The sequence below is a fragment of the Lepidochelys kempii genome, chromosome 3 (assembly GCF_965140265.1).
Source record: "Lepidochelys kempii isolate rLepKem1 chromosome 3, rLepKem1.hap2, whole genome shotgun sequence".
NCBI classification, from domain to species: Eukaryota; Metazoa; Chordata; order Testudines; family Cheloniidae; genus Lepidochelys; species Lepidochelys kempii.
In genome coordinates, this window is record NC_133258.1 from 27,703,231 (window position 1) to 27,847,409 (window position 144,179).

The following is a 144,179-nucleotide window of genomic DNA, read 5'->3' on the forward strand; positions in this document are numbered from 1 at the left end:
AAGCTGGTAAAGATAAGCTTAGGAGGTTTTTTCATGCAGGTCCTTACATCTGTACCCTAGAGTTCAGAGTGGGGGAGGAACCTTGACACCTTGTATTAGTTCATTTTTATTATTGTAAATCATTTACCTAAGAAATGCTAAGCCATGGAAACTGTAGTTAGAGACTAATTAGCTACATTCTCTCCTCCTTGTGTCCCATTCTCTTTCTCGCACCCCCCACATAAGCAAAGCCCATGAGAAATAGAGATCTATGAGATTCACCTTGAGGAAATCCCAGGCATTTGTCCTTCAGAAAAGGGAATTTGCATCTGCACAGAAGATGTAAGGAGCACGGTCTTGCAACAGCACAGAATGTCCCAATGTGCTGAGATATCAGCCCCCAGCCCTTTGGATCCTTAGCCATCCACCCAGACAAATCCACCAAGCTACTACTTCCCTTGTCCCCCTTCTTCCAGGGATTGTGTTGCAATTGGCCTCCCTACTACATCTGTACACTACCCACCTCTCCAAAAGTGGCAGAAGCTATTAGAGAGTCTATGCTGCTAGAGAGGCGTAAATGGGGCTTAAACTAGATGACCCTCATGGTTGTTTCTAACCCTATGATTCTATGAATAATATAGACAAGAAGCTTGAAACCTGATTCACTCTGAGTTGGGAGTTCATGGAGGAATTCAAAGGGGAAATGATGATTGATGTGGTCAGAGTGGCAGACAGTGGTTATCTTATCAGACTTGTATTGTATGGAATTGCTCAATAAGAAATATTAATTGGAACACATTTAAAATTAGACTCAGCAAGACTCTGTCTTGACTTTGTCAGAGTGACTGAGCTGTGTAGTGGGGATCTTCGTTGGCTTGGAGCCTAGGGTTTGAAACACTAGTTTGTTGAATGTTGCTCAGCCTCTGGGGTGGGACACGTACTCCAGATCCCATAGTGGAGTCTCATTTCCAACATGCTGAAAAGACATTTTTTTGTGTGTGCAGACCACAAGTTACAGCAATTACATGATGCACAAATGTGAACTAAAATGCCTCAACCATAACTGCACAGAACAAAGGCATGCAGGGAGCTGCGTATGGGAAAATAGAGGCAGTCATAGAATCATAGAATATCAGGGTTGGAAGGGACCTCAGGAGGTCATCTAGTCCAACCCCCTGCTCAAAGCTCCATTGTCCAGAATTATTGTAAGCCAGCTAGCCCTCTGATCTAGCCAGCACCATTCCCTCTGTCCACTCTCATCCTGTAGCTAGCTTTATGTCACTTGAGGAACCAGGGAAACTTAGCTTCCTCCCTGCCTCCCCCAAACAGAACTCTTTTGTGAGTAAAGATGCTTTTCCCCATGGGAAGAGACTTCAGGCAGAGTCCATACAAAGGGGATACTGTGTGCTTGTCCTCCTCCCAACTACCTTCCAAGGCCCATGGATTTATTTTGGGGGAGAGATGAAGGAGTGAAGCTCTTTCTCTTTGGAATCACCTTAACTTGAGATCTTATGAGGATTCTGCTTGTCAAAGCAGTAGCCTGCTTCTTGCTGGACCAGCAAGTGCTGACTACTGATACCTCTTCCTGCTGAAGCTTGTATTATGTCATCAGCTGGAATTCAAACGTCTCCTCAGAACCATGTGCGGGAAAGGAAAATTAAATCATAGGAACATGATAAAATGAACTAAAAGTTCAGGTAGCTTGTTCTGTTCTTCTTCCCCGCCCCCTCCCCCCCAACTGATCACAATTGTCTTTATTATTATTATTAGTCCTGTGATGGGGTGTAAACCCCAGGCAGATGAGCAAAGGGGTAGCAGGAGTCTGAGAATTCAATTAGCCCATCATGCTGTACCTGGAAGGTTTCTCAAACTTTATTTGTTATCGGACCCAGTGGGGGAGGAGTTGGGTCTTCTTCATAAAGGAAGGAAGCGGAAGCTATAAGGTTTCCCTCATCCTGGGGCAGGAACCTAAGGGAAGCTGTAGGAGAGGCGTTAGTCCTGGAGGTAGGAAAGGGACAAGGCTCCAGGGAAGTAGTCCTTGGGGCTGAAGTTCTCCAATGGGAGTGGGGAGCTGGGAGGAAATGGTGGGGACTAAAAGCTAAAGCCTGCACAGCTGGAAGTTGCTTAAACTGGGTTTGTTTTGTTTAGGTTTTTCTGTGTCTTGCTGGGGGGACACTGGGTGGGCAAGGAGTGCTTGGGAACTTGCTACTCTGAGAGAAGAGTGAGACTGTAGAGGAGCCCAGGAGGCGTGTAAGATGTATATTGAAAGTTGTGTGGGACACTGTATGGGGCATTGATACCCCAGAAAAGGTGAGACTTTAAAGTGATTTGCCCAGAGGGCTAAGTCACAAGGAGAAGCAGACCATAGTGGGGCTGGAGTCGACAGGACGCACCAGATAAGGAGAGCTTGCTAGCGAAGAGGGGATGCATTGGTCAGTGAAACATTCTTCTGTAATACCCCATAGCTCTTAATTTTCATAAAATCAGTAGCTGAACTGCTACAGCCATTCTTAAATGTATTTTGGAAGACACTGTCCTTTTCTGATCATAGTACCTCCTTCTTTTTCTATGGTGGACACTTCTGAGTGGTTATTTTCACTGTCACAATGCTACATAATTTTAATTCTTTTTCACAATGTCTTTAGAAGAAGGACTTACAGAACTAGGACACCAGCTAATGAAAAGAAGAGCCATTTTAGTACAGTTTGGGCTATATACTGATTTCAAAGATGTAACTGGGATCAGAATTTAGCCTCAGGTCTCCTTCCTCAGGTGTTGTAGAACTTTTGGGTGCTAAATTTATTCTCTCTATCTTACATAGGAAGAAATAAGCTGAATATTAGAGCCAGTATCCAAACTTCTCCAAAGTCCAGGCAGTTTTATTCCAGTGTTCCTATTCAGGCCCATCACTATTATCCGGGCTTATTACCAAAATAATATATTTTTTGTTAACAATTAAATGACAAAATATTAGCCCAGTCTTGATAATGAAACAGCATCCTAAATGATTAAATAAAATATACAGTATAACATGTTTCGTATAGCTTTACAAAATTACTTAGTTATTTACACTTCAAAACAAAACGTATATCCTGCACTTCCATATCCTGATGTTTTGAGTTTCCCTTGCAACATCTGAGATCAGAATAACCATCCATCCCCATTAAGGCAGTATAGTATTTGTTGGAGGAGATGGAGGGAAGGAAAACTGACACCATAACCCATAATAATCAATAGCTTAATGGTAAGGGCATTTAGCGGGGATATGGGAGAACCAGGTTCAACTCCCTGCTCCAAATTAGGCAGAGCAGGTATTGAACCTGGTTCTCCCACCCCTAACTACAGGGATGGTGTGCTCTCCCTATTTTTTTTTTTTTTTTTTGTGAAAAACTTTGCAAGGTTTTTGTTTTGTCCTGATGTGGAATTAAACCAATACCAAAATCTCTTCCCCTCCCCCCCACATAAACCAGAATTCCTACTTTCTGGAGAGCCTTCCTACAGTTAGGAGAATCTCAATGCACTGTGAAACCAGTCCTACAATGTGCTGTGTATTCTTAGTTCCCACTGATGTCACAGGATGTTGAGGGCACTCAGGATTGATCCTTGCATAATTACTCCCATAGAACTACTTAAGCTCCCAAAGTCCTGTCCCAGCAGATACTAGTTTAATGTAAAGCCTGTAAAGGATTCTCTGGGGGCAGTATCTTTTGATTGTTTCTAAGTTGTGTTGAGCTAGGAGCAAGAATTAGCCATGAGCTGCTTTGTATTGCATTTCCCCCTTTTCATTTAAATTTGGAATTGAAGCGCCATGCTGATAGCCTAAGGCAGTTGCGGGAGATGAAAGTTCACTAGAGAGAGAACAAAAGAGGAAGTGGGGATGGAAAAGAGATGTTGGAAAATTTGAAATGACAAGGTGGTTTTGATATCTTGCTCCTTTGTACAGCAGTGATGTGAAATCCTTGTCCAACGCGCATATACAACACCAGCGGTGCCAGTCTCCTGTATTAGAGAAGCCTCATTGTGGAACCTACAGATAATTTCAGGGCTCCACAGTGAGGATGCTACTGCACATCGTATATGCACCCAGTTTACCAACACCACCCCCCTCCCCAACACATTGGTGTGTTTTATGTTGAGGACGCAGTAAGCGTGTTTCTAACAATGTAGTTAGTGACCGTATGCTTAGACCACAAACTGGGCTCCCTACCTAGTAAGAGGATAGGAGAATGGACTCTCATGGTCCCGTCAGGAGGGTTTTGCATATTGGAAGCTTGATTCTACTGCCTTGCACCTTGTGTAATCCCACTCACCCTGCACAAATATAAATAACAGGTTACCAGATCAGAATGACTGCAGAAAGTTCTAGGCGGTGAAGAATTGGGTTCTGGATTTGTAACTGGATAGTGCGTATTGGGCCTAGTTCTCCTCTGACATCAGTGTAAACCTGTCCATTGAAGTTAATGGACTAATTTACACTAGTTTAAGTCCAATTGACAGCCTTATAGGAAATGTAGTCCATCATAAACTCTCCCAAGTCAGCTCAACTGAAAAGTGTAAACCATAGAGCAGAGGTTCATTTTCAGAATGATGTGGGGGGCATGTAGCATAAATCTCTTGATATAATAGTACCAGGAGTTTAAAGTTTAATTTCTTATGTATAACACTCAGCTATAATCCTTAGATTTTTAATCCTCATTGTGTGTGTCTCACTAAACAAAATTTGCTTGGCTTTTTTGCACTTCAAGGCATATTAAAAATGCAATATTGATCCACAGGAAGATGAAGTGCTAAAATACATCTGATTTTTAAAAGCAATACCTGAATGGAATTTACATTCAACAGATTTACACAATATTTGAAAGACTGGAGTTAACTATAATGATTATTGCAATCATAATATCTCAATGTAATTGATGTTAAGAATTGCTTAGATTGGGGGTTTTTTTTCAGAAAACAAATTACCTCTATATGTTTGGGTATAACATACTCTTCTCATTGGTCTTTTGACTGTTTCAGTAGTGTAGAATTCTGATGAAACAATGTAACATACATCTAACATGTTAGAGCACTCTCAAAAGCACCAAAGGCAGAATATCCTCGGAATTAAGGCACTGGATTTAGCAGATGTGGGTTCAATTCCTGGCTCTGCAACAAACTACCTCTATGGCCTCAAATAAATAGCTTCTTCTATCTCAGTTCCACATCTGGAAGAAAATAGGAAATAATGTTATTTTCTTTGTCTTGTCTACATAGTTTGTAAGATCTTTGAGGTCAGGACTGCCCTACTATATGTATGGACAGTTCCTAACATGATGTTTTCAGTTGTAATACAAATAACTTTTCTGGATCAACTTACTGAGTTTTAATGAGCATGTGTAAAGAACACCCCCCAGTGTTCCTCAGGAAAAGGGCTAAAAGCTGGTCCATGAACAGAGGATAGATAACAGGTGGATATATAATACACTAAGTTAGTGTGGTTATATCTCCCACTAGCTGGTGGCTCCACTGACAATAGCACCTAGTTATGTACTTGCAGATTGGGATTTTTCCTTATAATTCACAAGAATTTTTCACATTCAGTCAAATCTATCAGTTAATATAACTTCCTGCAGTCTCTGAACTTGATAGAGCTGTGTTATGGTCAACATTGACCAGTTTGGTCCAGCTGGTTTGGGATGTTCTGAAAAGAGAACAGCCACTCTTGTGTTCCCAGAGTGGCACAGAGGAGCTGGAGCATATGGGTCTATCTGGCCCCATGTCTATTTAAGACAGGTTCTTCTGTCACTTACCTGAGAAGATAAAGCCAAACCCTCAGAGTTGTGTGTTTGCTCAAGCCAATACAGAAATATAGGTCATTCGCGCTTTCTTTTATTGGTGGGATCAGATGAATTAAGAGAAACTGAGAACTTGAATCTGAGGAGGTAAAATGCTTTTGGTTTAATACTGTGGCTATTACATAGTATGAAACCTACAGAGCTATACAATACACTTGAAATGGACATTTCAAAAGGATTACTAGTAGAAGCAAATAAGTGTTTATTAACTATTGGAAAGTACTAACAACCACAGCAGATGATCAGACCAGTAGCATTAGCAGGTGCTTAAGAGAACAACTTAGAAAATCAATAATCCATTGTCTTGCCATATAGCAAGTCCATAGCATCAGTTGTCTCAAAGTGAAATTCTTTTTAAATGTAAAGAATTAGGATGCACATGCCATGTGCATTTGAACTGCACACAGTAGCAAAAAGCTCCCTTTCATGTACCTGCTCCAAAGGAGACCTCTATGCCACTTCAGGAGGTCTCTTTGAACCCATCATTGCTGTCGGATCTTTGTACAACCATGGCTTAGAATGATTTAAACATGGTTGTTGTCAAATCAAGTTGTAATATGGTTTGGCCAAGCAAATATAGATTGGGGTAAATGGGTAAAAATGAGTAATAAAAATCATACTAAAGATGTTTCTGTTTTTTTTTAAAAAGGTGTTTCTCGCCATTCAGGGAATGGAATGAGAGGATACGATACACATAAATAACCTCGAGAAGATAAATTGCCAGTGTTCCCATTTACCCTCTCATGCTACGAGAACAAAGGGATGTTTAATAAAATGGAAAGAGAACAAATAAAAGGGAGCACTTTACATAAAATCTACAGCTGAGCTGCGGAAAGTGATGCCACAAGATACCATTTAGGACAAGAGTTTAACAGACCTTTAAAACAAAAACAAAAAAGAATGGACAGTTATATGGGTAATAAAAATATCCTGTTATATGAGATAGCACTTAAAAAATAAAAGTGATAAATTCTAATGCTCCAGCATGTACGTCAACCATTTTAGAAAGTGCAAAAAAACAAAACACACCTTTGGGAGCCCAAAGTATGGGAAGGAAAAAATAAAAGAGCCCCACTCAGATAACGACAGGTTTCAGAGTAGCAGCCATGTTAGTCTGTATTTGCAAAAAGAAAAGGAGTACTTGTGGCACCTTAGAGACTAACAAATTTAATTATGCATAAGTTTTCGTGAGCTACAGCTCACTTCATCGGATACATTCAGTGGAAAATACAGTGGGGAGATTTATATACATAGAGAACATGAAACAATAGGTGTTACCATACACACTGTAACGAGAGTGATCACTTAAGGAGAGCTATTACCAGCAGGAGAGCCTGGGGTGGGGGGCTGTGGGAAAACCTTTTGTAGTGATAATCAAGGTGGGCCATTTCCAGCAGTTGACAAGAACGTCTGAGGAACAGTGGGGAGTGCGGGGGGAATAAACATGGGGAAATAGTTTTACTTTGTGTAATGACCCATCCACTCCCAGTCTTTATTCAAGCCTAAGTTAATTGGATCCAGTTTGCAAATTAATTCCAATTCAGCAGTCTCTCGTTGGAGTCTGTTTTTGAAGTTTTTTTGTTGAAGAATTGCAACTTTTAGGTCTGTAATCGAGTGACCAAAGAGATTGAAGTGTTCTCCGACTGGTTTTTGAATGTTATAATTCTTGACATCTGATTTGTGTCCATTTATTCTTTTATGTAGAGACTGTCCAGTTTGACCAACGTACATGGCAGAGGGGCATTGCTGGCACATGATGGCATATATCACATTGGTGTATGTGCAGGTGAATGAGCCTCTGATAGTGTGGCTTATGTGATTAGGCCCTATGATGGTGTCCCCTGAATAGATATGTGGACACAGTTGGCAACGGGCTTTGTTGCAAGGATATGTTCCTGGGTTAGTAGTTCTGTTGTGTGGTGTGTGGTTGCTGGTGAGTATTTGCTTCAGGCTGGGGGGCTGTCTGTAAGCAAGGACTGGCCTGTCTCCTAAGATCTGTGAGAGCGATGGGTCATCCTTCAGGATAGGCTGTAGATCCTTGATGATGCATTGGAGAGGTTTTAGTTGCAGGCTGAAGGTGATGGTTAGTGGCATTCTGTTATTTTCTTTGTTGGGCCTGTCCTGTAGTAGGTGACTTCTGGGTACTCTTCTGGCTCTGTCAATCTGTTTCTTCACTTCAGCAGGTGGGTATTGTAGTTGTAAGAATGCTTGATAGAGATCTTGTAGGTGTTTGTCTCTGTCTGACGGGTTGGAGCAAATGCGGTTGTACCATGGAGCTTGGCTGTAGACAATGGATTGTGTGGTGTGGTCTGGATGAAAGCTGGAGGCATGTAGGTAGGAATAGTGGTCAGTAGGTTTCCGGTATAGGGTGGTGTTCATGTGACCATAACTTATTAGCATCGTAGTGTCCAGGAAGTGGATCTCTTGTCTGGGCTGGTCCAGGCTGAGGTTGATGGTGGGATGAATAAATGGACACAAATCAGACGTCAAGAATTATAACATTCAAAAACCAGTCGGAGAACACTTCAATCTCTTTGGTCACTTGATTACAGACCTAAAAGTTGCAATTCTTCAACAAAAAAAAACTTCAGAAACAGACTCCAACGAGAGACTGCTGAATTGGAATTAATTTGCAAACTGGATCCAATTAACTTAGGCTTGAATAAAGACTGGGAGTGGATGGGTCATTACACAAAGTAAAACTATTTCCCCATGTTTATTCCCCCCCCCGCACCCCCCACTGTTCCTCAGATGTTCTTGTCAGCTGCTGGAAATGGCCCACCTTGACTATCTCCACAAAAGGTTCCCCCCTCCCCCCCCGTTCTCCTGCTGGTAATAGCTCACCTTAAGTGATCACGCTAGTTACAGTGTGTATGGTAACACCCATTGTTTCATGTTCTCTATGTATATAAATCTCCCCACTGTATTTTCCACTGAATGCATCCAATGAAGTAAGCTGTAGCTCATGAAAGCTTATGCTCAATTAAATTGGTTAGTCTCTAAGGTGCCACAAGTCCTCCTTTTCTTTTTGCCACTCAGATTAGAGCATAATCATTGGCTGATAACACCAGGGAAAGAGTGAGAAAGAGAAGGGAGCACTCACCTGGGAAACCCGTGGCACACCACAGGCGATGGGTACAGGGGCTACTCTCAGGCACCCTGGCACCCCTGCCCAGGAAAATGGAAGGTTCAGGACTCCCCACAGTAGCCTGGGCTGCCTGGGCAGCTCTTACCTTGGCCGATCTCTGGCTTTGAGCCTGGCCAGGCAATGGTGTTGGAACAATTTTTATAGTGGAGGGGCTGAGAGCCATTGAACCAAACTGTAATATTGGAATCCTGTATATAATGGAATCCACTTCAAGGCAGGGTGTGTAGAAGCACCCCTAGTTCCAGCACCTATGCGACCAGGTGGTGAAGACTCAGGGGAATAGGTGGGGCCACAGTGGGGATGTGGCTCCTCCATTTGTCCCACTTTTGCTTTTTGAATAGGTGGTCACCGTAGTAGCAGCAAGTTTCAGAGTCTGGTCTTCAGACTCATGGGGCTCACAGTAGGGTGCTAAAAATAGCCATGTAGCCCTTCTGGCTCTGTCTTTGCAGCAAATCTCTCTCCCTGGGCTGCAGAGCTCAAGCTTCAGTCAGAACCAGAATGTCTACATGGCTATTTTAGCCCCGTAGTGGGACCCTCCCCCATCCAGAGTCTGTAGACATGGGTTCTGAGACTAGCTGCTGTGGGTTGTGTATTTTTTTAGTTCAATGTAAATTTAACATGGCTTTCGTCAGAGGAACACGGTGAATAATTGCAGGACAGCAGCAGGAGGGAGATATTGTGATGAAGCTCCATATATCATCTTCTATCAGACTAGATTCCATTCAGGTCGCTTGTTTAAAATGTCTCCCAAATTCTCATCTAAATAGTGCTCATGGGTTAATTTCTGGCAGTTCATCTGGGAAATGAACTGAGTGAAGTATGAGGTAGAACAGATTAAGGAAAGAGAAAAGGTACTGATTAGCATTCTATAGTTCTGTTGCATACAAAGTAACAACCATTTAATCCTGCTGGAATTTTGTTCTCCTACTGTGGATTACAGATACACTGTATTCCAACCATGGCATAGAAATCAGCTGAAGCAGAAGTAATAGATTGGTACATTCTCCCTTCAGATCATCAAATGCTATATTACTGCAGGGAATGGGAATGCATTAACAAGCAGGACTACATTAAAGACATACACTGTGCAGTAACTCCAGGGTTCACCCACATTACATATTCTAATGTTACAAAACAGAAATAAATTGAAAATACAGTTCCAGTGTTCATAGGAGTGGACAGAATGGAGTGGATTTTCTACAAAAAAATAACCTGTATGCTAAAATATTGCAGTGATATAGAACTGTCTGGAAAAGAGGACACTTGTTTATTAAACCAGGCTCCCACACTTGATACAACTCAGTATTTTAGGGACAAAATAAAGAGATTTCCATATAGTACGATGTAATGTCCCCATACAGTGGCCATGAGCATAGAATCATAGGACTGGAAGGGACCTCGAGAGGTCATTTAGTCCAGTCCCCTGCACTCATGGCAGGACTAAGTATTACCTAGACCATCCCTGACAGGTGTTTGTCTAACCTGCTCTTAAAATTATCCAATGATGGAGATTCCACAACCTCCCTTAGGCAATATATTCCAGTGCTTAACCACCCTAATGTCCAATGTAACCTCCCTGCAATTTGAACCCATTGTCTCTTGTCCTATCCTCAGAGGTTAAGAAGAACAATTTTTCTCCCCCGTCCTTGTAACAACCTTTTATGTACTTGAAAACTGTTATCATATACCCTCTCAGTCTTCTCTTTTCCAAACTAAACAAACCCATTTTTTTTTCAATCTTCCCTCAGAGGTCATGTTTTCTAGACTTTTAATCATTTTTGTTGCTCTTCTCTGGACTTTCTCCAATTTGTCCACATCTTTCCTAAAATGTGGCACCCAGAACTGGACACAATACTCCAGTTGAGGCCTAATCTGCGTGGAGTAGTGCGGAAGAATTACTTCTCATGTCTTGCTTACAACACTCTTGTTAATACATCTCAGAATGATGTTCGCTTTTTTTGCAACAGTGTTACACTGTTGGACTCATATTTAGCTTGTGGTCCACTATGAACCCCCTATCCCTTTCCAGTATATGTGTATAATGAAAGAACTAATATGTAAGGAAATGGGGACAGATGATAAATATATAAAACATGGCCCTGCTTCAAGGTGAGTACTAGTAATGGTCAAAGAGGTAGATATATGTATTTGAATAATATTCATATTAGGGGTCGCTAATATTTGGGCTCATACATATCAACCATATCCAAATATTCCCCCAAAGCTTTCACATAACTCCTCCAAAACCCTACTTTTCACTACTTTGGACTTCATTATCAAAACAGGATCACAGGCTCTTCTCCTTATCTAGTCTTCTCAATGGTGCAATGACTTTCTATCATAATATTATTTTACAATAACTTTTTGTATATAATATCCTCAATTTTTTTAAAGAACAGAGGTGAAAACAAATTCTATTATATGCAACGGTAACAATGTATCATTTATCATGAGCAGAGTTTGAACCATGATCCTACTGCACAGACCACTACCACTTGAGCTACAGGACTAACTACATTAGTTGGCATCAGGAGAAGGCTGTTCTCCTGGAGGGGAGGGGTGAGTACTTGTACCATGTGCTAGGCCACAGGTATGGTTCCGAGAGCTCAACCCAGCTTTCTCTTTTCCCCAACTGGGGAGCTTCTGGCCCTTCAGGTGCCACCAGTACGGAGAATGAGTTGTTTGGGACCATGTGCTGGGTTGTGGGGAGGAGGGAACGGTCATATTAGTAGTCCAGATTAGCTCTTTTTCCTACATCCTAGGGGTTGTGGGAGCTTCTACCCTATGTTTTGCCTGAGGGGATGGGCTGTTGGGCCATGTGCTGAATCCAGGGAGATTACAGGGGACCTTGGCTCATGTTTCTCTCTCATCCCACCAGGAATTGGGGGAGCTCCTGTGCCATATGCCATCCCTGGTGAGAGGATAGTATGGTGGGGCCAGTGTGCTGCATTGCAGAGTGAACTATCAGAGAAAGCCCAACCACATTCTTCCCACACCCCGCCACAGATTCTTTGGCACCTCCCAGATATTCTCACCAGTGTTTGCTATTGTTTGACACTAGCATAGACTCATCTCTTTAGACTGCTCAGTGCATGTGTTGGACTGCCTATATTTTCCTGAGAAACAACAAATGAGAGAAGGGAAATGGTGTTCTTAACACTTTACTACTCAGCTAGTTCTGAATGGAATTTTATTCAATAAAGAAAAGGCACCTCTCTAGCCTGTCGGATTTCTCCATGTTGAATATCAAAGGCCTGCTGCAAACAGTGACTTTTCTGAAATGAAAAGCTGCAAGAATCCCATATGATGGAAAGTGTTAGGCAACCTGTATATAATGTCCCTGCTCTGAAGGCCCAAGACTCCCTCCGACTTGAGTGAGCACTGGACTGTGCTCTACATTAACAACCAGATGAAATCCACTGTGATGCAGACAACAATCTGGAGAAACAGGGTGCTGTGCAATTAGTTCATTAAGGAATCCCAAGGACCTTTCTCCAAAATATAATGGTCACAACCGACATGCAGCAGAGTAATTCGATTCACCCGTGAGAACTGATTTTACTTCTAGTAACTTTGTGTTTTAACTCAGCATAGCAATGAAAATTTACCATTCCAAAAATCTGCCATTCCAAAAATCTGCTCAGCCATCATTACAGATATGTTGAGAAAACAAATGATCTATTTTTATCTACTCAACCACTGACCCATTTAAAAAAATGAATTCTTACTCTGGGTGAGTGGTCAGTTAGAATTTTGTAACAATGCTTTAATCAATTGGACATATTTACCTATTGTGCTTTCTTCTCAAACTCAGGAAATATTCACAGCTCTAACTCCCTTGAATTATTAAATGCCATTGAAAAACTTTTGTTAGGAGTTTCTTTCCACCTTTACTTTCCCCTCCCCCAATTCTAAAAGCATTTCATTAGTTATTTGTAGTTAGCATGTGATTTCAAAGAGGTTTTTTTTTTCCTTTCTGTTCTTTTTTTAAATTCAACTTTTGAGATGTCTGTAATATACATATTATAGCACTTTGCACAGTCTAGGATTGTATAAAAATTCTAAATAGGCAGTTCTATTATCTCTCTTTCTTTGTACTTGAGGTTTTTCTTTTGCTGTCTGAAAACTAATGAACCCAAGGAAAGAATTTTATTGTTTCCACATGCAGATGCTTCATTTAAATTTGATGGCTACAGTTCCACTAAACAACAGCGTACATCAATACCTGCGATGCCAACAATTACTTTCACTGTGCCTATGTGAGATTATCTTTCTAGAAATTCTAATATTGTGTAACTTTTGCTGCAGTAAACAAGTTGATGTTTTAGTAAATCATCTCTAATATTAAACATCATCTCTTTATTTAGGTATTGCGCCTACTCGCCTTATGTATTATTTATTGTAGCTTCACAAACAAAGGTCAAATTCTGACCTTGGATGTGTAAATGAGTGGTTCCCACAAATGTGGACCAGCTGGATTATTTTTGGCTGAAATTAAATTCTTTCTTAGGGCTAGATTATGCCTTTTAAGGTACAGCCCTCAGCAAAGGGTCGTATGGAAGATGCATCATCTCAGGAGTAGCCTTGCAAGGCATTATGTCTCAGAGATACCCCTCTGAGGTTTAATTCCCACCCTGCTTCCCCCTTGCATTGGAGAGGTAGGGTTTCTTGCTGACCTACATAACCACCAGATGACATTGCCCATGCTAGCTCAGCTATCTGGCCAATATACTGTGGGACAGTGCCAGTTCCCCACCTGTTTCTTTCCCATCTGCTTGGGATGGGGGAATAAGCAGTTGCACAATGCCCTTTTATCCTTGTGTGCCTGGATCCATGATCTGAGTAGCCCATGTGAGGGTGTAAAGGGAGTTCTTATTTTTCTGCTCCCTTGGTCAGCCAGATAGTCTTCCTCTTTATTTTGGAACTTCTTTCATATAACTGTGTGTGTTTCTATATCTATCTTTCTATAGTGCATTATTAAACATTTAAGCTGTGGCCTTATAGCTATAACATTACATAGACGTGGAAATAAGTCTTACAAGTCATGGATCTTTTGAACAAATATTAATTCCAAGTATGATTAACAAAGTATGATTAACTACACTGTGACTTAATAATCCTACCCAAACTAGACATTATGAAAGTCACACAGGATGGTTTCTGATGCCCTGCACTATTAACAATGTACTATACAGTTATAATTTAATATGGATTCATTTTAATTCAGATTGATGAGTCATGTGGCAGAGTTCTGATAAGTGTCTGGGAGTTTCTTTGGAAATACACAGTGGACATGATTACTGGAGAAAGAAATTAAGACTCATTATTTGAATTTAAAAAATACCAGTGTGCTCAAATTCCAGGAAATTATTTTTTGTGGGGAAAAAGCTCAAATACATTATACACACATGCCCCACTACCACCCACACCCAAAATATTTGGACATAAATTATTGTATCTTCACTGAGGTTATTTTAAAAGTTTTCATAAAAATATGTATCTGGATGTGTCACTAGACACACACAGGACTGTAGGCTGCCAGTTTAAATCCAGCACAATTTATTGGTGTCTACGAGCTATTATTAGTACCATATGGTGACTGTTTGGTGTCCTCTGCAAAATGAATAGGGTGTTGTGTTGTCATTTCTCTGCAGACCTCTATCTACAGCCCAAACAAATCACTATGATGGTGTTAATTGGCACCCGTTGGCAGTGAATGGCAATCTCAGAATTAAGAACTTGATGATGCAAAGCACAGTGTATCCTTCAGAAATAACTTCTTATCATCCCTCATGAGCCATCTATACCCTTGTAGGATCAACACTGAAAGAGTTATGAAAATTGATCTACTTATTTAGCTCTAGCAGGGATCACTCAGGATTAGAGTTGAGGTGCTGTCATAAATATAAAGGGAAGGGTAACAACCTTCCAGTATACTGTGCTATAAAATCCCTCCTGGCCAGAGGCACAAAATCCTTTTACCTGTAAAGGGTTAAGAAGCTCAGATAACCTGGCTGGCACCTGACCAAAAGGACCAATAAGGGGACAAGATACTTTCAAATCTGGGACTGGAGGTGGGGGGGAGGTTTTGTCTGTCTGTTCTGTGTGCTTGCAGGAGAGAGATCAAGAAAGCAAGCGATTCAACTCCATTAGAATTAGTAGTTGCTAGCAAGAAAACTGCATTAGTTTACTTTTGTTTTGGCTTATGATTTTCTCTCTGCTGTGAGGAAGGTGTATTCCTGGTTTTCTTTTTGTAACTTTAAAGTTTTGCCCAAAGGGAAATCCTCTGTGTTTTAAATCTGATTGCCCTGTGAGATTAGCTTCCCTTCTAATTTTACAGAGTGCTTCTTTTACCTTTTTTCTTTCTAATACATTTCTGTTTCTTTTAAGAGCCTGACTGATTTCTCTATTGTCCTAAGACCCAGGCGTTTGGGTCTGTGGTCACTTTGTAACCAATTGGTTAGGATATTATTCTCAAGCCTCCCCAGGAAAGGGCTTGGAGGGATATTTTGGGGAAATAGGAACTCCAAGTGGTCCTTTCCCTGATTCGCTGTTAAATCACTTGGTGGTAGCAGCGTACCCTCTAAGGCAAAGAGTTTGTGCCTTGGGGAAGTTTTACTCTAAACTGGTAGAAATAAGCTAAGGGGGTCTTTCATGTGGGTCCCCACATCTGTACCCTAGAGTTCGGAGTGGGGAGGGAACCCTGACAGGTGCATTAATAGGTCTGTTTAAGAAAGCTGACTGTGCTGTTCCTATTCTCCTGCTAAAGAGGGGAATTATGTCTCCCTGGCGAGTATTTTTTGTAAGCAATAATTGCAGACACTTTTTTTTTGTTTTGTTTTGTTTTTTAAGAAAACTGCAATAATTAAAGTAAAGATTTAGGACAACAGGGTCCTGTTCCAGTGCACATTCCAATCACTGGAAAGACTCCTATAGATTTTAAATGGTCATTGGAACAATCCTTTGGTGAGCACTTAGGGGAGAAAGTTACAGTGAAGAAATGGAACTACCAGTATGATTAAGAGCTCAGCAGAGCGAATTACTCTGGCCCTTTGAACTATTAATGCGGGTCAACTCCTGTTAAATACACACCAAGGGGAAGTAATTTTATTTCACTGGTAGAAATTTCAGTTTACTCTCTAAATATAAATTAGACAATATAACCAGGGCCTCTGGTGAAAATTAAATCAAAACAAATGACTAATTTCAGAAACATAAGACATAAACATGCTTTTAAGGCAATGTATTTATCTTTTCATAGCTACAATCGTGATTTTTTTCAAGAGAGATTCAGTCAATTACATTAACAAATTTAGTTTGAAATTTCACAGTCTTTATAAAGCCTGACTATATAGCGTCTCTAAGACCTACTCTTGTTCATGCCTCTAGTTGTTGATCCTCCCATGAACAACCTATCTACAGTAGTTTCACTTGTGATACTTGACTTGCTTTTTTACACATATCTCCCAAAATTCAAAGCCTGTGAAATATTGATAATATTGTAGAATTGAGAATTATTTTTTTAAAAATAACTCTATTTTAAATTGAGAATTATTTTTATTTTAAAATAACTCACGGAAGTTAGGTTTCAGGAGGCCTTTCTCTGAGCTGATTTGCATGTTAGGAAATTTCAGTGACAACAACACCATCTACGGGGAAGTTCACAAGCTTACTAAAATATTTTAAATTAAAATTTTCTTTGAAATGTTATTGCTTTCATAAGATCTTACATAAGATGTTAGGGTTGCCAACCCTCCCAAATTGGCCAGGAGTCTCCTGGAATCGGCCTCAGTCTACTGGTTGCTATTGAAAGCAATCCAGGATATTTTAATAGGCCAAAAGTCCGGTTGACGGTGCAGTGTATCTAAGGCAGGCTCCCTACCTGCCCTGGCTCAGTGTGGCTCCTGGAAGCAGCTGGCATGTTCCGCTCCTAGGTGCAGGGCAGCCAGGGTGTCTCTGTCACTGCCCCCAACCCGACTGCTAACTCCACAGCTCCCACAAGGACATTTTGCTGCATTCAGGAGCTGCCGAGTGTAAGCACCGCCTGGCTGGAGCCTGCACCCCACACCCCAACCTCCAGTCCTGAACCCCCTCTCGCACCCAAACTCCCTCCCAGGGCCTGCACTCTGAACCCCCTCCTTTACCTCAACCCCCTTCCTCAGCCCAGTGAAAGTGAGTGAGGGAGGGGGAGAGCGAGCAAATGAGGGAGGGGACTGGAGTGAGAGGTGGTGGGGCCTATGAGAAGGTGCAGGGGTAGGGCAAGGTGTTTGGATTTGTGTGATTAGACAGTTGGCAACCCTATAAGATCTCTATCTCTGTCTTCCAGCCTCGCCTGGGCTAACGTGCTACCTTGGATAGCTATCTGAAAAAGGGGAGCCAGGTTGCCTACAAATATATTATTTGCAGCTTTCTCTGCATTTTTAAAATATCTGAGAGATTGCTGGTTGTCCTTGGGCCTTTTCTAGCTATGGTTCTGTAAACTGAATACCATGTGCTAGACTATGACCTTAGTGTATACGAAAATAACATGGAACAATGCTGTCCTTATTCTTCTTTACCTATTAGTTTCCTTAAAAGTTTAAGAATATGAGTGTTACATCACTATTGTTTTCCCCGATGGCTCAAGATACTAACTCCAATGCTGAGAGATTGGTTGGTGCTCATCTGATACCTTCAGACCAGTCCTTCATGTGTTTTGTACTTCATTTCCACAGGGTGAAACATTAAGAACAGCTCTTAATGGGGTTTGGAGCACTATAGAACAAAGATCATGGATTCAGGAGGTCCTTAATAGGAGCGCTATAGGAGAGTACAGAAAAAAGATTTTAAGATTTCAAAATTTTCTTTTGTTTAGAATCAGAGCAAAACCTAAACATTTTGAATTCTCCATGAAAGAAAGAAAATCCTCTCCCTCACTCTTCAAAAACGTTTGGATTGATCAATATTTTTTTCATTTTGATATTTTGCTTTTTAATTTATATTGCATTATAACACATAAAATAATTTTAAAAAATTAATTGACACAAAAGTTGTTTCAAAATGAAAAATCAAATGTTTCATTGTTGGAATCCCCTCCCTGTCCCCCCTCCCTGTCCCCCTTCTCCTCGGAAATGAAATTTCAGTGAAGTTGACATGACATCGCAAATTGTTTCAATTTTGATGGAGCTGCATATTCCAACTGAAAATTGTTCCATCTACATTTTTTCAGCTAGTTCTGCTTAATAGTCCTATCAACACCAAGTTAGGAAGAGAGATAGTGTGGAGGAAACTAGGCTGAGGTCAAGAAGTTCCTAAAAAGTTTAGTGTTTTGACTTATTGGAAAGAGGAGACATTCATAAATCCTGAATCAGGAAAGCACTTAAGCATATGCTTAAATCTATCTCTATTCAGAACAGCACGTAAGACTGAATGGGACTTCAGTATATACTTAAAGTTAAGATTTAAGTCCCATTCATGGTTAAGTGCTGTCCTAAATTATTATTTATTTATTTTATTTTTTAGATGTGAGTAGTAGTAAAAATAATAATAATATGTAATAATAAAACACCATGAATACTAGTCACCAGATACTTATTTAATCTTACAATGTATAATGTACTCAGTAGCATAATGTACTCAGTAACATGAAAAACATTGTTCATCAGGAACAAATTAACTCAGTTCTACTCAGCCACCCTGGAAATCAAAAATTATCAAAAAGTCCTTTCCATTAGAGCTGAGCAATGTTTTTTGAAAGAAAAAAAAATACAGTGAAAAATGCACATTTACCAACACCAAAATGTTTTATAAATGTGTGTCAAGATCTCTGAATTGTTTGGTCAGGAAAAAAAATATCAATGAAATGTGAAGTTTCAACATTTTCAAAACAAAATATTTCAATTTTTAACTTTGAAACAACTTTTTGTTTCAAAATTACTTTTTATTTTAAAAAAACAAAACCATATGTAAATGGTCAATAGCAAAACAAAATATTTTGTTTGACCCATGTCAAGGTTCCTCCCCCACTCTGAACTCTAGGGTACAGATGTGGGGACCTGCATGAAAAACCTCCTAAGCTTATCTTTACCAGCTTAGGTCAAAACTTCCCCAAGGTACAAAATATTACCCCCGTTATCCTTGGAATGGCCGCTACCACCACCAAACTAATACTGGTTACTGGAGAAGAGCTGTTTGGACGCGTCCTTCCCCCCAAAATACTTCCCAAAACCTTGCACCCCACTTCCTGGACAAGGTTTGGTAAAAAGCCTCACCAATTTGCTTAGGCGACTACAGATCCAGACCCTTGGATCTTAAGAACAATGAACAATCCTCCCAACACTTGCACCCCCCCTTTCCTGGGAAATGTTGGATAAAAAGCCTCACCAATTTGCATAGGTGACCACAGACCCAAACCCTTGGATCTGAGAACAATGAAAAAGCATTCAGTGTTTTACAAGAAGACTTTTAATAAAAAATAGAAGTAAATAGAAATAAAGAAATCCCCCCTGTAAAATCAGGATGGTAGATATCTTACAGGGTAATTAGATTCAAAAACATAGAGAACCCCTCTAGGCAAAACCTTAAGTTACAAAAAAGATACACAGTCAGAAATAGTTATTCTATTCAGCACAATTCTTTTCTCAGCCATTTAAAGAAATCATAATCTAACACATACCTAGCTAGATTACTTACTAAAAGTTCTAAGACTCCATTCCTGTTCTGTCCCTGGCCAAGACGACTACAGACAGACACACAAACCCTTTGTTTCTCTCCCTCCTCCCAGCTTTTGAAAGTATCTTGTCTCCTCATTGGTCATTTTGGTCAGGTGCCAGCGAGGTTACCTTTAGCTTCTTAACCTTTTACAGGTGAGAGGAGCTTTCCCCTGGCCAGGAGGGATTTCAAAGGGGTTTACCCTTCCCTTTATATTTATGACACGCCCCCCAAATCTCAGCTAGGGTGAAACACTGGCTGGGATTTCTTCCTGGAGCTCTAGGAAAACAGAGTTAATAAGACACATGCATCTCTAAATATACTACCAAGTACATAAAGACTAACAATATTTTCCACATCTCAAGGACGATTTTAACCAGTTGATTCTGGGAAACTTTCACGGGAGAGTGCATCAGCCACTTTGTTAGAAGCTCCTGAGATGTGTTGGATGTCGAAATCAAAATCTTGGAGAGCTAAACTCCACCGAAGAAGTTTTCTGTTAGTTTCTTTGACGGTGTGAAGCCACTTTAGTGCAGCATGGTCGGTTTGCAGGTGGAAACGCCGTCCCCAAACATATGGGCGTAGCTTTTCCAGAGCGTAGACAATGGCATAACATTCTTTTTCAGTGACTGACCAGTTGCTTTCCCTCTCAGACAGTTTTTTGCTGAGAAACACTACAGGGTGGAATTCTTGATCAGGTCCTTTCTGCATTAAAACTGCTCCCACACCACGCTCGGATGCATCTGTGGTTACTAGGAACGGTTTGTCAAAGTCTGGGGCCCTTAGTACAGGGTCAGACATGAGTGTCGCTTTAAGCTTGTTAAAGGCCTTCTGACACTTTCCGGTCCACTGAACAGCATTTGGCTGTTTCTTTTTGGTTAGGTCTGTCAGTGGGGCAGCGATTTGGCTGTAGTGCGGTACAAATCGTCTGTAATAACCGGCCAAGCCTAAGAAGGATTGAACCTGTTTCTTTGACTTTGGGACAGGCCACTTTTGGATAGCATCCACTTTGGCCTGTAGGGGGCTGATAGTTCCTTGACCCACCTGGTGTCCAAGGTAAGTCACTCTGTTTAGGCCTATTTGACACTTCTTAGCCTTAACAGTTAGTCCTGCCTCCCTTATGCGCTCAAGGACTTTTTGTAGATGTTCCAGGTGGTCTGCCCAGGAATCCGAAAATATGGCCACATCGTCAAGGTAGGCGACTGCATATTCTCCTAATCCCGCTAGGAGACCATCTACAAGTCTTTGGAAAGTGGCGGGTGCATTTCGCAGCCCGAAAGGGAGTACATTAAATTCATACAGCCCGAGATGTGTGATGAAGGCTGACCTTTCCTTGGCAGATTCATCTAGCGGTACCTGCCAGTACCCCTTGGTTAAGTCCAAGGTAGAGATGAACTGGGCCCTTCCCAGTTTCTCTAATAGTTCATCTGTGCGTGGCATGGGATAGTTGTCTGGGCGAGTTACAGCATTTAGCTTACGGTAGTCCACGCAAAAACGTATTTCCCCATCTGGTTTGGGAACTAGAACCACTGGAGATGCCCATGCACTTTCAGAGGGGCGGATTACACCCATCTGTAACATATCCTGGATCTCCCGTTCTATAGCAGTTTTAGCTTGAGGAGACACCCGGTAAGGTTGGACCCTAATTGGGTGAGCATTACCTGTGTCAATGGAGTGGTATGCCCGTTCAGTCAGTCCTGGGGTGGCTGAGAACGTTGGCGCGTAGCTAGTGCACAGCTCCTGGATCTGCTGTCGCTGCATACGCCCAAGGGTCATGGAGAGGTTCACCTCTTCCACACCACCAGCACATTTCCCTTTGTAGTAGACACCTTCAGGCCACTCAGCGTCGTCTCCTCCCTGGGCTGTAAACTGACAAACCTTTAATTCTCTGGAATAAAAGGGCTTTAGAGAATTAATATGATACACCTTAGGCTTTCGGTTGGAGGTGGGGAATGCTATGAGATAATTAACAGCTCCCAGGCGCTCCTGGACCACGAATGGCCCTTCCCACGATGCTTCCATTTTATGGGCCTGGAGCGCCTTTAAGACCATGACCTGGTCTCCTACTTTGAAGGAACGCTCTCTGGCATGTTTATCATACCAGGCTTTTTGCTCTTTTTGAGCATCCTGTAAGTTTTCTCTAGCAAGGGCTAAAGAGGTTCGGAGGGTGTTTTGTAGGTTGGTTACAAAGTCCAGAATGTTAGTTCCTGGAGAAGGTGTAAATCCCTCCCATTGCTGCTTCACCAACTGCAATGGCCCCTTAACCTCACGGCCATATACAAGTTCAAATGGGGAAAACCCTAAACTGGGATGTGGTACAGCTCTGTAGGCAAAGAGCAACTGCTGCAATACTAGGTCCCAATCATTGGAGTGCTCATTTACGAATTTACGTATCATGGCCCCCAAAGTTCCATTAAACTTCTCCACCATGCCATTTGTTTGATGATGGTAAGGAGTGGCAACCAAGTGATTTACCCCATGAGCTTCCCAAAGGTTTTTCATAGTTCCTGCCAGGAAACTAGTCCCTGCATCTGTGAGGATGTCGGAGGGCCAACCTACCCTGGCAAAAATGTCTGCTAGTGCCTGGCACACACTTTTAGCCCTGGTGTTGCTTAGAGCTACTGCTTCCGGCCATCGGGTGGCAAAATCCATGAAAGTCAGTATGTACTGCTTTCCTCTGGGTGTCTTTTTCGGAAAAGGACCCAGAATATCCACAGCTACTCGCTGAAATGGAACTTTAATGATGGGGAGTGGCTGGAGAGGAGCTTTGACCTGGTCTTGGGGTTTTCCCACTCTTTGGCACACCTCACAAGACTGGACATAGGTAGAAACATCCTTGCCCATTCCCTCCCAGTGGAATGACCCCCCCAAACGGTCTTTGGTCCTGTTCACCCCAGCATGGCCACTAGGGTGATCATGGGCTAAGCTCAAGAGCTTGGCCCGGTATTTAGTTGGAACTACCAACTGTCTCTGAGGATGCCAGTCTTCCTGGTGTCCCCCAGAAAGAGTTTCCTTGTATAAAAGTCCTCTTTCTACAACAAACCTGGATCGATTAGAAGAGCTGAGAGGCGGTGGGTTGCTCCGTGCCGCCGTCCAAGCTCTCTGGAGGCTTTCATCTGCTTCTTGTTCGGTCTGGAACTGTTCCCTTGATGCTGGAGACATCAGTTCCTCATGGGATTGTGGACCTAGGCTTGGTCCCTCTGGAAGCGATATAGGGGATGGAGCTGTTTCTGTTGACTGTGAACCGCTCTCCGCTGGTGTACTATGTTGGGATTCAGGCTCCGGCTGAGCCTCTTGTGTAGGGTTATCGGCTGCTGCCAGTTCAGGTTCGGTGGGGCCCTCTGGTGTTGAGGTTGCAAGTACTGGATTCAGTGCTGACACGGGGTCTGGTGTTGGTTGTTCGGCTGGTTCCGGTTCTGGGACTGGTTCCGTCTGGGTCTCTGGGACTGGATCCACTACTGCTGTTGCAGACATTGGCCTGGGGTCCAGGTCCATCACCTCTGACTGGGTCCTGATAGAAGTTTCCGGAACAGAGCTAGGCCTCACGGCTTGTTTAGCCTGGTTGCGGGTGACCATTCCCACCCTCTTGGCCTGCTTCACATGATTGGCCAAGTCTTCCCCCAACAGCATGGGGATGGGATAATCATCATAGACTGCAAAAGTCCACATTCCTGACCAGCCCTTGTACTGGACAGGCAACTTGGCTGTAGGCAAATTGAAAGAGTTGGACTTGAAGGGTTGAATCGTCACTTGGATCTCTGGGTTGATTAAATTGGGGTCCACTAAGGAAGCATGGATAGCTGACACTTGTGCTCCGGTGTCCCTCCACGCGGTGACCTTCTTCCCACCCACACTCACAGTTTCCCTCCGCTCCAAGGGTATCTGGGAGGTATCTGGGCCTGTGGACCTCTGGTGTGATTCCGGTGCAATGAACTGTAATCTGTTGGGGTTCTTGGGGCAGTTGGCCTTTATATGCCCCAGCTCGTTACACTTAAAACATCGTCCAGCTGACGGGTCACTGGGGCGAGGAGGGTTGCTGGAGAACGGGGTGGTGGGACGATAAGGGGTCTGGAGGGTTCTTTGGGAGGTAGGTGGGGCTTTGGGCGGCCCCCGGTAATAGGGTGTGGTCTGGGGTGGTCCCTTCTGGTCTCCGCTCCAACTGCGACCAGTTTTCTTCTTCTCTGCCACCTCCACCCATCTGGCTCCAATCTCTCCTGCCTCAATTACAGTTTTGGGTTTCCCATCTAGGATGTATCTTTCTATTTCCTCAGGAACACCCTCTAAGAATTGTTCCATTTGCATTAGGAAGGGCAAATTTACTGGAGATTCAACACTTGCTCCTGATATCCAGGCATCCCAATGTTTTACAATGTGGTAGGCATGTCGGGTAAATGACATGTCTGGTTTCCACCTTAGGGCTCTGAACCTCCGACGAGACTGCTCGGGTGTTATCCCCATTCTGACTCTCGCCTTGGATTTAAACAGTTCATACTTGTTCATGTGTTCTTTAGGCATTTCAGCTGCCACCTCAGCTAAGGGTCCACTGAGCTGCGGCCTCAGCTCTACCATGTATTGGTCAGTAGAGATGTTGTACCCAAGGCAGGCCCTTTCGAAGTTTTCTAAGAAGGCCTCAGTATCATCACCTGCCTTGTAGGTGGGGAACTTTCTGGGATGGGAAGTGGTACCTGGAGAAGGATTGCTAGGGTTTGTTGGTATATTCTGCTGGGCCTTTATCCTCTCCATCTCCTCCACATGCTTCCTCTCTTTTTCCTTCTCCTCCTCCACATGCTTCCTCTCTTTTTCCCTCTCCTCCTCCACATGCTTCCTTGCCTCCATTTCCCTCTTGTGGGCAGCCTCTTGGTGTTGTTCTGCCTCCCTTTCTTGTTCCTTCTTCAGCTGCATGAGTTCTATCTGTCTTTCATGTTCCCTTTGTTTTTCCTCAGCCTGAAATTTGGCTAATTCCAGCTGTAGTCGAGCTGAGGATTTGGCCATTCTAACCTCTCTGTTTTTAACTAACTTTACACCCGAGGTTTAGAAATAAACAAACAAAACTTGGCTGTAAAATTTTGCTGTGCTGGAATAGAATACCTATTCTCTGATAGTGATTGTCAGCCTACAGAAAAAGACAATTCCCTTGTCTCTGCTCTGGGCCCAAATTAAAGCAAAAAACCTCCAACTACTTGGAAACCTGCTTACCCAGCCCAAAGAAGAAAAAAATTTCTTTTCAAACCTGTGCTCCTTGTAAAACAAAAAAAAAAAAAAAATCAAAATCCTAAAAAAAAACCCTGCCACTTTTGTCTCCAGGCAAATGGGTAGAGCACACACCCCCTATTTACTTTTAGGAAGACAAGAGAAAAAAAAAAACCTCTGGGTTGGAAGACTGTGAATTTCCCTGCAGGAGTTAAGTACCCTGCCTCCAGGCAAAGAAAATCTGCAATTCACAAGATAATCCCCTTTTGTCTCTGCTTGGCCACAAAGCAGAGAGAAACCAAGCTGCTTTCAGTTTCAAAGCTGCCTTCTGGACTTCCTAAAAATTCCTTTTTAAAATCTGTATTTCTAGTTCAAAAAATCTCAACTGGATCTCAAAATGATTTCAGGTTAATCCCACCACTGTGCCACCATGTCAAGGTTCCTCCCCCACTCTGAACTCTAGGGTACAGATGTGGGGACCTGCATGAAAAACCTCCTAAGCTTATCTTTACCAGCTTAGGTCAAAACTTCCCCAAGGTACAAAATATTACCCCCGTTATCCTTGGAATGGCCGCTACCACCACCAAACTAATACTGGTTACTGGAGAAGAGCTGTTTGGACGCGTCCTTCCCCCCAAAATACTTCCCAAAACCTTGCACCCCACTTCCTGGACAAGGTTTGGTAAAAAGCCTCACCAATTTGCTTAGGCGACTACAGATCCAGACCCTTGGATCTTAAGAACAATGAACAATCCTCCCAACACTTGCACCCCCCCTTTCCTGGGAAATGTTGGATAAAAAGCCTCACCAATTTGCATAGGTGACCACAGACCCAAACCCTTGGATCTGAGAACAATGAAAAAGCATTCAGTGTTTTACAAGAAGACTTTTAATAAAAAATAGAAGTAAATAGAAATAAAGAAATCCCCCCTGTAAAATCAGGATGGTAGATATCTTACAGGGTAATTAGATTCAAAAACATAGAGAACCCCTCTAGGCAAAACCTTAAGTTACAAAAAAGATACACAGTCAGAAATAGTTATTCTATTCAGCACAATTCTTTTCTCAGCCATTTAAAGAAATCATAATCTAACACATACCTAGCTAGATTACTTACTAAAAGTTCTAAGACTCCATTCCTGTTCTGTCCCTGGCCAAGACGACTACAGACAGACACACAAACCCTTTGTTTCTCTCCCTCCTCCCAGCTTTTGAAAGTATCTTGTCTCCTCATTGGTCATTTTGGTCAGGTGCCAGCGAGGTTACCTTTAGCTTCTTAACCTTTTACAGGTGAGAGGAGCTTTCCCCTGGCCAGGAGGGATTTCAAAGGGGTTTACCCTTCCCTTTATATTTATGACAACCCAAAAAACATTTTTTGACTTCTAAATTCACCAAAAAATCTGAAATTTTTCAGTCTGACCTGAAACTATGTTGTTGTTTGTGGGTGTGTTTTTCTTTTTTGAATTTCTGTTGTATAAATTTAGATTAAATGAAGGCATCCAAAGTTGTTATCAAGATCCTGCACCTATCCAATGTTAAACAGTTTTAAACAAGGTTCGGGGGTTGGTATACAGAGACCTTAATACTATGGCAAATATATTATTGAAAATCTTTAATCCTTTATTAAATAGACAGAAAAGAAAGAAAAACAGTTAAAGCATTTTAAAATGTTAAATATTAAATAAGGCTTTCATTTTAACAACACCCCATTCCCTCCAGCTGGAGCGAGTTTTTTAAAAGGACCCCCACTCCCTCTTTGCATCTGACATCTTTTAGAGGCTTTTAAAGACAGTAATAACTGTCTGGGGGTGTGCGGGGGGGGGGGCAGTTAGTTGAGATGGGATGGAGCACTTGTTGTTGTTGTTAAAGTCTGATAACTTCTTCTAAAAGACAAAATAAGACAAACATACACAAGAGGTGTCAAGTACCAGGGGGTAGCCGTGTTAGTCTGTGTCCACAAAAACAACAAGAAGTCCGGTGGCACCTTAAAGACTAAGGGTATGTCTATACTACGAAATTAGGTCGAATTTATAGAAGTGGTTTTTTTAGAAATCGGTTTTATATATTCGAGTGTGTGTGTCCCCACAGAAAATGCTCTAAGTGCATTAAGTGCATTAACTCGGCGGAGTGCTTCCACAGTACCGAGGCAAGCATTGACTTCCGGAGTGTTGCACTGTGGGTAGCTATCCCACAGTTCCCGCAGTCTCCGCTGCCCATTGGAATTCTGGGTTGAGATCCCAATGCATGATGGGGCTAAAACATTGTTGTGGGTGGCTCTGGGTACATGTCATCAGGCCCGCCTTCCTCCCTCCCTCCGTGAAAGAAAGTTTTGCGTTTTGCGCCTTTTTTCCTGAGTTACCCATGCAGACGCCATACCACGGCAAGCATGGAGCCCGCTCAGGTAACCGTCACCCTATGTCTCCTGGGTGCTGGCAGACGTGGTACTGCATTGCTACACAGCAGCAGCAACCCCTTGCCTTGTGGCAGCAGACGGTGCAATAGGACTGGTAGCCGTCATCGTCATTTCCGAGGTGCTCCTGGTCGCCTCTGTGAGGTCGATCAGGAGCACCTGGGCAGACATGGGCGCAGGGACTAAATTTGGAGTGACTTGATCAGGTCATTCTCTTTAGCCCTGCGGTCAGTCCTATTGAACCATCTTATGGTGAGCAGCCAGGCGATACGGATTGCTAGCAGTCCTCTTGTACCATCTTCTGCCGAGCAGCCATGAGATGTGGATGGCATGCAGTCCTTCTGCACCGTCTGCTGCCAGCCAAAGATGTAAAAGATAGATGGAGTGTATCAAAACAAGAAATAGACCAGATTTGTTTTGTACTCATTTGCAAACCCCCCTCCCCTCCCCATCTAGGGGACTCATTCCTCTAGGTCACACTGCAGTCACTCACAGAGAAGATGCAGCGAGGTAAATCTAGCCATGTATCAATCAGAGGCCAGACCAACCTGCTTGTTCCAATAAGAACAATAACTTAGGTGCACCATTTCTTATTGGAACCCTTCATGAAGTCCTGCCTGAAACACTCCTTGATGTAAAGCCACCCCCTCTGTTGATTTTAACTCCCTGTAAGCCAACCCTCTAAGCCATGTCTTCAGTCACCCCTCCCTGCGTCAGAGCAATGGCAGACAATCCTGCATCTGAGTTGAGAGTGCTGTCCAGAGCAGTCACAATGGAGCACTCTGGGATAGCTCCCGGAGGCCAATACCGTCGAATTGTGTCCACAGTACCCCAAATTCCAGCCGGCAAGGCCGATTTAAGCGCTAATCCACTTGTCAGGGGTGGAGTAAGGATTTTAAGAGCCCTTTAAGTCAATATAAAAGGCTTCATCGTGTGGATGGGTGCAGGTTTACATCGATTTAACGCTGCTAAATTCGACCTAAAGTCCTAGTGTAGACCAGGGCTAATAGATTTATTTGGGCATAAACTTTCGTGGGCTAGAACCCACTTCATCAGATGCATGGAGTGAAAATTACAGATGCAGGCATTATTATATTGACACATGAAGAGAAGGGAGTTACCTCACAAGTGGAGAACCAGTGTTGACAGGCCAATTCGATCAGGGTGATGCAGTCCACTCCCAATAATAGATGAGGAGGTGTCAATTCCAGGAGAGGCAAAGCTGCTTTTGTAATGAGACAGCCACTCCCAGTTCCTATACAGGCCCAAATTAATGGTGTTAAATTTGCAAACAAATTTTAATTCTGCTGTTTCTCTTTGAAGTCTGTTTCTGAAGTTTTTTGTTCAAGTATAGCTACTTTTAAATCCGTTATCGAATGTCCAGGAAGATTGAAGTGTTCTCCTACTGGCTTTTGTATGTTACCATTCCTGATGTTCGATTTGTGTCCATTTATTTTTTTACATAGGGACTGAGTGGTTTGGCCAATGTACATGGCAGATGGGCATTGCTGGCACATGGTGGAATATATAACATTAGTAGTCGTGCAGGTGAATGAGCCTCTGATGGTGTGGCTGATGTGGTTGTGTCCTCTGAAAACTTCAGAAACAGACTTCAAAGAGAAACAGCAGAACTAAAATTCATTTGCAAATTTATACTCCTGCTAAATTCAGTGGGCTTTGATTTACATTCTTTAAGCTTTTCAGTGGGAAACATTTGTTCATTTGTTTGTTTTACTTTTTAGTGTTGGAAATGCAACCCTGTATTGGCTTGAAATTTAGACTGCAAAAATATAATCATTTTATTTGTTTAGACCTTGTACAGGTCCTGTTTAAACATATCCATACAAGTGAGTTGGTTGGAAAAGTGGTTTGTTTCCAGACAGGCAGACTGACCTTAGCCTCTTGCCACCTCTTTATGAAGTGTCTGTTACCCTTTCAGGATCACATCCCATTCACCATCATACTTAATGTTGACACTTTTCATTTACGTTGTGCAGTGTAATCATATGAAGATCTCAAATCCTTTTAAGTGTAAGTATATAAGAAATTCACCAACTCAGAATTTCACAGCAGACCAAATTCAAATAGTAACACATACAGATTCCCATTTCTTAATATATTTTACAAAATACATTTTGTGGCTATTGTTACTATGGGCATATGAAATTAATTTTCCAGTTGCACATAGTGGCAGTGTTATATGACAGTGTGTGTCTGTGTGTTGGAGGGAGATGATGTACATTTCCCAACTATTCTACTCTCTAGTTGTCTTCCTATCTCCCTGGTTGCTTCTTCAGTGACTCTTTTGGTTCTTCCTCTCCTCTTCTCCTCTCAGTTAGGGTCCTGCAGGGCTCCATCCATGACCTGGTTCTCTTCTCTCTCTACACCTCATCCACTCACAAGGCCACACCTACCCCCCAACTGCTGATGACAAAAAGTTAACTTCACTCTCCATTCTACTCCCCTCTGTTCACTCTTTCTGCCTTTTTGACATCCGCTTCCTCTAAAGCAAAAAGCCTCCACTCTTCCTTAATATTAATTTATGCTACCGCTGCATCTTCCATCATAGATGACCATGCCATTACTACCAAGACGGTCCAGTGCGAGGATGAGATCAGCTCATGGATGAAGAAGCAGCTTCCACAAATAATGCTTTTTACCACCTAGAGTTGACTAGAAGACAACTGGTGGATGATGATCTGGCCTTAGGGTTACATATCTTTCTCACCTCCCATGTGCACTAAACCAATATGCTATACCTGGGTGTGAAGCCATCACCCTTCACAAAACTCCAACTACTACCCCATACTGCACCTTCTCTCCTCAGCAACCTGGGCTATGTAGAACACTTCAGTTCTGTACTCCACTCTTTACACTGGCTGACCATAGAATAGAGTCATGTTCAGTGTCTTGGTCCTTATCTTCAAGGCATTCAGTGGCTTGGACACAACCTATCTAAAAGATCATCCCCTAAGACAGGGGATGAGGTTGACAGCTCTGCTCCTCAGGCACAATGGAGCTTTCTAACAACAGAGTAAAGCCCATTCATACAGAAACCAGAGCTTTCGTTGAGGAGCTTGCCCATGACTATGGAATTAACTTCTTTAGGAACTAAGGACCATCAGAAACCTCATCACAAACCTGGAAATCCTGGCACAGTCAAGGAATTTTCATGTGATTGGAATAACAGAGACTTGGTGGGATAACTCACATGACTGGAGTACTGTCATGGATGGATATAAGCTGTTCAGGGCAGAAAAGGTGGGGGAGTTGCACTGTCTGTAAGAGAGCAGTATGACTGCTCAGAGCTAAAGTATGAAACTGCAGAAAAACCTGAGAGTCTCTGGATTAAGTTTAGAAGTGTGAGCAACAAGGGTGATGTCGTGGTGGGAGTCTACTATAGACCACCGGACCAGGGAGATGAAGTGGACAAGGCTTCCTTCCGGCAACTCGCAGAAGTTACTAGATCGCATGCCCTGATTCTCATGGGAGACTTCAATCACCCTGATATCTGCTGGGAGAGCAATACAGTGGTGCACAGACAATCCAGGAAGTTTTTGGAAAACGTAGAGGACAATTTCCTGGTGCAAGTGCTGGAGGAACCAACTAAGGGCAGAGCTCTTCTTGACCTGCTGCTCACAAACTGGGAAGAATTAGTAGGGGAAGCTAAAGTGGATGGGAACCTGGGAGGCAGTGACCTTGAGATGGTCGAATTCAGAATCCTGACACAGGGAAGAAAGGAGAGCAGCAGAATACGGACCCTGGACTTCAGAAAAGCAAACTTTGACTCCCTCAGGGAACTGATGGGCAAGATCTCCTGGGAGAATAACATGAGGGGGACAGGAGTCCAGGAGAGCTGGCTGTATTTTAAAGACTCCTTATTGAGGTTACAGGGACAAACCATCCCGATGTGTAGAAAGAATAGTAAATATGGCAGGTGATCTTAAATACAAAAAAGAAGCTTACAAGAAATGGAAGATTGGACAAATGACCAGGGATGTGAATAAAAATATTGCTCAGGCATGCAGGAGTGATATCAGGAAGGCCAAATCACACTTGGAGTTGCAGCTAGCAAGAGATGTTAAGAGTAACAAGAAGGGTTTCTTCAGGTATGTTAGCAACAAGAAGAAAGTCAAGGAAAGTGTGGGCTTGTCATAAATATAAAGGGAAGGGTAAACCCCTTTAAAATCCCTCCTGGCCAGAGGAAAAATCCCCTCACCTGTAAAGGGTTAAGAAGCTAAAGGTAACCTCGCTGGCACCTGACCAAAATGACCAATGAGGAGACAAGATACTTTCAAAAGCTGGGAGGAGGGAGAGAAACAAAGGGCCTGTGTCTGTCTATATGCTGCTTTTGCCGGGGATAGACCAGGAATGGAGTCTTAGAACTTTAGTAAGTAATCTAGCTAGGTATGTGTTAGATTATGATTTCTTTAAATGGCTGAGAAAAGAATTGTGCTGAATAGAGTGACTATTCCTGTCTGTGTGTCTTTTTGTAACTTAAGGTTTTGCCTAGAGGGGTTCTCTATGTTTTGAATCTAATTACCCTGTAAGGTATCTACCATCCTGATTTTACAGAGGTGATTGCTTTACTTCTATCTACTTCTATTTCTATTAAAAGTCTTCTTGTAAGAAAACTGAATGCTTTTTCATTGTTCTCAGATCCAAGGGTTTGGGTCTGTGGTCACCTATGCAAATTGGTGAGGATTTTTACCAAACCTTTCCCAGGAAGTGGGGTGCAAGGGTTGGGAGGATTTTGGGGGGAAAGACGTGTCCAAACTACATTTCCCAGTAAACCCAGTTAGAGTTTGGTGGTGGCAGTGGATATTCCAAGGACAAAGGAGAAAATTAATTTGTACCTTGGGGAAGTTTTAACCTAAGCTGGTAAAAGTAAGCTTAGGAGGTTTTCATGCAGGTCCCCACATCTGTACCCTAGAGTTCAGAGTGGGGGAGGAACCTTGACGGGGCCCATTACTGAATGAGGGAGGCAACCTAGTGAAGGCGGATGTGGAAAAAACTAATGTACTCAATGATTTTTTTGCCTCTGTCTTCACAAACAAGGTCAGCTCCCAGACTACTGCACTGGGCAGCACAGCATGGGGAGGAGGTGACTAGCTCTCTGTGGAGAAAGAAGTGGTTCGGGACTATTTAGAAAAGCTGGATGAGTACAAGTCCAGGAGGCCGGATGTGCTGCATCCGAGAGTGCTAAAGAAGTTGACGGATGTGATTGCAGAGCCATTGGCCATTATCTTTGAAAACTCATGGAGATTGGGGGACGTCCTGGATGACTGGAAAAAGGCTATTGTAGTACCCATCTTTAAAAATGGGAAGAAGGAGGATCCGGAGAACTACAGGCCAGTCAGCCTTACCTCAGTCCCTGGAAAAATCATGAAGCAGGTCCTCAAGAAATCAATTCTGAAGCACTTAGAGGAGAGGAAAGGATCAGGAACAGTCAGCATGGATTCACCAAAGGCAAGTCATGCCTGACAAATCTAATTGCCTTCTATGACGAGATAACTGGCTCTGTGGATGAGGGGAAAGCAGTGGACGTGTTATTCCTTGACTTTAGCAAGGCTTTTAAACTGTCTTCCATAGGATTCTTGCCAGCAAGTTGAAGAAGTATGGGCTGGATGAATGGACTATAAAGTGGATAGAAAGCAGTCTAGATCGTCAGGCTCAACGGGTAGTGATCAATGGCTCCATGTCTAGTTGGCAGCCGGTATCAAGTGGAGTGCCCCAAGGGTCGGTCCTGGGGCTGGTTTTGTTCAATATCTTCATAAAAAATCTGGAGGATGGTGTGGATTGCACCCTCAGCAAGTTTGCAGATGACACTAAACTAGGAGGAGAGGTAGATACGCTGGAGGGTAGGGATAGGATACAGAGGGCCCTAGACAAATTGGAGGATTGAGCCAAAAGAAATCTGATGAGGTTCAACAAGGACAAGTGCAGAGTCCTGCACTTAGGACGGAAGAATTCCATGCACCGCTACAGACTAGGGACCGAATGGCTCGGCAGCAGTTCTGCAGAAAAGGACCTAGGGGTTACAGTGGACGAGAAGCTGGATATGAGTCAACAGTGTGCCCTTGTTGCCAAGAAGGCCAATGGCATTTTGGGATGTATACGTAGTGGCATTGCCAGCAGATCGAGGAACATGATCATTCCCCTCTATTTGACACTGGTGAGGCCTCATCTGGAGTACTGTGTCCAATTTTGGGCCCCACACTACAAGAAGGATGTGGAAAAATTGGAAAGAGTCCAGCGGAGGGTAACAAAAATGATTAGGGAACTGGAACACATGAGTTATGAGGAGAGGCTTAGGGAACTGGGGATGTTTAGTCTACGGAAGAGAAGAATGAGGGGGGATTTGATAACTGCTTTCAACTACCTGAAAGGGGGTTCCAAAGAGGATGGCTCTAGACTGTTCTCAGTGGTAGCAGATGACAGAACAAGGAGTAATGGTCTCAAGTTGCAGTGGGGGAGGTTTAGGTTGGATATTAGGAAAAACTTTTTCACTATGAGGGTGGTGAAACACTGGAATGCGTTACCTAGGGAGGTGGTGGAATCTCCTTCCTTAGAAGTTTTTAAGGTCAGGCTTGACAAAGCCCTGGCTGGGATGATTTAATTGGGGATCGGTCCTGCTTTGAGCAGGGGGTTGGACTAGATGACCTCCTGAGGTCCCTTCCAACCCTGATATTCTATGATTCTATGATTCTATGATCACGTTCTATTCCAAGGGCAAGATGCACATTTCATCTCTAACATAAACACACAGCAGTATGTATATTCAAGGAAGCAAAGAAGGAGAAAAAAAACCTTGAAAAACAAAACCTTACCTGAACAACACACTACACTGCAAATACAATTCTCTCTCCAGGGACAGGATGAGAGAGAGCATGAAACACATGTGACAAAAGTTAGTAACATCGCTTAGTGCACTCATGGAAGGTGCTCATATACTACAGTGATATGGGTGATATGAGAATCTATATAGCATAGAGTCTTATTACTGCTGCCTTATCCATAGCGGCTTGAATGGAGTTGGGATCCTGTTATGCTAGGCACTGTACAAACATATGGTAAAATCTCTATCCGAAAGAGCTTGACACAATTTGTTACACTTGATTAAAGAAAGTGGGAAGACTGGTGTTGTGAAGGATGCAGTAACAATAATAAAATAATCTGTTATCACAAACATCCTACAAATCCATCATCCCCCATCACTCAGGTTTGCACTTTGGTTGACATCATCAACTTTTCTTTGATTCTCCCCTGTATTTTCCCCTCTAAATCAGCTCTAAAATCCATCAGTTCTTCTGTGTTCTCAGTGCCGTGTTCCTCATACAGGCCCAGATATTCACTCTCCTCAATGTTTTCTGTGTATGTCTTTCAGTCTGCAAAAGAGAAGACTGAAAGGGGACATGATAACAGTTTTCAACAACATAAAAGGTTGTTACAAGGAGGAGGGAGAAAAATTGTTCTTCTTAACCTCTGGGGATAGAAGATGAAGCAATGAGCTTAAATTGCAGCAAGGGAGGCTTAGGTTGGACATTAGGAAAAACTTCCTAACTGTCAGGGTGGCTAAGCACTGGAATAAATTGCTTAGAGAGGTTGTAGAATCTCCATCATTGGAGATTTTTAAGAGCAGGTTAGACAAACATCTGTTTGGGATGGTCTAGATAATACTTAGTCCTGCCATGAGTACAGGGGACTGGACTAGATGATCTCTCGAGGTCCCTTCCAGTTCTATGATACTATTAATTATTATTTTTATTATTATCATTACTTGTAAAATACTAAAGGTGAAATCCTGTAAACAAAACTCCAGGTGTCGATGGAAGTTTTAAATAAGTAATGACTGCCGGATTGGGCGTATGTCATCATCATCCTACAAGGTGAGAAATTTCTTTCCATCAAACATAAAGTTGTATGTTGTTTGTGGAATTTTATTAATCAAATCAATAACACTACAAAACAGCAAACTTATATATTTGACCTGAAAGCAATATTCCATTTCAGGACTTTACACCATGATATTACTGCTTCATTTCCTTGGATTTAATCCTCTACCCAGATAGTCATCACACTCTCAAATAGAATCAAAATTAGTTTAAAAACCTTTTGAGTAGTCGGCTAATATGCTGTGGAATTTCCTTACCATAATTTTCTATAAATATTATGCACTGAAGTGGAAAAAAATGGTTTTCTATGTATTTATTTAGTGATTTTATTGACTTGCAGTAGCTGTATGATAGACTTTCTATATCCCTTAGATTCTGAGCTCATGGGATTTTTGTTTAGTTTGTTTAGTTTAGTTCTTTTTACTTACTTTGGGCCATAAGATGAAGAACTAACAAAAAGGCCCAATTGTCCCTTGTCACAGAGTAGCTAAAGAGAATGAGCCTCCCAGATCCACCTGTGGGTAGTTAATTAGTTAAGTAGCTAGGTCAAGGTGGGTGAGGTAATATCTTTTATTGGACTAACTTCTGTTGGTGAGAGATACAAAGCTTGTCTCTCTCACCAACAGAAGCTGGTCCAATAAAAGATATTACCTCACTCACCTTGACTCTTTAATATCATGGGACTGACATGGCTAAACACTGAAAGTAGCTGAGTGGCAATCACTCAGATAAGGATGAAGGCTTTGAAGCTGTGGCTTGGGCTCTGAAGGTCAACTTCCTCCCTCGGCTTCAGAGCCCAAGATGCAACTTCAAAGTGCTGTTTGCACGGCTATTTTTAGAGCGCTAGCATGAGCCCCCTGGTCCAAATCTATCAATCCAGGCTCGAAGGATCTTTGTCACAGGCTCTATAGGCATACTCTAAAAGGTTTATGAGGACTCAGTCAGGGAGGGAGAACACAGGAAGCTCTGGAGGAGAGAGACTCCCCAGGGGAGCTGATGTGGAAGCTACTCCCAGTCATGTCTCCCTGGAGAGCAGAGGAGAAACTAACAGGCCCGCACAGAAAGTGCTCCCAGGCAAGAGACTGGACCAGCCTGGGAGAACAAACAGGTCATGGGAGCTCCTGGGTAGCTACTAGGGACTTGCTCAGCAAAGAATGATCCATGGCCGGGGAAGGTTAGCACCCAGCAGAACACCCAGCAGAGGTGCAAACTCCTGGCAGGGAATTCAGCCCCAGAGTGATCTGTGGATAGAGGGGGAAGTCATAAGACTGATTAACACAGAGGTGTTGAGTTTCCAGTGGAGTAGCAGAATGAAGATTTTGTTTGTTTCTGTGTTGTCCTTTTCTGTTAAAGAAATGAGACCTACCAAAGAGGGCCTGCTCTAATACTAGAAAGGCCTGCTTGGACTTGTTTATTCCCTAGGTGAGGTGGAACTGAGGCACAGACTCCCCTGTGGTACCATTCTGACAGCAAGGGAGCATGATGGGGTAACCTCTGCACCACTACATCTCTATTTATAGGAAAACCTGTCAATGGGAACTAAGGAGGAGGAAATCTCAGAGTTTCCTCCTGAATTGTTCTGGTGGAGGAAAAAGGGTTTGTTCACTCTTTAACCATATCAGTCCATGGATCCAGTCCACAAACTTCATGGAACACTGGGATCAAAAGAAGCCAGAGGAATCTGCATGGCATCTCTGGTGTCCTGGTGACAGCTCCTTGCCATGGTTTCAGAAGAGCTGTACTCTTGGCTTCCACTTAGTCATGGCTTTGACTAGCTGCAGCTCTACCTGGGACATTCCATAAAGAGGGATTCCCCATCATACAGGGGGCTCCAGTAAGGTAACAGCAGGGGAATGATGTCTCCTGGTCTTTCCTTTCATTGTGCACGTTCCTAGACTTGCAGGCAGCCGTCCAGGAGATTTGGGGGAAGGCAATTGATCTCCCCCTCTTCTTCCACACAGGATGTATTAGATAGGACTACCCACACCATGCACAGATCAAGGGAATACAAGGGTACACACAATCCCTACTCAGACAACACCCCCCATTCTCATCAATCAAGAGCCTTTGCTTCTGTCTCAGGGAGTGGAAATTTCCTGAGTTTTTATTTGCATTTCCTTTGTAATTCTTTTGTTGGGGTTCCACCCTTAACCCACAACTGTTTTGGGTTCTGTTAAAAACAGGGGAGGAAGGAAGACTTGTGGTTAAAGTACTGGATTGGGATTTAGGAAATGAGGACACAATTCCCAGATCTGCCACAAACTTCCTGTGTGATCGTGGGTAAGTCATCTAATCGGAATTGTTCCTCATCTGTATAATGAGATTATATTTCACTACACCATAGGGGTTGTCATAAATATAAAGGGAAGGGTAAACCCCTTTGAAATCCCTCCTGGCCAGGGGAAAGCTCCTCTCACCTGTAAAGGGTTAAGAAGCTAAAGGTAACCTCGCTGGCACCTGACCAAAATGACCAATGAGGAGACAAGATACTTTCAAAAGCTGGGAGGAGGGAGAGAAACAAAGGGTTTGTGTGTCTGTCTGTAGTCGTCTTGGCCAGGGACAGAACAGGAATGGAGCCTTAGAACTTTTAGTAAGTAATCTAGCTAGGTATGTGTTAGATTATGATTTCTTTAAATGGCTGAGAAAAGAATTGTGCTGAATAGAATAACTATTTCTGTCTGTGTATCTTTTTTGTAACTTAAGGTTTTGCCTAGAGGGGTTCTCTATGTTTTTTTAATCTAATTACCCTGTAAGATATATACCATCCTGATTTTACAGGGGGGATTTCTTTATTTCTATTTACTTCTATTTTTTATTAAAAGTCTTCTTGTAAAACACTGAATGCTTTTTCATTGTTCTCAGATCCAAGGGTTTGGGTTTGTGATCACCTATGCAAATTGGTGAGGCTTTTTATCCAACATTTCCCAGGAAAGGGGGGGTGCAAGTGTTGGGAGGATTGTTCATTGTTCTTAAGATCCAAGGGTCTGGGTCTGTGGTCACCTATGCAAATTGGTGAGGCTTTTTACCAAACCTTGTCCAGGAAGTGGGGTGCAAGGTTTTGTGAAGTATTTTGGGGGGAAGGACGCGTCCAAACAGCTCTTCCCCAGTAACCAGTATTAGTTTGGTGGTGGTAGCGGCCATTCCAAGGATAACGGGGGTAATATTTGTTACCTTGGGGAAGTTTTGACCTAAGCTGGTAAAGATAAGCTTAGGAGGTTTTTCATGCAGGTCCCCACATCTGTACCCTAGAGTTCAGAGTGGGGGAGGAACCGTGACATGGTGGCGCAGCGGTGGGATTAACCTGAAATCATTTTGAGATCCAGTTGAGATTTTTTGAACTAGAAATACAGATTTTAAAAAGGAATTTGTAGGAAGTCCAGAAGGCAGCTTTGAAACTGAAAGCAGCTTGGTTTCTCTCTGCTTTGTGGCCAAGCAGAGACAAAAGGGGATTATCTTGTGAATTGCAGGTTTCATTTGCCTGGAGGCAGGGTACTTAACTCCTGCAGGGAAATTCACAGTCTTCCAACCCAGAGGTTTTTTTTTTTTTTTTTTTCTTTTCTTCCTAAAAGTAAATAGGGGGTGTGTACTCTACCCATTTGCCTGGAGACAAAAGTGGCAGGGTTTTTTTTAGGATTTTGATTTTTTTTTTTGTTTTACAAGGAGCACAGGTTTGAAAAGAAATTTTTTTTTTTCTTCGTTGGGCTGGGTAAGCAGGTTTCCAAGTAGTTGGAGGTTTTTTGCTTTAATTTGGGCCCAGAGCAGAGACAAGGGAATTGTCTTTTTCTGTAGGCTGACAATCACTATCAGAGAATAGGTATTCTATTCCAGCACAGCAAAATTTTACAGCCAAGTTTTGTTTGTTTATTTCTAAACCTCAGGTGTAAAGTTAGTTAAAAACAGAGAGGTTAGAATGGCCAAATCCTCGGCTCGACTACAGCTGGAATTAGCCAAATTTCAGGCTGAGGAAAAACAAAGGGAACATGAAAGACAGATAGAACTCATGCGGCTGGAGAAGGAGGTACAGGAGGCTGCCCACAAGAGGGAAATGGAGGCGAGGAAGCATGTGGAGGAGATGGAGAGAATAAAGGCCCAGCAGAACATACCAACAAACCCTAACAATCCTTCTCCAGGTACCACTTCCCATCCCAGAAAGTTCCCCACCTACAAGGCAGGTGATGATACCGAGGCCTTCTTAGAAAACTTCGAAAGGGCCTGCCTTGGGTACAACATCTCTACTGACCAATACATGGTAGAGCTGAGGCCGCAGCTCAGTGGACCCTTAGCTGAGGTGGCAGCTGAAATGCCTAGAGAACACATGAACAAGTATGAACTGTTTAAATCCAAGGCGAGAGTCAGAATGGGGATAACACCCGAGCAGTCTCGTCGGAGGTTCCGAGCCCTAAGGTGGAAACCAGACATGTCATTTACCCGACATGCCTACCACATTGTGAAACATTGGGATGCCTGGATATCAGGAGCAAGTGTTGAATCTCCAGTAAATTTGCCCTTCCTAATGCAAATGGAACAATTCTTAGAGGGTGTTCCTGAGGAAATAGAAAGATACATCCTAGATGGGAAACCCAAAACTGTAATCGAGGCAGGAGAGATTGGAGCCAGATGGGTGGAGGTGGCAGAGAAGAAGAAAACTGGTCGCAGTTGGAGCGGAGACCAGAAGGGACCACCCCAGACCACACCCTATTACCGGGGGCCGCCCAAAGCCCCACCTACCTCCCAAAGAACCCTCCAGACCCCTTATCGTCCCACCACCCCGTTCTCCAGCAACCCTCCTCGTCCCAGTGACCCGTCAGCTGGACGATGTTTTAAGTGTAACGAGCTGGGGCATGTAAAGGCCAACTGCCCCAAGAACCCCAACAGATTACAGTTCATTGCACCGGAATCACACCAGAGGTCCACAGGCCCAGATACCTCCCAGATACCCTTGGAGCGGAGGGAAACTGTGAGTGTGGGCGGGAAGAAGGTCACCGCGTGGAGGGACACCGGAGCACAAGTGTCAGCTATCCATGCTTCCTTAGTGGACCCCAATTTAATCAACCCAGAGATCCAAGTGACGATTCAACCCTTCAAGTCCAACTCTTTCAATTTGCCTACAGCCAAGTTGCCTGTCCAGTACAAGGGCTGGTCAGGAATGTGGACTTTTGCAGTCTATGATGATTATCCCATCCCCATGCTGTTGGGGGAAGACTTGGCCAATCATGTGAAGCAGGCCAAGAGGGTGGGAATGGTCACCCGCAACCAGGCTAAACAAGCCGTGAGGCCTAGCTCTGTTCCGGAAACTTCTATCAGGACCCAGTCAGAGGTGATGGACCTGGACCCCAGGCCAATGTCTGCAACAGCAGTAGTGGATCCAGTCCCAGAGACCCAGACGGAACCAGTCCCAGAACCGGAACCAGCCGAACAACCAACACCAGACCCCGTGTCAGCACTGAATCCAGTACTTGCAACCTCAACACCAGAGGGCCCCACCGAACCTGAACTGGCAACAGCCGATAACCCTACACAAGAGGCTCAGCCGGAGCCTGAATCCCAACATAGTGCACCAGCGGAGAGCGGTTCACAGTCAACAGAAACAGCTCCATCCCCTATATCGCTTCCAGAGGGACCAAGCCTAGGTCCACAATCCCATGAGGAACTGATGTCTCCAGGATCAAGGGAACAGTTCCAGACCGAACAGGAAGCAGATGAAAGCCTCCAGAGAGCTTGGACGGCGGCACGGAGCAACCCACCGCCTCTCAGCTCTTCTAATCGATCCAGGTTTGTTGTAGAAAGAGGACTTTTATACAAGGAAACTCTTTCTGGGGGACACCAGGAAGACTGGCATCCTCAGAGACAGTTGGTAGTTCCAACTAAATACCGGGCCAAGCTCTTGAGCTTAGCCCATGATCACCCTAGTGGCCATGCTGGGGTGAACAGGACCAAAGACCGTTTGGGGGGGTCATTCCACTGGGAGGGAATGGGCAAGGATGTTTCTACCTATGTCCAGTCTTGTGAGGTGTGCCAAAGAGTGGGAAAACCCCAAGACCAGGTCAAAGCTCCTCTCCAGCCACTCCCCATCATTGAAGTTCCATTTCAGCGAGTAGCTGTGGATATTCTGGGTCCTTTTCCGAAAAAGACACCCAGAGGAAAGCAGTACATACTGACTTTCATGGATTTTGCCACCCGATGGCCGGAAGCAGTAGCTCTAAGCAACACCAGGGCTAAAAGTGTGTGCCAGGCACTAGCAGACATTTTTGCCAGGGTAGGTTGGCCCTCCGACATCCTCACAGATGCAGGGACTAATTTCCTGGCAGGAACTATGAAAAACCTTTGGGAAGCTCATGGGGTAAATCACTTGGTTGCCACTCCTTACCATCATCAAACAAATGGCATGGTGGAGAAGTTTAATGGAACTTTGGGGGCCATGATACGTAAATTCGTAAATGAGCACTCCAATGATTGGGACCTAGTATTGCAGCAGTTGCTCTTTGCCTACAGAGCTGTACCACATCCCAGTTTAGGGTTTTCCCCATTTGAACTTGTATATGGCCGTGAGGTTAAGGGGCCATTGCAGTTGGTGAAGCAGCAATGGGAGGGATTTACACCTTCTCCAGGAACTAACATTCTGGACTTTGTAACCAACCTACAAAACACCCTCCGAACCTCTTTAGCCCTTGCTAGAGAAAACTTACAGGATGCTCAAAAAGAACAAAAAGCCTGGTATGATAAACATGCCAGAGAGCGTTCCTTCAAAGTAGGAGACCAGGTCATGGTCTTAAAGGCGCTCCAGGCCCATAAAATGGAAGCATCGTGGGAAGGGCCATTCGTGGTCCAGGAGCGCCTGGGAGCTGTTAATTATCTCATAGCATTCCCCACCTCCAACCGAAAGCCTAAGGTGTACCATATTAATTCTCTAAAGCCCTTTTATTCCAGAGAATTAAAGGTTTGTCAGTTTACAGCCCAGGGAGGAGAGGACGCTGAGTGGCCTGAAGGTGTTTACTACGAAGGGAAATGTGCTGGTGGTGTGGAAGAGGTGAACCTCTCCATGACCCTTGGGCGTATGCAGCGACAGCAGATCCAGGAGCTGTGCACTAGCTACGCGCCAACGTTCTCAGCCACCCCAGGACTGACTGAACGGGCATACCACTCCATTGACACAGGTAATGCTCACCCAATTAGGGTCCACCCTTACCGGGTGTCTCCTCAAGCTAAAACTGCTATAGAACGGGAGATCCAGGATATGTTACAGATGGGTGTAATCCGCCCCTCTGAAAGTGCATGGGCATCTCCAGTGGTTCTAGTTCCCAAACCAGATGGGGAAATACGTTTTTGCGTGGACTACCGTAAGCTAAATGCTGTAACTCGCCCAGACAACTATCCCATGCCACGCACAGATGAACTATTAGAGAAACTGGGAAGGGCCCAGTTCATCTCTACCTTGGACTTAACCAAGGGGTACTGGCAGGTACCGCTAGATGAATCTGCCAAGGAAAGGTCAGCCTTCATCACACATCTCGGGCTGTATGAATTTAATGTACTCCCTTTCGGGCTGCGAAATGCACCCGCCACTTTCCAAAGACTTGTAGATGGTCTCCTAGCGGGATTAGGAGAATATGCAGTCGCCTACCTTGACGATGTGGCCATATTTTCGGATTCCTGGGCAGACCACCTGGAACATCTACAAAAAGTCCTTGAGCGCATAAGGGAGGCAGGACTAACTGTTAAGGCTAAGAAGTGTCAAATAGGCCTAAACAGAGTGACTTACCTTGGACACCAGGTGGGTCAAGGAACTATCAGCCCCCTACAGGCCAAAGTGGATGCTATCCAAAAGTGGCCTGTCCCAAAGTCAAAGAAACAGGTTCAATCCTTCTTAGGCTTGGCCGGTTATTACAGACGATTTGTACCGCACTACAGCCAAATCGCTGCCCCACTGACAGACCTAACCAAAAAGAAACAGCCAAATGCTGTTCAGTGGACCGGAAGGTGTCAGAAGGCCTTTAACAAGCTTAAAGCGACACTCATGTCTGACCCTGTACTAAGGGCCCCAGACTTTGACAAACCGTTCCTAGTAACCACAGATGCATCCGAGCGTGGTGTGGGAGCAGTTTTAATGCAGAAAGGACCTGATCAAGAATTCCACCCTGTAGTGTTTCTCAGCAAAAAACTGTCTGAGAGGGAAAGCAACTGGTCAGTCACTGAAAAAGAATGTTATGCCATTGTCTACGCTCTGGAAAAGCTACGCCCATATGTTTGGGGACGGCGTTTCCACCTGCAAACCGACCATGCTGCACTAAAGTGGCTTCACACCGTCAAAGAAACTAACAGAAAACTTCTTCGGTGGAGTTTAGCTCTCCAAGATTTTGATTTCAACATCCAACACATCTCAGGAGCTTCTAACAAAGTGGCTGATGCACTCTCCCGTGAAAGTTTCCCAGAATCAACTGGTTAAAATCGTCCTTGAGATGTGGAAAATATTGTTAGTCTTTATGTACTTGGTAGTATATTTAGAGATGCATGTGTCTTATTAACTCTGTTTTCCTAGAGCTCCAGGAAGAAATCCCAGCCAGTGTTTCACCCTAGCTGAGATTTGGGGGGCGTGTCATAAATATAAAGGGAAGGGTAAACCCCTTTGAAATCCCTCCTGGCCAGGGGAAAGCTCCTCTCACCTGTAAAGGGTTAAGAAGCTAAAGGTAACCTCGCTGGCACCTGACCAAAATGACCAATGAGGAGACAAGATACTTTCAAAAGCTGGGAGGAGGGAGAGAAACAAAGGGTTTGTGTGTCTGTCTGTAGTCGTCTTGGCCAGGGACAGAACAGGAATGGAGCCTTAGAACTTTTAGTAAGTAATCTAGCTAGGTATGTGTTAGATTATGATTTCTTTAAATGGCTGAGAAAAGAATTGTGCTGAATAGAATAACTATTTCTGTCTGTGTATCTTTTTTGTAACTTAAGGTTTTGCCTAGAGGGGTTCTCTATGTTTTTTTAATCTAATTACCCTGTAAGATATATACCATCCTGATTTTACAGGGGGGATTTCTTTATTTCTATTTACTTCTATTTTTTATTAAAAGTCTTCTTGTAAAACACTGAATGCTTTTTCATTGTTCTCAGATCCAAGGGTTTGGGTTTGTGATCACCTATGCAAATTGGTGAGGCTTTTTATCCAACATTTCCCAGGAAAGGGGGGGTGCAAGTGTTGGGAGGATTGTTCATTGTTCTTAAGATCCAAGGGTCTGGGTCTGTGGTCACCTATGCAAATTGGTGAGGCTTTTTACCAAACCTTGTCCAGGAAGTGGGGTGCAAGGTTTTGTGAAGTATTTTGGGGGGAAGGACGCGTCCAAACAGCTCTTCCCCAGTAACCAGTATTAGTTTGGTGGTGGTAGCGGCCATTCCAAGGATAACGGGGGTAATATTTGTTACCTTGGGGAAGTTTTGACCTAAGCTGGTAAAGATAAGCTTAGGAGGTTTTTCATGCAGGTCCCCACATCTGTACCCTAGAGTTCAGAGTGGGGGAGGAACCGTGACAGGGGTCTTGAGTGTATCACATTCATGAAACTACTGTGATGGGAATCAAATAAAAATAGAATTTGTGTGGCATTACATTGCATTGCAGGCTGGCTCTGAGTTCCTGCTGGCATCGGGACAGCAGAACTCTTGCAGGAACTCGCACAACCACAGCTGCGCTAAGGAATTTGATAGCACCAGTTACTTTCCACTGCAAGCTTAGGAGGAGTAAGAATCTAGAGGAAACTCACAGCCCCTTTTTACCCTGCTCCCTCCCAGGGCAAGGGCTGGAGACCCACTGCAAAGAGCCTTGTAGGACCTTGTCTACACTAGAGAATTGAGCTGGTTATATTGAATTGGTTTATGCACAAATGGGTCAATGACATGACACTAGCCATTCTGAATTGGTTTAATATTTGTCTCATCTCCACTCTAGTGCTCCGCTAAACCAATTTTCAGTTGTCATCCCTTTCTGGGGTGCATCAAGCAATTCCTGGCTCTTGATGCAGTGTTTCCTGGTTGGTTTCGCTACCCATACTCTGTGGGAGAGTAGTGGGAGGGCTAACTGAGCCACTTCAGCATCTCAGCATCCACACCCTGGCACTAAACCAGTTGAGACTGAACCTCTTAAGCTGTAAGTGGTATCTAAACCTGTGGGATGGTAGTCTGCTCCATTCAGTTATGAGGCCATTTAGAAACCCATTGGTGGTGAAGGGACTTATGCTGGCACAAACTATTTACAAATGCACTGGGGTCGTAGAATGGTTTATTTTCTCTAGTGTAGACCAGGCTTAGGGCCAAGGGGGAAGGGTGGAAAGGTAGGAGCAGTCTCCATTCAGGGCCCTGTCTAGTAGCCACAGGCAAAGGCTCCCCTCCACTTATGGAAATAGAGGAGAGCACAGGAGGGACGAAATGGGCTTCAGCCTATGGCTCTGTATTATGAAAGTCATAAGTAATGACACCTTTTGAACAATAAATTTTCAGTGTACAAAGTTCTTAAGATGAGAAAGGCAGCTATGACTCTTTATGTTCTCAAACAGTATGATTTTAGGACTCACCTTTCAGTACTGATCATTTTCACACCACCACTCCCAGATACATCCTATGAATCACTACAGATAATCTAATTCAAATTCTGGCTATTTTCCAAGAAGGGGTATAACAGCTTGCTGCAGAAGAAGTCCGTAAAATATAAATTCACCTGGAGATCCTGTTTTGTGGAGCTCATTATTTAACAATGCTCCTAGATGTATTCACACATTCCAAATGATCTTTATTAATATTAGCAGTGGTGTGGGGGAGCCCCCAGCTGGAATCTGGCAACCTTGTTGCCCCTTCAAAGCAGTTGAAAATAAGCAGTGGATTTCAGATCTGGATTTGAATCCTGATCCAAAAATTCCCTAAACTTTGGAGGTGTTTGGGCGTGAGGTTTCTGGTTAGGCTCAAATTTAGTTTGGGTCTGAACCATAAATCAGCCTAGCTATGCTTGACAGTTTGGACCCTGCTTCATTTGCAGGGACCAGGAAGGGTTTCCAGTTTGTAACAAAGTTAAAAAGCAGGCATGTCTAATGTGGTTGTGTGTTTTATAACTAATGCTTCACCCTGCTGTGCTGAGAATGCAAAAGTTGTCATGTTGTTTATGTGATAATGTAATAACTTTAACCTATCGCATACAGAAGATGTATATTATTGAAAGAACAGAGACAATGAATTGCCTTTTGCACTACCTAGAATTTTCACAATGCATTCTACCAAAGAAAAAATCTCTATGAGGCAGGAGAGAGTAGCTGACTTCTTGCACTCCTGCCCCAGAGGAGCTTTTCATTAAATACATATGTATTTACAGAGATAATGATCAATAGTAATAGTTATTTACGGATACAGTGTCCTGTAGCTTATGATTATTAAAGTCAGCTAGTCAGGAGCGGGTGCTGAAGGGAACATTATAACAGATTCTATTGATATAATCACCACAGCCATTGACTCCTGATGGCTTGAGGCTCAGCATATGAGCAAGTGCTCTGCATCCCCTTGTATTTTATTAATATTGTTGTTTGTCTAATAAGAAAGCCATTTACCTGTTGTGTGCGATGAGGCTCGTTGATAGATTTTATCGCTCACTTTCCTATTTGTCCCCTGGTGTTTGGCTTTTGCAGAAAACCTTACTGCAAAGTGTCATCCTTTTTCCCAGGAGAACTGAACAAATGGGGTACAGCATCTTCCCCCATCCCACTTTCTGGCTGAAGAATGGTTGTGCAATTTAACAGTGGTCTCAATTAACTTCCAAATACATAGCTACTTCCTTGGGGAAGACACGGCACCAAGATGTTAGGGGGCTTATTCCTTCACCCACTTACTTCCCTGGTCCTTCTCGCATGAACAGAGAGCAACAATACCCAAAGTCCAAAGATGCAAACAATTCAATGTTTATTGGGGTGAACTTCCAGCAAGCATGATTCCAGTTTCCTTCCTTAGTATCCTCCTTCCCAGCTCTGACACCACAGAGCCTTACACCTGTGTCCCTGTTCCCATTCCTGCCCTTAGCCAAACATGATTCCAATTTCCCCACTCCCATTCACTGTTCCCATTTCCCCCTTTAGCAAAACATGATTCCAATTTCCTTACCCCTCATTCCCTGTTCCCATCCCTCCCCCACCCCCACACACACCCCTTAAGGTTAACCTGTCCCCCTTATTTTCAGGCTTGACTTGTTTTTTCACCTCCCTTTCCTGGAGGGCCATAATCTGAGTCTTCTAGTAGCTTGTTTGCTGATCATATGTATTCATTATTTGCAGCTCCTTTGTGCCCATCCGCTAAGTAATTTGCATTTACACACAGAGGCTTACTAGCTTGTTTCTGGATCCAAAGCTGTTAGCAGCTCAGACACTGTCTTAAAAGGGAAACATTTTACTTCCACCAGAGTTCTGATTACTTTCCACTTTCATCTCCTGCTCCAAAACACACACAGATCTGAAAAAGAAAGCACAAGCTATTGTGGCCCCTTTTGGAGCCTAATAGGGTTGTAATTAAGTACCATGTTTTATTTGCATTTCTTTTACCCCTTCTCCAATATACACTGCACACGTCCTAGGAAAATGCACATTCCTTCTGTATAGTTTAACCTCCATAACATTATATTAGCCATATTAATTTTACACAAGGTGTAACTGCCTCCCCCATGCCCACAGAGTTTTCATGCACACCCACCAAAGCAACAATCTGATCCCCCAGAGCCACCCCAAGACTCAGTGTTCCCATCATTCCTCCCTTTTTTCTTTTCTTTTACCTGTGCACACACTCAAAATTCTCTTTTGCCTAACATCCCTTGCACTGTGATGATTACTCTTTTACACAACTGTACCCCGATTACACTTCCATCTTGTACAACTAGACACAACCAGGGGCAGCCAAGTTAAGTTCCAATAGAAACCCCTTACATCCTTTAGTGATTTTGATTACGTTACCCAATAGTCAAATCATTTTGATCAGATTCTCTCTCCGCCTGCTGCCTGCAGCAGTCCCTCATAGACCATTTTTGTGGGAAAAGGGCCCATTTTCCCTCAGAATAGCTGTACAGGCTTCTGGGGACAGAAGCATAGTGGTGATAGTAGCCACTCTATCTGACCCCCTTGGATAATATAATTACCAAGCTTCCATCCAATGTGACTGCACAGAGTTGCACATACAGTTACATTTATATAACTAGGTTTTATTTAATCATTAAATCTCTCAAAAAAGGGGAAAAAAAGGGATGGAGTGTTAGGATATAGATATTCAGGCCTGTATGCAAAGGCTTGTACTTTAAGAATTTAGGTGTATTCGTATCACTTGGCTAGTTCTAGAGGTATAAAAGAAAGAATCAAAATCACTGTCTGCCAGTGTAAGGTCCTTCTCTTACTGTGACAGTCTGAGGCCCTGTTCTTAGATTAAGGCCTTTGGCTAAGCAACAGAGGCAGCCATAAACTGGGAAACAACCAGTCACATCCTCACATTCCAAACTAGTCACATTGAAAGAAGGTGCTATTGGGCTGTTAGGAATACAGTCTTGTCCTGATAATGCCTATCACCTCCAGAGAAAGGGAAGTGCCTAGAAAATGTAAAAGGAAACTTAGTTTGATAGCATCCTGTCTGGCAAGAACTCACTTATCAATAGCTGGGATGTGAAATCCTCACTTCTGTATTGTTTTGTCATTATAGTTCCCACTTTGCTATTGTTTGTCTGTATAATCTCTGTCTGGTTCTGTGATTGTTCCTGTCTGCTGTATAATTAATTTTGCTGGGGGTAAACTAATTAAGGTGGTGGGATATAATTTGTTACATAATCATGTTACAATATGTTAGGATTGGTTAGTTAAATTTCAGGAAAATGATTGGTTAAGGTATAGCTAAACTGAACTCAAGTTTTACTAAATAATCTGCAGTCAATCAGGAAGTGAGGGGGTGGGTGTGTGGGTGGGGAAGATGGGAACAGGGAATGGGGTGGGGAAATTGGAATCATGTTTTGCTAAAGAGGGGAAATGGGAACAGAGAATGGAGGTAAGGAAATTGGAATCATGTTTGGCTAAGGGCAGGAATGGGAACAGGAACACAGGTGTAAGGCTCTGTGGTGTCAGAGCTGGGAAGGAGGATACTAAGGAAGGAAACTGGAATCATGCTTGCTGGAAGTTCACCCCAATAAACATCGAATACTCACGAGCAACTACACACCACACAACAGAACCACTAACCCAGGAACTTATCCTTGCAACAAAGCCCGTTGTCAACTGTGCCCACATATCTATTCAGGGGACACCATCACAGGGCCTAATAATATCAGCCACACTATCAGAGGCTCGTTCACCTGCACATCTACCAATGTGATATATGCCATCATGTGCCAGCAATGCCCCTCTGCCATGTACATTGGTCAAACTGGACAGTCTCTACGTAAAAGAATAAATGGACACAAATCAGATGTCAAGAATTATAACATTCATAAACCAGTCGGAGAACACTTCAATCTCTCTGGTCACGTGATTACAGACATGAAAGTTGCGATATTACAACAGAAAAACTTCAAATCTAGACTCCAGCAAGAGACTGCTGAATTGGAATTCATTTGCAAATTGGATACAATTAACTTAGGCTTGAATAGAGACTGGAAGTGGCTAAGTCATTATGCAAGATAACCTATTTCCCCTTGTTTTCCTAAACCCCCCCCCCTTCCTCAGACATTCTTGTTAAACCCTGGATTTGTGCTGGAAATGGCCCACCTTGATTATCATACACATTGTAAGGAGAGTGATCACTTTAGATAAGCTATTACCAGCAGGAGAGTGGGGTGGGGGGAGAGAAAACCTTTTGTAGTGATAAACACCCATTTTTTCATGATTTGTGTGTATAAAAACAAACATCTGCTGTATTTTCCACAGTATGCATCCGATGAAGTGAGCTGTAGCTCACGAAAGCTCATGCTCAAATAAATTGGTTAGTCTCTAAGGTGCCACAAGTACTCCTTTTCTTTTTTCCTTGGGGAACTGTCCTTGTTTCTTAGCCACCATGGAACGGAGGCAACGAAAGCACTGCTTTTTTCCCCCTGTTCTTGTAGAAACACAGGATTTGCCATAGTGGAATAGAATCAAGGTATGTGGGAAAATACGCCCTTCACATTAGGTGTTATTCAGATCTCTAATAGGTAGAGAGTGGCTTAAGCCCTGAAGCATGAGGTTTTTCCCTTCCAATGGTTTTGTTAGACATATGCTGCTCTGTACTTTTCTCTCTTTACTGAGAAAACTCCTACTACTGTGTTCATTTTTCCTCCCCCACAATTATGCTTGAGGATACAGGTTTAGAGCATCAGTGCTATGCCACAGCTTTTCTAGTTGCCCTGTTTGGGATATAAAACTACAGCTTCATGCCAAGACTTGTTGCTCAAGTTAAGAAACTGATGTAATAGATCTGAATGGAGAGTTCAGCAGTACTGTCCATTGCAGTCTCCAACAATGTACAGAAAGGTAACAGGGCTGTGATCCTGCCCCCTTCTCCCTTGGGGAGGCTAGTGTTGCTGCTGCTCTGATGAGCCCCTCTCCTGCAGTCTGAGCCCATAAGGACTCTGGGTCAGATTCACAAAGGGATTTAGGTGCCTAAGTCCCAGCTTTAGACACTACTGCTCATTTCCACAGCCCCCCCTGCTCGGCTGCTGCTGCTGGACCTTGTAGGTGCCTACATTCACTTGGTACGTAACTTTGTGCTTTAAAAGTTCCTATGTTTCTGCTTCTGAGCATGCACACTGAAGCCTCAGGAAGGCAGCCAGGTATCTGTACCTTGCATAAGACCCAGCCCAGTCCAAAAATTTAGGGGAACAGATGTTTCCCTAACCTAGCTTGCCTGAGGGGCCCAATCCAGTAGGCATATTCTGAGCATTCCTAATTCCACACAGAATTGGGGCACAAAGGAGGCCTCTCTTATAACATTTAGCTAAATTGTTAGGGTACTCACCTGGGATGTTGGAAACCCCAGTTCAATTTCCCCTCTGCCTGATGAGGAGGAGACAAAGTGATTTGAATAGGTGTTCATCACCTCTCAAGTGAGGGCCCTAACTATTGAACTTTAGAGTGATTCTGACTCTACCAAAGTTAATATTCAGTTATTTAATTAAGTTGAAATGGCTACAACAAGAGAAATTGAGGGACACCTACATCAGAACACCCCACAGTCCACATGAAACTTGCTTGTTTTCAGGTATCATTAAAATTTCAAAACTCAGAATAAGTTCCTCAGAAGCTTTGCAAACCATCTAGGGGAACCTGAGGCCAATTTCATGAGAGCCAAAGATGATCTATGATTTCATAGCAGCATTATGTGACTTTTGCATGGATCTCCATAAAACTTGCTGCCGTCACAGTGACATTTGAGGTTTGTTAGCACCTGAAGCTGTACAGGAGTAAGCATTTACATGGACTGAAACCAAAGAAGACCAAAGTGGACTGAAAACACTTAAACCTCTTGCTAAGTAGAACTGCAGAGTTTTTCCTAGCTTTAGTTCATAACTATTTCATGTTAGCATGAGTTTATGGCACTTGTAATAAAATTCTGACTCAATATAATTATATTCAACTATCCTACCTGTGATTTTAGAAATCATGTCACAGTTCTATTTTAGAATTACTTTAACCCTAAATTCTAGAATGCCCAATGCAGAGCTGAAAATTTTTCACAGAGTGTATATAATTTTGGAGTGAATGAGGGGCAAGGTGAGTGGTAAAATATATCTCAACACTGCTGGAGGTACCTGTAATTTAACAATATATGGTCAAGCTTTGTTTGCACTGGACTTTAAAACAAACCAAAGATTGTTGTGGGGTTAACAAAGAGCTTAGCATAACTTAGCATTGCCTCTTTTTCTGTAATTAAATTACATATGTTTTTTACATTTCTGATGCTCAGTTATTGGCCAGTATTAGGCCACCTGGCTGATGATCTCAAGGAACTATTCTAAATATTTTATAATAGGAATAATTGCATATAGATGATGTTTTGGTGCTATGTTATGCTATGCTTAATTCTACTGGCATTTGTTACCCATTCCCCTTGGAACCAGCCAAGAAATAACCACAGATAAAGGTCGAACTAGAGCAGCACTGAGGGTTGATTGATTGCTTCCCTTATTTGCACAATTATACTCATACACACAACTCATTCATGTTGACAGGCTGCAGGTGCAGGTGTTGGTTTCGATTTTGCAGGTGGCTGAGGCTGACCAGGCAACAGCTGCTCAGAGATCGGCCGTGAGGTGATGAGGGTCCCCGAAGTCCCTTCTCATCTGCAGGAGGGCTCTGCTGCTTCTGGTCCAGTCCCAAGTTCTTGGTGTTGTGGGTTACATCTCTCTCTGGCTGCAGGTTTATATACAGTCCCATATACACCTTGATTATCCTTACATGGTAATATTTCAGTTCAAACCTTGTGATTGGTTTTTCTCACACACACACAGTATCTCACTCATTCCTTACATTAATTGTTTACATATTCATAAGCAGGAATACTATTGGTAATATAGAGCAATGCAGCTTTAAGCAAGCATCTAACTCTTTCCACTGCTTGTGGTTCATAGAATATCAGGATTGGAAGGGACCTCAGGTGATCATTTAAGTCCAACCCCTTGCTCAAAACAGGACCAATCCCCAATTTTTGCCCCAGAGCCCTAAATGCCCCCCTCAAGGATTGAACTCACAACCCTAGGTTTAGCAGGCCAATGTTCAAACCACTGAGCTATCCTTCCCCAATGCTGGTTTTGTAACAGCATAACAGAAAACTGTACAGACTGCACTCGAAAGAGCAAATGGGGGGGAGGGGTATGTCTGGCTACAGCATTTACTTGGCTTAAGTGCCTGAATGTATACACAGGATCCTATTCCAAAGTTTCACCTGTACTTAGGGAGTGTCTGTTGCCACAAAAGATGCATCTGGGTCCAAGAGTTTCCTGTCTTCCTTGGCTCTGATTGGACTGCAGAAGAGGAGATAATGCATCAGGGAAAGCACATAGCACACAACCAGTAGGAAGCAGGGAACACTGTTAAACACCTGTGCTCTCTGCAAAAGGGCTCCCTTTGCTGCCAGGAGCAGAGGAAGAGCTAGTTGAAGCCACCTATGCAACTGCCTTTCAGTTGTTACCCTAAGCTCCAACTGCAGCCCAAGGAACAGGTGGCCATGGGGTGCAGCTGAGCTTGGGAGCTATGGCCTCTTCTGTCAAATACCAGTGTATGTAGGCATTGCTACAAGATAGATGAATATGTCCAATTGACCATGGAAGAAGGGGTGGGGTAGGATGATGATTTTGGATAAATAGCCATGGGAAGAGGCACTGCAAATTTGTTTAGTGGGGTCACATTTACAGTTTGTGATGGAGGGGTCTGAATATAATTCCACATCTGTCTAAATGGTCTCAGAATCATAGTTTACCTAATTTTTCAATCCTGTATTCATAATCATAAGTGGTATCCAGTTTTCAAAATCAGCTCATGGATTTGCAGATATCATAAGTACCTTCTGCATACAAGTCAGAGCATTTCATCCTTTTGCATGACAATCTCAGTAGATAGTGAATGCTTTTTAAAGAAAGCATCATTCAAAGTATTAAGTAAAAGAAAGTTTTGATGCTGCTCTAAGTGTATTTTCCTCAGACTTGCCATTTGGATTGAAATCAGTGTAGCTGAAGTACTGCAATGCTTTAAATGGTGCAATTAAACCTCATTATGTTTGACAAACGATATAATTATTAATGAGTTATTTAAAATAAAAAGGTTACTTGGCTGAATCCAAATCCAAATTACCCCAGATAGAATAGAAAAAGCTACACAACCATACACACTGGGTTCAATTGTTCCTGACACTGCATGGGTGTGTAAAATGGGGGAGAGAATGCAAGGAGCTCTTCCACCCTGTATGTTTTCTCCTCATTGCAGGGTATATGCACACCCTGAGCACAATGTTTCTATGATGTCAGCCCCAAGAGTTATGGTAGTCTCCCCACAGTGGTTATGCACCCCATCATTTACCAGTGCATCTGGTCCTACTGAGGAGGTGGAAAATCATGCTTGCACTCTGCCAAAGGGTGGCACAGTGACTGGGCTTATTTTTCATCCACCCCAGTTCTCTGCTCAGTATAGTGTCTGAGTCAGCCAGATATCCCCCTGTGGTTCCCAGTGCAACTTCCTCATGTACAGCTGTGTCCTAAGGTAGGATCTAGGCTTAAATGTGGTCTCTTCCCAGAGGTTTGGGGAGCTTATCACTGCATTCAGATTCACACAAAGAGAGCATGGAGCTCCTGCAAGATCAGGGTTTTAGTTTGTAAGCAAAAGGGGTGAGTTTTATGATTTATGGAGTTTACATGGCTCATTTTCAGGAATGTAAGCTGCTCAATAATTTGGGGAAGAAAAGTCATGGGGCATGTGAAAGAGCCACCAGGAATCTGCTCACTTAAACACTGATGGTGGGTAACAATGTCAACTTAGAAAATAAAAAGAAGGCAGACATATTTGCTCAAAGTATGCTACAGATTCTTCCACTTTACCAAGTTCAAGTTTCTTCTGTTGGTGCTATGTGCTTCTTCGCATGTCATGAAGTAGAAAAACTTCTCCAGCTGTGTTTACTCAGATGCTGAGTGCCAAATCATAGTTGCTCAATTACGAGGTGTACTGAGAGCATGGACCAGGGAGTCTTGTCCACTCTCTACTCCTCAGCAGGTAGCATTCGTAATTAGCCTGGTTGTTCTGGAAGTGCAGGGTGGAAGAAAGGCTAATGCAGCAGAGCCAAACGGTTGGAGGATCTGAATATACCTTTTCAAAGATGAAGCAAGCCACATTTCTGAGCTCTCCCACTGCTAGTAGAAGCCTTATACTTTTCAAGGGAATAATACCACCGGGTAGTAGTGTTGAGACAGAGCTCAGTCTCACCTGACCCAGCAGGCTTCAGGCTCTTCCAAGCTCTAATTGGGCCATTAAGCACTTTTTGCTGCATTTTCAGGTTTCCTCCCTCTTTCCATTCATTATAAACAAAGAAACATGGCCATTTGCAGCTGCATTCTTTAATTTTACTTAATACTTAATATTACTCTCTCTCTCTCTCACACACACACACACACACACACACACACGACAAAGGAGTGATTCTCACACCCAACCTACAGCACCCAAGCTAGGTCCTAAAAACATCTCTTTTATCCTATTTGAAGTTTCTAATTCTAACCCTGAATGGACTCATCCCATGTAACAACTAAAGTGGGATGGAAGACTTCGATGGAGTGTAAACAAAAAAACCTCAAATCCAGATTTCATTGTGAATTTTCTCTTACACACCTTTCTGCAGTACATATTAGAAGAGAGACTTCTTGTTCTTCTCCTTTGTAAGAGTGGCATGGCTGAAACCAAAGGCAGAATTTGCTCCTCAAAATCATTTTGTTATGTTTAAGAAATGAGAGGAATTGGCCAGAGCCTCGCTATTGATGATTCATGAGTGGCTGAGAGATGATTCATGTAACACAATTGGGTGTATCCCTGCCTGTGGATGTCTGTGTAAGTGCAGTGCCCATCATGAAAGCTTATGCTCAAATAAATTTGTTAGTCTCTAAGGTGCCACAAGTACTCCTGTTCTTTCTGTAGATACAGACTAACACGGCTGCTACTCTGAAACCAATCAGAGGTTTGTAGCTTAACATCAGCATCACAGTGTGAGAGGCAACTTGGTGGGTTTGGGAGGGCTCAGCAGTCCCACAGTGCAGGTTGCATCCCAGGGACCAGGTCATACATTCCTCCACAGATTGGTCTTAATAGCTCACTGCTTAAAGCACTTGAGTGAGGAATTTAGACCATAACTGTCACACGCTCACACCTGCTGCGTCAATGACAGGTGTTCTTCTGAAATGTAATTAGCAAGCAGGTCTCCCTCAAAACAATCTCATGTGGGTTGGCATCACCTAAGGGGCCATCCTCATAGCTACTATGGGCATACACTTGCCCAACACCAAAATGAGATTATAAACATATCTGTGCATTGCTGGATCCTTGAAATGGATCTACATGCCTGTAACCCATTCTTGTTAGCAATAATAACAGGAACTGTGTGTAGACTGTATATAAAAAATAGACAAGGAAAGAATATTCTGAGTCTGTGCCCACCCACTTCTCTCCCAACAAGGAAATAAACTACTTCAGAAGACCAAATCCTTATTGATCACTCTGAGGTAGAGTAATATTTTCTTATTGTTAGGGTGACCAGACAGCAAATGTGAAAAATCGGGACAGGGGGTGCGGGTAATAGGAACCTATATAAAAAAAAGACCCAAAAATCGGGACTGTCCCTATAAAATTGGGACATCTGGTCACCCTACTTATTGTTATCATTTGTACATTGAGATGTATAAATTATGTATGGGATATATAAATTATGATTTCTTCACATTATCACCAATTCATTTCTCATCTCTTTTGCAAATGCCTGTGAGCCCCAGCACTTGTTTAGCTTTAAGTTTAGGGTAATGCACTACCACCTAGGGTATTTCAGATGATAATTACAGATGAGCAAGTGTTTCCAAGGTAAATACTCTATAACTGTTACAAATTATCCTATGCATGTGTTTTATTTTAAGGTTCTTGTTTTAGTTGCTTTGCAGGTAAAGGCATTTTGGAATAATTACCAATGCTATCTGCATGTTGCACTATAATTTTCTTCAAGAGTCTAAAATATTCATTTATAGTGCATGTCTGATCTTCCATAAGGAATTACTATGGAAGCTTGATAATCAGTCTTGCTGTTGACAGAAAAGTGCTCTCAGCTTTGGATTATTTAGGAAATAAAGAGGCTACATTAACCCCAGAAGAAACTGATTTTATAGCTTGGTTAAAGCCTCAGAAGTATGGAATAAGTGAAAGTATACATGAGAGAGAAATTCAGTAACTTTTAATAAAAGTCATATTTATATACATTATGGTAAATCATAAAATCTCAAGCATATTTATTTGTGGTGAGTGCACAGAGATGAGAGCTATACAAAATCTCCAGTTTTCGTTTAATACAATTTTCAGAGCAAAATGGAATGAATTGGATGAACCCTAACACATTTAGATGCTATTTCCTATAAACTCTCTGATACTATACATTAATTTTCACAGATAGCTGGCAGATAACTACTCCATTTCTAATGGCTGTGATTTTATTGACTTCCGGGAAAGAAGAAAGAGGCACACCATTTGCATGCTAAAAACTATTGTTTCACAACACAAACTTCTATTTATTTAGTAAGATAATTTGACAAAGTCAGACAGAGAAAGGGGGAGGTATGATGGTCAAACCTAGGGAGGGAAGCTGAAAAGGGAGAATAATGAAACAAGGAGAAAGTGAGGAAATTGGGGCACACAACCCTGACCCCCCACTAAATCTGATCTCTACCAACTGACCTCCTACCCCAGGACAAGTGTCCCCTATCTCTTTTTTATTAGCCTTGAAACTGTGTAATTTTTTTTACATTTCAATATGTAAACACTATCTTCAGCTATTAGAGTATTTTAAGTCTCTGCAGCAGCTCAAATACCATCCTGATTTTCTTCCCTATGAATTCATCTATCATGCTGTCAGACATTACTGGTTTTGACAGGCCATGTTCTACTGCTGGATGTCTCTCTTGAAGACTTCAAACATGTCTTGATGAGTTTAAGTCTCAAAAAGCTATATTCAGCCAAAGCTACAGTTAATACTCATAGTCAAGAAAAACTACACAGAATATCAAACACCTAGGTAAATTGACTGCAGCCTCTTTTACAATGAAATTCAGATTTCCCAGCAGTGAAGGTTTGGTCTGTATCATTTCAGGATGACTCTGTAGCTTTTTTCATATGTCAGAAAGATCATGTCTTGTGATGATCAGTATTTCTTGTGGCTCTTTTCTGAACCATTTCTCATATTTCAACATCCCTTTTGAAGTATGGATTCCAGAACTGGACACAATAGTCCAACTACCCAGCATTGTACACAGAGGTAATACTATCACTCTACTCAACGTTCCCCTGTTTATACATCTAAGACTTGCCTTCCACCCCTTAGCCACAGCATCGTCCTGGGAGCTCATGCTCAGTTCTCTGACAGCCACACACCTCTCAGTTCTTTTCAGAGTCAATGCTTTCCAAAATACGGCCCATCATCCTATGAATGTGACCCATATTTTTAGTTCCTAGTCTATAACCTTGTATTTATCACTATTAAAACATATGTGAGCCCCCTAATCACGCGCTCCAGATATTTCTGTAGAAACAACCTGTTATTATTTACTTCTCCATCCATTTTTGTGTCATCTGCAAACTTTACCAGCAATGACCCTAGATTTTCTTACACCCCATTGATTATGTTATGGCTTGAGAAAACAGTCATTGAGGCTGGTGGATGTGGCTGCCACCCTTTATTTAGGATGGCTGTGGGAAAGAACTGGGATCTTTTATAGTGACTCCCACTTACAACAAAGGGATATGCAAATGTAACCTACGTGCCAAACAAGGAGATATCGCTGTAAGAGATCTACAGGGGAAAAGTGGGGGGAGGAATGAGTTGTGTTGGGGTCACTGTTGCTAGGCAGATATGCAATTAGCATGCTAAGACCAGAAGTGTCAGGAATTGGGTGTGGTAGTTTAGGGCATGCTCAATAGGTCCCGTGACTCAGAGACTCCATTAAGGGCAATTAGTCAGGGCAGCTGCTTGTTAGGATATAGATATTCAGAACTGTCTGTAAAGGCCTATACTCTGAGAATTTAGGTGTATTCTTATCACTTGTCTAGTTATAGAGGTATAAAAGAAAGAATAAAAATCACTGTCTGCCAGTGTAAGGTCCTTCTCTTACTGTGACAGTCTGAGGCCCTGTTCTTAGGCTAAGGCCTTTGGCTAAGCAACAGAGGCAGCCATAAGCTGGGAAGCGACTGGTCACATCCTCACATTCCAAACTTGTCACGTTGAAAGAAGGTGCTATTGGGCTGTTAGGAATACAATCCTGTCCTAATAATGCCTATCGCCTCCAGAGAAAGGGAAGTGCCTAGAAAATGTAAAAGGAAACTTAGTTTGATAGCATCCTGTCTGGCAAGAACTCACTTATCAATAGCTGGGATGTGAAATCCTCATTTCTGTGTTTGTTCTATCACTGTAGTCCCCATTGTTTGTCTGTATAATCTCTGTCTGGTTCTGTGATTGTTCCTGTCTGCTGTATAATTAATTTTGCTGGGTGTAAACTAATTAAGGTGGTGGGATATAATTGGTTACATAATCATGTTATAATATGTTAGGATTGGTTAGTTAAATTTCAGTAAAATGATTGGTTAAGGTATAGCTAAGCAGAACTCAAGCGGTCAATCAGGAAGTGGGTGGGTGTGTGGGAAATTGGAATCATGTTTTGCTAAGGGGGTGGAAATGTGAACAGGGACACAGGTGTAAGGCTCCGTGGTGTCAGAGCTGGGAAGGGGGACACTAAGAAAGGAAACTAGAATCATGCTTGCTGGAAGTTCACCCCAATAAACATCGAATTGTTTGCACTTTTGGACTTTGGGTATTGTTGTTCTTTGTTCATGCGAGAAGGACCAGGGAAGTAAGTGGGTGAAGGAATAAGCCCCCTAACACTGCTTTACAAAAAGACGTGATCTGCGTGATTTGGGAGAAGCTGAGCCACCAGAGGTGACACATAACAGTTGATAGTGGGGGGGATAATTTAAAGGTTCAGGGTGGGAGAGACGCAACTGCCCCATGTGTTGTCTCTGAATATAGGAACCTTCCAGCACCTCTCTGGGCAAGGGCAGCCAATCTTGCTGGTTCCTGAGGGGTCGGGGCAGCAGGAACGGAAAGCATGTGCCGCTGGGCCAGCCCCACTCCCAGAGGATAACTCACAGCAACAAAGTTTGCCCCCAGAGCACTTGCATCCTCACAGACACTTCAGCAGGGGGAGGGTGTGGGCAATGCCCCTAACTTGGGCTTAGCACAGGGAACTTGCTTCCGGCACCTTCCACAGCAACTGCCCACCCTCTTCCTGGCCCGGGGCCTGGCCCAAGATCACCACACTCTCTGCTCCCTGCCCAGGCCTGGATGCTGGGGAAAGGGGCAGGGCGAGCTGGAAATCGGCTGGGCACAATGTGAGAAGTACAGAGTCCCTCTACCCCCAGCAGGCTGAGCAGAGCAAGCCTGGGAGTGGCCCGCTGAGCTGCAGTGAAGGGCTGGGAACTGGAGCTGGAACAGCACTGGCCGCATCGGGCCCATGCGGCATGTCATGCAGCACTCGGCCATTGCAGTCATGGGCTTTTCATGGGGCTGCAGGGTCAGTTCACTCTGAGCTCTCCCAGAGCTGCTTGGTGCTCATAGAATCGGGAGGGAGGGGGTTCCTGACCGTGCTCTCCCCCCCTGCCCCCCCACTTTGCCTCTGTGAAGCTGTTTTCCTCCAAACTGTGAAGCATTTTGCAGAAGTTTAGTGATGTGACTTTTCCAACATGGGGAAGCCCTGGCAATGTTAGTTATAGAAGGATGAAATTGGGAGGGAAAACTAACTTCTATCTTATTAATTGTATATCTTGAACGTTGTTTTATTTTAGCTTATTTTAGTTAAACTCTTTTAACCAGTATGGTTCACTAATTCTTTCCTTATTTAAATGTAATGATGGGGAAGGAGTCATCTGTATTTTTCTATTCTCTGTTTTGTATTTTTCTTGTAACAACATTTTTATTTAAATACTTAATACTGATTGGTTGGCTAATTAGTTGGCTGACTAGCTAACAGAGTGATTCCAGTTCAGCAGAGGAGGAGGAAGAATCTATGTAGGTTCCAAATCGAGATCTCTGCAGGCAAGAGGAGGAAGATATTATTGCAGTGTTTTTGACTCAGCAGACAGTAGAGAGTTGATGAACAAAAGCGCTAACTGAGACTTAGGTGAACTAACCCAAAGCTTTTGGAACTCTGAATTATTTTTCACTGTGTTTCTGTGGGGAGTGACCTATTTAGTTTGAATTTGATTCTTTTGTTTATATTTATGTTTAAGTGAAAATAATGTATGTGGATTATAAAGTATTCTCATTATTTAGTAGAAATTAAGCTATTATTATTATGAAATTGTATAAAATTGATATTTAAGAATTAAGATATTTAATTTTGTTCTTTAGAACATGATTGTGGGGAGGATGACCCTGTGTAATCCTTGATGAAAATCGTCAATGATTGAATTCTGGGTCTTCATGTACTTTTCTATAGGAGATGTGTTTAAGCACTAGGAGAGGGGAGGTGAAGTACGCTTTAGCCTGTCTAAAGGTTACACAATATACTAGCTAGTGTGCATGTGGGCAGTACAGGAGGGCATTCAATATACTAGCTAGTGAAGAAGGAGAAGGGGAATATGCAATTCACTAGCTGGTGTGGGTGAGGAAGAGAGAAGCAGGAGAGAGAACACAGAGAGAAGCAGACAAAAAAACCACAAAAGACACAGCTTTGAAGCACAGTGTGTGGCCCTGGAGATACCTAGAGAGAGAGGTTTTAGGGCCAGGATGCTGGCTGAAAGAGGCTTAGACCTTTGAGTAAGGACACTGGCTCTTTGTTTTTTCGTTCCTCTTGTGTTCAGGGAACCAGGACTCTGTATATTATTTGTAAATAAACAAGATTGCATAAAAAAAATCTGACTCTCACCAATTTCTCCTACTAACCTGGATTAACCTAAGACCCCAAATTTTCAGCTATCCACTCAGGTCAAAGGGGGTGACACTAAAGATTCTGAATGGAATTGCACCAAGAACAGATCCCTGCAGAATCCCACTAGAAACTTCCCCTTTATATGATGATACCCCATTTATAATTATTTTGAGATCTATCAGTTAGCCATTTTAAATCTATGAATCACTGTTCTCTCTCTCTCTAGTTCACTCTAGAGCTTCTGTCTATAACCTTCTCAAAAGCTTTCCTTGCTTGGATTCCTGCTACAGTTTTAAAGTGCACATATCCTCACAAGCTTAATTTCATGTATTAGAATTGTTCCCTTCCTCCATAACTTCATGATCACAGCTCAAAGACCCAGCATTATATAAAGCAGGCCTGTGGGTTTTAATACCCACATGACAGAAGTTTATGATATGGTGCAGAAGAATGAGACAGAAAGCTCAGTGCCTACATGTGTTTGAGATGCAATATCTTTGCACAATAAAAAAGAGATACATGAAAGGGCAGACTGAAATGAAAACAAAAGGATGGAGTCAAAGTCTATGATGTGGCTGACAAAATGCAGGAAGTGTGACTTTGCTAGTTTGGACACATGATGATGAATGAAGAGGACCTGGTGAAGTTAGCATGGCAGAAGAAAGTGGTAGGAGAGAGCCCTCAAGGAAAGCCCAGGAAGTGATGGATGGATTGCATCAAAGAAGATGGTGGACCTTAGTACTGCCTTGGACAGCCAATGATGGTGGATGCTTGCTTGATGACCCAGCCCCAGATAATGAGATAAGGGGAAGAAGAATTATGTGCGATTTCTAAGTAGTCAGGTGATATTTAGCTCTTGCTACAATAGGATGCAATCCAGTTTGGCTTCGCTTAACATAATTAAAAGGGCTCTTTCTGCAAAATTGTCTAAGGCACTCATATTTATACTGAGTAAAAGCCTGGAGATGAGCAGTGTCAGAAGAGACAGAAGTTCAAGCCTGCCTCCTTTCCATTTAAGGAGTATGTGTTTGAGGTCATCCAAGGGCCTGCGGATAGCTTTGATGGCTAGTATAAAATGCTTCACTTGGGCAAACTGAGAAAAATGGAACCACAGGAACAAATGCATTTGTCTTATTTCCTGCTATTAGACACACAAGGTGGGTGAGGTAATATCTTTTGTTGAACCAACTTCTGTTGGTGAGAGAGACAAACTTTTGAGCCACACAGAGCTCTTCTTCAGGTCTGGGAAACGTACTCCAAGTATCACAGCTAAACACAAGGTGGAACACATTGTTTAGCATAAGTAGTTAGGGATCATTCAAGGTAGTGTGGCCCGTTAATGCCCCTGGAGTCACAGGACAAGAAGCCGGGGAACGGGGGGGACGAGGAGGTTAGTTTTTTACAGATTGTTGTAATAAGACTTATCCAGCGTGTCTTTTCAGTCCATGATTTTTAGTATCTAGCAGAGTAATGAATTTAAGCTCCCAGGCTCGTCTTTTGAAAGTGGTGTGTATGTTTCCTTTGAGGATGAGGACTGATAGGTCAGACATAAAGTGATCACTTTGTGAAAAGTGTTCATCCACAGTTGACAGGGAGTTTTTGTCTCTTATAATTTTCCTGCTATTCCATTACAATTGATTATCTGATTAATGGACAAAATGCATGAACTCTTCATTTTTTCAAATAGCTGTAACCCACATTTCAATAAACTGGCAAAAACAATGAACACCAGGTAACAGATAGAGAGGTGAAAGCCAGAAAGTGATTGCCATACACTAAATATTTTTTTCTTTTTTTATTCCACCCAGATTCCTACTATACGAAGTAAAATAAGGGCCAGCCTCAATTACTTCACCTTAGGGGATAAAAGGAGAAGAGACAAAGTTACAAACAACTGGGGTTTAATGTTATTCAATTTTTGTATTCCTTCTCCTCAATCCTCCCACTTTTTATCCAGTGCAAGCTGCCAAGAGAGAATAAAAAGGATTAGGAATCACTGGGCTTTACTTCCATTGGAAGTAAGCTGTTATTCAACATGAGGATTATTTTAAATCAGTAAAGAAATATAAATATTTTATTATCTTTGATTAAATGGCATATATACTAGAGGCTGGTGAATACAGAGGAAATATACTGTAGGCAGGAAATTCATTTTTATTGAGCAAATGCAGCCTACTCATGAAATGATCAGATATCTCTACACATTCAGGTTTTACTTCAGAGCTTACAACAAGGACTCCTAGTTAAAGTTAGTCAGGTTTCTTTGGGCAGCGCATACTTGGTTCTAGACAGCAGGTAGACTTATTTTAAATTTGAACCAAAATCTGACTTCAATATCAGAAGAGGTAGCATAAGATAATTGCATTGATCAAGATTCAGGGTTGCTTTAATGAATAGGATCTTTCTCCGCAAGAAACCTATACATGTTACAAACGTTGTCTTGCCCTGGGTCTGTGTTCATGATTATAGTTTGACTTTTCATGCAGCTCTTAAATATAGCTCAAATCCTGTTCCCCAAATGGGTTGGCCCGAGGAAGCTGGGAGCACATTTATAAACAAAAATAATTGTGATCGGTCTCTGCTAAATAGAGCTGGTTGAGAATTGGGGGGTAGGAAAGGGGAAGAATTCACAAAAATTGTCAATATTATTCTCCCTTTTTATTGTAATCCAAAACTGATGATTCCCCCCCCCAAAAAAAAATCACAATTCAGAAAATTTTGTACTGTCCTAGTTAGAAATAGCAAAGGCTACTCCACCCAGTGGAAAACATTCTGTATAACTACAGCAATAAACCGCACTGGATTGACCAGAACAAGCAGGCTGATGACTGACAAACACATGAGATTTGTTTAAAAGGCTAACTGCAACCAGTGGCAGATTAGCCACTGGGCCAACTGGGCCTATACCCAGAGGTCCTAGCCAATTGGGGGGCCCCAGACTCACAGCCTGACTTGCTCCACCTGACCGCCACTTTTGCCAGGGAGGGGAGTCTGGATGCTGGGGCTTGCTGTGCTTTGCCTCTCTGCCCGGCATTCTTGCCAGGGAACAGGGTTGGGGCATGGGAGCTTACCCCACTCTGCCTGCCTGATGCTCCTGCCGGGGAGTGGTGGGAGCTCCCGTGCCTTGACCCCGCCCCCTGGGAGGAGCACTGGGAGTGGGGAGTCTGCAGGTGGAAGGGGTGGGGAGGGGAATCCACTAATTCTGGCCCAGGGCCCCACAAAACTAATCCACCTCTGATTGCAATTTTATAAATTATATCTGGGGGAAGGGTACTACATTGCCTGCCCCAGGTCTCATGTATCAGGTATTTAACTGGTTCTAGTGGAGGTCACAGGGTGTTTACTATGAACCACACAATAAGTAGACTCAGACCCTCCCGGTCTCTCCCATAGGCTCATTCAGTTTGAAACCTCTTTCCCTCATCCCTCCCATTGAGGGGGTGTGGAGTGACAGAGGCTAAAAATCTGAGTGGGGAGGGACCTCAATCTGCAAAGACTTCAAGCTCTTCCCCTCCTACAAGAACAAGGTCCAACTGTGCAATCCTGGGTCTCCTTTACATCTTGGAGCTGCTTTTTTAGCTACACCAGTAGTGCTAGCCACACCCCTCACCCACCATGCCCGGTCCAAGCCTTAATCTCACTGAGGCCAGTGTCAGCCCCTGCATCTGACAGGTCAACTCCATTCTTCCTTAAAGAGCTCAGGGCATCCTGTGGGATATCACTCTGTGTTATCACCCCCACCCACCCACAACTCTGAAAATAGGTCCTGGCTACCACATGGTTTATATTTTTCTTGCCCTGTTGATGCAGGCTGGCTCATTGCCCCCATGCCAAACTCATTTTGTGAGCATCTTGGACCAAAACGTGTCATCAACTCCACACCCCTCTGCATCCTAGTCCCTAAATGTAATTCCATTCTCTCTCCTTAGTCCCCAAGATTATTTTAGGCCAGGTGAATAATCAGGATATCATAGCTGTAGTTCAGCCCTCAACAAGTGCTGGGATTGGCTCATGCCCTGTCTGCCATACTATCACAGGCTAATGGCTTCAGCCTTGCAGCTCAGTTCCACTCTACCTGTTGCCTGGCTGATGTCTGGCCACAACTTCATAAGAACCCAACATCCACAAGCACTGGAATCTACGCATGCCCTGTCTGCCATCCGAAGAGCCGATCCCACAGTGTGTCTCTACTGCTGAACCACTGCAGGCATACAGTATACATTTTGCAACTACCCCCCAAAATAGCAGACAAGTGCACCACCAAGGGGATGCTGCATGCTATTTCCAGCCCTAGCCCCAAATAATCCAGTGAATATAGCATTTTGCACAGAAGGAGCAGAGCCCAGGGGAAAGTGAACCTGGATTCAATAATACTGGGTATGTCCACAAGGTGTAAAGCAGTGGTTCTCAAACTTCTGTACTGGTGACCCCTTTCACACAGCAAGCCTCGGAGTGCGAACCCCCCCCTTATAAATTAAAAACACTTTTAAATATATTTAATACCATTTATAAATGCTGGAGGCAAAGCGGGGTTTGGAGTGGAGGCTGACAGCTGGCGACCCCCCATGTAATAACCTTGTGACCCCCCTATAGGGTCCTGACACCCAGTTTGAGAATCCCTGGTCTAAGGCAATGTGGTACTTACATCAGCAATGAATGCACAGCACTAGCTCAAAGAAAGCACCAGCTAAGGCAGATAGAGGCATACTGTCGATTGTATCGTGCTGTAGTAGCATTAAATGCCATAAAATAAAACAAAAAGACACCAATCATTTGCCCTAGAGTAACTCTACTGCCTTCAGTGGTTCCAGCTTCACATTTGTATGACTCAGAACAGAATGTGGCCTGGTGGTCTTTGTTGTGTTTAACCTGCCCATTTACCTTTCGTCACAGTTATGGGGCTATCTGTACCTCTGTCCCCTTTCTCCTCTCTTTGAGGGCATTGCCCCACGGGTGTACTGCCTCTTGCCCTTTCTTGTTTCTATGTGGAATTTTGTGAATGCACCACTGTTAGCCAGGACTTGGGTACACTGCCTTGTATGTACCAATTGCTGATCACCCTGGATTTCATGCACCTGCCCTTCCTCCCTTTTGGAACCTGTGACCAGCAATATTGGCTAGCAGCCTTCTCAAAGTATTTTTATTAGGCAGTTGGAACAAAGTTTCAGAGAAAAGGGATTTTAAAGTAAATAGCCTACATGCAGATTTATTGTCATCTAATCGTACGCTTCACAACAAGCTAAGTTAAATGGGCTTTTCTGTTAAGTTACAGGAAAAGGACTGAACCAACTCACAAGACCTTCCTTTATCCCTGTGGGTCTCTCAGTCTGGTTCTTTCCTTTCACTTGAAGGGCAGTGTCCTTTGAAACCCTGCAAGTGTTCTTTGTTCTCCATGCTCCTTTAAATGTTCACTCCCACCCCCAACTCTCAGTCAAACCAGTTCTTTAGGCTGTCTAGGAGGTGACTGGAAATTGCATGCACACACTGAATGGCAGAATATGGCCCTTGAAATTTTCTTTTATGTTTATTTCTAAAGTATTCTGTACATTTGCATTTTTGAAGTATTTCACATGTTGGAATGAAATCCTGTGCCCATTAAAGTCCGTGGGAGATTGCTTTGCAGATACAACTGTTAGTTTGTGGTCTGATTTTCAGAGATTCTGAGCACTTACAACTCCAAAGGAAGTCTGGCCTTTGTGTCAGCATGTGCTACAAAAATCCAAACAGCAGTCTTAAAGTGATGCTGAAATAGAGTGAAAGTGGGGAGAGGGGAAATGGAATCTAACAAAATGACTTAATATTAAAATCCTTGCTGAAAGATTTGCATGTCTTACAGCGAAACTCTTTCCAGTGCATTTGGCAACAGACCTCTCTAATACAGTCCACTTAGTGATACACAAATTTAATGCTTTTACTAGATAAATGAAAGGTAAATGCAGCAGTTATCCTGATTCAAGGTAGTAGTAATTTTATTAAAATAGTTGCTGAATACTTTAGCTCCCATTATGAAAATTGCACTTGGACATATTTTAATTAACCTGTTCACTGCTTGCCCAGCAGCACTGAATGTGTGGTGGAGCTCTCAGTTAATGTTCCATTATTACTAAAAATAGTAATCTTATGCATAGAGACCAATAAGTGTTAACTGTGCTTTACATGTCAAGAGTGAAATCCTGATTCTTATTGAAGTCAATGAGAGTTTTGCCATTGACTTCAGTGGGGTCAGGATTTTACCCCTAGAGTAAAAGCACTGAAGTCAGTGGGGCTGCTGATTGTTAAGTACATTCTTAAGTACTTTGGTGTATCAGAGCCATTTTGCTCAGCACCTTGCAGGATTGAGCTCATATTTCACAATAACAATATTTGGGGGGTTTCTACTGCAATATTCATAGATGGTAACATACAAGTATGGCACGAAAAATGAAACTATGTGAAATTCTACTTATTTTAATAACCTCAGCTATAATCTTCATTTTTTGTTATCTTGTATTTATTTTAATTAGCACAGTAATTCTGTTAGCGTCAAATCTATTGTGCTCACTGGAATATACATATACATTGACTCAGGTCAAGGAAGTGAAGTCACTGGAAAATAAGAGCTCTACTATGTTCATCCATACAATGCAATCTTCTACATACAGAGCTGAAATCAATATTGGTGCTAAAGTGTGTCCTGGGACATACATCTGTCTGTGTCTAATTTACTTTCAGGACCCTATAACAGTGGCTTACCTGGTAAAGCATCAGGTGCAGCCACCTCCCCAGTTCCCCCTCACTGTGTCTGTTTCCCCTCTGGTGAGTAGAGTAGATTAGCCCTATAGCTAAATCCTTTCAGGGAAACAAAAATACAAGGAAAGTCCAAACCCTCTCCCTCCTAGATCCAGCACTTATCCAAACTAGCAAACCTTCACCCCTCTGTGCTCATCCTCCTTGGTCCATGGGTTCACAATCAATCATATACTCTTTAGTTTCTTAAAGCCTTTTGATCAAGACTTATGAGCAGTTCCTGAACCCCATTAGGTCTCCCCTCAAACTCTGCCCCCTTGAGCCCAAAATATCACCCCTTCTTCAGGTGCTGTCCTTCTGGGCTTAACCCTCATAAGCCCTTTTTTCCAATAGCAAATCCTATTTCCTTTAAGAGTCTCACTTTTCTGAGATTGTTTATTATGTCACTCTCCCCCCACACACACTTACATTTCCTACCATGTCTTGGTACCCAATCTATAGCCCCCCTGCATACTGTGAACTACATGTCACAGAATGTCTTGTTTCCGGGCTGAACTTGCAATAGAACCAGTCTAGACCATGAACAATCTCTTACACGGCCAGTTCCCTTGTGCACATCATCATAGTATAAGAGTGCCTTTAGCGCTGATTTAAATCAATGTGAAGCCTGAAAAGGATGAATTTGGTCTAAGAGTTTTTGTAAATTCATGTATGCAATGCACTAATAAAGGACATCCAACTTCGATGTGACTTGTTTACATATGGCTACAAATATTTGCCTTTCCATCTCTTATCTATAGACAAACTGATTAAAGATATCCAATCAGAGTCAGGAGCAATCTTTTATAGTTTGGTGTCTGTTCTGTATTATCCTATTGTTACTTTACACCACATGAGAAACTCATACATGGAAAGGTAAAATGTTAACACACTCAAGATGTTCAGACATTGAGGTAAGCCTCAACGTGAGTATGAATATGTAAATGAGCCTTTTTAGATCACTTTCCCCTTTTCTCCTACCTTCTGCTATGTTTCCTCTTTCTTCCACCCAATGCAATGTTCATTTACCTAGCTTCCATACATCCTCATCCCAACACCAAAGCACAATAATCTCTCTGACAAATTTCCCTACAATAGATCTTGTGATTCACATTCTCTCCTCTAGCAGGTTGTGGCCAGGCCATAGCAACTGAGTTGAGAATGTGGAGAACCATTGGTGAAAACAGGATCTGATACAGAGCATATGCATGGAGCAAGGTAGTTGACCTGCCTAGGGGTGAATTTGTCTATTACTGAACATTGCAAATGTTATTCACGCAAGCAATCTCTATGTTGTGTAGTTCTACGAAAGCCAATAGGGCTGTTTCTATGAATAATCTTTGTCCAATTGGGCCCCATGTCTTCCTTTTCTGTAGGCCAAAATTGTCTGCTAACTTTCTTTTTAATTTGTGTTCATGATGCCATCCCTAAGGAAAGGATTGTTAAGTCCTTTAGATGCTGACTATCCTGCAACTCCATTGATTTTTGAGGAATTTTCAGTCTCCTATAGATAAGAAAGAGTTGCCATCAATCCAATTCAGATCTCTAACACTGAAATTATATTTTTATGTAAAAAGCTCCCAAAACAACTTACTTGAGAAAAGGATACATTCATAGGAACAAATAAGCTTGTATCAATACACACTACCAAGGTGCTTTCTCTCCATGGTCTAGAGTGAAGCTAGCTTCCCATTGTAAACCTATGCTTGTACACACCCATATATTATCCCCTTAACTGTATGAACCCACTCCATGTTTCCCACATTGCATAGAGTATGTCTGGAAAGTAAATAGTATAAATAGTATAAAGTTGTTTATCGGTCTCTCTCTCTCTCTCTCTCTCTCTCTCTCTCATGGTTTCAGCTCAGAAAATGTCACACTAAATTTTCATAATTTTTTCATGTTCACCCAGAGAGAAAAACAAATTCTGCGCTCAATTACAGGCTACCCATGCATTCTTGTTGAAGGCATTGAGGTTGCAATGGGCATAACTGAGGATAATTTTGCCCCACAAGTCTATGTCTTAGTCTAGTGGTAGCTGCTGCTCTTGGAAAACTGAATATCCACAAAATCTATTAATTCTATTCCCACAGTAGTGCTACCGCAAAAATTGCCTTTGGGAATTTACTAATTCCTTTCTTTTTTTCATACCCTCTTCAGTGAAATAAAAAAAAACACCCTGAAGAGCATCAAAAGCCTGTGGGGAAGTTTAGCTTTGGAACCTCATCTCAAACTAAACTTTGCTGCTTAGTCCCACTTTTACTATAAACATAATGAATGTGGACTCCCTAGATCTGCATGCTATCTGCCTTCAGCCTTTTCAAATTCATTTTACCAGAAGTAAAAGCATAATGATGTGCTATAAACCAGAATCCTTAATGCAATATCTTTTCTCATTCCAAGGTGACAGAGATTGCAGATGTTAACACATGCTGGTTTTAGCCAGTGATCGAGATTGGCAGGTGCTAGATTATTTATTGCTGGTAAACATAACTTTAATTCAGCATATCTCCACTTTCCATTGATCTCTCTGAGAAACTTTCCTCTACATCTCTGCCCACTTTATCCTGTTCCCTCCTGTAAAATATTCTCCTTTCCGCCTTGGATTTGTTAATCTCATTCTTTAGCTCTCTCTCAAACAGAAATGTGGTTCAAAGTAAGAATTAATCTCCAGTCAGCATACAACTGTTTTTCTGTCTTCACTTTAGTATTCTAATAAGCTAGGAAATCATGCTACTATGTCCCACAGAGCCCAGATAAACCAACAAGATATGCCGGTAGACACTGAAAGATTATATATGTAAATTAGGTTCAATTTGTGGAGGCAGAGTTGGCCAGAACTGTCAGAATAATACAATTTTGGTGATTTATGTTGAAGTCACTGCAAAATAGTTTCTGTAAAGAGATAAAAAGGTGCAGGAAAAATTGAATGAATATAAATTATAGTATGTTTAAGGTGGAGTATATTTAGATCAATGGCTGATGGTGTCCAAAGAATATCATTATTTAACCACTATCAAATAAAACATGATACACTGTATTATGGCTAAAGAACTTTCACAGACAGAGGGGAAAATACAGAGTTAATTACTATTTTGATTAAATAACTAAAACAGCATGTTGATTGTCAGGACGTGCAGAAATAATAAGTATTTGAAGGCAAGTGTGAAATGCTATGATAATTAATAATTCATATTTTATTTTATGTCATTCTGCTGACTTATGTGTTTACATTGCAGAAGAATACCTGTAATACATTTGTTATCAGCATATACTGAGATTACACTGGTTAAAATGTAACTGGAGGTAAGGTGAGCAGGCCAATCATAACCTTCCTACCTGCCTTCATACCTATAGGAGTAACAGATTATTAATAGTAGTTTTCAGAAATATCTGTGTCATTATTGTAGCATTACACCTGCAGATGGACCTAGAATTCTTACACACAATGTATAATGTGCACACAAAGTGAAACCAGTCAGATTCCATGTGATAAATTTTAAACAGATTTATACTCTGGAATGAAAAAAAATAGTATTAATATGTTTAACACATAATGAACAACACTTCATTGTTCCTTTCCACTACTGATATGTATTTGATTTATTTCTAAATTCCATGTTGTTTATTATACTAATATCTATCGCTTCACAGTATAGTCAGGTAATCAAGTTGAAACATTTTTGCATTACTTGCTTTTGAAACATCTAATGCTGAGGGTTTTTTGTTTGTTTGTTTGTTTGTTTTTCAGATGGTACTAAATGTCTCACAAATGTGCAATCAAATTGCTTGATTTTCTGAGATGTCTAATAACTCCTTCTATAAAAGGATTGTGACCTCAAGCAATGGAAGAGCCAATAGATTGTCCTTGCTTGGGGCTATTTTTTTTAGTGTCTTTTTACATATTTTTAGAAGTAAAACTTAGAGCCTAGTTTTTCAAAAGTGACTTTCAGTTTTTGATGCCTAACCTGTGACAACTTAAATGGGCCTGATTTTTCAGAGGGCAGAGCTAATGAGTCAAGCCCCTTTAATCTAACAAGTTAGACTGGTCCAGTGAACTGCAGTGCTAGCCTCAGGCTAGGCAGACTGGTGTTCAGTTCCCTCTCTGCCACAGACTTCTGTGACCTTGGGGAAGTCACTTAGGCCAGAACATTTAAAGCTATTTAGGTGCCAAAAGATGCAGCTAGGCCCCAAGTGGGAATTTCAAAATTGCCTAGGTGCCTAACTTCCATTGATTTCATAATGGGGATAATATATTTTTCTACCTGGTAAGGTGTTGTAAACATAAATATATTAAAGAATGTGAGCTGCTTATGTAAGTATTTACTATAGATGCATATGAGGCACCTAAAATCACTAGGCAATTTTGAAAATTGAAAATAAGCCTACTTTCCTAACTTAGAGGTCAATTCCTGAAGAATTTACTTTTTTTTTATTCAGTCCTTACTCAAGAAAGGCTGAATAAAAACTAATAGTTTCAGCATTTGACCCCAATCAATTCCCACAATTTATACATTTTTTTATTAATTATTTAAAGCATTTATACTTGTTATTGGGATGAATCATGCAGCAATGTAAAAAACATCTTAACCAGCTAGGTAGGTGAAAATCGAAGATTCAGAATGGTGCATATAGGTAAAGTGACGAAGCCCAAATGCCCAATCATCCTGTGGCACTGTAAAATACCCTAAAGGGCCAGAGTTTGAGAGAGGGAAGGGATCTTGGGAAGAGAGAACCAGAAAAGTGATATCCTGTAGTACATGTTGTGGGCAAAATAAAATAATTCATACCGTGTAAGGGAAAGGGGCACCTAGGCAATATGTAACCCATCTCCTGTTACAAGTTACATTCCCAACACAGCAGCCAGCCAGTAGGCTATGCACCAGAGTAAGACAGTGATAGCCAGTGCAGAACAAACACTACGTTGGCTACTATATCCCCAGTTCTTACCACTGCTAGAGATCACCATCTGGTCCATAGTGCATTCAAGGCCCTACCTGTGAATGGAGCCAGAATTTGTGCCAACTGTATAGCCAGCCTCTACAAGGATGCGACAGAGGGCAACACACAACACCCCTGAACCCAAGTAGTCCCCAGGGACCAGAATAAAAACAAAAGGATGTTGTTATGAATTAAGGCACAGCACAGTGATACCACTCTCAGAACATACCTTACAATAGCAGTAAGATGGCAAGGCAGACATATACAATAAAATTATAAATGGTCCTCAAAGGAATCAAAAACACAGAGAAGACTTCCCAGAGGCAGCTACAGTATATCCATTAGTTTATACTACCATCCTGACCAAAGCACGCATGAGATTGCATAGATTTCTACACCACTTTCATAACCCCCATTGATTGGAAAACCATTCCCACAGAGTAGTTATCAATAGTTCACACTCAAGTTGGAAGGGCATATCGAATGGGGTCCTGCAGGGATTGGTTCTGGATCTGGTTCTGTTCAATATATTCATAAATGATTTAGAGATAATGGCAGAGAGTACTCTAATATAATTTGTGACCTATCTCAAGCTGGAGGGGCGAGGGGGTTGCAAGTGCCTTGGAGGATAGGATTAAAATTCAAAATTATGATGGAGAAATGGTCTGAAGTAAATAAGATGAAATTCAAAGTACTCCACTTAGGAAGGAACAATCAACTGCACATACACACCCCAAATGGGAAATGACTGCCTAGGAAGGTGTAATTCGGAAAGGGATCTAGGGGTTATAGTGGATCACAAGCTAAATATGAGTAAACAGTGTCACAGTTGAAAAAAAATCCAACTAAACAACAACAACAAAAACATCATTCTGGGCTGTATTAGCAGGAGTGTTGTAAGCAAGACATGAGACGTAATTCTTCTGCTCCACTCCACACTGATAAGGCCTCTACTGGAGTATTGTGTCCAGTTCTGGGCACCACATTTCAGGAACGATATAGACAAAGTGGAGAAAGTCCAGAGAGGAGCAACAAACATTATTAAAGATCTAGAAAACATGACCTATGAGGGATAATTGAAAAAACTGGATTTGTTTAGTCTGAAGAAGAGAAGAGTGAGAGGGGACATGATAACAGTTTTCAAGTACATTAGTGTTATTACAAGGAGGAGGGTGAAAATTTTTCTCTTAATCTCTGAAGTCAGGACATGAAGCAATGGGCTTAAATTGCTGCAAGGAAGGTTTAGTTTGGACATTAGGAAAAAACTTCCTAACTGTCAGGGTAGGTAACCACTGGAACAAATTGCCTTGGAAGGTTGTGGAATCTCTGTCATTGGAGGTTTTTAAGAACAGGTTAGTTAAACCCCTGTCAGGAATTGTCCATTTATTACTTTTTCCTGCCTTGAGTGCAGGGGACTGGACTAGATGACCTATTTAGGTCTCTTCCAGACCTACACTTTTGTGATTCTGTGATGGTGGACACTTCCTCCGCATGGCTATGCAGGAAGTACTGAAACCATATATTGAATGCATCCGATGAAGTGAGCTGTAGCTCACGAAAGCTCATGCTCAAATAAATTGGTTAGTCTCTAAGGTGCCACAAGTACTCCTTTTCTTTTTGCGAATACAGACTAACACGGCTGCTACTCTGAAACCTGTCATATATTGAATGGTGGTTGCTATAGCCTGTCAAATCTGGCATCCATCCATATGTTCAATAGAAACTTCAAACATACATCCGATCTTTCCCTGGCTTTGTCATTCCAAAGGACAGAACAGTCAAGATTGCCTTTCACTGCACTGAGTTCCAGCACTTTCTAGCTGTGTCTGAAACCACAGGAGATCCTGTCCCTGAAATGTAAGGACAGGCTTAGCATGACAAAGTTGCACCAGAATAGCTTAAGGTGTGAATTTAAACCAATATAGTTTAACCAGTGCAAAAGGCTGTGTGGATATTTAAGTTTAAGAGTGGTTTATTTCAGTTTAGCTTAAGTTGATGAACAAATTTAACTAGATAAGAATAAGAAGAGTGTCCACACAGCCTTTTACCTTGACTAAACTATGTGTGGCTTGAAAACTTGTCTCTCTCAACAACAGAAGTTGGTTTAGTAAAAAACATTACCTCAACCGCCTTCTCTCTCTAATATCCTGCGACTGACACACCTGAAACAACATTGCATTTAATGGCCAGCATAATTTGTACTGGAGCAACTTCCTTGTATAGGCAAGCACGAAGACAGACTTCAATCACAATGATGATGAAGTGCCTAATGAAATACAATGTGCCCACAAATGTGGTTGTTGTAATCTTCTTTAATGCTCCTGACTTCATCTTTATTGACCCCCAGCTCTGTTTCTGCAATCTCTTCCAAATGGGTGATAACCCAATTATGATGTTTTTAAGCAAGCCCTAAAACTTTATAAGCCAGTGAAATCCCAATCCCGGCCAGTGAAAAATAATCACACCTCTTCAAGCCATGTCAGTGAAAAAATTGTTATTTGAAAAGTTTAAAATATAAGGGAAAGGTTAAGTGGTAGCATAAGCACAGACATAGTTATCAAAGACAATTAAATAAGAAAAAATATTTTTCATTAAGTGAATAGTTAAAATAAATGTGGATTGCTGAACTATGTAGTAAGTGAATCTGTATGAAAATTTAAAAACACAAGTGAAAACGACTAAACTGAAGTGAACTAAATAATCTAGACAAAATTAATTTCACTTTTCCAAAATAAAAATGATAGAGTAAGCTAGAGTAGATATGACACAAAAACAGAAAACAAGAATATATTATAAAGATCATTAAGAATTTTAACAGTTTGTCTTATGATGGAAAAAAGCTTAAAGGAATTGCTTTAATTTTCATGAAGGAGCTGTAAGAAAATGCTTGAATGATGATGATAATATGAGCTTAGAAAACAGATTTAAGAGCTAGAGAATTAGATTTGGTCTTGAGAATTTTAATCATTACAAGGCAGCATGGAATACAGATAGAATGCTCAATGAATTCTGTGAAGAATTTCGTAGGTCTTAGAACAAGGTGCTTTGGTTAAAAAATAACTCAGAGACAAAAATACAGAGCTATTATGCCACCATCTTGCTAAAGAAGCTGCAGATCAGTCAGCTCAATGAATGTAGACTTTAAAATGTTGACCAGGATTGCAAGTGGAAACTTTGTTATATACAAAGACATCCAGTAATGGGATGTTCAGTATTAAACCACTCAAAGATACGAGAAGGAAAAGTATACTTCTAATATTAAATATAGTATTAATAAAAACATGCTGAAAATTTGCAGATTGTACGAAAACTATAACATAATGATAACTAAAGCTGGCTGTAATAGTCTGTCAGAATTCTGCAAAATTCTTCATCCAAATTTTCAATTTTACGTTGGGAAAATCTAAATGAAATAAGTTATTTCAGGTTGGTTCAACTCAAATTGGAATAAATGTTGTTTTGAACTTCTCAAAAATCTTTCATTTTGAATCAGTTCAACAAAACATAAAACTGCATTTCCTTATCATGGTGCACTGCCTTTTGGAGTTGGATTTCCGGCCCCCACTCCATCTTATGGGCCAGGCTCCCTGGAGGAGTACATGTCTCACAATGCAATATGGGGACCTTCCCCTCTTTGACTGAGATGCACATTACACCCAAGGGGCCATGAGCAGGTTTCAGGGGTTCCACCAAGCAGACCCAACATTAGACTTGCTGGGTCTGAGGGCAGAAAGTTGAAGCCCCACCGCTTGGGGCTGAAACTTGGGGCCCTGAGCCCCCCACCCGGGGCTGAAGCCAAAGCCTGACCAATGTAGTTTTGTGGGAGCTCCTGTGGCATGGGGCTCCTGGCAATTGCCTTGCTTAAAACTCCCTAACACTGGCCCTGGGTTTTATATGCAGAAAACCAGTTATTGTGGAACAGGCAGGACACTGAGTTTTTATGAGCATGTTGGGCGGGCCTCAGAAAGAAGAAGGTTGAGAACCCCTTCAGTATACCATGGGAGTCACATGACTCTGAATCTGAATGTGTTATGTATCAATTATTTAGATAATGGCATAGAGAGCACACTTATAAAGTTTGCTGATGATACCAAGCTGGGAGGGGTTGCAAGTGCTTTGGAGGATAGGATTAAAATTCAAAATGATCTAGACAAACTGGAGAGATGGTCTGAAATAAATAGGATGAAATTCAATATGGACAAATGCAAAGTACTCCACTTAGGAAGGAACAATCAGTTGCACGCACTCAAAATGGGAAATGACTGCCTAGGAACGAGTACTACAGAAAGGGATCCGGGGGACCACAAGCTAAATATGAGTCAACAGTGTCATGGTTGCAAAAAAAGCGAACATCATTCTAGGATGTAGTAGGAGGAGTTTTGTAAGCAAGACACGAGAAGTAATTCTTCCATTCCACTCCACACTGATTATGCCTCAACGGAAGTATTGTGTCCAGTTCTGGCCACCATATTTCAGGAAAGATGTGGACAAATTGAATAAAGTCCAGAGAAGAGCAAAAAAAAAATATTGAAAGTTTAGAAAACATGACCTCTGAGGGAAGATTGAAAAATTTTGGGTTTGTTTAGTCTGGAAAAGAGAAGGCTGAGAGGAGTCATGATAATAATTTTCAAGTACATAAAAGGTTGTTACAAGGAGGAGGGAGAAAAATTGTTCTTCTAAACCTCTGAGGATAGCATAAGAAGCAATGGGCTTAAATTGCAGCAAGGGAGGTTTAGGTTGGACATTAGGAAAAACTTCCTAACTGCCAGGGTGGTTAAGCACTAAAATAAATTGCCTAGGGAGGTTGTGGAATCTCCATTATTGGAGACTTTTCAGAGCAGGTTAGACAAACACCTGTCGGGAATTGTCTAGATAATACTTAGTGCTGCCATGAGTGCAAGGGATTGGACTACATGACCTCTCAAGGTCCCTTCCAGTCCTATGATTCTATGGGAAATGTTGTCTGGCCTGGCCTATAGGGAAGAATATGAGTGGAAGACTTCTGAACTATAACTCCTATAAGGCAAAGTGCCACAAGGAGAAAATGCAGTTTTATGTTAAAATTATGCAAAAAGAATCAATTCAGGTCATTTAAAAAAAACAAAAATATTTCAGTTGGGGGGGGAATTGTTTAGTTTTATAGAAAATGTATAAACCAATCCTTTTGAGGTTTCTGAATATCAATTATTTTGAAATTATGTTCATTAGAAAATTGTAATTCTTTGTCCCAATTTAGGGTAAAACCAAATATTGAAATGTCATTTTAGTTTCCTGTGGGAAATTCTATCTGTCACGGAGTGTCACCTGGACTTTCTTGTCAAGCTGGGTGACACATATGTTCAATCTCTGATATATGAAGGCAGCTTTAGTGTCCACTCCAGCCGGCATAGACTAGTCTACCTCCTTCACTTTGTGAGCTGAGTTGACAGAGTAGCACTGGGACTCTTATAGCAGGTGCTGTATGATGCTTGTGGAATGGGCCAAATGTCAAGGGGCAGCCTATGTACATCCAACCTTCCAAGGGAGCCATACAATGCCATACTGACCTCCTCCTCCAAAAGCTTCATATTTTTGTAGCTGGAATCACTGGATGATTAACATAGTGTTATAAGTTTCTTTAGTTGCACTCTTCAGTACTTGAAGATACACTGCATTGCTATTAGTTTTCTTGGGGGGAGCTCTTGAAAGCAGCAGGAGAGTTTGCTCTTTGCCTCAGTCTTTCTAATAAGCCAATTATTGGAGCAGATTTCTTCCCATGGATCGGGGATCTGGTGTTTCTGATTCCTGAGAGAGGGGGTTGCCTGCATGCTGCTTGACCACTCCTGTTCAAAAACTGGTGGACATAAAACAAGTTACACAAAGAAAATAACCAGACCTCGATATCAATGATTTCTCCTTCAGTGAGAAACTGACCTGTAATGCCCCCAAATCTGCTACTCTTTTGTGGAAGAGTGACATGTTTGGGAATGCATGTTAAAGGAAATAAATATAAATCCCATCCCACCTTCCCAAATAAAGACAGTAATTGAGAAGGATGCTAAACATTGCCAGTTGCTGGATGATTCTGAAGTCCTGTGTGGATGAGGGGAAATTCTCTAGGGACAGTACTTTCCCCCTTCTTTGATGGAAGCACACTGGGTTGTGATAATTATCTTATAAGAACTATAGCCTATCTTTGATGTGTGAATGACTTTTACTATGCTTCTGAAGATTTCACAGTAATTGTAACAAGATCTGTAAGTCTTAAAATATAATAGATTTCCCAGTGCATTTCTGAATAATAAGTGAAAGTTAATGTAATACAGCCAGAATAGAATCCTTCAAATATCTATTTCATGTGATATTTATTTTGACCTTTCACACTTACACTACATATTTCTTTCTAGCTATTCTGTCATGATGCACCTTTCGTATGTGCACTAGAAATTGTTCTGCTAATTACCAGTTCAAACTAGGGACATTTTTTCCTGTAAGTGTCTTGCTGGAGGGCGATGTTAGGTCAATGATTATATTGGAATACATTTTGATTGCGAGATGCAATGAAACCAGTGCCATGCCCATCTCCACTAGGAAATTTCTTGTTGCCTGTAAAACTTTTTAAAGACGTTAAAAGTCAATAACAATAAATCTTTTCTGAAATGAGATTTTTTTTCAAAGCATTTCACAACCAGTTCAAGTCTTATGTATGTCTCATAGTGATTATCAATCAATCTTATGCTTCTTCTCAAATCTGTATGTAAGCAGAGTCAGGATGAGCTCTACCCTGACATCTGGTGGTGAGTTGTGGCGGGTTGTGGAAAAGAACTTCAGGGGCTGATCTCATTTGCTTAGGCACCCTTCCTCCCCCGCCTAGATAGTCACTTTGGCTGCTGTAGGAGCCCCAGTTTCTCTTTTATTGGGGCAGGAAGAATAAATTGTTATTATCCTGATTATGTGAATCAAGGACAGTGGAACTGTCCTTGGACATTTGTTATGATGGAGGGACTAGCCATCAGCTAAGCAGCACTTGCTTTGTTATAATTCAAATATTATTTAATATTATTATATATAATATTATTATAATAAAACCACATACCACACAACAGAACCACTAACCCAGGAACCTATCCTTGCAACAAAGCCCGTTGCCAACTGTGCCCACATATCTATTCAGGGGACACTATCACAGGGCCTAATAACATCAGCCACACTATCAGAGGCTCGTTCACCTGCACATCCACCAATGTGATATATGCCATCATGTGCCAGCAATGCCCCTCTGCCATGTACATTGGTCAAACTGGACAGTCTCTACGTAAAAGAATAAATGGACACAAATCAGATGTCAAGAATTATAACATTCATAAACCAGTCAGAGAACACTTCAATCTCTCTGGTCACGCGATTACAGACATGAAAGTTGCAATATTACAACAAAAAAACTTCAAATACAGACTCCAGAGAGAAACTGTTGAATTGGAATTCATTTGCAAATTGGATACAATTAACTTAGGCTTGAATAGAGACTAGGAGTGGCTAAGTCATTATGTAAGGTAACCTATTTCCCCTTGTTTTTTCCTTACCCCCCCTACCCCCAGACATTCTTGTTAAACCCTGGATTTGTGCTGGAAATGGCCCACCTTGATTATCATACACATTGTAAGGAGAGTGATCACTTTAGATAAGCTATTACCAGCAGGAGAGTGGGGTGGGAGGAGGTATTTTTTCATGCTTTGTGTGTATAAAAAGATCTTCTACACTTTCCACAGTATGCATCCGATGAAGTGAGCTGTAGCTCACGAAAGCTCATGCTCAAATAAATTGGTTAGTCTCTAAGGTGCCACAAGTACTCCTTTTCTTCTCTCAACTGTGTAATAGCAGAGCTAATTTTGATTTCATTCAATCTGGTTTCAGATTGCAGAGCTGAATTCACTTTGGGCCAATGGTGCACCAGCACTGGGGCTCTCCTTCTATGAGCTGAAATCACTGAGTACCATGTTAAAAATAGTAGGGGGCCTGAAGATATATTGGTGAGTGGCTTGCAGGATGGCTACTGGGGAGGAGCAGCCGGTGGAGCGGCTCGTTGGATGACTACTGGAGAGGAGTACCTGGTGGCGAAGGCTGCAGCAGAAACCCACGGAGAGGCGAGGCAGTCGGACTTTGGAGCACATAAGGTGCCCCTTTACTTCTTTCCCCCCATTTCCACACAGGTGGGAGGTGGGGGGTTAAAATGCTGTAGATGAACTTTTGAACTCTGGACTCACCAAGGACAGAGACTTTTGTGTTGTTGCACTTTGGGGTTGCTGTACATTTGGGACTTTGGGTGACTTTTGAGTTGCTGGACTCAAGAACCAAAGGGAAAGGACACACCCAGTTTGCTTGGGGTGGGTTTTTTGCTCGTGGTTTGTGTTATGAATCCTGTTGGTGGTGTTTCCCCAACATAATGCCACAGTGTTTCTCTCTGATATGAAAAGACTTTTGCTACACTCAGACTCTGTGCTTGTGAGAGGGGAAGTATTGCTTCTTATAGGCGCCCAGGAGGGTGGTATATATTTGTCCCAGGTCATTGGGTGGGGTCTCGAGCTGGTTTTGCATTGTGTTATTAGAACAGAACCCCGAGATACTGAACCCGGCCCTTGTTGCTGCCAGCTCTGACGGGCAGACAGGTTACATGTATATTTTCTATCCAAAGTTCTTGTGCCATGATAATAAGCTATGGAATAGTAATTTGTTTTGTACTTTGTTTTGCTTTATTATCTTTTGCAGAAAAATGCATGTGTTATTTTCAAAGCATTATTGCAAGGACATGCCTCTTGAAATGGTATTTTTGCATCAATGGAGAAAAAATTAGTTTCAGAAGATGGATCTATTTTGCAAAATGGACAAAGTGCTTGTTTCCTAAATCTTGTTCTCCTTCATTGGTCTTCAGCCATTTATTTTTCAGTCTGACTTTCACTTCTACTTCTTTAGAGTCACTATTACATAGAGTTATGATAGAAACATACTATGTCTGAGTTTTGGTTATGTTCTTGACCTTAACATGATGCTTATAAAGAAAGTCTATCCTTTACATCAATGTAGCTAATTTCCTTGGGTAACTCCAAGGAAAACACTGTAGATGCTGCATGTGCCGGCCTATTTTGTAATGGCACTTCACAAATATGTTCTTCTAGCCCAATTTAAATGGAAGACTTGTCATCAAAATTATACCTGGATAATTTAGAAAACCCGCAGTTTGAAACATTCCATATATGTTGGTCCACATTTAAAAGTTGAAAGACACCTGTCACTGTAGTATCTTCTCCTAGCAGAGTAGCAGGACAAAACCTAAGCCAGACAGTGGTGAGCATTTCTTTCTAGGCTTGACAACAAAAAGAAAGTTGGTCTTGTGATTAAAGCACTGGCCTGAGGTTCAGCAGCTCTGAATTCAGTTCCTTTTTTTGCCACAGATTTTTTGTGTAATTGTAATACCGACAGACCCCATGTGATAACGGGTGGGATCAAACCTGGGCCCTCAATGCGTGAACTTCCACGTGGCTGTTGGCTAAGACTGTGCAGATTTATCAAGCTCTAGGTAGGCTAGGTGCTACTAGAGGGGGACAGAGCACCACAACAAGCAGGCATGGGCTACATGATCTTGGGAAGACACTTATTCTCTTTGTGCTTCAGTCCCCTGTTGTTTGAAATACAATAATGTGACTTCCATTCTCCCAGCCTTTGTCTGTCTTGTCTATTTAGATTGTCTTGTCATCTCTTCAGAACAGAGACTCTCTTACTATGTGTATATACAGCACTTAGCACAATGGGGTCCTTATATCCACTGGGGCCTTGGAGTGCTATTACAATACTACTGCTCCTACTGAGTGACAAAGCACTTGAGAATACAGTGAAGGGAAGCATGGAATGATATAGCAGTTTTCAGTTCCTGTGGTTGGGATTTATAAGGCTTAATAATGAGGATGAGATGTTTCTGGCACAGAAATAAGATTCCTGGATTTTCATAAAAACATGAAAATATTTTAAAAACCAAACAACAACAATTAAGTTGACACCAAGAAGAAACACACCTGTCATGACAAGTGGTACATCTCAGAAGTGTAATGCGAGGATACTAAATCATGATCATCTCTGCATAAATCATCCCCTTCCTACCAAAAGCCACAACTATAAAAATAGGGGTTTTCAGGGGAAGAGGTCCTCCATACCTAGCTGTGGGGAAGCCAATAATGAAATACAGCTCTAATTCCAATTCTGAAACCTACCATCAAAGCTCCCAGGCCATTGGACAGACCTAGGCTCAGGTTCTAGGATGTTTGCAAAAGAGACTTGAAAACTTTCAACATGTTGACACTGCAGGCTGGAAGGATGCAGCTAGCAACAGGCTATGCTGGTGGACTGCGCTGCACCAGGGAGTCAAAGAGGCCGATGAGAAACGGTTGAGAGAGAGAGAGTGAAGAGAGCAAAGAGGAATGTGCAGCAGGCCTGGAAGTGCAAGTATGTGTCAGCTTCACCTTCTCCACCACATCCCTGCGTTATCTCTGGCATGAGCTTTCACTTGAGAACTGGACTTTTTAGCCACTCAAAACGCTGCAGCACAACACACAGTAACTTGCTTTGGACAAGATGGATGGTTACCATTTCATTCATCAGATGTAATGGAGACTGCAACAAGCAGTGATCTGTGTAGGAAAGAATCTGGCTCAGAGTTCATTGCAGCACAATTTTAACATGCTTACTGCCTATACTGTTTAAAGTAATGCTGTATTAGGATTGTTGCACTGCCTAGGGAATTTGACCATTCACACGATTTGTCAGACCCTACAAAGTTTTCAAATGGATTTCTCAAGTAGATGAGAAATACAATTTTTCTCATTGCAGTTCTATTTGACTATGTAAACACTTATACCAGAGTTTCTCAAACTGTGGTCCGTGAGCTCCATTCAGGTGGTCCGCGGATAGTTCCCTCTAAGGTGCACGAGAGAATGAAGGGCCACCGACCTAATTACTGGAGCTGCACAGGTGTGGCTCCAATAATTAGGTGCCTGGACCCTGGAGAAGACGCACATGTAAAGTGAGGTGGTGGCCTTCGGGGGAATAGGCGGTAGGTGGGAGGGGGGCAGTGGAGTCAGAAGAGGGCGTGGGGGCAATTTGGGATGTGCACGGCTGCAGTGGCCGGAGAAAGAGGCGACTTTCCCCAGCTCCAGGGCTGCAGCTGCTGTGGAGAGATAGCCCTCCTTCCGAGCCTCAGCTCTGTGGCTGCTGTGGACAGGGAGAGACCTCCTTCCATCCCAGCCCCAGCTCGGGGACTAATGTGGTGTGGGAAAGAGGGCACAACCATTGCATTAGAAAGGTAAGACTACTGATATTAAAATATGAATGTGTGCTTTTATTTGTAGAACAAAAAATCTTTAATTATTATTAAGGGTTTTTTTTATATAGCGCTTTTATCCAAAGTGCTTTACAATAGTTAGTTAACAGTACAAACAACATTTGGAAAGATCATTAAGTGGTCCGCCAAGACCCTCAGCGATTTTCAAGTGGTCCGCGGAAAAAAGAGTTTGAGAACCACTGACTTATACCATTAACATATGCATGAATTGCATATATTTATTTATACAGTTTAGGTATAGTAAGACTGTAGCTGATAGACAATGCTACACACACAAGTAAGTAAAAAAGTAGGAACAGTGATATACTTCAGTTCACCAGAAACAAAACCAGATGCAATAAACAATGTGTTGTCCACAGCATGAAACTTGAACTTCACAGAAGTCTCAAGCACCTGCTGCGAGATGTCTCTGATAGCCAGGCATAAAGCATGCAGGCTATGTTTTAAAAACTCACTGGCAACCTGCAGGTTGTGTGGGCATAGATAGTCAGGCTCTTTAAGGACTGAATAGTGCTCATAGACATTGTGTGCTGGTTGTTGTGAATAAAGGACTCAAAATGGTAAATATCTCTGCTTCTTTCCTGCTCATGCCCCCGAAAAATAGGGGCCAGAGTCTCCTTTCCTTGGTGTAAATTGCTGTAGCTCTCTTGAAGTGAAAGGAACTATAGCAATTTACACCACCTGCAGGTCAGCTGGGATATCTGTAGCACTAAATCCAAATGTATCCAATATATTAATTATTCCCTTTACTGTAATGTAAAAATAATAAGTTTTATTGTATACTTACATGCCATATCACCTGCACCGGTTACCGCCACATCACACAAGATAGATAAAACATGTAATGTCTGATTATCATAACATGAATCATATATTCCTATAATCACAGACAGCAATATGCAGTCCTAAAATGCAGTTGCAATTGGTCCGAGGTATAATGTCATGCTAACAAATTACAATGAAACCAAAAAAACTTGCATCAATTATTTTCACTTTCACCATTTTAATACGGTGCAAAGGAAAATGAATAGCATATGACTAACATTGTGGAACTTACATCCTTCTCTCCTATGTGGTCACATGACAAATGTGTATTGTTTTCAATTATTTCTTTTTAAAAAGTTTGCTTATTTTATAGTTTAAGGTACATGAGTCTCGTGATATATGCCATCATGTGCCAGCAATGCCCCTCTGCCATGTACATTGGTCAAACTGGACAGTCTCTATGTAAAAGAATAAATGGACACAAATCAGATGTCAAGAATTATAACATTCAAAAACCAGTCGGAGAACACTTCAATCTCTTTGGTCACTCGATTACAGACCTAAAAGTAGCAATTCTTCAACAAAAAAACTTCAAAAACAGACTCCGATGAGAGACTGCTGAATTAGAATTAATTTGCAAACTGGATACAATTAACTTAGGCTTGAATAGAGACTGGGAGTGGATGGGTCATTACACAAAGTAAAACTATTTCCCCATGTTTATTCCACCCCTGTCATCCCCCACTGTTCCTCAGACATTCTTGTCAACTGCTGGAAATGGCCCACCTTGGTTATCACTACAAAAGGTTTTCTCCCCCGCTCTCCTGCTGGTAAATATCTCACCTTAAGTGATCGCTCTCCTTACAGTGTGTATGGTAACACCCATTGTTTCATGTTCTCTATGTATATAAATCTCCCCACTGTATTTTCCACTGAATGCATCCAATGAAGTGAGCTGTAGCTCACGAAGCTTATGCTCAAATAAATTTGTTAGTCTCTAAGGTGCCACAAGTACTCCTTTTCTTTTTTCTAACATTTAGTTTCCATAATTAAGATTATCTAATGGCTGGAGAATTAAACAGTTTAAAAAAAGGCAATATTTCAGTACAATATAGAACAATTCAGCTACATGTCTCCTGTGTTATATACTTCACGCTTAATCTAGATGATGAAATCACATTTGCAGGCAAACATATTAGAATGTCATGCAAAAAAACAAAGTGAAGAGAATGTTAAGGTGGTATAGCTAAGCACACAAAACTGAGGAAATGAGAAAGGTGAAGTTGCATGTCTTTTATCTAGAAGGAGTCACAGTTTCAGGGTAAAACTGCATGTGCATCCCCTCTTCCCTGTAGTTCCCATTCAGGTCTCTGGCATCACCTGTCTTTGGGCAGGGACCCTTGTGACACTTCCTTTGGCCTGGGGTTCAGGGGTGGAGTTAAGTCTGCACAGCTCCCTGCCTTACACGGTGATATCCCCAGTGGCACAGCTCCCACTGACATCGCTGGGGCCAGGATTTCATTTCTTGAAAATGAAAATATAACCACTCTGATTTCACTCAATATGTACAGAAACTGTCTCTGTAGATTAAAAGCAAGTGTTCCTTTTTTTCAAATACATGATGAAAATACATTTCAGTGACAGAAAAGCAATTTTCCCAAATCAGTACTGTATAATATTTTAAGCTCTGCATTTAGTACTATGTGAGTTAAATTGCAGAGAATAATGGTTATATTAAAGTAAAGAGTAATAAAAGTTGGAGTCCTTGACTCTAATTTCTGACAATGAATTGTAAGTCTTTTTAAACATAAGAAGTTCTGCTTTATGATTCTCACATACACTAGATGGTAAAAGACATGCATTGTACCATTCATAGTCTTCAACACTTATTGTAGCTCAATGTTATCTCCAGGATACTTTCTTCAATCTTTCCAATGACTTGACAATGCTAACCATCATCTGTGGAATGCACGTCAGAGTTCTTGGTTACAAAGATATGGTAATGTATGAATCATTGATGGAGACACAGAAACACACTTGCAGGGACAATGATCAGAACCTTATAATGGCTTTACTAGTAAATCAATTAAAAGTCAGTCATTTGGTTTTCATACTGCACGTTTCTCCTTTGCAACACATATGAAGTGAAATTGTGGAAATACTTTTTGTGGGAGGCTAAAATCTTTTAAAATCTTGGTCTGTTGAATTGTTGTGTAATAAGGATGCATTTGAAGTAGAGCTTTTAGTATAATAGACTTAGCAAGTTACAGAACATCAGGAAAATAATAGGGTCTGAGTTTGTACAGACTTCTGCAGAAAGTTGTAACTACATTAAAAGGACAAAAGGGCTCACTGAGTGCAATCTAAAACAGAACCTATAATCTTATTCAAGAAATGCTAGATTTCTTCTAAAAAAAAATTTTGCACATAGAACAGGGAAAATGGAATTAAATGGAAGTAAACTAGAAAAATAATGAATTGTAAGTATAGAATTGAATGGGGTTAAATTTTATAAGCTATACATAGGAGAAATGTAGAAAGATTCTGAAAGGAAAGTGAAAAAGTGTACCTAGAGAAACTTACATTTGCCTCTGTCAGGAAGAAATTACGTATAGAAACAGGGTCTTAATGGACCATTATGTGACTTGTGCAGCCAACTGTCCAGGACAATGTACAAATTTTGATTGTTTGTTTATTTATTTATTTATTTTAACAGACACTTTTAGCAGCCTTTGAAAATTTGTCCAGATTGCAACTTTCCTATTTAAAGGGCAACTTTTTCAAAGGAATGCCCAATGGCATACCTACACAAAATGTGTGCATTCTATTTTGTTTGCACATATCAGCCCTTGCACATGGCAATCATGTAACTCAGTATTTTGCAAAGTGTGGAACAGATCCACTGGAGCATGGGGTATGGAGGTCTAGAGAGGAGGGTGTGGAAGATGTATCTATTAAGACAAATAGGCTTTTAGCAACAGTGATAGTGTTGAAGGGGAAAAATTGATTTGACATGGAGGCCTAGCTTTCAGAAGTTTGGGAAACACTAGTATAATTCTGTGTATGAGACCTGAGCCTGCAAACACTTAAGCACACAAATATCTTTCCTCACATAAATAGTCCTATTGACTTCAGTGGGAGTGAGGTGAAATTATATGTACGTGTGAGCACCTAGCCTTATTTTAAAATGTACCGCAAGCACCACACAATTCATACCATCAGGACCAGCAGTATTTATACCTTGCAGCAGGCTCTACAGAATAGTTAACAGCAGGCGAAACTAAAAAAATGCATTATTTAAATTACACCAGACCGACATTGTCGCAGGACAGCAAGACAGAATGCTACTGTCCCTGACTGTGAAAATGAACCTTTAGAACCTCTTCATAGCTCCAGGTTGGGCTTTTGTAACAGTCCTGGTCTCTGGCTGTTCAAATGCAACAGACAGCCACTCAACTTCACCCCTCCACTCTGGCAGCAGCCTTCCCCCTTTCTTCCCATGTATTATGCAATACACAACATGCAGCTATAACCATTAGAATGTTTTTTCAAAAGTTCTGCAGCCATTGATCATCATGCAAATCTGCATTACAGTGCAATCCCACCAGTCAGAGCTAATTTCTCAGGCCCAGTCATGGCACTCCACCATCTGCAGCTCTTCCGTCACTAGTTTCCAGAAATTTTTTTGCTCTATGTCTATCAACAAACTCTCCTCAAAGATGTACTCATCTTCCTCATTGTGGTTCCAGTTGTTATGGTACTTTCCGAAGGTCTGCAAACACAAGAGAATTGTATATCCTGTATTTGCAATGTTTGAGAGAATAGAGAAAATGAGAATAGTGCTGAGCTCTGTGGACTCCATGCGTCTGGCAGAGATGGCAGAGGTCAAACAACACCATGCAGTTTTGTGGGATGTGCCACTTTTTAAACAAAAATTATGGGATGTGGAATGTATTATGAGATAGGAAAAGTTGCAGGCTGGAAACTTGACTCCTCCCCCTCCCAAACTCTCATAAATCTGTGGAAGGATCATTACTATCTCACAAATCACTACACAAATGTCCCAAAAGGCATTTACTGGACAGCAACACATGGCATCCTGTGATAACTCCCATGATGCGCTGGACTTTACATCAGCGCAAGCACTCCTGGTGAATATACCCAGCACCCATTGCAAGCAGCCAATATGCACATACCCAAGCAGTATAAATACATCAATGACTGTATGACATTATAACTTGGGTTGACTAAAGTTTACAGTATAGTCATGGCCGGTGTCACACTGCTCCTCAAAAGTATAGTGTTTCTATAAATAAGGAAATGCTTATAAATAAATACACCTGCAAACTGAAATAACCTATTATTTCCCATTTAATCTATTCTCTTGCCTCTACAAATTGTTCCCTAGAGTATATTTTCAGTGATTTGTCTAGTTCAGTTTTAAATTACTCAAAAAAGAGGGCTTTCTTTGGGTTCCTTGGAGGATTATTCCACATCTTCACAGAATTCAATATTAAGATATTTCTGTCTAGTTATCCTAATTTTTCCATTGTTCAATTTCTAGATATACCACCTGAGGATTGCTCTAAACTGAACATTTAGATTGATGTAGCTTACACGGTTCAGGTGTAAAAAATCCACTCCACCTCCCCGAGTGACCTAGCTGTCGCAGATGTGGCTAGGTTGATTGAACAAATCTTGCATTGACTTAGCTACCAACAGTGTGTTCCTACACCTACAGAAATACTCCTTCTGTTGCTGTAGGCTGCATCTACACTATAGGGTTATACCAGGATAGTTACGGCACCGTAACTGTTTGATATAGTCCCTGTAGTGTACATATAGTCTGAGTTAACTTAAATAAATCCCCTCCCGGTTCGGTGTTCCCAGTCTTCAAACACCTGTAAATTAGTATGCTAGGCAAAGTAAATATGAAAATATTTAAGGACCTTTAAGATACAAACTGCTCTGCCAATTTTTTTTCAACATCCAATTTACTCTGTTTAGTATTCTGACACAATATAGTATAAGAACGTAAGAATGGCCATACTGGATTAGACCAATTATCCATCTATCCCAGTATCTGTCTTCTGACAATGGCAGGTGCTAGATGTTTCACAGGGAATGAATAGAACAGGATAATTATTGAGTGGTCCATATCTAGTCGTCCAGGCCAAGCTTCTGGCAATTGGAGGTTTAGCGATACCTGCAGCACATGATTGCACCTCTGACCATCTTGGCTAATAGCCATTGATGGACCTATCTTCCATGAATTAATCTAATTCTTTTTTTAACCCAATTACATTTTTGGCCTTCAGAACATCCCCTGGTAATGAATTCCAGAGGTTGACTGCGTGTTGTGTGAAGAAGTACTTCCTTCTGTTTGTTTTAAACCTGCTGCCTATCAATTCATCAGGTGAATCCTGTTTCTTGTGTCATGTGACTTTCTTATTCATATTCTCCACACTATTCATGATTTCATATCCCCCTTAGTTGTCTCTTTTCTAAGATGACCGGTCCCAGTCTTTGTAATCTCTCCATACTCCGAATCATTTTTGTTGCCCTTCTCTGTGCTTTTTTTCCAATTTTAATATATCTTTTTTTAAGATGAAGTGACCAAAGCTGCATGCACTATTCAAGTTGTGGCTCTACCATGGATTTATATAGTTGCATGATATTTTCTGTCTTATTATCTATCCCTTTCCTCATGGTTCCCAACTTTCTGTTAGTTTTTTGATGGCACATTGAACAAATGTTTTCAGAGTACTATCCACGATGGCTCCAAGATCTTTCTGGAGCAGTAACAGCTAATTTAGGCCCCATCATTTTGTATGTATACTTGGGATTATTTTTTCCAATGTTCATTACTATTCACATGCCAACGTTGAATTTCATCTGCCATTTAGTTGCCGAATCACCCAGTTTAGTGATATCCCTTTGTAATTCGTTGCAGTCAGCTCTGGACTTAACTATCTTGAGTAATCTTTTGTATTATCTGCAAGTTTTTCCACCTCACTGTTTATGCACATTTCCATATCATTTTATGAATATGTAAACTGGCACCATGCAATAACCTAATCCAGACAGATCAGATTAGACAGAGTGCAGCTCCTAACACCTGAACTAAGGATTCAATTTAGTTCATATTGAAATAAATAAGGATGTGTTTCAATATGATATAGGCTTGGACAAAAAATTCAAGCATGGTTACTTAAAGTCAGCCATTGAAATCCACATTTAGATACTTAAATAATTTACCTGATTTTTCAGAGATGATGAGCACCCGCAACTCCCACTGAAGTAAGTATACTTTTTGAAGTGGTACATCCCACAAAAAATAACATTGTTGATGAAGTGATAAGCTCTGAAATGTTTGTACAGCCAGAAATTAAATATCTGTAAGTATCAGAGAAATTGAGGAAACAACCTAGATAGCTATTCTTTCATACTACCTCCTTTTGCTAACTCTGGCTATAGGTTTTCAGCGGTCATCAAGATATGTGAAATACAGAACTTTTTTCATGATCCTTGACAGGCTTTCATGAAGGGCTGCTGATCATGGGCTTTCAAGAACTTCTCTCAACTCCTGACATGCTGAGTAAAAGCAGAGTAACTGCCACAAACATATCCAAGTAAAAATAAAACACACACTTATTTTGTATTAGTCTGGGAAATTATCTACTAAGTTTCACAAAAAGAAAAGGAGTACTTGTGGCACCTTAGAGACTAACAAATTTATTTGAGCATAAGCTCAAATTTCAATGGAAATGCATCCAATGAAGTGAGCTGTAGCTCATGAAAGCTTATGCTCAAATAAATTTGTTAGTCTCTAACGTGCCACAAGTCCTCCTTTTCTTTTTGCGAATACAGACTAACACGGTTGCTACTCTGAAACCTGTTACTAAGTTTCAGAAATTATTATAAAGATTAATATTATTGAAAACTAGCAAAATCCACACTGATCAGCAAGAAACGAATGCTGTTGAACCTCTGGGGGTGGGAAAATTGAACCACCCGTGAAACTGTAAATATTATTATATTATTTTTGTGGCTATAGTGTGTAAAGACCTGAAAATGTTTGTTTCTTCATATGGGCATTTATAAATGTATATAGCCCAGGTCGCCCACCTCTCAGGTGACTTGTCTAACCACAAGGTTTTAGGGTATTCTAGGGTGGGCTCTCTCAATCTCTCCTGTTCAAACTGTTCTGTTTTGTATAAAATACATACATGGTAATTGGACCAGAGAGAGAGTGAAAATGACTCTATTGCCCAGTGTTTGGCATGCTCTCCTGGGAGACCCAGGTTCCTGTCCCTGCTCCAATAACTATTTAAGTATGTCATATAAATTGGAAGAGTTTGAACATGAGAGATCGAGAGAGCCCCTAGCCCAAATTATCCTATAGCCCACTGGTTAGGGTATTTACCTGCAATGGAGGTTCAAATTCCTAGTCCACATCAGGCAGAGTAGGGATTTGAACTCAGGTCTCCCACATCTTGAGTGAATGCTCTATAACTAGATATAAAAGGGGCACCTCATCATCATCATCATTTTTACATGAGAAAAGACTACGCAGGATTAGTGCCTAACTGCAGGAGAGGGCTCACAGCTGTGAATCCCAAGTGGTGGGACACACTTCCTGTTAGGCACATAAGTCCCTTTGAGTGGTGGAGCAAAGATCAAACCCCTCGCCTCAGCATCTCCTATTGGCTTACCAGCTTTTTTGAATCTTTTTCTTAGGCACCTACCTCTCCTCATGATTGTATATGGATTCTGGATGCCTAACTCAGGACTCTGGATTCCAATAGACAGCAAGGTACATAAGAGGTGGGCATTCAAACATCGAGCCTGTCCCTTTTGCGCACCTGGCTTGAAGTGATTTGCCCAAGGTCACACAATACATCAGTAGCAGAACCAGAAATAGAACCGAGGTTTCCTGACTCCCAGTTCAATGCCCAATCCACAAGGCAACACCACCTGTTTTTGCTCAGTTTGCTTCAAATGTTCATTTCCAGTCTTAGATCAAATCTAACAATTTCTATAGCAACAGCAGGTTTTAAAAAGGGGGAGGTGGAATCAGACTGCTGTCACTCCATAATACAACAAATCTATGAAAAGGGGTGGGCGGAATGGGGATTCTGTCATTACATGTTATATGTCAGCAAATCTATTCAAAGCTTGGACCTTACAAGCCTGTGGGATGAGGAGGGGAAACTCAAGGAATGGGGAATGAAACAAACAAACACATTCCCTTTTTTTTTAAAAAGGTTTAAAATAATGGAACATCCACAAGACTAGAAAGAATCTCATTAGATATACAAATGCTTATGCCAAGATGTTTATTTTTCTTCGAGCTTCCGATCATAATCATTGTCCAATACTATAGCTACATTAACATTTGCTGGAGGACTCATGTAGCTTGAGATGATCCAATATCTGTTTCTTGCTGTAGTAGATAATAGGGTCAAGAGGAAGGGATGTTTTAAACACGCCACAGTTGATGTGTCATGCCGAGATAAAACACCAGAGGGTACGTTGGGCATTTCTTGGGTACTTGCTAGCAAAAGACTAGTTGATTGATTTACTGTCTGCCTATATTAATTTACAAGGGGTCATTTTAGTGAGTGACATAAAATAATATGAAAGTCAAAAATCAGTATGACAAGGTAAAAGTATTTTGAGGCAACCAGGGACTTTATGGACACAGAGAGAGTCATAAATAGACATAGCATACAAGAAGATTCAGTAACAATATCATTCAAGACATTTAAAATTGACTAAGAAATATATGTATTGATAAAACATGCATTTCTTCTGCTCTCTTTTTAGTTGCCCTTACAGTCTGAAACTAAAGCAGGTGAAAAAAGAAAATCAAACATAAGTTAGGATTTCTTTTTAAGTATCCTGTTGCAGAAACCAAGGAAAGAAAGGACAGTTTAACTCAAAGGAAAATAAGAATGTCAGTATAAACAATAAAAAATTAACAGTTTTAAAGCAGATGAGATCACAGTTAGAGATGTCAGCACGGGAGGCAAGTGTGGCTTAGTAGATAGACCATTGGTCTGGGACTTGGGAGATTTGATTTCTATTCCCACCTTTGCTACTGGTTCTCTGTGTGATCTTGGGCCAGTTACTTCCCATATCTGTCTCCGGTTCCCCACCTGTACTGTGGGGATATTTACACTCCTATGCAAGTTATTTCCACATCTGTGGATGAAAGAAGTGTTACTATTCTATTAACAGACTTTTCTCACACAGTGCCATTTCCTCAGCCATGAGGCAGGAAAATCTACCTTGGTGCTAAATGACTGATGGATTAAAACTATATTAAAACTGCCAACAGAACAGCAAAACAACCCAATAACTAACTAAACTAATTATGACAACAAAATTACTTCAGAGATGTAGTATTTTTTAAAGGAGGAATCATAACATAGAGCAGAATTCCACCTCGCAGCCTGGGGTAGTGAGAAGGAACTGAGTGATGGCTGGGCCTGCCCTCCCTCATATGCCTTTGGGTGGAGAAGGGGCATGTACAGCCCCTGCAACAGACATTGCAAACCAAAAACTTCTCAACCTACATGCATGAGGCCCACATACATCAGAAGTGAGGCTATCCAGACAATCTTTAAAGAAAAACAAGCTCAATTAAGTTCACAACCAGGGACAAATTTACAACGGGTGTAAGTGGGTGCAAACTCTATTGAGTTCAACAAATTTGTATCAGCTTGCAGTCAAGAATTTGCCTTCATGAGTGTAACAGAGAACAAATACACATATACTTTTAAAAGTTTCATGTCCAGTACTCAGGCTTAGTGAAAGACTGAGAAATTCTAGCTGAAGAAAAGCTGCCACCTGCACCCCACAAATTATTGAGTATCCTAGACTGAACCAAAACTCATGGAAAACACATTGCATATCTTTAATTGTCTTTTATATTAAGGCAGTGGGCACCACTGGGCAGGCAGAAGGTAGCTTAATTTTTTAACCCACGCAATTGTAGGCTCCGAAGCACAGGGAGTGTCGAACTTTGTTCTAAGCAAAGTAAATGAAGAAAGACTTTTGAAGCAGTATTGGCATGATTTGAAGTGAGGTGAACACCTATAGATAAAGTGAGACATGACAGATTATGACAAATCCACACAAATCAGCACAAGAGTTGTAACTGATCTAACAAACAAAAGACAGCCTCAAAATTTTAGAACTTTAAGGGTATCACTCATTAAGGATCAATAAATGGCATAGCTGACAAGTTTTATTAAGAGTTTTGTGTTACATGTTATGCAAATTAGTATTTATATACTTTATAATTTATTTGCATATGATCATAAGTTTCAGCTTATAATGAATACACCCTGCTGCAAGCAGTGGATGGGGCAGGATGTGGAACTGCACTAAACTTGGCAGCTATGGCTGGCAAAGATGTGAGGGAATCTGACGTGACTGCTAGGCCATTTGAACAGGTAAGTGCCGGAAGGTATCTGGATTGTGTAGATGGATGGATGGTGGACAGCACTGGGATTTCTGGAGGGAGGAAGGTAGATGAGTGAGTGCTGGAGGGTATCTGGAATTCCTGATATGTTCCTGGGGGCGGAGAGGTGATGGATTAGGTGGGTGCTGGACAGCTGGGGGGAAGCCGAGGGCTGGGTGTGGGTGCCTGTGGGAATCTGGCTGCTAGAGGGACATTTGTTGGTGGGAAGAAGCTGGGGGCTGAAGGGGTTTTCTGGAAGAACTACAAGGGCTGCCTGGGGGAGCTTGGGTTGGTGGGTGTCTTGTCTGGGAGGAAGCTGGGAGATCCTGGCATCAGTGCTGGACCCCTACCTCTGTTCTTGTGGCTGCTGCTCTTGCTTACCCCTCTTCTTCACTACTCCTTCTCCACTATGATCCAGAAGGGGGAGACGTGAGGGAAACAGAGGCCATGATTGCAGCCATTCCCGCAGTTCAACGGAATGCCTTGCAACGCAGCTGGTTTCCAGGAATGCAGTCCGAGCTGCCAAATGCATGTGTGTCTCATGAGATATGCAATGGAGAGCTGTGTGAGTAATTGAGACTTCGGTTCATTCGTAAACCTGAAAATTAATAACTAAAAAAAGTTTCAGGTCAACCCAAAACTTTTTTTTTTAATTTTGGCAAATCAAAAAAGTCAGAAAATATTATTTGGACTAAAAAAAAACCTTGTTTTTGATTCAAGGCTTTTTAAAAATTGTAAAAATAAAATTGAAGGATTTTGTGAAAAGAAAAGTCATTCTTAATTTAAAAAAATAAAGATTTCATTTTAAAATGATGAAATAAAATGTTGACTTTTTAAAAAATTTGGGGTAAGTTTTGACATGAACAATTTTGTGAAATTGACAAGAATTCACAAACCATTTTGGTGTAGTAAAATCTGCATGTTTTGCCAAAAAAGCTTTCAATAGAATTTTTTTCCCCAGCATTACTGTAATAGTTAATGGCAATTTTGTTGTTTGTTGCAAAGAGTTCATTCTTTGGATGTGGCCTTTTACTGTTCAACAATTGTCTACACCTGTTGTAATTTTGACAATTGTGAGTTTGTTATACATGATTGCCCTGTGTGTAGATTTGTTATGAACCTATTTGGTGTTTTAGAGAACTGTTCACAGTTTGTGTCCCTTACAATATTTTCTATTCAGAATTTGATATTTGATCTATGTGATTGGCCATTTACGTGAAGGTAGGAGCCCTTTCAGGATATACTTAGGAGGTAAGCAAACTTAAGAACCTTTTGGAAATTTAACATTTTATCCTGTCCCCATCTGCACAAGAAGGAACATTAAATTTGTCTACGTATGTGGACCCTAAATTGAAAAATTACTGGGTTCTCTCTTAAGAGAGAAAGAGAAACAAGATTTGTTATCTGTTCAGAATCTTTACATTACATTTCCTCCCACTGAATTCCCACCAAATAAATGTGTATATGTATAGCAAGGATGGGTTAACATTTCTGGCACAAATAATTAATGCACGACCATCCTCATTCCCAAATGAACATGCTTATTTGCTCACAATATTTGCAGTATTAAAATCTCCTTGCCAAATGGGACATTTTTCCCCACAGGGAACACTTTCACAATAGTTAATGGAAAAAAATAAATTAAATGTTGGGTAGTTTCATTTTTTTTGGAAATATTAGGCACATCTATACAGTTCAGTTTAACAATTTCCCAATTTTTCAGACTCCTAGGGCTTTTTATCATGATACAGCATTTGTTCCAGTAAGGAAAAGACTAGAATCAACAGGTACATACTTGACATGAAAATTTGTTGAGCGGAAATACAAAAAGCATTACATAAAACAAACAGATAGTACAGGAGACAATGAAATGAGAAAAGGGAACATCCTTTCATTTTCAATCCTGGAGATTAGAGATAAAATACCAGGCACATTAAATGTTCAAAGTAATTTCTCGCTCTCTCAACAAATGATTTATATTACTAAATCTCAGGGGCATGGTCTGAGATTGAATGCATTTAGTATATTACAAGTACAACCTCCTTCATTCCCCCCACAAGAAAGCTAGGAGTATTTAGAGATAAGATAAGACAAACATTCACCATCTTGACCTAGGACAGCAGAGCCAACCCCTGCCCATTTACTACCATTCCTGATAAGCCCTACCACAGTGACTACAAGAGCCCTCTGACACCATTTCCCAGCATGCTTGGAGTCAGTTCTGGGGACAGAATGGACCAGAAACAGGCCATAAGGATGCTTCTGCGTGGGGTGATCTAGCAAGCAGCTTCCTGGACTAACGATGCTCCCTCCGCGCCTCAATGGGAGGGCACAGCCTGACTCAGCGGCAATAGGACTAGTTTTTGTTTCAGTTTTGAGCTTTGAGTCTGGGAGCTGAGGGAAACAGAATGACTCAGGGAGTCTCTGCTTAACTCCCCTTCCCCACGAAGGGAGCCTTTGAATTTCTGTGGGACACAGTGCATGGGTCAGGCACTTTCAGCACTGGCTACCAAGAGCCAGCCAAGACCCCCACAGGATTCCAGATCAGGAAGCCATGAGAAGTCCTTGCCCCACCCAGGGGAGAAAGCACAAGAAGAGGACTCTCTTTTTGTTTAAACCAGCTAATGTTCACAGTGCTGCAGCGCTCATCTCCAGGCTTGTTCCCAGTGTACCATCTGCCTGGGAAGGCGCAAGGAGGTGGGAAATTTGTTGATGTTCTAGTGCTTATCAATTAATCTTTAACCTTTCCTTCCCCACATCCTATTTTCTTGCTCCCAGTAAAGTCCCACTTTCATTTATTATTATTGCTGGGTGTGGCGTTTCTTTGCTGGGGTTTGTGTTGATGTACTTTATTGTTTCTTGTGTGTTGGGTTTTATACTCCTTGCCAGCAGTGATTTGCCAAGTGAGAGCACCCCTTGTCTCTCAGGCAAAGGAAGTAGTCACCTTGCATAGAGGCACCAGGCATCACAAGAAAGAACCCAGCACATTACTTTAAAAAGACTTTGGAAAAAATAAAAGACACAAAAAAGTCCATAGAAATGCTTATGGGACACTGAGAATTTACAAAACACTGAGGCACATATTACCTCTATTTGTATACACCACTTGAAACTGGAATAATTATTTAGCTATAGGTAGCAATGAGACACAGCATGGAAGTATTTTGAAAGTGGTGTCAGCTCTATTGCTGACCCTCTTCAATATTTCTTATTTTTATGATATGCTGCTTATGTGAATAGATGAGTCAAAACAAACAAATCTCTTAAATGTCATGGTTCAGCTAAAATGGTACCTGCATCTGAACCATCTTAGATTTTGAGTTTGGTTTTGCAACAACACTAGCCTATGACACTTTACAAAACCCAAAACAAAACACAGTATCTTCACTTATGCTCATCTATAACATAATTATTCAGTACTCAAGAGGAACTAGTAATGGACTATATTCACACTGGAGAACAAAATAAGAACTCAGACGGAGACCAACACCTACAAGACAGAGACCAACCCCTCAGACAGAAACCAACACCTACAAGATCTTCACCAAGCATTCTCAAAACTATGACACCCACATGAGGAAATAAGGAAACAGATCAAAACAGAGCCAGACGTGTATCCAGAAGCCTCTTGCTGCAAGACAAGCCCAAGAAAGAAACCAACAGAACTCCACTGGCCATCACATACAGTCATCATCTAAAACCTCTCCAACGTATCATCAGTGTTCTACAACCCATCCTGGACAATGATCCCTCACTTTCACAGGCCTTGGGAGACAGGCCAGTCCTCTCCCACAGACAACCCACCAACCTGAAGCATATTCTCACCAGCAACTACACACCTCACCATAGTAACTTTAACTCAGGAACCAATCCATGCAACAAACCTCAATGCCAACTCTGCCCACATATCTACACCAGAGACACCATCACAGGACCTAACCAGATCAGCCACACCATTACCGGTTCATTCATCTGCACATCCACCAATGTAATATACGCCATCATGTGCCAGCAATGCCCCTCTATGTACATCAGCCAAACTGGACAGTCCCTACGTAAAAGGATAAATGGACACAAATCAGATATTAGGAATGACAATATACAAAAACCTGTAGGAGAACACTTCAACCTCCCTGGACACACAATAACAGATTTAAAGGTAGCCATCCTGCAGCAAAAAAAACTTCAGGACCAGACTTCAGAGAAACTGCTGAGCTTCAGTTCATTTGCAAATTTGACACCATCAGCTCAGAATTAAACAAAGCCTATGAATGGCTCGCCAACTACAAAAGTAGTTTCTCCTCCCTTGATGTTCACACCTCAACTTCTAGAAGAGGGCCTCATCCTCCCTGATGGAACTAACCTTGTTATCCCTAGCCTGATTCTTGCTTGCATATTTATATCTGCCTCTGGCAATTTCCACTACATGCATCCGATGAAGTGGGTATTCATCCACGAAAGCTTATGCTTCAATATGTCAGTTAGTCTATAAGGTGCCACAGGACTTTTTGTGTCTATTTTTCACTGAAACTTTTAAAATTGAATATACTAGATACAGATACCAGACACTTCAAAAAGAGAGATGTATGAATTGCATAGCTGGATTTATGAACTGTATTCCTTTGCTACCTGCTATGCTTACTTTTGAAATTGACTTAATCTTCAGTGTCTGACATGCTTTAATATGCTGAGATTTAAGTTTAAAATACATTGTTCTTATTGCTAGTTTATTTACACACAAGTCCAAATGTGGTTGTTTTGGTTTGCTATTCTGTATGCTATCTTTGAACCTATGAGATGTTCTCTGTTTCCAAGCATTGTATAGGAGAGAGAATACACTATGGGCTTAATTTTGCCTTGAAAACACAGTCCTGCATTGGAAAACATGATGAGGAATGTTGCCCAAAACAGTCCTGGAAGGAGCAATCACTTTGGCATCCTTCCTCCCTCTTCCATTTGGGATGCTAACCAGCAGAAAGCCTAATGCTCAGGAGATATCATGCCCAGCATTTGCGCAGAGGCCTTAGGGATAGTGAAAAGAAATGATTCCTTGCATCCAATCCCCCTTTTTGCACCTCAGAATGCTCCAGGCCAATCTCATCGGCAGTTTAGCCTTTTCATCGCTGACAAATTTAGGGTAATTCACACTGGTGACATACTCCTATCCATTACTGGGTTTTAAATAATTTCACCACTGACCAAAGACACACAGGTACCAGACTAGATCCGTGAATGTACCTGTTGAATGTACAATGGCAGTGTAAAAGGTAAACAATGTTAGGATGCTTAAGGAACAGGATAAAAAAATAAAGGAACTGAAAAGGTATTAGGCTACTGCTGTGCACTTTACATAGGGCTTCTAACAGGGTGACAGTCATCCGAGCGTGTACCACCCTGCCTTGTTTCTCTTCTTGGACTCATAAGAACTCCATATTGCACTCCCAAAGGTAATTAAAACATGCCCCTTCTAGGTCAAGTGTATTTAGTCCTTACACACATTAGCCTTCCAACCCCCGCATTCCAGTTCTGTCTCTCTCTTCCCAGCCCTCCTTCCAGGTGCTGGTCACAGTTCAATGTAACTCTCTCACCAATCAGGAGTTTGGCCCTCCAAGCCCAAACCCCAGTTCAGTGTCCCACTGCCCTTAGGTAGGGAATCGCCAGCCCTCCTTCCCAGACCTAGGTCACAGTTCGTTTACTCTCTGCAGCCCCCCTTGCCTTTTCCTTATAAGAAGTGTGATTGAGTGACATGACCCACCAGTCACATGCTGTTCCTTTTCCCCATCTGGGGCAATGAGTTAAGCTTGACTGAGGTGGACTGAGACCCATTTCCCCTGAAAGCTATGTCTACACTGCAGCTGGTATCAAGTCTCCCAGTACAGGAAAACAGACTCATGCTTGCGGGGCTCAAGCTAGTGCACTAAAAATAGCAGCATGGATGTTGTGACTCGGGTCACAGCTTGGGCTCTCAAGCCTGAGGGGCCAGTCATCCTGTGACAGGACTACACTTTAAAACCACCCAGACACTGAAGCAGAGCTGAATGTGACAGCCATTGATAAGTGGAACTTTTTGTTGCAAGCATATTCAACCACTGCTCCATAATCTATACTGACTGGTTGTGAATCTCTAGGTGACGTTTCAAGGTGTTGGTTTTGAACTATGAAGTCCTCAATGGGTTAGGACATAACTACCTGATTGGCTGTCTCTCTTCCTGTGCCATACTGCCACAGAGGAGCTCAACAGAGGAGCTGGAGCCCTGTTAGTATAAATCTGAAGGCACTGATGCAGGGTGTCCTCTATGCATCTGCCTGGACAAATACTTTTCTACTGACTATTTGCAGATACGCAGAAGCAGGGCTGTGTATTGTTTCTGGGGAAGTAAAGACCACTCTACATTTACTGCACCCCCTTATGCAAAAGCACATAAGCTGTGATGTTCAGGAAGAAAAAGAAGAAGAATGCAGGATCTAGCTGTACCATTCCTAATACTGTATCTAGCTCGTGGTGTACAAAGCCAGTGATCTCAGCCAGTAAGTTTATATCTAGCACTGATGTGAAGTAACTGGAAATACCCTATGCTGAAGTCCAATCTCTGCTGGCAGTTCTTAACTGTCTTTTGTGTAGTACCTAATTGCTGGATAGCACTGCCACTAGTAGGAAACAGAGCAATGGCATTCAGATTGTGGCATGTACTGATGACTCAGTATGTGTTAAGAGCTCTTGTTGTCAAAGAAGAGCTGCTGTTCACTTAGTGAATAGCTTTGCAGTCCATTATGACTGAAGAGTCAGTTTTGAATTCCCACTGTGGCTGTTCCCTTTACATTCATGTGCACTTGTTCTATACATCAAAGTGGAGGAATTTACGATCAACAGCAAGCAATTTCTGGATAGCAGCTAGTGGAGTGCGAGATGCTGTCAGTTGGCTGTACTGAATCACATGGAGAAGCAGGTGGCCATTCCCACCTCTTTCGCTGGCCTTTCATTGACCCCTTTCATACTGGCACATGCAGCTACATAGAGAGATTCAACAACAGCATCAATTATGGAACAGAAGAGATGTTCTTGTTGCTAAGTTACATACACTTGCTTGTAAACAACTGTGCATCTTACTTGTGTATTAGTACTGAACTGGTATCCCAGTCTACAGGGTTATACAAATGATACCACTGGCAGAAGGTTAACCCACGAATATAAGGGAGTAGAAAACGTAGGCCTTTTTGTATTTGTACGCAGAAAGAAAGGAGTCCTAGGCTCAGAGCATACCTTGTACATACATATCCCTACTTTTAAAAAGGCACACTTGAGTTTGTGGGGTAAATTGCACCACGTTTTCCCTCCCCTCTCCCCCTATCCCTAGTGTGTTAATAACCCCTTTAAATAAAAGTTCAAAGGAAGTTTTATTGAATCCTGTTTCCATGCCGGCTGTTGAGTAATGTCCCAAAGTCTCCAATTCTGTCCAAACCCAAAGCTTTACCTTGAAGCAAAGCCCCAGCTATTCCATTATTAGCTGAGATCATAGAAAGTGTTAGATGACTCTCCCTTCTCAGAATAAATATTTAAACCCTTCTTAATTAAACATCTCCCTTGGACTTTAGTTTGGGAGATGATATAGTGAATGTCAGTGAGTTCTTATGACGATTACATGGACGGAGACTCAGCAACTGTGAAGATCCCAGTTCCTGCTGCTGGCAATGTTACTAAGAGTAAACACATATCATGAACTATTTCAGATACATGCCAAATTACTTACATTACTTGGGACACAAATAGGAACATGAATAGGGAAAATCTAAATCAGGACTTTCTTTCTCTCTTCCCTCACCAGTTTCTTTTCCTAATGCTTCTATAATCAACAGCCATTGTCAACCCCCAAACAGTAAATCCAAAAACTGAAAAGTAATTGTTAGCAAATACTTTGATTTTCCAGGTGTCTTTTGCATCCCACTGGAACATGCTAATAAGTAATATTTGTCTTACATTCAAGGAAATAGGAAACAGTGACACAAGTAGACAAAGAGAAATGTAGATTATAAACAACAGAGACTCTAATTCACACACAGAACTACATGTTTTTTTATTACTAAATGAGCCTCAAAGTAACTATGGGTGGATACAGAATACACAGATCAGTAGAGAACAGAGAACCCGGAGGTGCCCTGTTCTGCTCTCCACTTCCATGAATGGAATTCCGAGCTTAGAGTAGAACTCAGAAGCTGCTATTTTCCGGCACCCCGTTCAGCCTGCCCGTACTTCTTCATTTGAAACACGTAAGCCCCTAAATACTCTTATAGTTGCTTTTATTGAAAAGGAAGATCTCCAGATTTTTTGCTTTGCAATGATATGGTGCAAGGTAATATTATATATATATATATATATATATATATATATATATATATATATATATATATATATATATATATATATATATATATATATATATGGGGACAATTTTTACAGTGTGTGTGGGTGTGTACACATGCACAAACATTGCAAGATTTGGCCTCAATCCTGAATTGCTGCAGTTGGGATTTAGCATGTGAAGCAGATGGGCATTTTTATTTTAGGGCCAGATTTCTCTACCTTTATTGTACTATATGCACTGTAATTTTGACTCAGTGTGAGTAAGGGTGGCAGTATGCAGCCCTTAAAATAATCACTAAATTGACCACTAACTTCCCTTTCTATGCAGCCCTGAGCGGAGGACAGTGAAACGTTAGACAATGACTGCAAATGAATGTAGTAAAACTCAACCATCAAGTTTACCATACTTATCATAATCCTATTTTAAAATAAAATAGCAGCACTAGCTGTGCAATAAGAAGTTTACATTTCCCAGCATTTATTTATATTTGCAGTCATTAGTTATTTAAAATGCAAGGGATAAAGGGAAAAAAGACATAAGTAAGTCTTATAAAATAAGAAAGCAGAAAATAATTATTAGTGCAGAAAAACCTGATCATCTTTAACAAAAAGGATTAGCCAATAAAAAAAATAAAGGCGAATCAGCATGAAATTTGACCACAGTGTGATGGTTGGGTCGATTAGCGATCATGAAGAAAAAATTAAAACGTAACGAAGAACTGTAAGCAAGAACCCTCTGCTGGAAATGTGTTAAATTTTACCTGCTCCATCCAAGGTCTCAGTGATCTGCCCTCCTACATTTTCTTTTATGGCTAGTATAAAGCTCTGAAGTGTGCTAGCAATTAGAGCTGTGAAGAAAGAGAAAAATAATAAAAATGTGGGAGGACAGGTTCTCTCTCAAGAAAGAATGTTCACAGCTCTGAACACAAAAAGTAATTGCTGGCTGAGCAGGGCCTTGTATTTTCAGCTTCACATGAAACAAAGAAAAAGCATTACACCTTTGATGATCTCCTATTTGTTTCATATTTAGTCCTCTTGTAAGTAAAAGCAAATCCAAATCCCTGATAATTTGCATCATCAAGGCCTGATTTTTTTTCAACAAGTTATTAGTAATTTTCTCTTTGAAGTCTTTCATGGGATTATTTTCATGATTATGGGTTTTTTAGTAACATAGGACAACGGCAGTTTATATAGTTACACAGTCAAGGCCTTATTCAGCAAAGTAGGCACGTGCTTACCTTTAAAAAGATTCTTAAGCCCCATTGACTTCAACGAGCATATGTTTAAGCGCATTGCTTCAGTTTTTCCCTAACACTGAGGATTAGATCTGGAAGGAGTTACTGGACATGACCCTCAGATGGTGAAAATCAGCTGAACTACTGTTACTTTAATTAAGCTGTCCTGCTATACACTAAGAATTTGAACCTATGCTCAAAGCTCCCATACACTTTAATGGTGCAGATTCAGGGCCAAACTGAAGAGCTGATCCTATACACTGTATTACTATAGTGTGCCGTTATATCATGAAATAAAGGTATTTAGCTGATAAGCAGTTTCTTAAGTGCAGAATATTTATAACACTTCATTTACTGAATTTAAATATCAATTATCTATAAAATGACAGAAGACCTGAGAAACTACCAAATACTAAATCTGTGTACATATAAGTATACTACAATAACAAACCTTCCCCCTAAAAGTCCAATAAAACTAAATTACACAAAATGTTCTGTAAAGTAGCACAATTAAAGTATGTGAATGTACACACAAGAGTGCTCCAGCATATTTGTAAAAGTGCAATTACAAAGGAACAAAAGTCAAAAGTGAATATAATCAAAAGTCAACACTCTGATATTATTTAATTCTGAGAGAGAAGAAAGTCAATTTCATCCTGATTCTCTATCCAACTCACTATTTTTAAAAAAAACAACAACAAGGAGTCTGGTGGCACCTTAAAGACTAACAGATTTATTTGGGCATAAGCTTTCATGGGTAAAACACCACTTCTTCAGATGCATGGAGTCCCCATATCTACTCTAGCGACACCATCAGAGGACCCAACCACATCAGCCACACCATCAGAGGCTCATTCACCTGTACGTCTACTAATGTTATCTATGTCATCATGTGCCAGCAATGCCCCTCTGCCATGTACATTGGCCAAACTGGACAGTCCCTTCGTAAAAGAATAAATGGACACAAATCAGACATCAGGAATGGTGACATACAAAAGCCAGAAGGAGAACACTTCAGTCTTCCTGGACATTCTATAAAAGATTTAAAATTAGTTAAATCAAAAAAACTTCAGAAACAGACTTCAAAGAGAAATAGCAGAACTAAAATTCATTTGCAAATTTAACACTATTAATTTGTGCTTGAATAGGGACTGCGAGTGGCGGCCTCATTACAAAAGCAACTTTGCCTCTCCTGGAATTGACACCTCCTCATCTATTATTGGGAGTGGACTACATCCACCCCGATCGAATTGGCCCTGTGAACACTGGTTCTCCACTTGTGAAGTAACTCCTTCCCTTCATATGTCATTATATAATGCCTGCATTTGTAATTTTCACTCCATGCATCTGAAGAAGTGGTGTTTTACCCATGAAAGCTTATGCCCAAATAAATTTGTTAGTCTTTAAGGTGCCACCAGACTTCTTGTTGTTTTTGTGGATACAGAGTAACACGGCTACCTCCTGATATTGTTTTTAAGTTTCAAATGGCAAAACAAACAGGATTTGCCCTCATTTTAACATATGAATGGTGGTTTTGTCCAATACAAATCTGGATCTCGGCAGGATAGCAGATCTCAGTGTCTGTGCCAAGAAGAGAAACCTTGCCCTTTATTTATCCAATGTGAGTTTCTCTACTTCAGTAGATTTTTGAGTAATTTACCATACACAAGAACCAGGTTTGACACTTGGAACTGGCCTCTCATACAATCGGTGGATAGATAAGGATAGTTCTCAGGCAATGGAATGCTTACAAACCTATGAACAAGAATAGAGTCCCACTGTCCCACTATTATCTGTGATTCTAGAAACTGAAATAAACTTTAAGGAACAATACTGTATTGGCAGGAGGATGAACTGGATGACTAGACTTTTTCTATCTTGACCTTCTTTGGTTCTCTGATAATCTATAACAGCTAAAAACAGAAGTCTTGCAAAAAGGGTAAATTCAAGTAACCTATTATCCTTTATGCAAGGCAAGCTTCTTTTGATTTGTTTAGACCAGGTTAGACACATGGCAAATACCTTGTACCAGGGAGTGGAGCAGAGTTGCACCATCTGGGCAGGAGAGCAACAGCACATTCTTCCTTCTCTACCCAACTCACTCATTCTTTATACCATCCTTCATGGTGTGCAGCATACTTCCCTCAGCATGGCCAGCTGGCACATTGTGGGTGGAGAGGCAACCAAACAGATAGATGTCTCTGCCTCTTCTCCCACGGGCTGCCCCAGAGGGAACTGGGAAAGAACAGTCCCTGGGATCCCTTGAGAGTGGGGCCTGGGATTCTTCCCTATCCTTATATAGGCTGCTTAAAGGGAGGAAGGGAGCCTCCTTATTCCCTCTGCACCTTTGTAAGGGCCAGGCCCATTTACACAATATATAAATAAATAAGAGTAACCCTTTCTGGAGCTCTAAGGGCCTCTTCCCACATATTCTGCGTGCTGCCTCCTGTCCCCCCCCAAAAAAAAATTAGAACAAACAAAAAATAAACCTAGAAGCCTCCTCTGAAACAGAAAGAAAAATAAAAACTACCCCAACTAGAAATCCCAGCTCTTTGTAAACATGCCCCAGCGCTCAGCTTATCCCTCCTGTCCCAAAAGACTGGGGAAAGAGATGGACTTTGCAGAATGCTCTAAATAGCAGCATATTTGTGAATGCAGAGCTGAAGGCCCTTCACAGAGAGCACCCTGCCAGCTGCTCCTTTTCTTTTGAAATGGAGCTGCACCAGTTGAGCACCTCCATTGATTGCGGATGTGGCAATATTGCATCGGAAAAGAGCCTCAGAAATAGGCAGGTTCCAAGTCATTTAAGACTGCGCAGGTCAAAACTCAGTACTTAGACTGCATCCAGGAACCAATGGGCAGCCAATGTAGAACACAGCACTGCAGTTTGTTCATGTGGCTTCAGTTTCCATCTTTAATGAAGGTGCAGCCCCATGTAAACTGTGTTGCTGTTTAATCCTGGATCACAATAGTAATGTTTACACCTGAAAGAATCTGTTAAAACCTCCTGGCCTGACAGATGAAAAAGAGCCCTCTTGGTCACTGTGGTTATACGATTATCTAACTGCAGCTGGGGGATACAACAGCACCCTTAGCCTGAGACTTTTCATAACAAATGTTGGGCATCCACCTTCAATGAAAAGGGCAGACATATTTTATAGTGCTTTCAGCCACCTAGCCCTCATCCAGGCCCCAATCTCTACTAAATCTCAGGAGCATCATTCAAGAGAACTGGCTGGATGGGATGGGATAGACACACACAGTGTGATGTCACCAATGTATGGTAAAATCCATAGTCCATTCCTCATCACCCACCTCTCAAATCCCTTGTATGCTCAATGACCAATGATCATTCAATAGTTGCCCTGTTCTGTCCATTTCCTTTGAAGCATCTGGTACTGGCCACTGTTAGAAGACAATATACAGAGCTAGATGGACCATTTATCTGACCCAGTATGGCCGTTCTTAGGAAGTAAAGCTCTACAATGGTGCTTCACTTTCCGGTCCTCAGGATGGTTCCTCTGTAGTTTGAGATCCAATTTGGAACTAGCAGAATGAATCAAGAAAGAAAGATCCTGACTCTAACACCCATCAAATGTGGGAATGTTTGGCTTCTGATCCAATTATGACTCTTGTTGTTTCTTAGCTTTGAATTGCACCCAGCAATATTTGCAGCTGGTACAAATCTCATATTTTCTTTATAAAGATGTCACTTCTGTGCCAAAAATTGAGCCAAATTTTAGGCAACAAAGTAGTTCTATGTTGTATAAAAAGGGGAGACAGACAATAGCAAGACATAGGATTATATATTTCTTTATTGAAACCTCTCATATTCTAGAAGAATGGGGGAAAACCACAATGGTTTATCTTTTCTTAAAATTCTTCTTTTTACCTAAGAGTTTTCATACATATTGAGTCCCAGATATGTCATATGTTGGCTACAAAATATATCTATGGGGTTTTTTTAAGTTTGCTTTATTGTACTTCAAGGCAAAATAAAATAAGCAAGAAGATTACATAGCCTTATCAAGTGTCAGCCGAAGGAAATTTATGAAAAATTGTGAATGTGTTCATGAAATAAAGTCTGGTCCCCTTCCACTTTTTTACCATGCATCCTGTGTTTGCCATCTTCCACTTATTATTTGTATTACAGTAGTCTCTAGAAACCCAAACTCAATTTGAGGTCCTATCATACTAAGCATTGAAGATATTCTTAGAAAGAATTAGGCCTTATCTTGATGATCTTATCATCTAAACAGAGAAGACTGAGAAATGTCATGAGAAAGAATGAATTATTATCCCCAGTTTACAGGGAAATTTTCAGCGGTTCCTCTGTGATTTGGAATCATAATTCCTATTGACTTTCAGTGGCATTTGTGCTCCTGAGTCAGTTTTTAAAATGGTACCCTATGTAGGATACTGAAGGGCATTCTAAAGTCCATAGCAGAGGAGAAATTGAATTTAGATCGCCAGAGTCTCAGATCAGTGTCTTAACCACAAGACCATCCTCCCATTGTAGTGATGCACTGACAGCACCTGAAAGCAGAAGACTCAGGGCTGGTCTCCACTATGGGTAGATCGACGCTGCTGCCATCGATGCAGCAGGGATCGATTTAGCGGGTCTGGTGAAGACCTGCTAAATTGATGGCAGAGCACTCTCCAGTCAACCACAGAACTCTAGCTGTCCGAGAAGAGCAAGGGAAGTTGTCCGGAGAGCGTTTCCTGTCAACTCAGCACTGTAAAGACATTGAGGTAAGTCAACCTAAGCTACGTTATTCACGTAGCTGGAGTAGCATAATTTAGGTCAATTTACCCCTGAAGTGAAGACAAGCCCTTAGGAAAGCTATTGAGGCAATGTTTCCATTTTTGGCTGGCAAGTGTAATTTAGAGCAGCCTTCAGGCTGTACACCATCAGTCTACCCCTACACTAGGCTGATCCTCAACTGTCTGGCTATGCCTGCTTTAGAGCCACAATTTGCCAGCAATTAGGTGCAAAGGGATTGCACTGCAGAAAAGAATCAAGGCCATTAATTTGTAAGTCTTCAGATAGCAAATATAAAGAAGGCTCCATTACGGAGATACTAATTTGCCATGTTTCCTTGTCACACACTGCCTATGACAAATGTTATGCCATTGGCCCAAATACAGCCCTTCTGTATGTGGACACAACTTCATTGACTTCCCTTACATCAGGGCTGAATTTGGCCTGCTGAATTTTAGCTATTAAACAGAGAATTAGCTCTGTGCTACATGTGGTTATGCCGCTTGTTGGTCTAACACTTACAAAACACTCTAGTCAGAGATGCCAGATGCAGATTCAGGTGGCAGTGAACTTGCAGGCTCATTCTCATTAATACTCTTGCCAATAACAGAATGATCTTAAGCAGCATGGATCACATTAAAGCCCTTGGTGAATTGTACTGCTAGTTCCAACTTCCAGGAACATAATAATTCTGATTATTGGAAACAGAACATTTGAGCTGGAGTTAATTCTATTCAGGTTTAGATGCTAAAACTATAACATAATTTTAGTGCACTGTAGGTCTGGGGACTGTATGGTACCTTCATAACAGGGCCTAAGTTATTCTTTTGAGCAGTTTGTTCAAATAGCATGTGGCAGTGTTGGTATAAGAAGGAAATTTTGTTAATCCAGTAACATGCCTAAACCGCTGCCCATAGCTGGAATAACAATTGTTATGCTTATTGCGGAAAGCAGCTGTCAAGCCTTTGTAGCACAACCTTAGCACAACTAAGAGACCAGGAGAGGAGTGGGAAGTGAGTGATTATGAGGCATAAACTTGACCCTGTGCCCTCCTGGCTTGAATTGTTTCTGAAGCATGTGGTTTGCAAAATGGAAAGCCTGGAAATAGTTAATTACTGCTCGGTGAAAAAAGGCTGGTTAACTGACGGAAAACTACACGATGGAAAACTCCACACTTAGCTTCTGCTCAGCAGTTTTTGTTTTGTTTTGTTGTTTCTGTTTTTGTTTTTTATGATGAACAAGTTATGTAATACAATCAAATTGGGTATAAAAAGAGGAAGAAATCGGAGCTTGATGGACACTTGGATACATCTCAAGTTCCCCTGCAGATGGCTAGCAAATCACTGGCTGTCTACAGTTATTCACTCGAGACTTCCTCAAGACCTTGGGTAAATATGAATCTGGGGGTAATTCGGGGTGCTCTACTAATCTGTTGCGGACATGTGTAAGTGCTGGAGACTAAATAAAGTAGAAGTTTTGAGTGAAAGCACTTTTGTTTACCTGCTTGCATCAACTGTCTATCAGCCAGACGACTGTGTCCTCTTTCACTTATTTTCTGCCACCGCCTCACAGAGAGTAAAGTTACCAAGAGCTTTGGGTTCAGCAAAACCCTGGGTAGCACTGGAGCCAATGGGGTGGGGAGACAGAGGGGGCAGTTTCCCTACTTTGCACCTTTAAGGTGTATGTATGGCACCTTCTCAAGCATATTTTTCAATTGAAAAAAGGCCACCAATGACTCATTCCCCCTGCATGCCCTTGTTCCCTTTGGTTACAAAATCTACCACTACTGTCACATGGTGTCACTTAAATAACAGAGTAAGGAGAGTGGAGTAGATGTATGGTTAGATAGAAGACACTAGTGAATACATGCTGGGCTTATTTTTACACAAGTCATTTTAATGTCTTTAGTCACCCATAGGAGTTCAATGTTGTGCTCTTTTCTGATGATTTTATCTTATATTCAAACCACTTCTATTTCATAGTAAGAGGTCATAGTGCTGTAATAAACACTACTTCATCAAATTCCCCCTCCCGCAATAGCTACTTATTCTAGGAAACTAGAGCAGGTAGAAATCTTCTAGGTTTTGAATTGTGGACAAAAAAATTTTGTTGATATTTTCAGTTTCAGAGAAAAAAGGGGAAGGGGTGGGAATGAAGGAAGATATTTCAACATTTTTTGCCAAATTCTTTACTGTTTTTCAAACAGATCTACAAAAAACCTTCCTACCACATTCTCCACACTAATAATCTTTTCACATCTTGTCATAAATATAAAGGGAAGGGTAAACCCCTTTGAAATCCCTCCTGGCCAGGGGAAAGCTCCTCTCACCTGTAAAGGGTTAAGAAGCTAAAGGTAACCTCGCTGGCACCTGACCAAAATAACCAATGAGGAGACAAGATACTTTCAAAAGCTGGGCTGGAGGGAGAGAAACAAAGGGTCTGTGCCTGTCTGTATGCTGGTCTTTGCCAGGGACAGAACAGGAATGGAGTCTTAGAACTTTAAGTAAGTAATCTAGCTAGGTATGTGTTAGATTATGATTTCTTTAAATGGCTGAGAAAAGAATTGTGCTGAATAGAATAACTATTTCTGTCTGTGTATCTTTTTTGTAACTTAAGGTTTTGCCTAGAGGGGTTCTCTATGTTTTTTAATCTAATTACCCTGTAAGATATCTACCATCCTGATTTTACAGGGGGGATTTCTTTATTTCTATTTACTTCTATTTTTATTAAAAGTCTTCTTGTAAAAAACTGAATGCTTTTTCATTGTTCTCCGATCCAAGGGTTTGGGTCTGTGGTCACCTATGCAAATTGGTGAGGCTTTTTATCCAACATTTCCCAGGAAAGGGGGGGTGCAAGTGTTGGGAGGATTGTTCATTGTTCTTAAGATCCAAGGGTCTGGGTCTGTAGTCACCTAGGCAAATTGGTGAGGCTTTTTACCAAACCTTGTCCAGGAAGTGGGGTGCAGGGTTTTGGGAAGTATTTTTGGGGGAAAGACGCGTCCAAACAGCTCTTCCCCAGTAACCAGTATTAGTTTGGTGGTGGTAGCGGCCAGTCCAAGGACAACGGGGTGGAATATTTTGTACCTTGGGGAAGTTTTGACCTAAGCTGGTAAAGATAAGCTTAGGAGGTTTTTCATGCAGGTCCCCACATCTCTACCCTAGAGTTCAGAGTGGGGGAGGAACCTTGACACATCTTCTCTGTAGTGTTGAGCCATGTCTTAATTTGGTTTTACTGCACTTGCTTACCTCTGATTTTGAAATCTTTCTGTCCAGTGTTATGGGAGAACTGGCCTTGACATAACCCACAGACATCTTGTGCACTTAGCCCCCATAAGCTGGAAGCGAAAACCCCACTTAGTGAAAAAGAATATAGCCTTGCTTACACAGACAAAAACAGCTGCAAAGTGTTGCTAATACAGGATTCATGAGATTGGGGGAAATGTAAATAGCTGAACTTGGTCTGGGTGCCTGTGTTTGTAAGTTTCTTGCTAGAGCTGCTTTGCTAATAAGTAAAATTTATGAATTCTTTGCTGTGGCTGGGGAAATTGTTAGCCTATTAACACTTTGTTTTGTAAAATATACAAAAGAACATTTGTAAAGAGTGTACTTTGAAGAATTTTGGATTCTTTTTATGAACAAGTAGACACTGACATTAATTTCCTCAGCAGCCAGGGGGAAGGCTGTCCATTGGAACCCTGTTGCTGCCACTTGATTCCACCTCAGACTTTGGGAAACTATATTTTAAATGCTTCTAGACAATTGCTAGTTTTAAAGTGTGCTTTGTACTCAGTACAAACAAGAATTGTTGAGTGAAAGCACTCTCAATCATTTATTAGATGGAGGTGCTGAGTCCCCTAAGGATTTATTTCCTGACACCACCTGAAAAACAGAGATTAGTTACCATAGCTTTGGGTTCAAATAATCCCAGGTAACACCAGCACCTTCCTGGACAACATAACCTCATATAAAGTCTGTCATTTATTAATAGAATGGGATAACAAGATTTGTGCATATCCCTAATGGAATTTCCCAAATACTTCAATCCGAACACAGTGGTTGAGATAAAACAATAAAACAAATTTGGATTGTAAGTGACTACAAGTAATTAGGCATATAAATCATAATTGATTACAAGGAAATAAAAGATAAAACACAATTAACACCTAATTTAACCAGCTAAGTGAATAAAAAGCAAAGGTCTCTCTCACCACATGTTCCAGCAGTCTTACTTGCTGAACTTCTTTCAGTCAAGATCTCTCTCCCAGTCCAATGATGCTTTGTTTGTTCTTCAGGTGTTAATGATGCCATGGATCGAAGAGCAAGGGAGATTTGATTTGGGGCATCTGCCCTCTCTTCTTGGTAGTCCTTTCTCTTGCACAAGAATCGTCTCCAGCTGATGTTCAGGAGACAGAAAGTCTATGTGGCCAGGAACCTTAAGCTTCTTCTCTGTCAAAATATAGATCTTTTGCCCACACCATTTCTCCTTGGGAAGAGTGGCCATTTAATCAGATGATGGTCCATTTGATTTCATTTATACTTGGCTGAGGCATTGGCTAGCCTTTTGTCTCTGGGGAACTTGTTTTTGACTCCCCTCCAGAACATGTAGGAACACAACTTGTTAGTATTATACAGTGGAATAGTCTATCTTTACAAACAATGTTGCAACACATATTCTACCAGGATAATAATGATCAGCAAATAGCAAATCATGAGTTTTCAAATGATACCTTACATATGCTTTGTACAAAATTTAACATAATCTTGTAAAACAGGTGAACACAGGGGTACAGACTGTTACAGTAGATAATTAGGTGTGTTAAAATGCAATATGCAATAAAAATGTATGCAAAAGTTCAGGTATAAACAATAGTTAATATGAAATATAACCTTTAAAGTAAGAAAGGTCAACCTACCTTAATCTGGTATCTTTTTTTTTTATGGCTGCAAATTTTATGGGAACAATTTTGTAGCTACAATTTAGGTCACTTTGAAATATTTGATAATTCACAGGTTTAGATGTCTAAGTAATCTAAATTGCAGGTGAAAATAATTGTGGGCAGTAAGAGCAAAATTGTTCCTGAAATTATATGTACCCTCAAAAAAATGAACACTTTCAGATTCATATTTTCAAAGTCTCCGTGTCTTCCTAATTCCTAGAATCTTTTGACGATTTTAAATATACAGAGTAGATTCTCGGGCGGGTTTTAGGGATGTTGTGTTTCCTTACAACAAATTAAATACCAAACCTTTGAACTGGGTGTAAAGTTTCCCACTGAAGACAACCAGACACTTCAGAGATTTTGTGGTTTGAAAAAAGTACTCTTGCTCCCTAAAATTTTCTGAGTTTTCCAGTGGAGATTAATGCCCATTTTATGTTATCTAAAGCTCAGCAGGAGCATGCAAACAGTTCTGAATATTCAATATGGAGGTAGCCCCTACAGATCTAATGGAAAGAGAGTATTCAATAGCATGTGAGAAAGGAGTTAAAAATTCATTTCATAGATCTGCTATGAGACTTTGGCTGGTGGAGCTATCATTCAAATTTACAAGCTAGAGTGAAAAGAAATAGAATTAACTATGATCCACTGATTTATTACATAGAGAGATGTAACATTTAATATTTATCCCAAGGAATATTTGCCCAGATAATTATCAGTTTTCATTACGCAAACTAATGAAAAGGGCATTTCTGACAGTGTTCTTTCCAGTCCTCTAATCCAAGGCTTCGAGAATGTCTTTGAAAGTAATATTGTAGCATAGTTTCTGCTTGAGGTTTGATTATGTGAGAATTTGACAGAGAAGCATAGCTACTTGTGATTTTAAAAGCTTCATTTAGGAATCATTATATACTGTGTGCATCACTTTGGTTCTATTTGAGATTTCAGGAAGGGGCTATATTATATCATGCTTTAATTCTAAAGAGAGCTGGAAAGATGTAAATCTCAATCCAGAATGACAGTGTACAAAAAAATATCCACTTCATTTCTTCAACTTACTCAACAGACTTACAGTTCAAAGCTGAAGGAGAATGGAAGACAGCAGGTCAAGTCCTGAGCATTTTGGTTTGTTTATTTATCTGGGACAGAGCGCAGGAATAACATTTCCATTGAAATCCTGAATTGCAGGAAACCAATGCTGCACTTTTTTTTGATTCCTTACTAAAATGTTTCTGCAGCACCCTCAACAGAAAGGTACGTTTCAGACTGAACATAATTTAGTCCCAGGCTGAAAGAACTAAAGCCTGACCCAGGCAACATTTACCAATTATATGAAATACAAATGCAGCAATACAAGTTATTGTTGCCTCTTTGGCCTGAGTGATTAATCAAAATTCCAGGCCTTGCAGGGTTATTTCCACTGGGATGAGAAACTAATGGTATGAGTCAAGTCAAACTAACTTGATATCTTTTTTGGTTTTATTGACGTACAAGTTTGGTTGATAAAGGTAATGGAGTTGAAGTAATATACAGACTTTTGTAAGGCGTTTGACTTGGTACCACACAACATTAAAAAAACTGGAATGATATAAAATTAACATGGCACCCATTAAAAGATTAAAAGCTGGCTAATTGATAAGTCTCAAAATGTAATTGTAAACAGGGAATGCTCATTGAGTGGGTGTGTGCTTCTAGTGACATCCGCAGGGTTCAATTCTTGGCCCCAAGGTCAATTTTATCAATGACCTGGACAAAAACATAAAATCAGCACTGATGACATCACATCTGTAGATTACCCACCACTGGGGGAGCAATAAATAACGAAGAGGACAGGCCAGTGATTCAGACCAATCTGGATCACTTTGTGAGATGGCTCAAGCAAACAATGTGTGTTTTAATATGGCTAAATGGAAATATATATGTCTGGGAACCAATAACATAGGCCATACTTAGAAAATGCCAGACTCTGTCCTGGGAAGCAGTGATTGAAAAAGATGTGGGGATCATGGTAGATAATCAGCTGAACATGAGCTCCCAGTGCACTGCTGAGGCCCAGAAGGGCAAATGTGATCCTTGGATACATAAACAGGGGAATTTTGAGTAGAAGTAGAGAGGTTATTTTACTTCTATATTTGGCACCTGCTGCAGGAATACTGTGTTCAGTTCTGGTTTGTACAGTTTTAGAAGGAAAAACTAGTGAGGTTTTAGAGAAGAGCTATAAGAATGATCAAAGGGTTAGAAAACATGCATTAGAGTGACAGACTCCAGGAGCTCAATCTATTTAGCTTAATAAAAAAAGATAGGGGGTGATTTGATCACAGTCTGTAAATACCTACCCAGGCAACAAATATTTGATAATAGACTCCTCAATCTAGCAGAGAAAGATTTAACACGATCCAATGGCTGGAAATTGAAGCTAGACAAATTCAGACTGGAAATAAAGCTCAATAAATACATAAATAAAGCATAATGTATTTTTTTTAAACAGTGAGGGTAATTAACAATTGGAACAATTTACCAAGGTTTGCAGTGGATTCTCCATCGCTGGCATTTTTAAAATAAAATCAAAATAGGATATTTTTCTAAAAGATATGCTTTAGGAATTATTTGGGGGAAGTTCTGTGTTACCCAGGAGGTCAGCCTAGCTGATCACAATGGCACTTTCAGGTCTTGGAAGCTCTGAGTCCATACCCTCTTATGTAATCTTGTTTATTTACAAAACAGTACACCAAGTCTTGTTTCTCTGAACATAGTAGAAACAAACAGACAACAATTCCCTTGCTCGGAACTCCTCAAGTCCAACAAGCTGTGTGCCCAAGAAGCCCTGTCTTTTTTGCTTCTTCTTCTACTGACTTTCCACATCCCCTCTCTCCTTTCCACACACACACACACACACACACACACACACACACACACACACACACACACACACACACACACACACACACTACAGCTTATATTCTATCCCTCTCTATTTTCAACCAGGGAACCCCACAGTTGGCATGGTTTAGCTCTCATCTGGGATGCAGCCCAGTGCCTTGGGCATTAGACTGCCAGATGTTTTGTATGACATAAAGGGGTTTGATTGCTCCTTCTTTTAAGCTTGAAAGAGTGTGCTTTGAATGCTTATTAGCTTTAATGAGGTGTGTGATTGTCTTTGAATCGAAGATACACTTGCTGGCAGCAAAGGAGCTTTCAGGAAAACAGAATTTTAATAAAATAATTACTCTCCCATATTGTTATTTTAGACTAGTGATGCCTTTGTCATGATATGATATATTCTTTCAACACACAGCCAAATTGTAAAACAAATAAATGAACATTGTAAAATTGGATCTCTTGATACAGTTATAGTTTTAAATGCTGAGTTGAAGTTTCCTTGAGGCCTTTAACAATACTTTTATTTCTGAAGGTGCGTCTGTGTTGGTAGTTCACACAGGAGTATCCAGTGATAAATGTAATAGGCATGCAAAGGCTTCATTAAACTCCTTTTAGTTTCCTACTATCTTTGGGGGGGGGGGGGGGTTCGTATGCAAAGCAGTTCTCTAGAGTCATCTTGCCATTATAGTTTTCCTTTACTCTCACATAATTTCCTCCAATCAATCAGAATAATGTTCTTGTTTACTACTATGAAACTACTTTTTCATTATTAAACTTTGATCATTTTTCTAATAATTCCTTGTTTTGACTTCCTGATGTTAGATTCTGTTTTCCAATAAATAATCATTTAGTGAATTTCTTTCCTTGGATCATCATAATTCTGGTTAGAAACAAACAAACAAAAACACACTAGAGAGTACTACATTATCAAAACATTTCAATTTTTTTTCAGTTCAGTCTGAACTATCTGGCCACTCAACACAAATTCACAAACTGTTTCGGGTGAACCAAATGTGCACTTTTTTGGTGAAGTTATTCTCTGGAAAAAAAAAAATTCACCCAGCTTTAATAATGACTGCTTCAATTCTTAACCACTCCCCTTTGCTGAAGGTCCTTCCAGAACTTTGAGTGCCACTACCATGGTGACCATAAAAAACCACCCAAAGAATCAGAGGACAGTGAATTATGGTGTCTAATATAGCTCTTGAATCTGGACAAAGTAAACAAAGCTCAGTTGTGATTTGTCATGGGAAAATTCATAAGCAACTCATAAGGTATGGTTTGATATAACATAACTTTTTCATTAATGACTTAGATAATGGAGTGGAGAGTATACTTATAAAATTGCAGAGGACACCCAGCTGGGAGGGATTGCAAGCACTTTGCAGGACAGGATTAGAATTCAAAATTACCTTGAAAAATTGGAGAATTGGTTTGAAGTCCACTAGATGAAGTTCAGCAAAGACAAGTGTAAAGAACTACACTTAGGAAGGAAAAATCCAGTGCACAACTACACAACAGAGTATAACTAGCTAAGCAGTAGTACTGCTGAAAAGGATCCGGGGGATACAGTGGATCACAAATTGAATATGAGTCAACAATGTGATGCAGTTATGGAAAAGGATGTTATAATTCTGGGATATATTAACAGGAGTGTGGTATGAAAGACACAAGACATAATTGTCCCACTCTACTTGGCACTGGTGAGGCCACACTTGGAGTGCTGAGTTTTGGGCACCACACTTTCAGAAAGATATGGACAAATAGGAGGAGAGTCCATAGGACAGCAACAAAAATGATAAAAGATTTAGAAAACCTGACCTATGAACCAAAAACCTGGGTATGTTTAGTCTTGAGAAAAGAAGAAGAAGCACAGACCCAATAAGAGTCTTCAAATATGCTAAGGGCTGTTATAAAGTGATTCTTCCTCCTGGTCCACTAGAAGATAGGAGAAGATATCAGTTTCATGTGCAGCAAGGGAGACTTAGGTTGGAGATTAGGGAAAAAAATGAATGATAGGATAGATAAATACTGAAATAGGCTTCAAAGGGAAGCTGTGGTATCCCCATCATTGGAGGTTTTTAAGGACAGATGAGATAAACACCTATCAGGGAGGGTCTAGGTATACTTTGGTCCTGTCTTGGCCAGGGGGCTGGACTAGCTCTGCATTTCTATGATTCTCTGGCATTCAAGGAGTTCCAGGCTTGTCAGTCAGTTCACACTCAGCTCAGAGGTCTCCAATGAGGCAGTGTAGGGATTATTGTGTCAAAATTTAGAAAAAATTCAATGATGTGGCTTGGAACACAATTTTTTGGAACATGTAAAAAAAAAAAACAAAGCAAAACAACAAGAAAAGCAAAGAAAAAAATACCAGCCAACCCAACCTTGGAACTAGGGTGTTCCCACAGTGGAAAAACCCTGCCAAGAGGAGAAGGGGAGTTCCTACCTACATTTATCTCCATTCTTGGCCTGTGAACAAAAAGTCAGTCTTTCTTCCCAAAATATTTCTTACTGCCTTTCCAAACACCATCTACTTCCTTTCTGCATCTGGCCTCACCTTTCCTTAAAAATGGGCTGTATGTCCAGTCCCTGGACCCACTCTTTGGCTGGAGGTTAAAGCCTTCAACAGGCTAGCAAAATGAGCTCAGTCTCTGCACTTGCAACAAATTTAAGTCTCTTTTTCCTTCTAGAAGAAACATTGTTGAAACAAAACAAACCATACAAGTCACAGCAGAGCTTCCCTCCCTCAGTATGCCAACTTGGCAGTCCATCCACACAGAGCAGCCCTACCTGTAGACTTGCACTTGCTTTTGTACACTGTGAGAAAACTATAAAGAATCAGGAGTTTCCTAATCCTGTAGGTTAACTCTCTCCTCCCCACATAAAACATCAGCCTGGTTTTCTGACTAAGTCACTCTCCCACCTATCTCTGGAGTTAGAGTGTGCACCCTCTCCCAGCCTTGTAGTAAATTAGAATCAATGGTGGTACCCAAAATTAGGGACCAGTTGTGTATTGAGATCACAGGGATCAGATATAAAAATATTATTTCTGAATAACACCTGCCTAATCTTAATGAAACAACAGTTGCAAATCCCACAACAAAGTAAGTTATGGAGAATGCTGAGAGTGTAGAGAGTTTAGGAGAGTGCCATTTTGTCTATGGATATTGAATTAACATCTACGTCTCCAAAGCCATTACTTAGCAGAAGACACACACACTGTTTCTCTCCACCCAGACCTGCAAGCCAACTCATCTCTAATGCAATTAAATACTTTGGGATCTTTTCCCCATCACTATGATATTTGCCATCAACCTGGTGGCAGTCCAGTGGAACAGGTAACCTAATAAAAGTCAATATTTTATTGTGGGCATTATCCCTTATATAAAATGGAACAATGAATAATATTCTTCATCAGTTGCCAGTCACTGCTGTAGGACAGCAGTATGTTACAGTGTTTTGGGCTATTGTGTACTATTCCATCACCGATGCTATCTGGAGTTCTTACTGGTTCTGCTGCCATTTTGGGGACAAGAAAAAAAAATTGAGACCATGTGTGCATTAGCTGCCTCTATCATGAGAAGAGGATCTGAATCTGTCCATAGGCAAACAGATGCAATACTTTTCCACTGCACTTGAAACTGGCTCCATTTTAATGAAATTGAAGGTGGCAAGCTATCTTGGGTAATCTAAGGAGCTCTACGTCTTGTTTATGTGAAATATTTCACACAACCCACTGTTAGTTTACCTACAGATATCAGAACTGCATGGCTCGTTATATGTTATTCCTTTAGTATTTTAGAGTCTAATGGCAAAACACAATCTAGTAGTACATTAGGTAATAAAATACTTTGTGATAGATTTGCATGAAAGGTCTCTGGATTTTATGTCTTCTAGTAGTGCATTTGTTTTATAGTATTATTAATAAAACCTTTCCCTGAGTGAATCCAATTTCAAATACAGCTTTGTCTCTTTCATGATATACTGCATGAGACAGCAATATTGGAATGAGTCAGGTCAAAATAACAGGTACTAGTAATTTTTGTATAACAGGTACTAGTAAACATATTTTTGCTTTCATTATGATTTTACAATTACTGTTGTGCAACTTTATTTTTCATTTTCTCTATTCAGTCAAAAGCAGACTATTTTTCAGTCTGAAAATAAACCAGAAGTATAAATCAGTAAAACAAGATTGAGAATAAATTTGTAAAAAATCTAAATAGACTGTTCTGAACAATAGAGAGGCATAAATATCAGAATTTTCCAAGATATTAGGATGATGCGATCCATAGAAGTTTCTAGATAGGTTTGATGTAGTCAGCAGCATCCCTGGTTTTGTGTAATTATTTTTTAAAACTCTGATTCACAAATCAAATCAGCACTAAGCCCAGGGTTGTGAGTTCAATCCTTGAAGGGGCCATTAAGGGATCTGGGGCAAAAATTGGGGATTGGTCCTGCTTTGAGCAGGGAGTTGGATTAGATGACCTCCTGAGGTCCCTTCCAACCCTGATATTCTATGATTCTATGATTGTGACAGCATATGCAAACATACTTTCCCTACGTCCCAGTCTAGGAAGAGATATGCACAGATCAGAAACAGGTGAGAAGACAACTGTCTACTCTCCTCCGCAACCTCCTGGTAATCCACCAAAATGTGAGTTCTGCTGTCTAACATCTTCTGTAGAACCCCCACCATATCATGGAGCACTCTGCTAAAGAGTAATGAAAGCCCTGTCAGAACAGCTTCACTGGAATCCCACCGAGGGAAGGGGTGGAGGTAGAGAGCTCCCACCGAGGGGGTGGAAATTAAGCTGGTCAGAAAATGTCCCACAAGAAATTCCAACATTTAGAATTCTTTTTCATAGTGTTAAAACATTGAAATATTTAACGTTAAAATAAGTCAAAATTAAATACCCCATTTCCAATCATGCTGAAGTTTTTCCATTGAAAATTGTATCAAAAATCAACACATTCCCACAATACAGTTTGAGAAAACAGAGTTTTCCAACAGAAAACTGTTCTGTCAGAAAATTTTTGACCTGCTGTAGATGGGAAGAGCACGGAGACACAAGTCATCTGATCCTTTTGGCCACCAGCTGTTCTTGGAGACTGATCATTTTTGCTCATTCCATGTGGGGGAAACTCAGGTACAATGGTCTGAGATTGCTCATGTAGTTTTCCCTCCCTATTGGTTGCTCCCACAGATTTTTTTTAACTGGGAGAGAGATGGCTGTGGGAGATACCAATGTAATATATGCTTATCATGTGCCAGCAATGCCCCTCTGCCATGTACATTGGCCAAACCAGACAGTCTCTATGCAAAAGAATAAATGGACACAAATCTGACATCAGGAATTATAACATTCAAAAACCAGTAGGAGAACACTTCAATCTCTCTGGTCATTCAATAACAGACCTAAAAGTGGCAATTCTTCAACAAAAAACTTCAGAAACAGACTCCAATATGAAACTGCAGAACTGGAATTAATTTGCAAACTTGACACCATTGAATTAGGACTGAATAAAGACTGGGAGTGGTTGGGTAATTACAAAAACCTAAACCTAATTTCCCCCTTACTAATTTTCCCCTACTGTTACTCACACCTTTTTTGTCAACTGTTTGAAATGGGCCACTCTCATAACCACTACAAAAATTATTTTTCCTCCCCTGGTATCCTACTGTTAATTGAATTGTCTCTTTAGACTCACCTCACACTTGATAAGACAACTCCCATCTTTTCATGTATTTATACCTGCTCCTGTATTTTCCACTCCATGAATCTGATGAAGTGGGTTCTAGCCCACGAAAGCTTATGCCCAAATAAATGTGTTAGTCTCGAAGGTGCCACAAGGACTCCTCGTTGTTTTGGCTGTGGGAGAGGCTGTCTAAAATAACTACTCTGTTTACTCAGTCTGTTTACTCAGTCTGTTTCCACAGTCTTCTCAGATGATTAAAGAAAAAAAAAGAATATATAATAGAAACAACCATAGGACAATAAAACATGGACGAAGCATACAGACAGTGTTTCGTGTGCCACAAATTCACAACCCTTTAATTATTAGATTACTCAAAGTGCACAGCTTTATAGAAATAAGTCCTCTGGAACAGGAAGAATAAAGCCACTTAGAAGTCCTATATCATTATCCAATTCACCGCCACAGTCAAGTCTGTCAAAACACAGCTAGGATCCTTAGAGTATATGTTTGTGCTAATGGAGGTTCTCCGGCAATTTTTTAGCAGTTTCTTGAATTGCTTTGTCTGAGCCTATAGGATTTCAAATCTCTGCTGATTTGTGCGATAACAGACACATCAGCATGCTGAACCAAACATGCACAGAAGTTGAACCCTCAAGGTCCAAAATGCTGAGCTGAATCCTACCTGGGTGTTACTTCAGAGAATTGTGCCTCCTGACAGCAGGACTGAATTTGTGTTTTGAAGGCATTTCCCACTGAGAGTGTTCAAACTCTGACTAGAAAGTGTTCCAAACATACAGAATATTAGGTGTCACTGGCTGGTGCTGTCAGACATAGTCTTCAAAGTTCCGTCTCTCAGCATTCAAGCAAAGGTTTGGTCTTGGGAAAACATGCCATGAACTGTTAGTTTTGGTTATACAAGATCCCTTGAGAGAGAAGCTTGGCAAGCTAGATAAGAGTTTGTCCTCTGCCTTAGTCTCTCTAATGACAATCAATTCATGAGGCAGAGTTGCTTTCTGGGAACTGGAGTTGGGCTGACATTCCTGAATGAAGGGATAGCATATATGCTGTTTGTGATTGCCTCTCTGTGCCACCTGGTGTGCTGGGTTCCCACTGAGTCTGCCTGTTCCACCAGCTTGTATTCCCCTTACTCTGTGCTGTTGTGACAGGCTCTCAAGCTCCCTTCCAGCACACAGACAGATAGGGTCACAGCCAACTATAGAATCACACAGAGTCTGCAATCAGCTCTGTGTGGGAGGACTCAGCTCAGGGAATTGCCCAGCACTTTGGCGCACACACCCTCTGGAGTGTAAACCCAAAATTATATTGGTTTGCGCTGTATAGAGATCTATACAGCATGAGCTCATGAAATTTGCCCCCTCCCTCAATGTGGAGGAAGATATGCACATCTTTTTGCCCCTCCCTCCCCCACCATGAATTGCACAAACTGGGTTTTGGAATACACAAAAAACAAGTTTATTAACTACAAAAGGTAAATTTTAAGTGATTATAAGGGATAACAAACAGTTCAAAGCAGATTACTGAGCAAATAAAGCAAAACACACAAACTAAACTTAATACACTAAGGAATACTGGCTACACATCATAATTTCTGACCGTAAATATTATTTCAAGCACATTGCAGAGTTTCTTGAAGGTAAACTGCACCACTTGCAGCTTAAATCTCCAGGGATTCCTTTTACAGGCTGACCTTTCTCGCCAGGCTCAGCTCCTACCTCCCCCAGCTTAGTTCTTTGTTTCTTCAGGTGTTTTCAGCAGTCTTCCTTCTTGGGCGGGGAGGCAGTGGAGAAGATTCAAGATTAACTCACGCTCCAGCCTTAAATAGGATTTGCATATGGCAGGAATCCTTTGTGTCCCATCCTGTGGAAAAATACCAACATTTTATGATGGCATCCTGTACCAGGTGACAATCATATGACCCTGCAGTGTCAAAGCAGCATCCCAGGAAACTTCTCAGGAAGGAGGGAGATTAGTATCTTCAAAGTCCTATTGTTCTTCCTAATGGCTCATCCAGGCTATTTGCATACTGTCTGATGGGCATTCCCCAGGTGAAAACACAGCTGTAATTATTACATAGTCAATATTTCTAACTTCAGGTGCAGAAATGATACGTGCATAAAAATTGGATAATCACATTCACTAAACCATAACCTTTCCAATGATACCTCATATGACCCATCTTACATAAAAGATGTCTCAGTTATGCCATATTCATATTATAACAATATTTTTATGAAGAATATGGGGTGTAATATGACAGTCTCTTCCAGGACTGCTGGGTGCATGAGCAAATAAAGCAAATTACATTTAGAATATATGCAGACTCCAAGTCACTTGTTTCCCCTTGGAGGTGAAATCAATCTGGAAGACCCAGTATATCTAATACCACTCAGCAGAGGGTGAGCAATTCAGGGTTCCATCATTCGTTCTTGTTTTGTTTTAAATAATGTCAAGAATTCTAAATTCTATTCAGTAAAATCCTTAAGAAAATGACAGCTTTATATGACCTTGGTCTAATCGCACATAACATATTTCAGAGTAGCAGCCGTGTTCGTCTGTATCCGCAAAAAGAAAAGGAGGACTTGTGGCACCTTAGAGACTAACAAATCTTTCTTTTTACACATTACATAGTCCTGCACTGACTTGTAGTCACATACTTGGCTTAAACAAAAAAGAAGGGAGAGGAATTGCCAGGGAGGTACAAGGTAGTATTAAAAGGAGAAACAAGATGAAGCCAACAATGAAGAATATAGGTCATATTAAAGTACAGATTTCCCCTCCTTCACTAAAGCTTTATAATGTGTCAGTTAAAAGGTTTAAGATAAAACATTTTCAATACTATTCATTTTACAGGCATTTATTTCATTGTTGAGACCTGTGCTTCTTTCATGTAGAGAAAAGCTCTTGAAACACATCTATTTTCCCTTATATTTGTTACCCTGTAATTTTTTTCTTGCAAAGCACGCTGTGATATCTTGGGGAAGAGCCACAGTGTTAAGAAAAATGTATGGTCATCTTCAAGAATATCAACCAGGTGATGGATGGTGCTAGTGGTATATCAGTTTGCAGATTATGCAGTGGTTGTGGGACAGATGTTGGGAGACTACTACGTTGTCTAAACTAGGATAAAAGGTGCGTTATTAAAAACATATTCTGTGTTTAACAAATTGACGCTACATGGCGATAATTGGTAAAAATGCTATTAGTTAGGCAGGCGACCATGAATCTTCCTTCAAATGTATTTTACTTTTCAAATTTGGAAGCTTTTATTTTGTGGAAAATTAATTAAAAACACTATTTGGGGAATTAGGGAACAGCTTTCATTTGTTTCTATTCTTTGCTTTCAGTTATGACTGTTAAACATTTTAAGTGATGCAGAACGAATGTTAATGGTAAATTGCTGAAGTGTGATAATTGATTTCTTTATTAATAGAGGAGATTTAATGCTCAGTGGGAGGCTCAATTTAATTCACCATGAGAAACTTAGTAGTAAGGGTCATATCAAAAGCAGGGTTCTTCACTTTGGAGATTGCATGATGTTTCCTTTACCAAACATTGCTGCATTTGCACAACTACCAGCCACAGCCTATGGCCTGATTTTTCAGAGTTGCTGAATGCTTTCAGCTACCCTTGACTTCCCCTGGAATTGTGATACACACCACTTCTAAAAACCAGATTAAAAGAGACTGAATTAGTTCTGCCACTAGACATGTAAGTGATTAAAGTGCCACAACCTACAATGTAGAAAGCAAAGGGCAAGGACTGTCTTTGTATTATGTGTTCATACAATGGGGCCCTGAACCCCAACGGTGGTCCTTAAGCATTAGTGCAATAGCAATAACCATCAGGAAAAAGGAGAGTGCATACCGAACGCAACAATGGTAACTTTTTATCACGAAGAGAAAGGGGGCGGGAGTAACTCCAGTATCAGCCACTTCCGGAGACAGCATGGCAGACTAGCCTAAACAAATCTGATCCAAAGAGAATATGGGAATTCCAAGGAGAGAAACTCCTCTTTCCAATTTCTTTCACTCACTTATTCAGCACAAGTAGATTTAGAAAAGCAGCTAGAAAGTTTTGATGTGGGAGCGTGTGAAATAGGCCTAAGAGGGGGCCGAATCTTTGAAATATTGTGGAGGCAATGGATCCTAAAAAGAAACACTTTCTAAAATACATCAAAGGACCTTCATGAGTATGCCTTTGTGACATTATTTGATTAGAACAGTGTTTTCCAAACTTGGGACGCTGCTTGTTCAGGGAAAGCCTCTGGCGGGCCAGGCTGGTTTGTTTACCTGCTGCATCTGCAGGTTCGGCCGATCGTGGCTCCCACTGGTCATGGTTCACCGCTGCAGGCCAACAGGGGCTGCGGGAAGCGGCGGCTGGTATGTCCCTCGGCCTGCACCGCTTCCTGCAGCCCCCATTGGCCTGCAGCGGTGAACCGCAGCCAGTGGGAGCCACGATCAGCAGAACCTACGGACACGGCAGGTAAACAAACCGGCCTGGCCTGCCAGAGGCTTTCTCTGAACAAGAGGCGTCCCACGGTTGGGAAACACTGGATTAGAATATGACCATATAGATTATCATTGCAACCACCGTTATATATTTGCAGAAAATATTGTAGAAAGGTTGTCGAGTGAGGTATCTATGAAAAGGCTTTGTTTTGCTAGTTATGATTATGCTATCTGTATGCATATATCATTTTTGTATGTGAAGTTATAAGTATTGGAATATCCACCAGCTTTATGGGGATTGTCTGCCCCATTCTTTGCAGCTCACCCTAATTGAGTGACCATAAGCTATCCCCCACTGGATACCAGTCACAGCCAGATATGCCATGTAAGATATCTGCAGAAATGTTACAGTTTGCCATATATGATAACCGTGTGTATATGTTTGTATCACCTTTGTATTATGTGTTATAGATATGCATGTATGTCTGTATTTCAAACTTGTGCTATGCTTCTGGGTGACACGCCCAGACAGTTTGGCATCAGCACTGCCTAGCTTGCTTGATGGCTCATTAAGGACCATCAGATATATAACTGACCCACTGAGAGAAGGCAGATACACATTATGACTCAGCGGGACATGCCCACGAAGAGAACTCTAAGGCTTCCAATCCATGTGCTGGGCAGCTTGTGTTTGAAACAAAGGAAGCACAGGCCACATGGCAAAAGACTATAAAAGGCAGCTGCATCTTCTCCATTTTGTCTTCAATCCTGCTTCTTACCTTGGAACGAACTTTGCTACAAACTGAAGCTCTGAACAAAGGACTGAATGACCCATCCAAGCTGTGGATGTATTCCAAAGACTTGACTTCAGACAGCAGTTTATTCCATCACTGCTACAAGCTTGAACCATTTAACATTACTGTATGGAATTGATTCCTTTAACCAATTTTAACTCTCACCTTTCTTTCTTTCTTTCTTTCTTTCTTTCTTTCTTTCTTTCTTTCTTTCTTTCTTTCTTTCTTTCTTTCAATAAATAAACCTTTAGATTTTAGATACTAAAGGATTGGCACCAGCGTGATTTTTGGATAAGATCTAAGTTATATATTGACCTGTGTGTGTGACTGGTCCTTTGGGACCAGAAGAACCTATTATTTGATGGGACTGGTTGTAAAAAAAACACTCATCTCTGAATCCAGTGTTTGGAGGTAATATAAGAACTGGGATGCCTGAGGAAACTGCCTTTATGTTTTCTTGTTGGCCAGTGTGGTGAAACAGGAGTTTAATTTTGTGGCTAGTTTAGTATATCTTATAAAAGAATAACCACCAGTTTGGGGTTGTGTTTGCCCTATTTCTCAGCAGTTCGTCCTGAATTTGGCATTCTAAGTTATGACCCACTAAGGCACAGTTACAGCATGGACTATATTATTTAGCGTATGGTATGAAAGGAAGTATTTATTAGCTAATAGCTTGCTATCTGCAATATAGTTATCAAATCTCATTTGGAGTTATTAATGATTTATTTCAAATGGTCACAAAAAATTATAAGGACCAGATCCCGAGTGGGTGTTATTTGGCATAGCTTCATTTAAATCAATGGAGCCATGGTGATTTATATCAAATGTGGCTCTAGCCCTAGGATTCTGAAGTTCAGGGTGGAAGCTGATAAGTGAAAAGCTCCTTTCATACTATTTTTAATCTCCTCAAAAACAAGTGGGAACACATGAGCCTACCAAATATAGATTATCTTTGAAAATGTATTTCTTATACAGCTCCTGCAGATGCTAAAAAATAAAATTGGCACTTTTAGAAAACTTACAGACATATAATTAAGGGTATATATGACATAGGTTTATTTTTAGTTAGTTGGTCCATAATCTATTTCCTTGAAATGAGCAAGTAAAAGTTGCAATAAAAAAGTATAATTTCCTTAAACAGAAAAAAAATATCACGTCTTCTGTAGCTCACAATAACAATGCTTCATAGGAAAAGTAGATCAACACCATTGATCTAATTCAAAAGAAAAATGCTAACTAAAAAAGGAAACTTGAGGTATAGAGAATGCCACAGCGAAATAAAAAAAAAGTTCTATGCTGCCACAGTTGAGTTGATTGGGACTGCAGCTCAGGTAGCGCCAAATGTCACCAATAGCAGTATCCTCTTCTCAGCACACCACTTACATCACTTGAACCAATACTGACAAAGTGTTAAAATCCTTAAGAAGAGAAGACAGTCAAAAACTGCTCAAGAATCAGGTGGTTTTTTTGCTAGCATCTTCAATTCATGGCATTGTATACTTTGGAGTAAACCAGGCATTTTGAACTGAAAAGCCAGCATTAATGTGTTTATTTTTTATTAAATATCTACCTCTTGAGCTATGCATATGCACAGTATGTATTAACGAAGTACAAATGGGCCAGTATCAGCAATTAAAAGCCACCCTAAATCACCAAACTAGGATCCTTTGTTCTCCCTATACACCAAATCGCTCCTCCCTACTGCCCCAGCCCCAGCCTCACTAACCTCACTCACCACATAAAGATTATTAACATTTTATGGGCAATCACAGGTTGTGCTGCTCTACAGCACCTCCTGCAGGACCAAGTGTGATGCTGCAGGCACTCCTTACCTTAGTGCACAATTTGTGGCCATCAGCTCGTAATCGGTGAACTGAAGATATAACAACTCAGAATTTGGGTGTCTGTGCCTTTAAGAAACAAACAAAACCCAAAGACAAGAACTTAGTTGCATCACTTGAGGGCAAGGCCCTGACCTGATCCTGGGCTAGTATTGAGAAACTCCTCCTGTTTGTCCATCTCACCCAGCATTGCCCCTGAGGAGAAGCAAGCAAGCTTTCTTAACTGGCCTGCTGGCTCCTGACTGGACAGAGTCTCCTCCCTCCTAAGCCTCTAGAGAGCTGTCTTGTTGATATTTGTGATGGGGTTCGACTCACCGCTCTGGCGTCTCCTGCTGGCTGTCCTTGGAATTAACTTAGTTCACCAGTGTGCCCTCATCAGGTGACATCTCGCCACTATCACTTCTGCTCCAGGACCTGTGTCAACCTAAGGACCGTGGTGTCCTCGTCAGGACACAGCCCTCTGGCTGTGTCACAGTCTGTTCTCCCCACTTCTGGGGGAACCACAGTCCACTGTCCAGCTACTTACTCAGAGGCAAGTGGGGGTGGGGGGGCCGACCCAGGCCCACCCACTACTCCAAGTCCTGGCCCAGGGACCCTGTAGATGGCAGCCACATGTTGCGTCCCCTCCAACCCCACCGTCTATTTCCCTGGGCCACTTCCCCACAGCCCCATCACCTTCTCTGCCCTTGTCTCAGGGCCCCAGCCTGTCAACAGTCAGCCAGGAGCTCACTCTTGCTCCCCTGATCCTGCCCAGCACTGCTCTCTGCCTGCAAGGCAGACAGTCCTCCTCCCTCCCTGAGCTCCAGGGAGTGACTGACCTACTCTGCCCTGCAGCTCTTCTTCTATGGGCCTGACTCTGATTGGCGGCTCCTCATAGCCCTCACCAATTGGCTGTTTCCTGCATGGGCTCCTTAGGGTCCTCTCCAATTAGCTGCCTGTTGCACAGCCTTCCTAGGGTTCTATTAACCCTTTATGAGCTAGTGTGGGGCAGACGCCCCATCACAGTACCCTCTAACACGGGGCAGAGTAGTCTGACAGTCCCCATCATGTGGACTACATTGGAAGAGAAAGTGCAACATGGTACTCTGTTCCCTGCAGGATAAATCTTTTCCCCACACTAGGTATTGCCTCTGGAAGAAGGCCCAGGAGCCTTACCAAATTTCCCCTTTTTGTGAACTCTGTTATTTCTAAGACTTACTAATTTGTCACATCTTCCTGAGTCAGTCACATGAATAGTCTATTACAGCAGTCATATTTTTTTTTCCACTGAGTACCCATCCTTATGTGCTGCTTTTTCATCAGACTGTTCATTTGGAACTATTATGAGCCATATCCAACAGCTACAATTATTTAGAATTAATGCTCCACTCCAGTACTCTCTTTTGATAGAGTAAAATCCTTGTTATTCGGACACCAGCAAACCAGAACAAGCAGATATCCTGATGAAGAGAAGAGTTCATTAAAAATAAAAGTTGGATATATCTTAAGAAGAATTTAAAAAATACTCCACTGAATAAAATGATACTAACTGCATTTCAAGACAGATTCCTTGTTGGTATAAGCAGGAGCAACTCAATTGACTTCAGTGTAGTTGCACCTATGAGAGCCAGAGGTGAATTTCAACCATTATTTTTATTTCTTCATTTAATCTTTATTTGATCATTTCAGTATTAAGAGAGTGGAATGTGGAATTGCTCACCCATTTAACGCTTGCCTAACCCCCATTTAATCAATTGTCACTGGGCAAATTCCATTAAGTGAATCTTTTTGGTTAGGGTTAGGGTTAGGGTCCCAGTTAAATATCAATCATTATTTACTTTCATTAGGTAAATTGTTTCCCTGGGAGAGGACATAATAAACCAACCATCTGAAAAAGCACAGTCCAGTCATGTGTTTCTACTTAACACTATTGCATTGCTGCTCTTTTCCAGGGCCTTGCAACAGTGTTTTAAGAAAATCCACCCATCCACATAAAAAAAGATTGAGAGCTTGGCAAATACTGGAAAATGTTTTATGAAAACATTGGCTAAATAGGACTCAGAACTCAATCCAACCATGTTCATGCCCCTTATTGTTCTTTTTATGCCAACATACCAGTGACAAGTTTACATTCATAATCTGGAGTTTTACTCACTGAGATAAGGAACTGTACTTTTGCCCCTCAAAAATACAGCAGTTGCCATTGAAAAGTCTACTTTTTCATATGTTTCTATATTATTATTACTACAGTGAATATGGCTGCTCACTGCTGTGGTACACAAAACCTCTTAAAGTACTCAGTGGTGCACCAGGTACACCACAACTCTAAGGAAAATGCTGAAAGCACTTCAATGCTATCTAACACCTCTATAGGTGTTAGATGTGGCAGAGACAAGCACATTGTAAAGGTCCTGGTGCTATGCAGTGGGGTGCATGGCAAGGCATATGAACCCTGACAGAAATTGGGGGGGGGGGCACATGACCCCACCTTCTCCCCACCCTGCAAGCGTCGCCTCTGAGATGTGGCATGTCCCAATAAGCGCAGATACTGAAGTGGCTAAAATAAATGGATATTTTACTACAGCTGGCAGAAAAGGGAAAGGTTGCAGATAACCCAGGGTCAGTGACTTAAGCTGCTACTTTTAAGAGGAAACATAATATTTCTTAGCTTGGCCCCCAGGAGCAGTCCAAGATGGGGTTAGGGTCCTCAGACCTATTGCCTGGAATGCTCTTTCCTCTCCATTTCTCTGTTAGAGACAAGTGGGTATCTTGCACATTTCCTGGCCAGTGGAGTGTTACATTGGGGGCCTCTCTGAATTTGTCCCCCTGCTGCTGCAGCAGCACTCACTGCCCAGCTCCTACTAGTGAGCTGCTCCAATTGTGGTGGCAAATAACCTACAAGGTCCCCCAGTCCCTAGCTATATATCACATCCCTGTAGAAGGACCGTAAACTCCCATATTGTTTCCAACATCCAATCAGAACACACTGGCCACTTTCCAGGCCAATCCCCAGTGCCTCCTTCCATTATTGATCTTCTGTATGCTGATGATTGTGTCATCCTCGCGCGCACTAATAATGACCTTCAGTCCATACTGGATTTTCTTGAACAAGTTTACCGAAGCCTAGGACTCTCACTCAATATTGAGAAGACTAAAATACTTCAGGCCTTGCACGTGACCCACCACAAATCACCATCCAGGGTCAGACTCTGGAGACAGTTGAGCACTGTTGCTACCTCGGTAGCCAACTTTCTCAAAATGCAAAAATAACAGTGAGATCCAGCACAGGATCCAGTTGCACAAGTGCTTCCTTAGGGAAATCGCTCTGATGCATTTTCACGACCGTGACCTTCAGCAGGACACCAAGATCCAGGTTGTGACATGACACCCCGTATTCATCATAGAAATATGGTTATGATATGAATATGACATAACTAAGATATGTTTTATGCAAGATGGCTTCTGTGAGGTATCATTGAAAAGGTTATGACCTACTGAATGTGTTTATCCAATTTGTATGAATTTGTATCTGAAGCTAGGAATATTGACCAAGTATCTGTATTTCAAATGTGCAACTTTGGGTGACACCCACAATTAGCCCTTTAGGTACAACAATGAAAAAGTCTGACAGGGCTGATGGCCCATCAGCAAGGACAATGGACTATGAAATAGCTTAGTCTTCCTGTGTACACTCCAAACAGCCTGCGAGTAATGGCTGCTATGACCATGCAGAGACATGTGACTGGTACTGGACCCCATCTTGGAATGCCAATGTTTTTCCACTGGAAGACAAAGGGTTCCGCCATACATAAAAGCTTTATAAGGCAGAGGAGTGACATCATCGTGGTTCTCCTTTGCCTCACCCCCTCAAAGAGACACTGGGTAACACCTGAAAACAAGAACTGAACTGGGGGAGAGAAGAGTTGAGTCCAGGCTGGAAGGGTGTCTAGCTTGTGAGTCATAATACCTGAAGTTTCAAGCTGCAGTCCAGTGCAACTGGCTTTCAAGAATCTTTGCAATCTGCCTGAAACAACATTTAGGATGAGAAATTACTATTTGCAGCCAATTTCCTTAGTGTATTAAGTTTAGACTGCATGTTTTGTTTTATTTGCTCAGTAATTTGCTTTGTTCTGTTTGCTATCTCTTATAATCACTTAAAATCTGCCTTTTATAGTTAATAAATCTGTTTTGTTTATTCTTAAACCCACTTTGTGTAATTTCTAACTGGGAGGGAGAAAAAAGCTGTGCATATTTCTCTTCACATTGAGGGAGAGGGCAAATTTTTATGAGCTTGCGCTGTGCAGATTTTTCTATTCGGCACAAGACAATATACGTTTGGGTCTGCACTCCAAGGGAGTCCCTTAAGATGAGTCTTCCCAGAGCTGATCTCAGTGTCTGTGTCTTTCTGCAGCTGGGTGTGGCCCTGCCTGTGTGTGTGCTAGAGGAGGCTTAAGATCCTGGCAGAGCAAGACAGGTTAAAGGGGGCCAGAGCTGTAGAACAGGTGGGCTCAGTGGTATCTCAGTACATCAGATGACACCTTAAGAGGTGCAACCTGTCACACAGGTCTATAAAACAATTATTGTTCCTACACTCCTCTATGGATGCAAAACCTGGGTAACATATCGACAGCACCTCAAGAGTTTGGATAGGTATCACCAATAATGCCTCCAGAAGAATCTTTGCATCAAGTGGCAAGATCGCTGCACTAACTCCAGCATCCTTGAGAAGGAAAGAAAAAGAACAGCTCACTTCATGAAAGCTTATGCTCAAATAAATTTGTTAGTCTCTAAGGTGCCACAAGTTCTCCTTTTCTTTTTGCGGATACAGACTAACGCGACTGCTACTCTGAAACCTATATGCACAGAATTTCTTCCTACTCTTGCTACAAACGGTATTATTATGAATACTGGTTAGTATTTTTGTTACACCTAAATACCCTGATCGGGATTGGAAGCCCAGTGGCTTAGGCACTGTGCTAACAGAGGGGACAAGTTCCCACCCAAAACAGCTTACACCTAGTTGCTCTCGATTAGGAGTCTAAATGCCATTTTCAAAAGCATCTCTAAGCCCTGGTCTACACTAGGACTTTAGGTCGAATTTAGCAACGTTAAATCGATTTAAACCTGCACCCGTCCACACAGTGAAGCCCTTTATTTCGACTTAAAGGGCTCTTAAAATCGATTTCCTTACTCCACCCCTGACAAGTGGATTAGCGCTTAAATCGACGTTCCCAGCTCGAATTTGGGGTACTGTGGACACAATTCGATGGTATTGGCCTCCGGGAGCTATCCCAGAGTGCTCCATTCTGACCGCTCTGGACAGCACTCTCAACTCAGATGCACTGGCCAGGTAGACAGGAAAAGAACCGCGAACTTTTGAATCTCATTTCCTGTTTGGCCAGCGTGGCAAGCTGCAGGTGACCATGCAGAGCTCATCAGCACAGGTGACCATGATGGAGTCCCAGAATCGCAAAAGAGCTCCAGCATGGACCGAACGGGAGGTACGGGATCTGATCGCTGTTTGGGGAGAGGAATCTGTGCTATCAGAACTCCGTTCCAGTTTTCGAAATGCCAAAACCTTTGTGAAAATCTCCCAGGGCATGAAGGACAGAGGCCATAACAGGGACCCGAAGCAGTGCCGCGTGAAACTGAAGGAGCTGAGGCAAGCCTACCAGAAAACCAGAGAGGCGAACAGCCGCTCTGGGTCAGAGCCCCAAACATGCCGCTTCTATGATGAGCTGCATGCCATTTTAGGGGGTTCAGCCACCACTACCCCAGCCGTGTTGTTTGACTCCTTCAATGGAGATGGAGGCAATACGGAAGCAGGTTTTGGGGACGAAGAAGATGATGATGAGGAGGAGGTTGTAGATAGCTCACAGCAAGCAAGTGGAGAAACCGGTTTTCCCGACAGCCAGGAACTGTTTCTCACCCTAGACCTGGAGCCAGTACCCCCCGAACCCACCCAAGACTGCCTCCTGGACCCAGCAGGCGGAGAAGGGACCTCTGGTGAGTGTACCTTTTAAAATGCTATACATGGTTTAAAAGCAAGCATGTGAAAGGATTACTTTGCCCTGGCATTTGCGGTTCTCCTAGATGTAGTCCTAAAGCCTTTGCAAAAGGTTTCTGGGGAGGGCAGCCTTATTTCGTCCTTCATGGTAGGACACTTTATCACTCCAGGCCAGTAACACATACTCGGGAATCACTGTAGAACAAAGCATTGCAGTGTATGTTTGCTGGCATTCAACCAAAATCCATTCTTTCTCTCTCTGTGTTATCCTCAGGAGAGTGAGATATAATTCATGGTCACCTGGTTGAAATAGGGTGCTTTTCTTCAGGGACACTCAGTATAGCCCATTCCTGCTGGGCTGTTTGCCTGTGGCTGAACAGAAATGTTCCCTGCTGTTAGCCACAGGGAGGGGGGAAGGTTGAGGGGGTAGTCACGCGGTGGGAGGAGGCAAAATGCGACCTTGTAACGAAAGCACATGTGCTATGTATGTAATGTTAACAGCAAGGTTTACCCTGAAAGAGTGTAGCGACTGTTTTATAAAATGTGTCTTTTTAAATACCGCTGTCCCTTTTTTTTTCTCCACCAGCTGCATGTGTTTCAATGATCACAGGATCTTCTCCTTCCCAGAGGTTAGTGAAGCTTAGAAAGAAAAAAAAACGCACTCGCGATGAAATGTTCTCCGAGCTCATGCTGTCCTCCCACACTGACAGAGCACAGACGAATGCGTGGAGGCAAATAATGTCAGAGTGCAGGAAAGCACAAAATGACCGGGAGGAGAGGTGGAGGGCTGAAGAGAGTAAGTGGCGGGCTGAAGAGAGTAAGTGGCGGGCTGAAGACAGGGCTGAAGCTCAAATGTGGCGGCAGCGTGATGAGAGGAGGCAGGATTCAATGCTGAGGCTGCTGCAGGACCAAACCAGAATGCTCCAGTGTATGGTTGAGCTGCAGCAAAGGCAGCTGGAGCACAGACTGCCACTGCTGCCCCTCTGTAACCAACCGCCCTCCTCCCCAAGTTCCATAGCCTCCACACCCAGACGCCCAAGAACGCGGTGGGGGGGCCTCCGGCCAACCAGCCACTCCACAACAGAGGATTGCCCAAAAAAAAGAAGGCTGTCATTCAATAAATTTTAAAGTTGTAAACTTTTAAAGTGCTGTGCTTAAAGTGCTGTGTGGCATTTTCCTTCCCTCCTCCACCACCCCTCCTGGGATACCTTGGTAGTCATCTCCCTATTTGTGTGATGAATGAATAACGAATGCATGACTGTGAAGCAGCAATGACTTTATTGCCTCTGCAAGCGGTGATTAAAGGGAGGAGGGGAGGGTGGTTAGCTTACAGGGAAGTAGAGTGAACCAAGGGGCGGGGGGTTTCATCAAGGAGAAACAAACAGAACTTTCACACTGTAGCCTGGCCAGTCATGAAACTGGTTTTCAAAGCTTCTCTGATGCGTACCGCGCCCTCCTGAGCTCTTCTAACCGCCCTGGTGTCTGGCTGCGCGTAACCAGCAGCTAGGCGATTTGCCTCAGCCTCCCACCCCGCCATAAACGTCTCCCCCTTACTCTCACAGATATTGTGGAGCACACAGCAAGCAGTAATAACAGTGGGAATATTGGTTTCGCTGAGGTCTAAGCGAGTCAGTAAACTGCGCCAGTGTGCTTTTAAATGTCCAAATGCACATTCTACCACCATTCTGCACTTGTTCAGCCTGTAGTTGAACAGCTCTTGACTACTGTCCAGTCTGCCTGTGTATGGCTTCATGAGCCATGGCATTAAGGGGTAGGCTGGGTCCCCAAGGATACATATAGGCATTTCAACATCCCCAACAGTTATTTTCTGGTCTGGGAAGAAAGTCCCTTCCTGCAGCTTTTGAAACAGACCAGAGTTCCTGAAGATGCGAGCATCATGCACCTTTCCCAGCCATCCCACGTTGATGTTGCTGAAACGTCCCTTGTGATCCACCAGAGCTTGCAGCACTATCGAAAAGTACCCCTTGCGGTTTATGTACTCGCCGGCTTGGTGCTCTGGTGCCAAGATAGGGATATGGGTTCCGTCTATAGCCCCACCACAGTTAGGGAATCCCATTGCAGCAAAGCCATCCACTATGACCTGCACATTTCCCAGGGTCACTACCCTTGATATCAGCAGATCTTTGATTGCGTGAGCTACTTGCATCACAGCAGCCCCCACAGTAGATTTGCCCACTCCAAATTGATTCCCAACTGACCGGTAGCTGTCTGGCGTTGCAAGCTTCCACAGGGCTATCGCCACTCGCTTCTCAACTGTGAGGGCTGCTCTCATCCTGGTATTCATGCGCTTCAGGGCAGGGGAAAGCAAGTCACAAAGTTCCATGAAAGTGCCCTTACGCATGCGAAAGTTTCGCAGCCACTGGGAATCGTCCCAAACCTGCAACACTATGCGGTCCCACCAGTCTGTGCTTGTTTCCCGAGCCCAGAATCGGCGTTCCACAGCATGAACCTGCCCCATTAGCACCATGATGCATGCATTGGCAGGGCCCATGCTTTCAGAGAAATCTGTGTCCATGTCCTGATCACTCACGGGACCGCGCTGACGTCGCCTTCTCGCCCGGTATCGCGTTGCCATGTTCTGGTGCTGCATATACTGCTGGATAATGCGTGTGGTGGTTGATGTGCTCCTAATTGCCAAAATGAGCTCAGCGGCCTCCATGCTTGCCTTGGTATGGCGTCCGCACAGAAAAAAGGCGCGGAACGATTGTCTGCCGTTGCTCTGACGGAGGGAGGGGTGACTGACGACACGGCTTACAGGGTTGGCTTCAGGGAGCTAAAATCAACAAAGGGTGTGCCTGTACATCAAGGAGTATTTGAGGCAGGACTGCACGGAGGGTTCCAATAAGAAGTGGTGCACCAAAGTTATCGTTGTTATTGGAACAAGGAGGTTAGCCTGGCCTCTGATTGATACATGGCTAGATTAACCTCGCTGCGCCTTCTCTGTGACTGACTGCAGTGTGATCTAGACAGGGGAGGAGGAAAATGAGTCCAAAACAAATCTGGTCTATTTCTTGTTCTGACCCACTCCATCTATCCTTTACATCTTTGGCTGGCAGCAGACAAAAAAGGCGCGAAATGATTGTCTGCCCTTGCTTTCACGGGGGGAGGGAGGGTGGGAACGGGGTCCTGACGATATGTACCCAGAACCACCCGCGACAATGTTTTAGCCCCATCAGGCATTGGGATATCAACCCAGAATTCCAATGGGCAGCGGAGACTGCGGGAACTGTGGGATAGCTACCCACAGTGCAACGCTCCGGAAGTCGACGCTTGCCTCGGTACTGTGGAAGCGCTCCGCCGAGTTAATGCACTTAATGCACTTAGAGCATTTTCTGTGGGGACACACACACTCGAATATATAAAACCGATTTCAAAAAAACCAACTTCTATAAATTCGACCTAATTTCGTAGTGTAGACATACCCTAAGCTCCTAAAAGCCTAAGTCTCTTTTGAAAATGGGACGTAGGCAGTTTTAATAATTTTTTTCCTTTAGCTCATGTGTAACTTTAAGCATGTAAATAATCCTTTTGACTTCAATGCAAGGTACACAAATATTAATGATTTTTTAAAAAATAAAAAACACTTTTGTTATTTAAATCAGATTTATTTAAAATTTTAATTAAATAAAGGTTTGGGATTTTTAATAAAACTATTTAAAATAAAATTTGAAATTGACAACCTATATATATATATATATAAGCCTTAACATAGGTTGTTAACATATATTATATATATATATAATATATAAAACAACCTATTACAATTATTTAAATTAAATTTTAAAAAAAATGAGTCATATATATTGTTTGCCAAAGTTTTAAAGAGAGTCAAACCACTGAACTGGTGGAAGTCACTGGCTAAGCACCTGGAACCAGTTTGCTAAAGTGCTAAACCAGCTTTCAACAGCAATAGCCTCTTCTGCAGGTGCAGAGAGAATATTTCCTTCATTTCAGTTTATTCACCTAGTTCAGGTCAATGACTAGTTCATTCAAAGTTAAAAAACCAATTGGGACCTGAAAAACAGAAAAAGCTCATTTTCCTCTTTCGATCTATGAATATAATCTAGGTGTGAGAGAGTGAGATTGACCAGTTGTAAAATCTTGAAGGACATGGTGACCAACAGCAAAACATTCAATTTTTTAATACAGATAATACTTCATTTATTTAATAAATCAGTTTGTTTTAAATTTAAAACTTGTTTTGATATACTTTTTGATAAACTCCCCCCCCCATGTATCCAGAACATCTAAGTTAGTTTTATTTAATAAAAAAAGATAAAATGCTGTTTTGTGCATATTTAATTGATTTTTAATTTTAATCCAAAGATCTTGACAAATCACCAGTAAAAAATTAATCATCTAGTAAATAAGAAATGTATCATTCTCCATTTTTCTAATATAATAAAAATGCAAAAAATTAAGACTCTGAATAAATGCAAGTTAAGTTATATAATAGACATAGTGTATTCACCTGGTTAGAAAAAAGAAGCACCAAATTTAGCATCAAAGCTATTGTTAGTTGCAAATCAATATGTTTTAATGGTTACACCAATCAAAATCAACCTTTTTTTAGGAAAAAAAATACAAATACAAAACATAATTGAAATCAATGGTTTAAATCTAGATATCCTGCTTACTGATTTAAAAGCATGATTGAAATCTGTGACTCAGCTTGCTTTGATTGGTCCTGCTTTAATAAAGCAATTCAAATGGTTACGTGCTTTGCTGTATTAAAGCCTAAGAACGTATGAGGACCGATGTGTATGGTTGATGTCATCCAGGATACAGGCATCTATTAATGCTTCTTTTTCAGCATATTTGTGACCCTTTTTGAGGAGAGGGATTCAGCCATTTCCCCTTACTCTATCAAAATAGCTTTTCATTTGTTATTCTTCTGTACTGAGACTTAGCTAAGACAGAACAAAAATAATATTGATTATCAATAGGGCTCCACCATTGCACATGGGCACCATGCTAAAGAAGCAACAGATCGCTGTCTTGGTAGAATTTGAAAACATGCCTGCATGTAGCATTTCAGTAGAGCTGGAGGAAAGCCACAAACCAAGTTTCAGTCGTGTTGGGACCTGAACAGTTAGCTTTCAACCCATCTCTAAGTTCAGAAGCAAAGTTAGTTAATATTAGACAAACTACCCTAGCTATTTACAATGTACTGCTTGTGTGGGCATATGGGTGATTGATGTTGCCCTCCAGTGGCTGACATAAAGAGAATAATGACAGGTTTCAGAGTAGCAGCCGTGTTAGTCTGTATTCGCAAAAAGAAAAGGAGGACTTGTGGCACCTTAGATGAAGTGAGCTGTAGCCCACGAAAGCTTATGCTCAAATAAATTTGTTAGTCTCTAAGGTGCCACAAGTCCTCCTGTTCTTTTATAAAGAGAATAAGGGACTTACTCCTCCTGCAAGGAAAAAGCTCGAATAATAGGAGCTTGTGCTTTGGAGAAAAATGGTTAGAGTTCTAGTCTCAGCTCCCTAAGAGATGTGTGAGAAATATATAGCACTCATCCCTGTTGTCTGAAGATGTACATTTAAATTAATAGGAGGTATATCTTCTGAGAAAATACTGCCTGACATCTATACCAAAGGCAAATCATGCTCTTGCTCTGAAGCAGAAGGCAGATAACGTTCAGAATATAATACGAATAATCGCTCACGGTAAGGGAACAGTTTTGGGAGACTAACATAACTGGTGCAGACACAGATGTGCCTAACTAATCTCACAGGCAGTATAGCTGGATGCTATTGAAGCAAAAACATGCCCGGGTCAGCCAAAGAGTTGCTAAACACACATGGAACCCCAGGAAGTAAGTGCAAGACCATCACAGAAAGTACCAGCAGCAAGCAGTGACTCACAACTCTTTCTCTCAGCCCTACACATGGAATGATGCTTCTTTCTCCAGCTGGCGACATGAAACTACCATCCTGGATGGCATGCTGTCACCTGCAATTCTGGATGGCATCAGCACAATTCAGCAAGGAGGGGTCTATATGTTACATGGAATTTTACACTTATTGCAACCACAGTCAACTTCACCCACTTTAGTGGATTTAAATGTAGCTTTCCTGACAAGTGTTATTTTCCCCCTTCATACTATGCAATTCTGAACAAATGCTGCCTTAAGCTCCTTTTTTTGTCAAAGCCAAAAAAAATTATGTGAGAGACTTCTCATGTGGTGTATGCAGCACTATCTGCCTTTACCCAGGAAAGTGAGGTTAGACACTTTATCAGGCAATGTCCTGGTAATAAAAGATGGCATGGAGCCCAAATGCAATGCAGGCAAAGGTTATTTTCCAGAAATGCCCTATTACAGAACATGCTGACATTTTATGGATTTTATTAGAAATGCATAAATTGTGAACATGAAATGTCAGCTGAGACATTAAGAAAGAGCAACTATGTACTCTTTCTAAAAGTAAAATAAAAACTCTTTTATTATTCCTTGATCCAGCAATAGGCAGTATGTAGCTGGTTTGTTTTACTTAGTAGCCACCAATCTGTTCACTAAACAAATAAAACAAACAAACAAACAACTTTGATATTTCCCAACCAAATATATTCAAATGCCCTCCAAAGTGTAATAACGTATAGTTTGAAAACTCTAGCTCATACACAGTCATAGCTTTTGAATTTTAAACAGACTATGTATCAACCCAAAACCATTCTAAGAAAATAACATCTTCATTCAGTTTGGGAATTGCTTCCAAAATAATTGCTGAGTAAGATTCACTGTGAAAAATGATGTGCAGATTTATGGGGGGGAAAAACAGTAAATTTTGTGTGTGACAGTATTAGAATTGTCTACATAATTATCCTAGCAGATATAATTGTTGGTGTATGTATATCTATAAACAGATTGTCGAATATATTCATACGCACAGTATTTGATATAATGTAAAAGCTTTTCATTAAAAAACATTTTACTTACCACAACTATATTTCACATAGAAAGGCGATATTTAAGGAATCATTAAGCATCTGTATTGTTAAGTACTGTGAGAGGGCAAGGACAGATGGCTATAGAAAAGGAGTGGGAGATAGATATATTAACTCCAGGCTA

General features: G+C 41.5%; 2 protein-coding genes across 2 annotated transcripts; both read left to right on the top strand.

Moving 5' to 3' along the window:
- The first annotated feature begins 37,640 nt into the window (after positions 1–37,640).
- Positions 37,641–97,927, top strand: LOC140908380 (uncharacterized). The gene is made up of 4 exons (XM_073335358.1): positions 37,641–37,735; positions 39,024–39,971; positions 95,985–96,115; positions 97,847–97,927. The coding sequence occupies exons 2-4, from the start codon at positions 39,056–39,058 to the stop codon at positions 97,925–97,927; spliced, it is 1,128 nt and encodes a 375-aa protein (XP_073191459.1). The 5' UTR covers positions 37,641–37,735; positions 39,024–39,055.
- A 38,400-nt stretch (positions 97,928–136,327) lies between these two features.
- Positions 136,328–138,213, top strand: LOC140908381 (uncharacterized). Its single transcript, XM_073335359.1, has 2 exons — positions 136,328–137,084; positions 137,672–138,213. The coding sequence occupies exons 1-2, from the start codon at positions 136,502–136,504 to the stop codon at positions 138,211–138,213; spliced, it is 1,125 nt and encodes a 374-aa protein (XP_073191460.1). The 5' UTR covers positions 136,328–136,501.
- Positions 138,214–144,179: the final 5,966 nt, after the last annotated feature.

Bases quoted from the DNA above. Each gene is read 5' to 3' on its own strand.
- LOC140908380 (XM_073335358.1), top strand. From the start codon at position 39,056: ATGGCCAAATCCTCGGCTCGACTACAGCTGGAATTAGCCAAATTTCAG. The intron at 39,972-95,984 runs GTAACGAGCTGG...TATGATCATAAG, and splicing joins AGCTGGACGATGTTTTAAGT to TTTCAGCTTATAATGAATAC. The intron at 96,116-97,846 runs GTAAGTGCCGGA...CCAATTTTTCAG, and splicing joins CTGCTAGGCCATTTGAACAG to ACTCCTAGGGCTTTTTATCA.
- LOC140908381 (XM_073335359.1), top strand. From the start codon at position 136,502: ATGCAGAGCTCATCAGCACAGGTGACCATGATGGAGTCCCAGAATCGC. The intron at 137,085-137,671 runs GTGAGTGTACCT...TTTCTCCACCAG, and splicing joins AGGCGGAGAAGGGACCTCTG to CTGCATGTGTTTCAATGATC.